At 37.8% G+C, this 144179-nt stretch overlaps 1 protein-coding gene and 2 long non-coding RNA genes across 7 annotated transcripts; 2 read left to right on the plus strand and 1 right to left on the minus strand.

Annotated features, from left to right (window-relative positions):
* Nucleotides 1-7597: 7597 nt before the first annotated feature.
* LOC128856071 (headcase protein) lies at nucleotides 7598-102616 on the minus strand. Of its 2 annotated transcripts, XM_054091447.1 has the most exons (3): nucleotides 102181-102616; nucleotides 99112-101047; nucleotides 7598-7754 (listed from the first exon to the last, which is right to left on the minus strand). In XM_054091447.1, exons 2-3 carry the CDS (start codon nucleotides 100947-100949, stop codon nucleotides 7613-7615), a joined length of 1980 nt encoding a protein of 659 aa, XP_053947422.1. In that variant the 5' UTR covers nucleotides 100950-101047; nucleotides 102181-102616; the 3' UTR covers nucleotides 7598-7612. The 2 variants fall into 2 exon arrangements, with proteins under 2 accessions (XP_053947422.1, XP_053947421.1); XM_054091446.1 differs by having other exon boundaries at nucleotides 99112-102616.
* LOC128856074 (uncharacterized) lies at nucleotides 54662-55687 on the plus strand. The gene is made up of 2 exons (XR_008453790.1): nucleotides 54662-54909; nucleotides 54971-55687. It is a non-coding gene; the product is annotated as an uncharacterized LOC128856074 (long non-coding RNA).
* A 291-nt stretch (nucleotides 102617-102907) lies between the features above and the next one.
* Nucleotides 102908-105109, plus strand: LOC128856073 (uncharacterized). Of its 4 annotated transcripts, none has more exons than XR_008453788.1 (4): nucleotides 102908-103151; nucleotides 103204-103467; nucleotides 103520-103738; nucleotides 104962-105109. It is a non-coding gene; the product is annotated as an uncharacterized LOC128856073 (long non-coding RNA). The 4 variants fall into 4 exon arrangements; XR_008453786.1 differs by having other exon boundaries at nucleotides 102910-103151; nucleotides 103515-103738; XR_008453787.1 differs by having other exon boundaries at nucleotides 102910-103151; nucleotides 103212-103467; nucleotides 103515-103738.
* The last annotated feature ends 39070 nt before the right edge of the window (nucleotides 105110-144179 follow it).

Consider the following 144179-nt stretch of genomic DNA (forward strand, 5'->3'; position numbering starts at 1 on the left):
AAGCAACAACAGTAGCGAAGAGTAGCTGGGACATCTGGAAAAAATCCAATAGGTAAAGAATCGCGAGCAATCCAACATAAAAGTGAAAATGCACTCAATTGAAATTTTGCCACATTTGATGTGCAACATGCAACGGTTTTGTTGGTGTTGTTGTGGCAATGCAAACGCCTGAGAAGGCTGCGAGTCAACAAAGTATTTGATAGCCAACAAAGCAGACCAAGGCTGTCACTCGCTCACCATCATCTGTAGCGACAGTATCTGCTTGCCACACGCGACGGCACCGAGCACACGTTCAGCAAATGCCGCCTGATAAGACGGAGATAAGAACTCAGGAGGATAGTAACAGCCAAATTTCTGAAATGAAAATGACACAACTCGTACAAAACAAACGAAACTAAGTTTAAAACTCAGTTGGCTGTGCTCCAGCGTTGATTTCAGCTTAGCAGTAGGCCAAAAACTACAGTGGATTTTTCAAGGGAGGGGCATGCATGCGTCTTAGCGATAAAAATATTAAAATGCAAAAATTTGACAAACCGATCTGTATTTATCTTAATTCGTACGTCAAAAAATAGTTTTTATTTAATTTTTCAAGATCGGTGGTTAATAACTAAGTTTTTATTCTCCCATAACAATTATTCGACCTGCAAAGCCAGTTTTCCGAGTGCGCAAGTTTTATTTTTCCAACTATTAAATTACACGGGTCGACGAAATTGGATTGATTTTAAGAACTAAGTACCGAACCACATGTTTTTGAGGCCACCATTACTAATTAATTGTTTCAATTGGGCAGAGGGACGACTTTTCTATCTGTATTAGTATTAACGAGTCGTTTCTATCTTTAGAAAGTAGCAATCATACAGTCGGGGATCTCAGGAGCAAACAAAAATGATTGAGAAGGCGTAGAGTTGCATTTTGAAACAATCATTTAAACATTAAATATTTCACGATATTGGATAAATTAATAGGACTATCAATAAGTTCGTGCGGTTTTTTTTCGAAATTTGAAACTTTATTGACGTAAAATGGTTACAAATTTAATATTCAAAATATTGTCCATCGCTTACTACTACTTTTTCCCATCTTTCTGGCAATTCACGGATTCCCTTTGTGAAAAATTCGGTCGGTTTTGCCGCAATCCACGAATCGATCCATTTTTTGACTTCATCGTAATTACGGAAGTGCTGGTCAGCCAGGCCATGTTGCATCGATCGGAAGAGATAGTAATCGGATGGCGCAAGGTCTGGACTATACGGCGGGTGGGGTAGGGCATCCCAATTGAGCGTTTCTAAGTATGTTTTGACCACTTGTGCAACATGTGGCCGAGCATTGTCATGTTGCAAAATAACTTTGTCGTGTCTATCGGCGTATTGCGGCCGTTTTTCTCGCAGTGCTCGGCTCAAACGCATCAATTGTCGTCGGTAGACATCCCCCGTAATCGTTTCATTCGGTTTCAGTAGCTCATAATACACAACACCCAGCTGGTCCCACCAGATACACAGCATAACCTTCAGGCCATGAATATTCTGCGCCGACGTCGATGTTGAAGCATGGCCAGGGTATCCATACGTTGCCCGACGTTTTGGATTGTCGTAATGGACCCACTTTTCATCGCCAGTCACAATTCGATGCAAAAAACCCTTTCTTTTGTGCCGTTGAAGCAGTTGTTCGCATGCCATAAAACGGCGTTCAACGTCTCTTGGCTTCAATTCATACGGCACCCAATGGCCTACCTTTCGGATCATTCCCATGGCTTTTAAACGTTTGGAAATGGTTGATTGATCAACTCCCAAAGTTTTTGCAACCTCTTCTTGCGTTTGAGCCGGATCTTGATCGAGCAATTCCTCCAATTCGGTATCCATGAACTTTGGCGGCGCACCCTCGCGTTCTTCGTCTTCCAAGCCAAAATCACCACTTTTAAAGCGTGCAAACCACTTCTGGCACGTTCGCTCAGATAGAGCATGCTCACCATAAACTTCCACCAAGATACGATGACTTTCGGCTGCTTTTTTCTTCATATTAAAATAATGAAGAAGAATTCCCCGCAAAAACACATTATTTGGCACGAAATTCGACATTTTCAAGTGTGGTAAAAATATTGTTGTTTACGCTTCAAATAAAAAACTTATACTGACGTTTGTGCCTTACGACAGTAGCTCTCCAATGAATGTTTGGAAATGTGGATCGATGGAATAATAATCAAGTTACGTTACGCCATCTGTTGTAAAACCGCACGAACTTATTGATAGTCCTATTAGAATATGACGTAAAAAACGTAATTTTTCTACGTAATTTTCTCAGCTAATCTCCGTTCCGATTGGGATTCAGTGCGTCAAAAACCTTTGAAATAGTTTTGTTTCGAGTTTGTCTTATTCAAGGCTTCTCAGCAGGCAGTTTGAGTACTTTTTTTGAAACAGAACTCTTGTTCTATGTCGATTGGCGAACGATATTGGGAAGAACTTTTGTATCAATTTGAACATTTCCTGCACGAGAAGTTTGAACTAAACCACAACCTCCACTTTAACACTTGATGCACACTCGGCTGGTCACACCTTCATTTACATGAATAATAAAATACAAAAAAACAATATATACAATATATAATATAAAAAAAAACATCAGCTTTGGACTACAACTAAAAATTGCTAAAATATCCATTTGAAATTTTAAGAATAAGTGTGAACTCAAATATGGTTGTTGCTTTGCGGTTTAAAAAGACAGAAACTCATCACAGAAACCAGATTTCTTTTCTTCCCTGCTATAAATGACCTTCCTACTTCCACCAGGCCACAGATGGTAAGAAAAAAAGAAGAAATTCATGACAGAACATTTCCAAATCCTTATCAGAAGCCAAAACTAAATAAGCAATCACAAAAAAAGAGAGGAGTTTAGACCATACTCAGATGCAACGCAGTAATACAATTTGAACATCATCAATCATCGAGAGTGTTGAACGGAAATATTTCTGGAAGAATGAGAAAAAATGTATGAATGTTTCAATGGGAATATGATTACATGAGGAAACATTATAAATTGATTGAAACATCAACAGTGACTACTGAAAGAAAAATGAAAAGAAATACACAAAAAGCTAGGAGAATATTATTGTATCCCCGTAGTAAACTCGCAAAAGCCCTCACACTAAAATAAAAAAACATAATTATCCCTTCCTTAAAACCCAGTATTTTTAATTATTAACGATGATTGGATTTACGACCAACTACCCTTCCGCGATAGTTAACTTAAGCAGAGAAAGAAATTAAATATAAATGTTGACAGATGATGTTGCCAAAGGATATGCGTGGAAACAATAAACAAAAAATAAACAGCTATGCGTTTCATTCAAAATCAACCCTTTCGCGACTTTCAAAATTTGATTACTCCGAATTAAAAGTAAAAAACAAATGTCTATGGTAAACGATTTTTAAAGGGATTAATGATGAACACATGAAATTGACTTGTCGCTGCTAATTGGGTTTCGTTTTCTGGCAGGAGGTGTTTACGCAAACGCTAATTACCAGTCCATAGGTAAATACGAGCTACAGTAAAATACCCGAGGCGCCGTGGTAGTGACATATGGTGCTTATTTGGATATCTTCAATATTTAAACAAAAAGTAAAGCTCAGCAATAAAATAGAAATCGAAAGAAGCCGAAAACGAGTAAAGGTTTAATTTTTGAATGCATAAAACTAATCAAAGTTCTCCCTCAAAGGAATTTCAATAATCAAATAACTTTTGCGCATATTTTTCGTAATTGCATAGGATTTCGTGTTCAAAGCGTGCAGGACGAAAGCGGATAGAAATAAGCGAAATATTCGTTGCAACAAAGCTGTAATAACTTAATGCGCTGCAAGCTACACAAAAAGCATCCTGCTGATCTGCTGCACAATCGAATATCCAAATACGCGAACGGATGAAAAAGTTTAATAAGCACAAAATGTATTTTTCTCCTCGGCGATGGGAAGCGGCAACTTTCAAGACGGAAAAATTCGATCCACAAGAACGAAGCAAGAAGAAGTGAAAGGCGTATACAAAATATGCTTTGGAATACTCAGAAGGCAAAAGGAAAGAAATCATGACATCAAAAGCGGTGCGCCAGCCAGACTATCCAGAGCGGCTGAAGGGATTGTTGCAATAGAAAGACGGGCGCGAGCCAAAATATGGCTGGGTAGCTCATAGTATCAGCTTCAACAAGCTGCAGCAGCCTGCCATTCCCATAGGCAACGACATGACACAAGTGCCGCTATGGCTTTACGCTCAGCTGCCACGCTGCTACACTGCCTTTGCTGAAATCATTCGTACAGCTGCAGCAGTTCAGTACTTTCAAATTATTTCTATATTTTCTTCCGCAGTGGTGGCAGCAGCAGCAGCAGCAGCGCACATTCTATTACATTGCATTTTATTATTTTGGCTGTGAATGGAAATTTTGTGTATTTGAAAACGAATTAAATATTTATAAATTCAATACAATTTGCAAATGTTGCCAGCCAGCCAACAAGGAAGATAGCTCACGCTGCTCCCAAAACTATTTTCAACTATTTCCCTGTTGCAACAATGACGGTCGGTATGCTTCTGCCAAACAGAAAAGAAAATACATATTTTCGCGTAAATCTGCTTAAGGATAAAGAAGGTAGAGAATAAGGTGGCGTATGCCGTGGCGCCAGGAGATGGTCTGATTTTATAGCGTGTATTTTGGCGTGCAAGCTATGCATGTACAGTTACATTCGAACGCATTTCGCTTAATAGAACTGTTTTGTTACGCTTCCTATGGTTGGCTTCGAAAGGAATAGGAGGATAACCCAGTAATGGCTAAGAGTAAGTAAGTGATAAAATCGCACACTTTTCCTGTTTAATTTTTTTAGCAACAGAACTTATTTTATATTAGATCACTCTGCTCTCAACTAAAGTAAAAAACCTCGGCTTACAATGTGTACGAGTATATGCAGGCTATTTGAAGACCGTGGATAGGAATCACTATTGAAGCTGCAGCTTCTACTTATAGACGTCATTTAATGTCCGATAACAATACGGCACTTCCGACATCTTCGTGAATACCCAAATATATTTAGTAATATCAAATCCAATTGATGTGGACGTATCAACGCAATTACTACGCAGCCCTCTAGTCGGTGTTTTATTCCCTACCCAATAGAATGGCAAACAATTTTATTATTCAAATTTTAGGTTAAAGCAATTCTAATGGATAAATCTGCATATGGCAAACGCTTTGGCTAACTGTCAGAATCCCGTTATTTTCAGTAAAATTGTGATGGTAAATGAGTCTGGTTTCCACCGGTTCCGCCGGCTATGGCTGGTTTACCGACTACGTCAATCTACTTTCGACACTAAACTCATCACATATTCGGTCTGCCAAGGAAACTCTACATTTGCGCTCTTGCTGCCGCAGATGCTTCCTAGAGGATATTACACATGCCATAACTTTTGTTTTATTTCAATGCGGGTGGCCACGCCGGTTCAACATCAATAACTAACGAGACAGACAAAAACAAAGCAAGATGGAAAAGCAAAAAGCGTCAGGTAACTAAGTTTTCGTTCAATGCCATTGTCATGGCTATGCCACGAAAAGTTTTGTTGCAATAACTGTTGACGATGGCACTCGAAATGTAATTTGATGTTGTATGCAATTCAAGCAGACACAAAAGAGATGCAAAACAAAAGACAAAAACACTCATAAAATATTCAAAAGTATTATAAACAATTTTCGTATGGCTTGAATGATGGAATCCAAAGAAGGATGAGAAGGAATTGAAAGATTTTGAACGCGTGAGGGATGGAGCGGAAAATTTTAATTTAATTTCACCTATCAATCGAAAAATCTGAATGCGTTGAAACCTGCCATCAAATGTTGCATCAAAAAGAGTTCAGCAGACCAATAAAGAGTAATAGAAAAAGAAATACATAGCACCGAAAAAAGTTATATGGCCGATGTCCAAGCTAACATTCTATGCATATTGCATGACATTCTCTAATCTGAACTTTTATGCAATTGGTCTAAAAGCAAATTTAGAATTGTTACTGCTCAGCACCAAATACTCAAAGGAGTAAATAAAAAGAACTTGAATAAGCTGATCTCTGAGCTTAAATACACATTCGAATGTTACTATGAAAATATTTGTACTACGATTTCAGTCAGCTGAAAGTCAGCTAATAGCCTCACATGACGAGAAAACAAAAACAAGGAAACTAAAGCGATTCTCGGAACTCTTACCAGTTGCAAAAAAGTATGAATGAAACAAACAACGACTTCAAGAGAATATCACTTCGAAGTGAAGTGATGCTGAATGCTCCAATTTTGCGGTGTAAAGTTTTAAAAACAATAGACGATATGTAACACATACACGAATATGTGCATATCATCTACATATGTACATACATAAACGAACTTCCAGGAACTTCTACCCAAGCAATGCCGTTTTGTACGAGAGCCTCGGTGTCATGTGGGGAAGATTTAGCATCTGCTGATCGCATTCAGTAGGGAGAAATGCTGAGTGCTGAGAAATTTCACGCCCTCGTCAGTGGAAAAATTAAAGCAAGAAAAAAATAGTAAAAAATATGTTTACAAATATTCCGAATGCCAAACGTGTTTTGTTTAAGATGGCATGTGGGCAAATCCACAGAACCGCATAATTTTGTGTGATTTGCGTTTAAATTTTATAAAAAAATCTAATAGAAAATTCGATCTGTTGTGGTATCTACAATAATCAAATTTACTTTATTTTAATAATTTCATATTAATTTGTATAGTAATTTTAAGTAATTTCAATAAAGTATATATTAAAATATTTTTATTTAATTTTATATTTTATAAAATATTACAATTACAATTTTAATTTTATTTTAATTATTTAATATAGATATTAAAATATTTACACCATTGGTCAAATGTTGGCTGAATACCGAAGTAAGCTTTAGATGGGATAGCCAGTATTTAAGGCAGCTTTCTGGTCTAGAATATCGAAAAAATCGATTTTTTTCTTGAGGTTATGATAGTTTATACTTCTAAAAATATACTTGCAAATTTTTATATTGAAATTTGTTTTATTATTGTAATTGAAAAAATATTTTTTTTTGTAAATAAAGTATGGATCTAATGAATAAGAACGATTTTCAGTTGATACCGATTTTTTCTTCAATTTTCAACGCCTTCAATTTTCACGTCTCTAGACCAGAAAGGTGCCTTAAATAGAAAACCACCGAACTTCGACTTCGGCGCTGGCTTGGACCATGTTCGGAGACACAATTTCAGCTCGGCTTCGGAGATTTACTAACCGATTCAATAACTATTCCTAATTTTAAAGGGCACTACTTAGACAAATACAGGGCCAAAATGATAGGAAAGGGGGGGAAAGAAAGTTGACCAGTGGCCCATCTTATTGCAAGCAAATCAATCATTGGTTTTCAGCAATTCGTAGCAATGATTGAGATTCCATTCGAAGAGCTTAGTTCTCATGACTGTTGGTTCTACGTTACCGGATGAATATATTTTTCGGCCTAAGATTTGAGAGAAAATACTCCCGTATTCGGAGATGTTCGTGCACAATCACGATCGCCTAAGAAGAATCTGCTATGCTGTGCAATATTAAAACAGCTGTTCCTAGGACTGCATAAGCAAAATCTGATCATTCTTATTTTCACTTACCTTGACTTGATAGGAATTCAAGCGGGTCTTCGGCAACAAATTGAATGATGAAAAATCCAAGCGACGCGAAAATATGCCATTACAGCCCGATGTTAAACTGCAAGGACAAAAAATAAACAAACAATAAATGAGTAAATTTTATGAATGTACGAAAAGCGCAAAGTTGACAATTGGAAGCAATAAATTAATAAAAAGCATCATGTTTTCTGAATTACTTAATGTCAACATCAATCAGAGCAAAAAAAAAAAAAACAAGAAACAAAAAAATACAAAAATAAATAAAAACGAAAAACAGCCGTAAAAGCTCAAATAGCTCATAAAAAATGTTTTAACAAAAATCTAAAATTAGTGGAATCTTCTTAAAATAAACCGGCAGCGCGCCGCTCACCAATTCAGACACAAAGCGCGCGAAAAGCCAACTGGCGGGTTACGGCTTCACGTTTTTAATTGCAGCCACAATATAAAAAAAAAAAATAAAAATAATACACAAAAGTTATTGTATTTAGCCACTTTGTAATTTTTTGTTTGTTTTCTTTGAACATTTTTGCCTTAATCATAAATTTTATAGTCATCTGTTAAGATTGAAATCGAGGAATTTTACTACACTTCCTCTTTGCTTTTAAATTGGCCTAACAATGTGAGCGCTGACTACATGAACCATTTATTTTAAAAGTGGCGTAAGTCCATACAGCAAACAAACAAAAAAATCAAATAATTCACTTATAATTAGCTGAGCGCATTTTTCTTTTACAAAAAATGCACATTCGAAATGGCCATTTATGATCAACTTCAAAGTTCACTTCAATGTGAAACTAAGAACGCTTTCATATCTCGCAATAATGTCACATTTATTCCGTCTGGGGCTAGAGCTGTCAAATTTTCGATTAGTATTAGTTACCCTAGAATTTAGTTATCTAGGATTTACGATTAGTGTTACCGTAGAAGTAGTCACCCCTACAAGACCCTGAGCCACCACCTAGGCAAATCATGAGGATCTCTTCGAATACAGAGACAAGATCTATGACCAAACACTATAACGAACTATAACTGAATTAATTGAATGATGTAATTTATAAAAAATAAAAACAAAAAACGCGACTGAGGTTAAAGGAACAATACTTCCTCTTCATTTCTTTGTCGTTTATGGAAAGTTTGGCTAGGTGCAAAATTACAGCTTTGAAAATATTTCAGCCAGACAACAACAAATGTAACAACTTATAGCAAATCTATCGCAATAGCACATCTATTAGGCGTGTGAAGGTCAAAAGTTAATCATTTTGTACGATATGCCCACAAATTGATAATCTGTCGTATGAAAATTCATAAGCGGGATATTTTTTTATTTTCTTATAAAAATATCGAATAAAATATTATTTGTATTTCAGAATATAGTAAATATATTAACCAAATATTTTATTTATATTTGAGAAAAATATATTTACTAACGATTCTTCACTTCCACCGTTCGTTTGCAGTTTCGTCGGTTGTAAAAGAATACAGCTAACACATACATACATACATGTATATACATACATACGTGGAAACAAAAAGAATGGACTTATACTAATTTCGCAATAAATGGTTCATACATACAAACATATATGTTGGTATGTGTGTATATATTAATATGAAATTCTTCCCTAAGAGGCGTACGGGTAAATCCAAATCATAAACAACAAAAACAAAATGCACTGCAAAGAAAGAGCAAAGAGTATGGAGTATGAGGAAGCCCATTTGTATGGAGTAATATTTGTATGTATGTATGCGCATACCCACGTATGTGAATGCGAGAATGTGAGCGTAATATAAACAAAATAAAAGCGTTCTCAAAAAATTTGGTAAACAAGAAAATAAACTAAAGGAAATTAAAACTTTAAAGTGTTCTAAACAACAGCAAAAAAAAAATTAAGTAAATAAATAATGTGTGCAAAAGAGCGTGACACAACAAAACGTCAAAGAAATATCAGCGAAAGAGATTGAGTGGGGAAATTAAAAACGTTAACAATACAAAAGCAAAATAAAAAAAAAATAACTTGCACAAGAAAAAAAAAAAACATGAATACAATGCAAACGTGTGAGAAGCGCGCTACCCGCTGAGGTGTTGAGTAATTTTCAAGCAAATTTACTTATCAGCTTACGGTGAGAATGAAGACTGAAAAGTAAAAACTCGGACAAACCAGGCAGTACAAATACAGCCGACGAAATTCGGTGCCAAAAAGAAGGAAACAACAAAAATTTAAATTAAATACCATTTAACCTTGGCATTGAATATACATACAGACTCATGTTTGCATGTGTGTATGCACGTTTATTTTTAGCCGACGCCATGCTACATACCATCAACATGTCACTCAAGTCGTGCATAGATAATTAAGTTCAAATTGGGTTGTAGCGAAAGAAACTGGCCTGTGCCGCTCTCACCAATATTAATAAACGTTAGAAAAGAACAGAGAGAAAGACAGAAAAAGTTTAAATTGTTCATATCTGAAATAAATACATTCGCCAAATTGACCACTTGTGATGCGATCTAGGCGATAACAACAACACTTAAGATATGCCTATCTACATATGTATGCAACAACGGGTGTTTTTGTTAGAGGCGTAGAATTTTCTGTTTTCAAAAACACAAAAATAATAATAATAAATTACTACTTTGGCTGTATTTTTTTTATTGCATGTAGTGTTCGTAATAACTTCCGGTATAAGGTTATCTCTACGCTTTATGAAAGCAATCCGGTTGGTTCAATTTTTGACCACTTTCCCAGCACGCAATCGACCTTTTCTCACTATTCACATTAGTTGCAATTTGCAAAAGACACGTTAGATGTTCGTTTCAAATAAAATATGTAAAAATTTTGATTCCTTCGGGTTTACTATTTTTATTCAAAATACGGCTGTTAACAATTATATGTGAAAAATTACTTCGAGATATGGATGTTGAAGGTTGTTCAGCAGGAATATTTTCAGCAGAACGTCCAGTTTTTGGTCGGTCAGCCATTTGTCTATACACGATATTACCAGCTTATTGAATTTTTTTTTACCAACCTATGAATTGTCGACTCATTCGGACGATTATTTTCACAAAAAAAAATTACGAATTTTGCGATATGTTTATCTCATATATTGACAATTTTCTTATATGTTTCAGCAATTTTAACGCGTTGCTCTTTGCTGTAAAATTTTACATCTGTTTACTTGACAAATGCCAAAGATGATAAATAACGGTACCGTCTGGGAATTATTCACTACTGCGGACTAGCCGTCTCTTTTGAAAGACCCTTTATCTAGGTTCACGATCACCAAAATTTCGCTCCGAAAAAGCCATGATTTCAAGCGATGCTGCAACTTCTTAGATGTCGAGAGTCTTTCACCACTATAGCTTCGCCAGCAAAAGATTAGTGAAGCTCCAAATGCGTTAATTTTGCTCATTTTGTAAGTGAGCGTCAAAACTGCACACAATGCCATCGATTGAATTTTTTTTTTGGTTTTGGGAAAACAGTTTTAAAATAAATTTACACAACTTGCAAACGCTGCTCGGATGTAAGCATTCGCAGGTTCAATTGCCAGTGTACAGAAATTTCAATACCAAGTGTTCTAAAAACAAAAACGCCGGATATATTCATTGCATTTTATGAGTAATCTATATTTACTTGTTTTGGTTCTAGAGCTTTTTAAGGTGGAATGTTATTTTTCATTTTATTTCATAATTTTTATTTTTTGCAAATTGACAGCCCAAAATAATTTATTGGGAAAATATGTACGTATTTTACTCACTGTTTTCATTTTTGTTGCTTCTATACTTAATTCGCTTAAAATTCGATGAGCTTTCCCTTGGCTTCACTATAGAATCACAAACAGCTGCCCATATGGTCATCATGCGTGTTATAGGCGAGGTGTCGTTTTCAATGCTTGCTCGAAATTAAGCCGCACTCATTACACTCGTATGTGTGTCAGTATGTATTTGATAATGTGCATTTGTGGGTTTCAATGCTGATTATTGACCATTTTCGAAATTGTGTATGTTCTGTTGCGTTGACCTTTTCGATTATAAAAAAAATCAGGTAAAATAAAACAAAACATACCTGAAATAGCTGACGCACAACTGCGTACGAATTACAAAAAAAACGAGAGAAACATGAAGTCAAAGAATAATAATAAAGAACAGAATACAACTAAAAGTAAAAACATTAAGGTAAAGCAATGGTATTCGTTATATAGGGTTATCTAATACGGACGTATTAATTGGAAATAAAATCAGAACTACGTGAGGTGTTGTGAATAAAATCAAATGTCCGGCACAGATCCGATTTATGCCTCTGCTGCATAGATCCGGCTGCATTTGAACAACGACCTGAATTATATTGACTCTGAGGGCATTGGTCGACTGCGGCCTATGGACATGGAAGTCTGCGACTTTAGAAAACCACACAATGCAAATCCCTTAAATCAATCGTACAGAATATTCACCGAGGCGTTCTCTGCAGATGCCGTATGTTAACCACATCCACAGCGCTCAATTTAGGCTAAAAGAATTTGTTTCTAGCGCTACATATCAGGGCTTGCCGCTGATGGTGAGGATCCTCCTAACTTTGTCTTCAAAGAAGTACGGATCAATGACGTCACCGGCTCAAAATCCACATCTAGCATTAACATGTTGGGGAAATTTTACCATTAAAATAGCCAGCTATTTAAAAATTCACCTCCTTGCTAAAACTGATACACCCGTCTAACGCGACTGAATAACAAACAACAAATTTGACCGCCCCGCACAAACTACATGGCAGCCACGGCCTGTCAACATCGACATATCCCTATTATACAGCCCTATCAGAAACCCTATACTTTTTTTAATGTCGAACGCCGCAGAAGGTATTGAAAGCAAAAATGAAAACAAAATTTTTGAGAAGCACCTATAAATAGGCAGCAATTACTTCCACAAAAATAATTACAACAACAGAAAAATTTAAAGGCTCCACCAATTAAAAAAAAATAACAAAAAAATGTATGTTTTAGTAAAATATATTGAGCCACCGAATTTTAATTGTTGGCGAGATGGGAAAAGCTCTGTTTCACAAAATTCTGCTTGGATTCTTAAACGCGGACATAAACACAAAAAGATCTAACGAAAGTCTAGGTGAGTATGTTTTAATAAATAGAAACAATATTTTTTTGGCAGTCAGTAGGCCATTTGCTCAACCAGTGTAGGCAGCAGGTTGTAAGCGCGAATTTATGGCCGGCGGTTCCACTGGTTGACTTTGACCTTCAGAAAATTAAGAGGGTAATAAAAAAATTTGCAGGCAAAATCGACAGTGGCAAAACAAAAGCTCATTCATACAATTGGGGGAACAAGTGGTAGAATTGGCCGGGCAAAAAAATACATATGTACTATACATACATACGTACATGTATCCACTGCGCAGTACATACAGGTATACATACATACATATGGGTTTGTTGGTGAAAACATGCCTCGAAGAGTAGAGAATTTGTAGGCGAGTGGAAACAGCAAACTTAACGATAATTGGCCAAGGTGTTTGAAAATTGTATTTAGGTAGATATTTCTCAATTGAAAAGTAAATATATTTAGGCAAATACGAACATCCGTGCAGGCGTGTGAAACTGCAAACAAATATCAGTCAAAACAAAAATAAGCAAACCAAATCGCGTTATTTATTTTTAGGGGATAATTACTGTCAATAAACAAAAAGCAAAAACAAAAATAAATGGTGCTAAATATTTGACATACAGAATTAAGCAGGCCTGAGGTTGGGAGCAATCGTGGTCCTTGGATTAAAATAACAGCTAATTTAAAACTTTCCTCGAACCCACGCTAATGCCGAGTTTAATTAAAATTGGCATTCTCATAGCTTAGAGTGTTTCAAGGAAGTTCTTTACAGAAAAAAAAATTCTTGATTCTTCGAAATATCACAAACTATAATGATGATCTTTTGGGAAAAAGCCTCGTTTTAATATTACGATACCAGCGCTGTACAATAGTTGGGGTACTACATTGTTTTCCAATTTCAATTCTCACTCCATATGTCAATTTGGAGACAGTTATCTTAGGATTTGCTCTTATTTTGCGTACGATTACGCTATTTACCAGCGCACTTTTTTGTTCGCACACATTTTTTTCTGAAAAATTCCCATTGATTTCTAATACTTTTTGTTTGCTGACGGTCGTGTACTTCTTGTACATATTTTGCCATGCAACTCTTGAGCGCTTGAGGGGAACGTCCACAAATGTTCAACGGTTTTTTCGGCAATTTCAAACTTCAAGCTTTTAAATTACATACTGGAAAAAAGTTTAAAATTCTGAGTAAGACATGCGAAATGATGATTGCGAGATGAAAATTTCATGTATTTCTTATATTCGGCACAAAGTTTCAAACTTCGGTGTATTTGGCTTTTATTATATTATACTAACAACTATATTTTGATACAAAATTAATGAAAAAAATGTACACTGCAAAAACATTGTGAATATTGTACAAAAAACAAAAATTACTGGTAAAATGTTCCCACTCACTGTAGGTCAATAAAAATCAACAGCAGCAAAATAATGCATAAGCAAATTACAACAAATTGCCAAACACCATATAAGAACAACTTCACTAATTTTATTGACTATAATTAATTTAAGAAAAAAACACACTTTTCAAATAAATCACTCGAAACATGCGATTTTTCCACAAATAAATAATAACATAAATGTGCCCAAATGGCGAAAAGTGTTCTAAGGACGACTTGTAAATTAAAGAGCTGCCCACAACCGCTAACAAAAAATGCAGTACAGTTCAGTAGCAGATAAGCGGCCACATACTGCAACTACAAGCGAATTTGCGAAAAACGCAATAAATTAATAAAGCTGTTTGCGAGGAATGCCCGCCGCGAGTATGGCGAATGAAATCACAATAAACGTGCAACATAAATCATAATTGTTTTAAAAAATACAGAAAAGAAACGCCAATCAGCCGAGAGAACACCACACCACACCACAGCAACAACCTCAAATGGCAACAAGTTAACAAAGCCGACATGCGAATAAAAGGTTAAATGCCACGCAGCAAAGAGGCAGAGAGCAGCAAGTGACAACAACGAATTATAAAGTCAAATGCGATGAAACAAGCGAACTAATTGAGCCACACTTGAAAATGTAAAAAGTTAAACGCACAAAACAGGAAAGTATGAAATAATGATTAATAACGAAAAAAAACTTAAAAAGAGAGAAGCTGTGAGAACAAAAAATAAGTTTAGCCTGAATTAACTTATTTAGCAACCATAAATGAAAAACATCGACATAATTGTGGCACACACCTTGTCTTACTGCAACCACCCCTCCCTCAGCAACTCTCTCCCTCTCTCTGGACCTGGCATCATGCGCTGATAGCTCATACTTAGTGGCACATTTGACAGCTGTGACATTTGGCGAGAACGTGCGCTCACTAACTGGCGCATTTGCTAATAAACGAATTCAAATTGAAATTCAAATCAAATCGAAGCACATCGAAGCTTCGAAAGAGACAAATACATGCACATAAAAACAAAAACATCGCTTTGCACAAAACGTGACTCAATCGCTAGTAAGTGGAGTGGCTCTGATTGCGTGAATGAGCGAATGAATGAATGGGAATTTTTGCATAAAACGTGATTGTCAACTGCGCACATGAACTGTGACCGAAGCAGCGGAGGAAGTGGCAACTTAATTGTAGCAAAAGCGTGATGCGGTGGCGCCTCAAATACTTGCCGGCGCAAGCGTGTCAGCAATACAGAGCACTCAATATCACAGGAGTCGAGATGATGGCAAATCCATTAACCATAGACACACACGCACACACACAGCGTGCAACTAGCAACTTCATGTATTGTTTGTGGCAAACTAATAAAACAATAAACACACAAAGCCAGCAACCTTTTAGAACCATCGCTGCGGTTGTTGCACAAGCACGAACTTCAACTTTGGCAATACGAGTACGGGGTGCGCAAATTTTCGAGAGCAAAAAAGTTGCAACGGCTGCAATAAAAACTGGAGTAAAATGCTGCTGCCGCTGAGCGCTAATTAACAAGCGTCTAATAAACGCCAGTATATTAGATAATTAAGGTGTATTTGAGCAAAAGGACAACATACTAAAGCTAACGGAGCATTGTGCTCTGAGCTGCTGCATGCAACACTGGTGCAATAACCTCATATGTGGCGTGCTGGTGCAAATAAATCAGCAGCGCGCTCCGGAAGCAGCCGAGGGTGGATACGGGAGGCGAACAGGTAGAGCATATTAGCACAAAATTTCATTCGCCCAACACACACACACTCGAATTTACATACATCCATACATATACACTCCTGTGGCCATAAGAGTATGGATGTGTGTGAGTGCGGCATTATTGCATGAAAAATTTGTTGAAATGCCACCAACAGCATGGCGCCGCTGCAGACACGAACTGAATACAAATGCAGCGAACTAATTAGTAATTATTTATTTAAGTGCACCATTGGCAGCGGCCGGCCAATCGATGGGGAAAAATAAATGCTAAAAACTTACACAAAAGATTCAATAAGTCGAACTAAAAAGTTTAATGAAATAAAAAATATTACAAAACAACGACACCATTAAAGGTTAAGCAGCGATGAGTAAACAATGGGAAATACAAATTAGTTGCGCAATGCAGAAAAGCAAACCGAAAACAAAAAGACAGATTAGATTGAACCATTTTTTTTCTAATTTATTTATGTCGCTATTAATAAACAAATTGGGAACAAATTGAGTGTGCGCCACACTTGGCAGCTACTAATGGCAATAGAAACAGCAACAACAACAACACAATAGAATGCAACGGCGATATATGAACTCAGATGTGAGCTGGTGCGCTGGTGAGCTAGGAGACAGACAACAAGGCAGACCAGGCCGCAAGACTTGGGAGCAGATCGCTTAAATAGATCGGTTAATTGCGATAAATATTGGAGGGAGCCATGTAAGGCAGCGTAAAGCTTACGAGTTGCAATATTAAATAGAGACTATTAATTAAAGCGCTTGGAGAGCGAGCGCATAGCCAATATCAGTAAATAAATGCGATGATGAAAAAATTGCAGCTACAACTACAAAACGCAGGCATCTGTGAAAAAGCAGTGGCTGCAGGGGAGCTTAGGTCGAAAATTGCTTGGCACACAGGCAGAATGGAGTGTCGGCTTACATTGTGAAATGATTTTCATTTTAGACGCTGGGTTTTTTGCTACGAAACGTACAATCGCAAACTCATTAATCAATTTGCGGGCAAAAGTAAGCGAACAGCCACATACTGATTTATGGCAAATAAGCAAAATTGCCTTAAGCACTCATCTACTAATACGAGATAATATTATAAAATAACAAATTTAATATACGTTTTGTATCTCGCAAAGCACTGCATCAACGCTTGAAAGGCCGATAAAGATCTTGTGCTACACATTTACGTGCAAATTAACTCGGGCAAGCAATCGAACGGCGCACCACCCACGTGCTACTGCAGCTAAACTATTATTTAGTACGAGCTAACTGCTGCGATAGTCAGGACGCACGCGACGTTGCAAACGAATATTTGAAAAGCTGAAAAATAAAATATACCTGCTGAAATGAAAACGAAATCATTCATGTCGCCTGTAAAGCGAGAAACTGCATAAATTCACATACATTCCAGGAGGTTGATACACATACATAACTACATAACTATGTATACACATAAATAGCACAAGCTGGTTGAAAATTATTCGCGAGGCGTACAACGCCGGTTGCCGCATAGTCATAATCAGGCTGCATGCGTTGCCAGACTAACAACTGAGTTATACGAGTATACACCAGGCTCTTGTTTCTATTCAAATGTCAGGGTTAGTCTCATATTTAACGATTTCCAAGCTATAAGCCAACTTTGAGCGAATAATTTTACGCAGCGTTTGAAAAACTTACAGTATAACAGCAACAGCACTAAAATTCACGGCTAGACTGTGGTGCGAGAGCAATAATTTCTGTGAATACAATTTTGGCTTTGCTATGCTGCGCACGTTTTAACAGCCGAAGCTGCAGCACAGCACAAATCGGTTTTTCATTTAGCTGCGCTGTGACTTATCTGTTTGAAATGGCGCACAGCTTGCATGAATATCCTGTGGGTTTAGCTGCAGAGGAACGGTATAGCGCAGCAGAAGTCGAAAAAACCAAAATGCATTCATTGTTTGGAACTTAGCAAACCTCGTCCATCAACTATCTGCTCGAACTCAAAACAATCTGTGTCCATCCTTATTTTCATTACATGCAACCATAGGTTCTTTCTACAATGATTGGTCTAAATAATAGCTAATATTATATAATTAAATCCTAGACGAAAGAACTAAGAAACAAATTAGTATTAATATTATAGTTAGTGGTAAAAAAAGTTGAAGTAGTAGAAAGTATTAAAGAAAAAAGATTAAAAAAATAGTAGTCGTGGTAGTAGCGATTAATTGGGATCAATTGAAAGAATGCGAAAATGTATGAGCACATTCAGCTATATTTGCCAAGGTAAGGAAGCAATTTATGTCTGAAGCGCAAGTTCGCTTTTATACATTTAATTTTTAGGGGTAAATTTCTCCACAGACGAGCTGAGAACACAAAGTAATACAAAATGAAAGCAATGGCAGTTACGGCAGCTTAAAGAAAGCAATTCAACACCAACAGCCGCAGCAAAACTTTGGCTTTTTATAAATCGCTGCTCTCGCTACGCGATTTTCGGTATTGTTTGCTTTCGCAGCTTCAATTATCGCCGCCAAAGTATAGCCGAAGCCAATGAAAGGAAGAACTGAAAGCAATTGCAAACGCTGGTTTCATAATAGTTATTAAAATGCGCAATACCTGCAAGACTTTTACCCAGCCGAAGACTTAGAGTTAAACTCCTACTCATCTACTATCATTTTTTATCTTTTGGTATCTCGCCGTTACCCAATCTTAAATGAATTGCTTATTACCATGAGCAAGAAAAGGATCAAGATAGTTGCGTATACGGACGATAGCCATCTTGATGGCAGAGAAGCTTCTCTCGACTATCAGCGGGTTCGTGCAATCAGCGTTAAGAAAGCTCTATAAGTGGGCAACCCCAAACGGTCTACGCCCGAAGTAGTTTTGCTCATTAGAAGATGTAAGATACCGAGTTTTCAGTTACCGTCTATAGTTGAAGTAACTCTAACCCTATCGAACGAAGTAAAGTATCTTGGCATACTTCTAGACTCAAAGCTTTCTTGGAAATTGCGCACCGAGGAAAGGATGAAGAAAGCTTGTAATGCAGGCTTACTAAAAGAATACCCCACCAGTGGCCACCATATCTATACTGACGGTTCAAAGATTGACAATGACACTGGATCGAGAGTGTGCTCAGAACAATTATCCTCAAATTGCCCCTTTAGACTCCCAGTCTGGTGTAGCGGCCTCCAAGCTGAGATCTACACCATGGGCAAAGCAGCAAAAACGATAAGACAATAACCTTACCACCAGCAAACCATACCATTTTTGTTGATAGTCAAGCAGCTATCCATGCACTGGCCTGAACGCGCATCAATTCAAGAAGTGTTAAAGAATGCAGGAGATCGCTCTCGCTTATCCAACAACACAACACCACACTTTGTTTGATCCCCGGTTACTCTGGAGTGGAGGGAAATGAAAGAGCGGATGAGTATGCAAGGAAAGGCTCTAAGCTTGACATTCAGCCAGTGGTAGAGGACATAAGCATTCCACTAAACGAACTATACACTGCGATTGACTTGAGCGTAACCGCGAAAACTAAGGATACCCAAAGCGCTCTGGCCAAAACTGAATTTGGGAGCAAAATGCCTGCTCGGATTCACCAAATCCACTAACAGCGTGCTCAAAGGGGTTATAAGGGATCACTACGCTATTGGCACCCTAACCAGTCCAATGCACCTCACAATGACTTATGCAAGAGCTATGGAGATGAGGAAAAAGTTGAGTCGGTACAACACCTCCTCTGTGAATGTCCTGCGCTTTAATATCTTGGCGATTATTTCTTTCAAGACTGGGAAATTTGAAAAAGCCTCACTGGAGGGACTAGTTGCCTTTTTAAAAAGACTTTAGTGGTTTAAGCAACTGAGTTAGAGGATGGGGCTTAGGGCCACCGAGTGTCTTAGGAAAGCAACCTGGCTAACCTAAATGGCAAATTCGAATGTCTGTCGCTATTAGAAAAGGTATATTCATTTTTTGAAATTTGTAATCTCCAACTCACGGGCTTCGGGTTATTTTTTGTTGCTTTATTTTTATTTCGTTGATTCTTCGTTGTTTGTTTAAGAGTTTTTACTTCTTCATGGTAATTTTTTATCAGCTTTATGGGTGTTAACTTAAAAATTTACTTTAGACTTGCACACTTTTCAATTATCTGGCATCGCCATTAAAATGTCTAATTACACAAATACCGTTACAAATTTAAAATAACCGTAACTTACCTCGACATCATGATAAAAATATCAAATAGCTGAATTTGATAGTGGAGCGCGGATTAAATGAGCGAACAGACAAATGTAATTACTGGAAATGGAAAATGTGCGATTATACATTGCGATATTCAAGTATTTCTCTGATAATAAAATTAATAAGCTAAAATTATGTGGGGGAGCGTCAAAGACTACGCCGGTTCAAATATTTGGGTGAAATATTTTGGTGAAGTTTGGCAGTACAAATATATGTAAATATGTATGTAAGTATGTATGTTGCGCATCATTTCAGACACTATTCACTATTAATGGTTAGTCGGCGGCTTAAACACAGTTCACCACATTTTTCATTCCATTCGCCTCCAGGGAAATTGCAATGAGTTAATAAACTGTGTGGGTGAGTGCCAGTGCAACAAATGCCAAACAGCAGCGGCAGCAACGACATACAGGTAGTTAGCACCAGCAACGCCCGCGGCCTTTTATTTTTATTTTTACTTTTTTGTTACAGAAATTTAGTAGCTGCAGTAGTTACACTTTTCACTACGATACAGCAAGTCCAAATAAAAAACGAAAAAAATCCTAGAAATACCACAAAGTGCCTGCCAGCAGCAAAAACATTTGCCGGCCACTCCTTTCGATTAAAGTCCGCAAGCTACAAAGGTGGCGATGGCGGCGGCAACAACATTTGCATTGTTGCAGTTGCAAACAAACTCACTGCAGCTCACTGCTGGCTGCCAGGCAATCGTCGTTCGCATTTACCAGCGCTCGCTCTCAGGTGGATGTTGCACGTAAAAGATGGTAGCATTTGATTTATGGTTTGGTTTAGCGGTTTGGTAATTGGTAGCGAAAATGAAAGTGAAAATTATCATGCGGCAGCGGTCGAGTATATTTGTAGGTATTCATGTATGTCGCAGGGGCGAATTACAACGGCGAATAAAGTGTGCACAACGCTGGACGAAATCAGAGATTAGCAGTTTGCAATAAAAAATAAAATATGGGCGATAAAGAGATAAACTCGTTAAATATGTATAAATTGCACGGAAAGCGGAGAAAGCAATAAAAAAACAACTTCAAAATATTAGTCATAAGAAATTAGTTAAATCGCGCCGAAATAAAACTTAAAATAAAGTTAGCATGGCGTGCCACCTAAACTAATAAAAATGTATGTTTAAGTACCCATACATGGGCATACCCAGACGTATGATGTTTGTAAACCAATTACAGGCATTAATGGAGAAATCACAATCAGCATGGCAGCTGGGTGCTGGATGCTGGCGGTCGAGCGCTTGCGGCGGCTTCAACTTTGGCTTTTCTCTATGCAATTCAATTTTGGGGCTTGGTTGTAGTGAGCAATTTAATTTGCGCAAATTAATGAGAAATTCAGACTGAATCAAATAATTTCGGTATTTTCAACGAAACTTTCAAAAATTATCAAGAGACATACTGGCAGTTATCTTTAAGTCCAAAAATTCCAAATTTATACTTTTATTTGTTCAAAAAAAAAAAAAAAAAAAATCAATAAAAAAATCATAAATTCAGTTTTTCAAGTCGGCTTCATTACAATTCGCAAATGTGGACTGAGGCACAGAAACTGAATTTGTAGGGAGAAAAGGCCTTTATTCCACGTAGGAGAAGTTATTTTGCGTAATTCGCTTTTATTTTTATTTAAAAAGTTGTATCGCCCAATTTAATAAAACTTTACATTCAATTCACAACTTTATCAAACTTTAATTAAAAAAATATGCCAGGCTGACACTCGGCGATTTATAACTCACTCTGCTGCAGCAAATTTATGACATTAACTCCGGAAAAAAATGCTAATAAGAATAATATAATCTGCGCGCCAAAAAAATTACTACAACCATAAAACCCGGCGTGGAAGTTGAAAAATGGATCCCTGAGGGGAAAATTTTGGTAAGTAAACATTTCTGCCTCACTACTGGAATAAATACGAATTAGTGCGCTAGTGACTAGATCAGCACTAGTTAGAAAATATACCGAACTGTGAGACATATTGCTTTCGATTTACTTACGATTTTTTATGGTCAGCTAATTAAAATTTTTTATCATGCTAAGGATCAGAATACAAGAATTATGTGTTGTAGGTTTCAACTGAAAGATCGCTTGCACGAATTCTCGATCGTTATACCTATTATCACCAGAGTAAATGTGCTGGTTATACTCAAGCCACCATATTCACTCATGAATGTTCCTGTAACAGTGAGCCAACGCACCTATCAAAATATCGCAGTCGCAAGTAGAACTTCGGTGAAAAATTAGCCAAAAAAGTTGAAATAATACCGTTCGCAGTCATGATGAAACGATTTTTAGAAGTGTGCTTTTTAACGGACCCTTATCCCGCTCTGATGAATTTGACAGAATCGGCTGATGAGCCGACGTCACTTGGGTTGTGTTTACAAAGCAACTGAGATTGTGTTGGTGATATACGAAAAAAAAAACCAACTAATGACACTTCCTTGCCGTCTGAACAGCGACTGATTGGGCGAAAGTGAAATGATCGTGCAGAGTTCAACTGAATCTCCCAAGTGACGTGGCAGCCGCAGTTCCCCTAACAATTTTCTGTTTTACCATAGTTAAAGAGCAAAACTGTCATCGTTGGTTCGCAGTTAAGTGCTACACCAACAACAACATGCCGTTCGCAGGGTGGGAATGTTACTCTTCACATTGTGCCGCATTTTGGCCTATACTTTTACGGCATCAACTAGAAAGTAAAGCATCTCGATCAATACCAAGGCTTCTCTGGCGTGGATTTGCAAAAGTTATGCGTGCCCCTATTGAAACCCCTTATTGTATGACACATTTAGCACTAATTCGAAAAACCATAGCAACGGGGGAGTGCTTAGCTATATTGTATTTTCTGCTACATCCAGCGTTCAAATTCAACAGCTACTTTTATGGGGAAAAGCGCGCATGGAAACTGGGTATAGTTTCAAATGAAGTAGAACAGCATTAGTGCAGAGGCAGGAATATTCCTGCAGGGATTGATGGCAAAATGTTCTGCGATATGTACCATAACCCATACATTTGAGCGTCTGTCAGTCAGCGAGATATGATGTGGGAGTGTACGCACTCAGAATTCACATTAGTTCACAAGCACGAATACATAGAATTATGGTTTTATATTTTAAATTTATTTATGAATAGATTGAGGAAATGTTTTCGGTATTTCTCAGAACGGCGATTCAAAGACATGTGCGCATGTGTACGTCTGTCTCATTGACGGAAGTGATTTATGCGCAGACCAGCTGGCTGACATGCTCGCGAGCTGATTGACTGAGTGGCTAACTGAATGGCTGGCTGGCATCCTAACAATGACCTAATATTAGCTCTACTATTAGCAAACACACACACACATACATACATACGTTTAAGGTACATACGGGCATATGTAGCGTTTTTCGCAAGCTAATTGAAATCCAGATCTTGTCGCATACGAAAGTGAGTGAGCCGCCGCCAGCGCCGGTTAAGGCTGCCGCTTATGTTGGCTAGTTAGTGCGCTAGTTTGCCTGAGTGGCGTTGGCTAAGCACGTTTTATTCAAATTTTCAGAGATACAGAATCTATTATGGTTATTATTTTTTCTATGCCAGTTAATGATGCTCTGCTATTTTCGTGTTTTGTTTGGAATTTTATTTTGTGAAAAGGTTTTGAAAGCGAATTCAAAGCAGTCGGGGAGACTAAAACTTGGTTAGTGTTTGGTTTATTGTTGTTGTTTGATGAATAATTGATGCACAAAGGAAGTCATACACAACGATAACACAAATGGAAAGAACAAACACAAAAAAGCAATACAACAATAAAAAAACAGTAAAAAAATACAACAATAACAAACAATTAGTAGTCAAACGTAACTAAATTAAATAAAAATCATTTTGAAACTAATATTTTGTATGCTAAAAACCAACATACTTTTATATAAAGGGTCTTTCGAACGACGCGCTTAGATTTTGTTTTAAATTAAAACATGTAAAAATTTAGACGCTTTCAGGTTTCGCGATTTTTATTCAAAATACGGTGCTTAACAATTATATGTGAAAGTGGCATCATTTAAATGTCCACCATGAGAACGTTTGCAGATAAAACCCGTCGAACAATCGACGCATGAATACCTAATTGTTGAGAACGTCGAGATATCAATGTTGAAGGTTGCTCAGCAACACTTTGAGCCACAGCAGCAATATTCAACAGATCGTCCAGTTTTTGGTCTGCCAGTCCTTTTTCTATCCTCGACAGAAACACTTCTTGAGATTTTTTCACTAACTTTCAAATTATCGACTCATTCGGACGATTGTTTGCACTAAACAAACCCAGAAAATTTGCGATAATTTGTTCTAAAAGATCGAGCATTTTCATAATAAGTTTCAATAACTTTAACGCATTGTTCTACCGAGTAAAATTGTACATCTGTCTACTTGACAAATGTAAACAATGCGGTAAAAAAGGTATCGTGTAGGAATTATTGACAACTGACATCTAGACGTCACTTTTGGAAGACCCTTAATAACAACTTTATAGTTAATGGCATTCCATGCATTTATTCTAAATCACTAAATGCAGGGTCTGTCACGCTCGAATATTCTTTGTTTACGTGGTAGGGGCCTTGCAATTAATGAGTAATAAATTATGTTTTCCAGATCCCGGAAAGGAGTCGACATTTGGACTTATTCAATGCTTTATTGAAACCATTTCGAAGCAAATGTTATATTTTTAAGTTTCATTTGCCTCTGTTACATAAATTTTTATCTTTGAGATGCTCCCATAGAAATCAGATCGAAGCTGTTAAATCGGGCGATAGTGGTGGCTGCCGCAGAATATTATCAAATCATTCTTCGATGTTTTTAAGTTTTGTACCGAACCAAGCGAGCTGAACTTTTTCATTAAATTTTATCTCGGCTTGCTAAAAATTTCGTAGTAGAATTTCTTCATTGAAATCTAACTCATTTCGGTAAATTTTAATGTTCTGCTTACCGCCTAACAAACTTTGACAGTCAGAACAAAAGGCTGCTAAAAAAAGGAACTAGAACTTGCAACACCCGTTTTGCTTTGCTGTCATTTCCCCTTGCAGCTTTACTCAGCATTTGATGATTCGTACCGAAAATAGATTTGACACTGGTGCATAGTTACTACCGGGCCAAAGTCACGTCCTCGCCGATGTCGATCCATCACCATTCATAATGTCACAAAATTTGCTGCTTAAAAATACACAAATATAGTCCAGCTCAGAGCAGCTGTAGTTACGTGATTGGAAGCAACAAAAGATAAGCGAAAATTGTGACTAGCAAACTAAAATTATGCAAATTCAAACACCAGCAACCATCCATACCCTTCACCGGTTCCCCCGATTAGCTAGCACGATCAGACAGACACATTAAATAACTAATTGTCCATAAATTTCCATGTCAGTGCTACGTTTATTTATTTTAAATTAATAAGAGAGAGAAGTAGTAGCAGAGCACGTGGGAATACGAAAACATATGTAGAATATGAGAATTGCCCAACTATACTCGTATTATTTGTTCCACATTTGAGCGAGAATCGCGATTAAGAGACTATAACTGGTGACTAAAATGTTACGCCAACAAGAGCAAGCATTGGAGGCGTTGACTACAGAGGTAATACAGTGAACTCCATCTGCATACGAAAAGCAGGAGTTTTCTCAAGGACTTTCTATGACCCACAAGTCACTCCATCTGTGCTGATACCCTTCAACGACTGTTGAACCTGAATTCCTGAAACATCGTCACATCCACTATCATAGCCCGGTATGAAGACGCCAACTAATTTAGGTAAGCATTATTTTTGAAACGCTGATTTATGCACAGATTTTTAATTTTATTTTAATTTTTTCGAGGAAACTGAAAAATATATTTATAAATTATTTCTATCTGCGACTCTTTCAATTTTTAAAGAAAATACTGCGTATTTAGGTTCCTATCTTCATGAGACCAGAATGAAAAGCGTTCACTTGCAACTTTTTAATTTCCCTTTCACTCTTTTTCCAACTCGTCTGGTCTTCACTCCAAGCATCATATGAATTTACGCGTAATGCAATTTGATCCCGTCGCAATTGCGTTCACACATTCGGCTCTCCACCGAACACCAGCCACGCGACAGACTTTGCAATGAAAGTGGAATTGGTCGCACAATGTCCGAAAGCACATTTGTGTGCGTACTCGTATATGATACCTATTGGTGTGTGTATGTGAAAGTGTATTGTTAGTTAGCATGGAGATGTATGTAAGCAACCAAAGGCAATTAACCATATTTACGTTTTTTTTAAATGCCAGCAAACTAAAGTCAATACCACATTTTTATATTTACGAGAAGACTGCTGACGACAGGACACTCGGGCAACGCCAGGTATGCAAGTTTTTGGCGGAAAAAAATACTCGTAGTTAAAAAAATAAGTAAACCATTTGTTGAATAATTTTTTTTATGTTTTTCGAGTGCCGACTGGGTATTTCTTGTGGAAATATTTATTTTGCCTTGACGTAGCAGTAAAACGAATGGACAAAAATCAAAAATTTCACTATTGGCAATGTATTTGATTTACTTAACGGAATTTCCTGTGCAGAATGCAAATATAGACCATTTTTTACTACTTATTTTTCCTTTACACTTTTGGTAAACCTGGATAAGCGATAACAGGATGAACGCGAGGATTCTTTGGAAACTACAAAAGCGGAAATCATTTCATTTCTAAATTTCTGTAACTCGGATTGTTAATTCCTCCTCTAAATTTCTATTTGACAAGTAATTGCACTTATTGAAAGGATTTCGACAATTCATAGGAGCACACACATATGAAATTGTTTTTGTATATTAGGTGTAGAGAAAGATTTGACGTCAGCGGTAAATGAATGTTAAAAAATACAGAGCAGAAAAGTATCAATTTTTCACTTCAACATTTGCGAACTTCAATCGGTGTTATATAGTACATTTTTTTACCCAGAATATATCGATATTGCGTAGGTAGAAATTTTGTATATTAAAACTGTATCGCCTTGGCAGGCGGTGCAAACCTTTGATTAATTGCCGCCATATAAAAGCTCTCAGACACAACAAGAACTTACAGATATATTGGGTGAAACGAGGCAATCCATTTGCCATTTAATACCAACCGTCAGTTACCATCGAACTGAAGTCACGAGACATTGGACGAGTTTTTTCACCTCCTAAATACAAACATTGGTTAGACGAGAAAATCAAATAGTAAAAAATTAATATCGCCCCTTGAATTCTCGTTCTCCTTGGTCCACCTGTATTACTTTTATTTTTCCATTGACATTTTGGCATTGAGAATTCGTAAAAATAAGCAAAATTCAAACAAAAATTCTGTTAAATTTTTAATCAACTTCATAAATATTGACTGTATGCGAATTAACAAGTGTATTTTTTCTTGTTTCCTCTTTTGTTTGTTCACTCATTCAGTCCTGAGTTAGTCAATCTGTCAGCCATGTACTTGGTATGGCTAGTGCAACGTAAATGACAGGAAAAATTCGATAAGATTTTGTCCACTTTCCGCAAAAACGTTATTCGTAGAATAAAATCGATATGTACATATGTAAATACTTATACATACACTTATGTGTTTGCATTTTCCGTGTTAATTTTTATTTTATATTTAAAAATATCCATTTTATAATATTTAGGCGTGAAAACAATAAAAGCTGCTAGTGCTAATGCGAAGTTGGATTTGTTCGCTGGAGAGTAGTAATGCCATGGCTTTATAAGTTTTAAGAATTTGGCGCTTACCTGATTTATTTACTTTCAAATTAACACAAGTCAAGAATGGTGACTTACCTGCAAAAAAAGAAACAGAAGAAGTAAAAATTAGTATGGCTTCAAGCTGTTAAAGAAAAATCTAAATAATATCCTCTGTTGAGCTTCCAATATTTTTTGGTAGCTGTATCGCGAAATAAAAAACTAGGTTTTTTTTAACACGTTATAATTTGTATTTTAATTTATTGCGTGGCCGTGTTTATAACAAGTTCAACTGCTAATGCTTATTTGCGAATATTTGCACGTATATATATATGTGCATATGTAACTGTATTAGGCAAGCGAAAGGAGAAGTAATGTTATGTATACATATCTTATGCTAAGTAAATGCCTGCGTATACTTTGTATTTTTGTATGCCGTTAAGCGAAAAGGAATATTGTAAGGAATGTATAAAAACTGATAAATAATATAACATGACATTTTAAGGTGACCAGCTAACATAATATTTTAAGGTGACCAGCTTATATAAATTATAAATATTGGCTATAGTTAAGAAGTTACTTTGTAGGTTGTGGAACGGGATTAGCTGCTGCTCCGAACATCCTCCCCCCCGTTGAAAGGTCAGGGCTTTCAACAGAAGCATTTACAGGAAGGACGCACAGCTTATTGATAGCTCTACGTGTAATGCCAGTAAGTGTACGCAAGACGGCTACTCGTGCAACATCGTCAGTTCCAGTGATGAGTTCAACTACCCGTGCCAAAGGCCATTTTAGTGGAGCCGTGTTTTCCTCTTTGATGCACACAATGTCGTTGACCTGGATGCTAGGCTGAGGCGTCCGCCATTTAACTCGCTGCTGTAGAATAGTCAGATATTCTTGACTCCAACGCTTCCAGAAAATTTGTTGAATGTAGGATACGCGTTGCCATTGGTTGAGCCGGTTATAATTCAGCGACGTAAGATTAGGTTCAGGAAAAGCGGTTGGTGGGCCACCAATCAAGAAGTGACCTGGCGTAAGCACATCAAGATCTTCTGGATTCTCTGAAAGTGGAACAAGAGGTCGCGAATTTATTATAGCTGTTATTTGACATACCAAAGTACGCAATTCGTCAAATCCAAGAATTGAGGACCCAACTGAACGATATAGATGCTGCTTGGCTGTTTTAACCGCTGCCTCCCATAGGCCCCCAAAATGCGGCGAACGAGGCGGTATGAAGCGCCAATCAAATCCATTGCTAATGCAGTAGTTATTAATTGCGCTACGATGATTTTCATTGAGGACTAAATTTCGTAAGCCGTTTAACTCGTTTCTAGCGCCCACAAAGTTTGTGGCGTTGTCTGACCAGATGCAGCTAGGTATGCCGCGCGTAGCGACGAAGCGTTTGAGAGCGCCTAAAAAGGCGTCAGTAGAAAGATCTTTTACTAGTTCTATCCAAATTGCCTTTGTTGAAAAGCAGATGAAGACACTCAGGTAACATTTTTGTGGAGATTTGTTGCGAATTTCAGACTTATAATAAAATGGGCCACAATAATCTACCCCAGTTATCATAAAAGCCCGTGTAGTCTGAATGCGCTCTTTAGGTAAGTCAGCCATGATATGCTCGAGAAGACGCGGTTTTGATCTACAACATATGATACACCTTCGTATGGCTCGCGCAGTAGTTTTCCTTCCTCCTATGGGCCAAAACTGCATGCGAAGAGAAGCAAGCAAAGACTGCGGACCTGCATGGTGGTACTTACGGTGATAATGTGTTATTATGGCGAATGTCAGTGGGTGATCCCTTGGAAGGATGCATGGATGACGTGCTTCAAAGCTGAGCGTTGAATGTCTTAGTCTGCCACCTACACGAATAAGGCCAAAATCATCTAAAAATGGCGACAGCGAAGCGATGGGGCTTGAGGCGTGAACAAACTTATTGTTTTTCAAAGCCACATACTCGGACCACAACTGCGCCCTTTGAACGATGCGAATCAACAATTGAGTACCGCGATGAATATCCTCAAACGTGAGTTGCGAAGTTCTTGGTGAGATTCTGCTTGTTATAAACTTGTTTACATATCCAAAAATACGTTGCATCTTGCCAAACGAATTTATGTACTTAAAGGATAGTGTTAAGTCGGTTCGATCATTTGACAAGAGCAACACCCTTTGTCGAAGTTCTATAATTTTAGTTTTAGGTGCGCAAAATTGGGGCCAATTGTTGTCAACTTCTCGCAAGAACGAAGGCCCGTGCATCCAAAGTGGAGATTGTGAAAGTGTCGTTGGTGAGGCTCCCTTCGACAAAATGTCAGCAGGGTTTAATTCTGTAGGAATGTAATGCCATTGCATACCCTCTGTAAGTTGCTGTATCGCGCTTACCCGGTTAGCAACAAACACATTAAATTTAGATGGCTCTTCACGCAGCCATGAAAGCACAATCGATGAATCCGACCAACAGTGAAAGCGGCCGGCGAAAAATTTCATTTTGAATATCCCACTTACTAATTCCGCAAGCAAGGCAGCAGCGCAGAGTTCCAGTTTGGGTATCGTAAGTATCTTCAATGGAGCGACGCGAGCTTTGGAACACAGTAGATGCACTTGCGCGCGGTCATCCATTATCGAACGAATGTAGATACAGGCACCGTACGCTTCGATACTTGCATCACAAAATGCATGAATTTCGACGGTGGCTCCAGGCTGCAGTACGTACCGAGGGAATGATAAATGCTGCACTTCGACGAACTCGTTGCGAAATGTAGACCAAGCAGTGTTCAGTGAGTGCGGTAAGCTTTCATCCCACTCCAGCTTATCCCTCCACATGCGCTGTAAAAGAATTTTTCCTCTGGTCAAAGTGGGGCCAATGAGTCCAAGCGGATCATAACAACGAGCTAACGTAGATAACGCCGATCGCTTGGAGTTCTTGCAAAATTCAGGTTGCGACGTAAACGAAAATAGCAGATTGTCATCAAACGGCTTCCAGATCAAACCCAATGCCTTGGTGATGTCGCTGCCGTCATTAAACTTAAGCAAGTCTTGTTTATCAGTATCAGGAATATTACGAAGAACATCTGGACTATTGGAACACCATTTTCTTAGCTGGAAGTTACCTCGAGCGAGAATATTCGTTGTTTGTCGTTTGATTTCTTCTACTTCTTCCAAAGTATCGCCACCACTTATTAAGTCGTCCACGTAAAAGTCTCGAATTATGGTTTGCGAACCAAGTGGATAAACTGAGGATTCATCCGACGCAAGTTGGTGCATTGAACGAATCGCTAGGAATGCTGCAGATTTAGTTCCATATGTTACAGTGTCTAATTTATATATATTTAAGTCATCTTCAGGAGAATCACGCCACAATATACACTGGAGCATGCTATCCGGTGGGTAGATCCGGACGCATCTATACATTTTGCAGATGTCTCCAGTGAGTGCAATCGGAAACGTACGAAAACGAATTAAAATATTGAAAAGTTTGGGCTGAATTGCTGGTCCAGTCATGAGTAAATCATTAAGTGATAAACCCGAGGTTGTAGCTGCAGAACCGTCAAAAACAACTCTTAATTTTGTTGTAGTACTTTCGTCTTTAATGACGCAATGATGCGGCAGAAAATATTTGCACTCATGGATAGCAGAGTTTGGAACTAACGACATGTGATTGAGGTCACGATACTCTTTCATGAATGCACAATATTTTGCCTTGAGCTCAGGATTACGTACGAGTTTTCTTTCTAGGTTTTGAAATCGGCGTCGAGCTTGTGAGTACGACTCACCTAACGAATCTAAATTTAGCTTTGTTGGCAGGCGAACCGAATATGCGCCTGAGGCTAAACGAATGAAATTTTGCTTGAAATGCAACTCACAGTCAAGCTCCTCCTTAGAATTTTTAGAAATCGGTTCAACGACATGATCGATCTCCCAAAACTGCCGGACTAAATCATCCAGCCGATCATCAATACTGATATCTGTAGTTGAGCTGTGACTTGCTACGAGTGTTGAAAGTTTGGGGGCCTGTTGCTTACCGCCAGACAGAACCCAGCCAAGGCGAGTTTTTTGAAGTAATGGTATTTCAGGTGCTAATTGAATCTGTCCTACGCAAAGTAGCTCATAGAAAAGTCCTGCTCCGATGAGCAGATCAATACGCTGGGGCACGTTAAAACCAGGATCAGCTAGTTGAATGTTTGAGGGTATGTTCCAATTAGCGATGTTTATTGAAGCGACTGGTTGACTATCGGTAATTGTTTTCACCACAACAGCAGTCATATTTGTACAAAAATCTGAAGTCCGCGACTTCAGAACTATATCAACGGAGCACCCATCAGTCGAAAAGCTTGCATCTCCAATGCCGGAGACTGCGACCAATGATTTCGTCCTAGTAAGTTGTAGCTGGTTAGCGAAACGAGTTGTAACGAAGTGAAGCTGCGAGCCCGAATCTAGGAGGGCGCGGCAAGGTACGAAGATTCCAGCACGATTTTTAATTAGAACAATTGCAGTGGCGAGAAGCACAACATCAGGAGAAGGAGTATGAGCATGGGACGTGACAGATAATGATGCAGTCCTAGCATTCGATTCAGAAGTAGTGCAAGGTGCTTGGCACTGCGTAGTTGGTGGAATGGATAACCGATCAAAATGTAACAGTGTATGATGCTTCGCTTGACAGCTGCGACAGGGTCCCGATTTGCAGTCACGAATCTGATGACCTTTCTTCAAACAATTAAGACATAGGTTGAGCCTTTTAGCTTCTTTCTGGCGTAGATTTGGCGACAAATTGACGTAGCGTTGACAACGGTAAATTAGATGTTCGGGGGATTCGCAAAATACGCAACTACCTACTGAGCTATTCGAAGCAACAAAAGATTTTCTTGGATTTGTACTCACGCTTTTGATGACTTTTACTGGAATGCTAGCTTGTGTCTGCAATGCATATTCGACGTTTTCGAGTGTACGACAGCGTTTTTCTAAAAATCCAGCTAGTTGGTTCCAAGAGGGTAGGTCGTTGCTTGTCGAATTCTCCTCCCATTTGGCTTGAGTCACCTTGTCTAACCTTTGCACTATCAACTGAATCAGGATGCTATCGGATATTTGTTCTTTTGAGCCGATTGATTGTAGAGCGCGCATGTGCGCGATTGCCTTGTCTGTCAATGCCCGCAACGTGTGTACGGACGAATCCACCTTGTCCAACTCAAATATTCCCCTGATGTGTGCCTGAAAGATAAGACGTTTATTATCAAATCGTTTTTGTAAAAGTTCTAATGCAATTTTGTAGTTAGTGTCGTTTATCTCGAGTGATCCCACGGTGTCCAAAGCAGCACCAGTAAGGCAAGACCGCAAATGTTGAAGCTTGTCCACTTGTGTCAGTTCACTGTCTTTGTCGATTACAGATGTGAACATTGCGTAAAAATTTGTCCACTCCGTGTAAGCCCCACTAAATTTGGGCAACGTTAGTAGTGGCACACGCGAACGATTTGCGTTTACAATTATAGACTGTGTGTCCGCGGTGTTCATCCGAAAAGTTGAGCAATGTTGTGAAGTACTGCGCTTCCCGATCTCCCGTTGCAGAGTGGCTCTGAGATTGACTAGCGTGGTATCGAATTTGGCGGGTAGGTCACTGGTAATCGACTCGAAGTCCAGTTCCTCCAAACTTGTGTGGGTGACCGAAAAACTGGATTTCAGCTCCACCAATAATTCCAGTATTGCGTTGAGAGCATATTCATCCTTACTGTGCAGATTATCAGGATCCAAGTCGGTGGCTATACTTTCAAGGCGATTAAGTATAGCTTTCGATTTCATCTTCAGAAATGTCACTCGGCCCATAGGCGGACCCATAGTCGGCCCATTGGTTGGACCAACATCACACATATCGTCTCTTGCTGGTGTACCAGTAGCCGGGCTGAATGGCATGGCGAACAAATAGGTTAACTATAACGCTGCGCGACACGTATAAAAAAAATAGGTGCGTTATACTCGACGACAATGTTATACGGTAAAAATAAATGCACCGTATCTAACTGGCCGGAACAACTGTTTTAATAAATTTCGCCACCGGTTAATAAGTTTATTGCACTATTTTACAGGTCCTATTTAATGTCTTATGTACTCCGCACTAAGTACACAACCAAAACAATGCTCGAAACCGCAACGGGAAAATATGCAACTTCAAAATTATTTAATTTAAATTATTAAATTAACGCGAAAAAACACGGCGATCACGTCGGGGTCACCAAATGTTGAGCTTCCAATATTTTTTGGTAGCTGTATCGCGAAATAAAAAACTAGGTTTTTTTTAACACGTTATAATTTGTATTTTAATTTATTGCGTGGCCGTGTTTATAACAAGTTCAACTGCTAATGCTTATTTGCGAATATTTGCACGTATATATATATGTGCATATGTAACTGTATTAGGCAAGCGAAAGGAGAAGTAATGTTATGTATACATATCTTATGCTAAGTAAATGCCTGCGTATACTTTGTATTTTTGTATGCCGTTAAGCGAAAAGGAATATTGTAAGGAATGTATAAAAACTGATAAATAATATAACATGACATTTTAAGGTGACCAGCTAACATAATATTTTAAGGTGACCAGCTTATATAAATTATAAATATTGGCTATAGTTAAGAAGTTACTTTGTAGGTTGTGGAACGGGATTAGCTGCTGCTCCGAACATCCTCAATATATTTTTAATATATCAAGGGGCAATTGACATTTTAAAACCGAAAAATTTCACATATTTTCGCATCGCTAGCGTAGTCGCGTGGGAAACGCAAACTGGCGCTTAGGAAGTGTTTTATGTGACCAGCCCATCGGACGAAATTATAACTTTAATAAGCTGACTAATTCGCACTTACTTTCATCAAAGTATTAGAAGAATTTTCTACTGCTGATGCGTGTTTTTCGTTTGCTCCATGCTCGCATATGTAAGTGTGTATGTGCATGTGATGCATGACTGCGCGCATGTGCAACTTAATTTATGCATACATACACACATGCATACTTGTGTGCTCATTTGAGTATTATAACTGTATTTCATTTAGAGCTGCCCCCGCAGAAGCGACGAAACCGCAGCTCACGTTGTTAATCAAATGCCGCAGAATTCCCATAATGCAATTTTATGATTCTTGGTTTGTACGTTTGTGTGTTTGCTTCAACAATAGCAACACGTGCAACGTTGAACTCGAATTAAACAAAAGCAAAACCAAGAACGAAGACAAAAAAAAAAGCAACAACAACTCATTTCCACATCGAACAAATATACAATTTAGATATTCATCTGCGTTAACTGCAAATGCACATAAAAGTAAGCAAAATGCCGCAACAAGTTGCACATAATGAAGAGTGCAAAACAGCAACAAACTAAAGGAAAACGCAAAAGTTGAAGTCAGTCCCTCAAATAGTTCTGGTATTCCTCATTCGTTGCTAAGCAGGATGGAAAGCAGTACTGCAAGTTAGAGTTGGAAAAGGCGAGAAATTCTCAAAGGGTATCATTCAATATTTGTCATTCTTAAGGGGGAAGTCTACTGTGAATTTTTCAAAAAATCGATTTTTTTTTTTATTAGCTTAAAAAATACTTTGAACCCTCTTAAATAAGGTACAATATGTGTTACAGCTGGCTAAATTTTTCTTCGTTGAAATTTCGACCTTTTCCCGAAGCGCTCCAAAGCGCGTACCTGCTATACTGAAACTTTAAACGCATTTTTCTCGAAACTAAGTTTTTGTATACGGTGTACACGATATCTCGAGTTCTGATAAATGAATCAGCTTAAAAATTTAATTATATATTCTCTGTAATAGTGTCTCTCGTCTGACATAGGATTTTTTTGATATCGTTATTTGTTAAATTGTTATAAACAATAGTAACATCAATTTTAGGCAAAAAAAAAGAAAAAAATTTCAAGAATTTTTTTTTCAACGCCAAAATTTTTTATCGACATAATCCTACGTCAGACGAGAGTCAATACTATGTATATGATAACAATATTTTGTTTTTTTGTTTTAGATCACCGAAACGTAAGATTTCATGTACACCGTTTAGGCACCTAAGAAAAGCGGACCTGCGCTTGCAGAAGTGCCACAGCGGCCATTTTGAATATTTTGACTTAAAATTTTTTTTTCAAAAACTTAAATATATAATAAAGATAAGAGTTTAAATAGATTTTATGTACGAGCAATATTTTGTTAGAAATAAAATCCGGAAAATAAGCCTTTTTTTTCCTTTGTCACAGTAGACTTCCCCCTTAAATAGCAGGTGGCGCAAAAATAATCACTCTTTTTTTTAATAAATAAAGAAACATGATTTTCAGAACTGGAAACCTTTACTTGAACTTTTAGAATTTTTTTTTGTTACATGGGACAGATGATATCCGCGAAGTGCCTGACGCCAGTATTGGTACACATTTTTTATCACACTTTCGATGACTCTCCGCAAGATTTTCGGTGATAACTGTTCGCATTCTCTTTCACGGCTGCAATTGTCTGAGGTTGGTTGGCATAAACCCGCGGCTTCAAGTAGCTACAAATAAATAAGTTTGCAATGGTCAATTGGGCGATCTTGCTGGCCATACCAAATCACCGAAATGGGAGATAACGCAACCGGGAAAAATCGACACAAATATTTCACGCTCTTGGGAAGTATAGCCGCACAGTATCTTTAAAGAATTTTGATAACTACAGAAAGTGAAACCAAAAAAAAATTGGTGCATTTGTATCATGAAAAAGCCACTAACAAAAATTGTTTGCCTAAAACTAGGCCTAATTGAGTGCATTTGTGGAGATTGAGTGCGGAGTGATACTATTTCGAAATGGACCATTATCGGGTTTCCTGCATGGATGTTACGACAGAACTTTTTGCTGCAATTGCTAGTTTTAATTTATGCAACAAACTATCATGCAACTCTTGCATGTATGGCTGCAGTTACTTCAACAAAACGATACGCGGTGACAAGCAACGGCCTGAGTGTTGGGGTGGCTCAGTTATCCCGGCATAGCACACAAACACTGGTGCCTGGCAACAAAGTGACGCCGTTAGTTTCATTACAAGTTTTTTACATTTTGTATTAGAATACTCAGGAGGTTTATAAAAATATTTTCCACTTATAATTTGTGCTTATATTATTTATATATATTTTGTCTCACTAATCGTAGAAATTTCTTAAGAAGTTTCATATAACAAAATTTTTTTTTTTTCGAAAATTCATGCAAACGTACACACATAGAAACACATACATATACAAATATTATACATATACACATGTAATTCAGTATACATTTGTTAAACAAATTTGCTTTATTTATTATTCATTAAAAATTACTTTTTATTCGACCGAAAGACATCTGCGGTTGGAGGCTTCTCTCGGCGCGTTGGGGGCGGAGAATCTGCGGCTGGCAAACTCATAAATACCAATTTTATTGCGCATCCAATCAACTTTGAACCTTCTCAATGCGTTACGAATCTTTTAAATTTTTAATTGGCGCAGCTGTGCCAGCGAATAAACGGTCAGTCAGATGACCGTACCGCTAAGACTGCTTAATAACTTAAAAATTAACATTCAAATACCTACATATGTATGCATGTGCGCGCGTAAATTTATAAAGGCGTTTACAAACATTTGTTTCTAATTAATTTTAGTTTAAAAAATTTATGTCAATTTTTCAAAAAGAAGTTTGCATACTCATTAATAATTGAGCTGCAAAAATAAATTGAGAATTGAAAGTTGGGAAATCTCGATGTGCAGATGGTCAGTTGTAATAAAATCAAGAGTTAATAAAATTGAAAAATACAAATGCCGTGAAGATTCAAAGAAAATCAAACAAATCGCCGCCATCGCCTGACTTAACAGACACCAAAACATTCAAAAATCAACCAAAAACGTATTAAGAAATCAAATTGTGCAAAAAGTAAACAAAAATCCGTGGCAAACAGTCAACAGCAACAATAAATAGATAAACCGAGCTTATATGTATATGTGTCAGTGTATATATATGTATGTATATATGCACATATGACAAAAACATTTTGCCATATTTAGTCATCATTGAATACATCAGTTGATAATACCGTCCGTCCTCTATCCGTGCGGCCGTCCGCCCCTACAAATCTCTTATTGTGCTTTTGTTTATGGAAATAAATTTGGTCATGCGCTTGAAACCGGTTTTTGACATTTTGGCAGCCAGTTGTCAGCCAGCGAATATTAGCCTCATTACTTCTTCTTTGCGATTTCGTTGTTGTTGTTGTTTTGCATTAAGTCATTTCTTTATTGTCAAAAGTTTTCACGCCAAAGAAGCAGGCGCTATTTACTATAAGCATTTTTTAGCTGGTATATTTTAATAGCATTAGCACCAGCGAGCCTTGATTTGTCAAAATTATCAATAACGGCTAATGAGAATCCAAAATTAAGGCATAGAAAATTATTGAAAAGCAGATTAAAAAAAACCACAGAAAATCATTTAAAAATATTAATGAATAAATTATTCTAAAACTTGATTTTTTTCTCTTTGAGGGCCAACTGTATAAACAACGAATATAAACGATTACTTCCCCCAAATTTGATTTGCCCTCTTATTCGCAGAGAGGTGAATATCGCATCAGTGAAGTGCAAATCACTATTCCCAGTACAGAATATCTTTAAAAAGTTGAAAACTGCATAATGCATAGAAAAAATGTAAAAGATAAGGCACCGCTAGAAAATTGGTAAGTCTTATGCAACGAAGGAAGATAGATTACCAGGTTTGGCTTCCTTCTGTGATGAAAAACGGAATTGAGCGAGTAACTTCGCCTGCCACGTTACCAGGTACTCGGTAGCAGAATTTTGCGAAGGATAGGACATTACCAGGATTGCTATTTAACTATGGTGAAAAAGAAAATTGTTAGGGGAACTTGGACTGCCATGTCACTTGGGTAGTCGGAGGCTGAAATATGCAATCCAATTTCACATACTCGTCCAATCAGTCGTTGTTCAGACGGCAACGAAGTGTCATTGGTTGATTTTTTTCGTATAGTATCACCAACACAATCTCAAACAAACCGCTGTCATGGGCTCGGTGACGTCAACCAATCAGTTGATTCTTTCGAATTTGCTGAGAACCGGTTAACGGTCTGATCTTGGCCACATCTTCTGAATTTTTGTTACCATATTCTGTAACTCTTCCGCTCCAAAAAATACCCAAATAAGTTTTCTAATCAAAACTAACCACACAACCAAGAAACAACAAACAAACAAAATTTAATGTATGCCTGCTTTAAGAAGACTTTTGAGAGAAATACGAAATCGATAGTAATTCATTTGCTTTCCCAGAGATGGTTTCTATCCTCAACTTTCACTTATCGAAAATGTTTTGACTCGAGCTGATTCAGCAATATGAACAACTAGTCACCAGACGTTCCCACGACAGTTCTTCGTAACCGGAATGACCCGAATTTATATCCGGCCAAGGACTATCACCCAGCAGGAGGTGAGGAATGTGTATGCTACTGCAACAACAGCTGGTCACCAGAATCACACATCATCATTTCTTTTGTTTGTTTGTACAAGAAGAAGAAACATAAAACGTTTTTTTTCGGTAAATAACCTTCAAACATACCATGGGCAGTTTGTAAGATTTTTCTTTCAAACAGCTTTTTAAGAATGAAATCACAAAAATCATAAAATTTAAATAGAATAGAAACTTTATATTAAAAAATACTGGAACGCTAGAATAATTACCTGATACATAAAAAATAACCCTAATCAAAGCACATCGCCCTGGTATTTCCACACAAACTGAATTAGAAATCTAAAAATTTTGTCTAAGTATTCCTAGGATTAGCAGTGGAGATGGCCTCTCCTTCGTGTGTAATTCTCCTAGGAAAATCAAAAAACAGAAAAGTGCCGGACATGAACTATCCATCGCAATGGGCTTGGTAATAATAACCGTTACAAAAGTTCAAATCAAAGGCTAAATATCTTTAATTTCAAAATGCAAGACGTTCACATTTTTCAGACACCACCACATTTTGCAGTTGTTGCTGAATTGTTCCCCAAAAAGTTCTCTGATAGTGATTGAGTGCATACCGCACAGGCAAAGGGTGTACTGTACAAATTGGCGCAATTCTCACATACCCACTACGGAAATTTCGTTGCCACCGTAGAATATACCTTTGTATAGTAGAGTAGAGTATATAAATACGTCACAGCCTACCTAAATTAGAAAATATGCCTAGACACAAATGTATGTGCGCGTATATGTAATACCAAACAAAAACCGCCGCTTGCGTTAATCCCAGCACACTCAGCTCACAGAAAATAGAGTTGCTTTACATTAAAAAATTAACGCCACAAATAGTAAACTGGATTGTTGTAGGAAGAGAAAAAAACGCAGAAAAAAATAGGTTGTGTTTTGAAAAATTAATTTTCAAAATTTATTTGACAGACGTGCGCCCAACGTAACTCATTTGGCTTACAAACATAAAAACAAAAAACAATATTAAGCAGGAAACTTTTTAGTTGTCGGAAACTTCACTTTCCAGCCGAATGCGGACAATGGCACCAACGGAATGAATAACAATAACGGCTGGAAACCAGCATGTTTTATCAGTAGCGGTTTTGAGTTTGGGGTTGTACGCTTGCCGGCACTCTTCCCCACCGCTCTTTTGCCTAATCTACTACTGCTTAATCCCATCTGGCTTTGAACCTCGGTAATCGGTTTTATCAGTACACATGTGTGCGCAATTAAAGCTCATTAAAAATGGTGAAACACGAAAAAAAAAAATAAAAGAAAAAAAAATGTATAGTAATAATGAAAAACAATAGAAGTTGACCATCAAATTTGCTGTAAATGTTGTAGGAGCAACATAATTAGTCCAACAACCAGCAGCCAGCATTTTTTTTTCATACAACAACGGCAAATAAACAAGGCACTATAATGTTCAAGTGTCTCGCATTTGTTGTTACCAAAACCCTAACGATGCGTCAAGAGGCACTCAACTAACCAGCCAACCGAGCGGCCAATTGACTGCACCCTCACTAAAACGTCACAACGACCCGCAAACATCATCACTCTGGCGGTTGTCTTTGTGAGAAGTTTGATGTTTATTTTTCTTTTTTATTGCTCTAAAACGTAGGTGAGTTTCTGCTCGCCACTCATACTTTTCTTCCACCCACGGTTCATGTCTCGTTCCCCTGCTCTGGATAGCAATATTTGTGATACATAAATTTGAGGAACAGATAACCTACTGAGACAGCTGGACTTGGCCCAATCCACGCCAACTGATCGCCCTGATCTTGCCGGTATTCGATTTCTGCTTCACTTCCCTCTGCGCGTACAACCATCGCGAAAAATCTACTATACCATTCATGTGCGTGGAAGGTATGTTAAGCTAAAAGAAAAACATCGCAATCATTAAAAAGCCACCAACCGCATCTAAGCACCTGATAACGATGTTAACAGTTGGTGGTGGCACGCCGGCGGCAAGTGCAACCAAGCAGCTTAACACCTTGTTGTGGCAAGTTAATGTGCCACAATAAGACAGCCGACAGCCTGATATAATCACAATTAAATGTTTTATGCTACACTGACTGGCCGGTTCAACTGTGGTGACCTATATTTTTACGCCGATTCACCGAAAACCAAGGCAGAAAACAATTAAGATCCTTCAGAGAAGTGAAAATGGGAACACCGCGTCGCGTACCTGCAGATGAAGAGTGACAGTGGTTGTTTTTGTTTGTTTGTTTTTGTTAAAAGCAAATTGAAAAAATATGCAAAACAGCGATGTCAAGATTCAGAAATGATAAAAGAAAATCAAAAAATGAAAAATTAGAAAAGTTACATTAAATGACAAATTAAAAAAAAATTGTTAATGGGAAACTAAGAAAGTGAGATAAAAAACATTTAACGTAGGTGTTGCGGTTCAAACGAATAGGGAAATTCAATCGACGCCCAATTGTAAACGGTCCGAAAAAATTGTGAGGCAATAAATGTAGTTACTTGGAAAACCATTAAGAAAATCGAGTAATTGTAACAGAAAGAGGAAACCAACAAAATAAAAAAGATTACTAAAAAACCGGGGGGGGTAGAAATGAGTAGTTTAGTTGAATAAAAGTGTGACTAAATCTTGAGCGTATTTGCGGCAAGTGCTCTGAGCTGACGAGGGGCATGACTAGTTGGGGTATAAGCAGACATGATTACACCTAGACGCATGAAGAATGCTCGGAAGAGTACGGTGGGGATTTAAATAAAGACTCTCCAAAAGGCAAACATATCTAAAGGGACGCACTGTAATATGAATTTCAGACACAGGATCATCAGAATCATCATCAGTAGCATTACAGTCTTGGGCCGAGCATTGCTCCTGCAACTACAGCTCCCCACTTTGATCGATCCTCCACTATGTCTTCCCAGCTCTTGATTCGCCATCTGTGACCTCAACAGTCCAGCGTTTACTTAGCCTCCCTCGCCCTATGCATAGCTACGCCAATAAGCCAAATTGCCGTATTTAAGCTGAAGAGCAACCCGAAGCGATTCAAGAACAACCATTACAACCATTGAAAACAACCGTTTGGTGCGGCTTATGGGCTGGAGAAATCATCAGTCCATATTTCTTCAAAGACGAGACTGACACCAAGGAAACAGTGAATGGTGAACGCTATCGCGCCATGATAAATATGTTTTCACGCCGCAAATTGAAGCCCGTGATCTCCACAACATTTAGTTCCAACAAGACGGAGGGAGGCGCTACTTGTCATACAGCCCGTAAAGCAATGCGTCGTCGTTTCGGTCAGCAATTTATCTCTCCTCTCGGACCAATGGATTGGCCACCAAGATTGTGTGATATCACACCTTTGAACTTTGTTTTGTGGGGTTATGTAAAGTTTAAATGCTGTTTGATAATCCAGCCTCGATTGAGGCATTGGATGCCAACATTGCTAAAGTTATTCACGAGATACCGATCCAAGCTTTCCAAAGAATGATTCAAAATGGGTGTTTCCGGATGGCCGAATTAAGATGCAGTTGGGGCTAACTTTTGACTTTTTTTTGAAGTAAATCATATAAGTAAATAAGGGTGGCCTACTTTGGCATTGAAAAAATTCAATTTATTTTTAGAATCCTAACTTAGCTTACAGTAGACCAATTCAAGGTACAAAATTTGAGGAACGATAAGAGCTTTCACTAATTTAACTTTTTTAGGTGGTAAAAAAGTAAGCAAAAGATTTCTTAAAATATAATATATTTTTGATACGCTATAATTTAAGATATACGAGTAAGTTAAAGTCAAATTTATTTAAAATCCTTAGTAAGTTGAAGTTTTATTTCCATGTATTCCATAATACTTGGTGAGAAATTATTAAGGCCGCAGGCATCATGGGATACCGGTAATACCTGCGTATTCGTATTAGTAATTGAAATACTTGAATTTGAAATTTGCCACAGCTCTATTAAAGCCAAATTGGTGTTTGGTATGAAAAGAGCGCTAGAAAGTGAATTAAAATTATTTTTTTTTGTAAAGAGTAAAGATCCTATTATTGCCACAACATATTTCCCCATTTCCAAGCGAAAAATTAAATTAAATGAGTGCACTCATTTTGCAAGAAAGTGCATGTAAATTACACTAAACTGTAAATAGAAAAGTTCTCGGTCTTTACACAAAAATGGGGAATCATTTGAAATCGAGAGGTGGCGTGCGTGGCCTGGCGGGCACAGCTGGGCTGATATCATCGCCCACTCACAAAGTCAATAAAAATAATCAGTTCAGCAAAATGTTCAGGCCTGATATTTCAAGGGGAAGTCGTATGCATATTTACATATGTATTTGCATACATAAATATTTTCGTAGGCTCTTGAGTGGGCATGAAAAATTAAAACTTTTTACAGCAGCGAATGGCCACTGTTTGGCTTTTAGATTTGTTTATTTATTGTACATGCAAATGGAATTGCTGAGTGAGTGATAAGTAATAAATAGTTTGGTAATAATAAGAACGCGTATAGCGCTATCTTCAGGCATTCAATTTTTTTCAATTTCTTTAAAGCTCCTTTGCTTTTCGCTACTTAAGGAGACACGTTTTTCGGAAGCAGCTGTTAATCGGCAGCCCCGCTGTGCAAATGACGGACGTTTGAAGCTTATTAGGTCACAAAAAACAATGGGCTTCATTTTTTAATAGAAACGAAAAAAGTAAATGTTTATTTTACGCTAATGTTATTTCGATACAGTCATATGACTTTCGTAACCCATGCTTTTATTTCATTAGATGGTTATGATTTTCATTTCTATTATTCGAAGCGGCTAATGAAGTGCGCTCGCTCAATTGTTTGCCTAGCTGATTTCCCTTTACTGTACTTCTCTTTTGGTTCTCATACAAGTATGCACATCTACGAGTAAATACTTGCGTGTGTGTGTGCATTTCTACTTAGCTTTCTGTGGCATATTCCACACAAATGAAATTTGAAAAACGATCGCGCTATGCTAATTTTAATAACATAGAATTTTAGTGCCGCCTTGAAAAGCCCCTCGCTCTGCCGTCATAAATATTCGAAAAATCTATAAACATGTAAAAAAACAAAAAACAAAAAGAAAATTGTATTCTACAGTTAACGCGCCTGAGAATTTTTGCCTAGTGTCCAAGTGTGTGTGTGTATGGGTGCATATGTTTGTATGTTACTTGGAATGTGCCTATTGTAATTAAGCGTAATTATTTGCGGAGGGTGGAGCTGGTCAGTTCACAAGGGAATCAGTCGCATCATGATTTTGGATTAATGACTAACCGCAAAATATGAAAAAGGTATTGGGAAATAGAAATTATAACTAAATCTATCTGAGACTATGGCATTTTCATTCACTTAAACTATGGATACTTAAACGGCTGCTTCCTCATTGCTTATTCTAAGAGTGGAGTGTTAGTCGAGCGGTTGCGGAGCGCAGGATTCTTTGCAAGCCAGTGCTTCACTATATTCTGCGTCCTTTCTCTCCTCTATGCATTTATTTTTAAACATCTCTTCAATGCCATTTCCGGCAATAAAAATAATGTTTGCCAAAATATTTTATTAGGGCAAAACCTGTCGTATTCGATATTATATTTCATTTATATTTTATAAATAATTATAATCAACAAATTATAATTAGCTTCTTAAATATATTTGGGTGACTCGTCTACTGAGCCATTTCGGCTCGTAAGCGAATACATTTAATGTGGCAAGTTGAGCAAACTATGACTTGTTTTAAAAAATGTTTAAGAAACCAAAACCTGTCAAGACTGCCATTTTTTACGTGTATACTGAAACCACTTCCGTTTTTTATCTCGTCGGGTATCACTTCCATTTCACCGATATACTCGACATCGGGGTTTCAAATGCAGAAATTGTGTTTCATCGAAAGGACTCTACAAATTCTACACGGCAAAATTTTTCACTTGCATTTTCATAAGATTTATTCAACTCCAAAAGCGTAAGGCAACTTCAAAATCCGACAACCTGGAAACACCCACATGGATGAAGACATGCCACACCATTAAATTTATGTGTCCAACTTTCAAACAAAGTAGAGTGAATTTTCTAATTTAACATTGCATTGTTCCAAAATCGGTGAAAATCTGCATACTGCGTGTAGATAAATTGCAGACCCTTTTCGTGTAAATGTAGCTGTACAAATTCGAATAAGAAGTTTTAGCGGCCTAAGCCAAAGTTTGGCATTTAATTTAAATCTTTTTTTGTACTCGAATAGGTGGCACCTTTTTTTCTCAGCTTTTTATTTTTTGATTTTATATAAAATCCCATCTGCACACCGACCAGTTGCCAGCCGGCCATCACGTTCACGTTTCCTAGATTCTCACGTTTTCGTTGTTGATTTACGAGTGCCATAAAAAATAATGCATTTGCATTGGAGTTCGTGTGCAGCTCGCACTTGCCACAAAATTTGGCAAGCAAGTATCTACTAAGTTAAAGCACCATTCTTTAGCAGATCTGTATCGGCCAACACCATTTGCGCCACACCAGCCCGAAACCACTCGCTGGCTAGCAGACAGTTAGTTAATTGTTTCGCAGGTCGCTGCTTACTGCTCTCTGCCCTTCATCCGCTCGCCCATTTTGTGCTCCGCCATGTAGTTCCTTTAATACAACAGTTCATTACACCATTGCACCAAAGAGACCGGTAGCCTATCAGTCAGTCGCAGCTGCAGGCGGGTGGTTGACTTGACGGCGTTGGTGAGTCGGCGCAACGGCCTATCTGATGCGCGACCGAGGTGTGGTTACCAATTTAATGGCTATGATTTTGAGAAGCGATTACCAGCTTTTGTTTTTCATTTCATTTTTTCTTTGTCATTTTTTGTTCCATTTATTTATTATTTATATTTATTGCTTTTTTAATTCAATTACTGTTGTGGTGCATTTTGTTTTTGCGGCCGTAAACCTACGAACTATAGCATAAATATTACTTTGAATATCTAAAATAAAATGCGAAAAATAAAATAAGAAAGTAAATTGAATGGCCGCACCTGCAGCTCCATGCGACTCGTGTGATTATTTGGTTAATACTCGCAATTGTGCGGTTTTTTGTTCATAAATTTTTTTATCATTTTTATTGCACATGGGTATGACGTTCTCTTGTTTTCTTTTCTTTATTGTGCGCACTTTATAGATTGCAAGTGCTTTGGTGTGGGCCTTCATCTCAGTTTTTTTTTTTGGCTTTTTGCTTTTTAGCTTCATTTACATATGATTTAATTTCATTTCACTTCAGCTTTCGTGTTTTCCATTTTGAAATTCGTTGCACGTAAATGCATAACTTTTTATTTTATTTTAAATGCATATGCATAGGTATGTATGTGTGTGTATGCAGACAGAAAAATAAATCCGAAAAATATAAGGATACGAGGAAAAAGTATTTTATAATGCATCTACACCTTCAATTTTGATTAATTGTTGAAAATTGCCTCCTGAATTTTATTTCTGAAAATGACTTTCATTTTATTTTTGTGGTTCTTCACTTTAATTAGTTTTTATGAGTGTTAAAAACTGTGTTTACTACACTCGCCATCGTCTTGCAACACAAAAACTGATTCGTAAGTAAATTTCAAAACCTGAATATTTGCGAGCTGGCACAGTGTCTGAAATGAAGCTGTGTGATTTAGCGCCAGTTGGAAAATATTCAATCTCGCGCAACAGCGATGTGAATTGGGCGACCGGACTGAGTTGTAGTTGCCAGCAAATTTCAATGGAATTCACTCGGAAGTAAATCACAGAACTTACACTTTTACCCAAATATCATCGTAAATTTCGTCAAAAAGACTCACAAAGGCGGTCATTTAACAAATTTTGCATTCCATACATAAACTACTCGTCCGTTGTTATTGTTGTACCAGTTCAACAAGGTCTGCCAGTGCGGTGTAGTCAGCCATCGACATCGCCTATCTCATCCAACGGTAGGCCTAGAAAAGATGTTTAGACGGGATGGGTCTAGAGAGAGTGAGGTATTACACGAGTGTGTTTAAAAGGCCATATGAATAAGTGGTTAGTATCGTGCGGGGTACCTTCACATGCCGGACATATATTGAGCATGTCGAGATCGATTCCGGATTCCCAATGCAGCTGGTTTCACGTACCGGAATGACTCGCGTTTTCTTCCGAGCAAGGCCTGCAGCCCCAGTGAGCAGCTCTGCCTAGTGTGTTGAGTGAGGAAGATTTGTTTGATCTCATGCGAAAAGCAAAGCTGGCCGAGTCCAAAATAGGGAATGACGTAAATAAAGCAGTATGAAAACAAGAAATAAATCGAATAACTCCATATCTAAAATCCTTCATTTTCATCCCCACTACTTTCGCACGCAAGTGTAGCTCAACGATTTGCTTTCGGAAGCGGCCGCCACCCACTTCATAAAATATAAATTTGTTGTTGTTTGTAGGAGTCAATTTTAAATTGTTTTCGTATAATTTTTAATTGTTATTCTTATGACAGTCGTGTCTGGCGGGCCAGCTGTCCAGTGCAGCTATTAAGAGCTGTTTTATTTTCATATTCATAATTGCGATTTGCTTTTTGCAAAAAAATATTTTTTCAACAAGTGTTTCATTTGGAATACATACGAGTACGTGTGCAGCTACATATTTACATATATTTCATTTCAAACTGCGTCTCAGTGCTGCCATTGAGAGTTGCCTGTTGATCTTTGACATATTTTTGGGAGTGCCGCTTGAGCTACGTGTTTTGCCTTACTTTACTATTTTTTGTTTCAGTATTTATGATTATTAATTTGGCGTTTTTGGTTTCTATTTTTTTTCTTGTCTGCTGATCGTCAGGTATTGTCGAATGGTTTCTGTGTTATCGCGCGTTTTTATCAATGCCCGAAAGACGGTCGAACGAGCGATGTATGTATGTGCGTATGTGTGTAATATAAATTCAGGATGTGTATCAGTAGGTGAACATTTTTGCCATTTGTAGTCTGTGAACGCACTTTTTGCGCTTATTTGTTGCGCCGATAATGATCTACCGACGTCGACACACCATCGGCTTTTAAATTTTAGATGTTATTTTTGTTTTCTGACGCTTGGCTTTTGTACACTTTCTCGATTTACTTCACCCATTGGGTGGCGCTGTCGTATACATTTTGAATAAAATCAAAAACGAAACGGCTATTCCACTTCGCAACCCAAATCATTTCTGCGCCTGCCACACAGAAATTTTCGGCACGTACCACCTTTGAATGGCAATTAATTGCACATTAATAAACCCACAAAATACTACAAAAACAAATATACCAAAAAGATATAAACATTCAGTCTACTTACTAGATGCATACGTACACACAAACACAGATATCGGCGCATAAGTCGCATACTAATAACAGAGCACTGGGTAGATCATCGACAAATAAATAAAATCTGAACGAATTGAAATATTTGAAGGAATGGCATTGTTTGTGTGCGCGTGTGCATTGATACAGAATTAGTTCAGCGCGCCTGCCTGCTCTGCTGGACTGACTGCACACCAAGCCGGCTGAAGCTAAGCGAATTCGTGGGAAAGCCGAGGATTTTCGCAAGACCTTCCCCGATTCGGGTGGTGGTCGCCTGGAGGTCAGCTGTGGCGCCAAATAAGATCTGAGCCGTAGTGAGTATGAGATTAGATGTGATTGACTAATTGTGAAATGTATGAATTTTACAAGTGTGCAGTTGATGGGAAATTACATGTACAGTACTGTCTCGATAACAGCGAGCACCGGATAGTTCGGAAATGTATTCCGGGCAATATTTTTCCCGTCATCACTCGGACACTAAACACAATTTGAATCTACATACACACTATTGGCGGTGTTTTTGAAAAGGTGTGCTCGAAATGTGTCAGGCTAGAGCTGTCACATCGTTAAAGCAAAGTCCGAAAAATTGCTTGTAAAAAAATTACCTTTTAAAGCCCAATTCGGTACAGCTTAAGTAAACGGTATAATTTACTCTAAAATGTGAAATCCCAGAAGAAAATTGGCACCTTTCGCACCTTGATTTACAATTGTTGGTGTACCTGTATGCGACTATGTACATAAGTGATCAGATGTACATTTGCAACATTTCTCTACACACACATACACACTAGCGTACATTCCACGACCCAAGTGTTGGCAAAGTGAGCAAACAGCAAACCTCACTGGGTAATCGCATGTAATTTCTTGCAAAACACTTGCATTTATTTATTTTTTTGCTTTGTAATTCGTGTTGTTGTAGCAATATGACGACTGCTTGTGCATATGCAGTCATACAACTGAACTGAACCTAACCCAACTTAGCAGACGGTAGCCAAGAAATAAACGAACCGGCTACCAATGATGAAATGGAAAGTGTTTTTAGTTTCATTACAAAATTTGTGCGGCGACGGTGGATGTTTGAAATACGAATGGGGCTTTTGTTGTTGTGTTTATGTGTATTGGCGACTACGCAACACACTGTGGCGAAGGTGTTGGAACCTGGAAAGAAGTGGCTGCAAAACTGTTTTTATTTGAGAAATTTACGGCGCATTTCCGAGCAAAAGCCGTTGAAACGGTAATGCGAAATTTAATAAAATACTTTGCAGTGCAAATTCAAAGTGCCCTGTAGGAAAGACTCAACTGGTGTCTGGTTTATGATTTTTGAAATTCCGAGAAATTAAAAATGGATTATCTCAATACGGCGCTACATCACAAACAAATCTTTCAAATATTTCATCTATATACCATTCTGCGATTCGTCTGGCGTTAGGCGCTTTTCGCACCACTCCTACCCTCAGCATTCTCGCCGAAGCGGGATTCCCGCTAATCAAAGATAGAATCAGTTATATATCCGGACGAACGGCAATCAAACTAACACAAAATGATGACACTGCCTTATAGTCGATAGTAAAAAACAGGCTGAAACGAAAACGAAAATCATGTAAAAAACCAGCAATAGAAAGGCTAATAGAGACCGCGAAACACCTTGGCATGCCGTTGGAAAACAGGATCTCCACCAATATAAAAAATTCTCCATGGACGTTACCGACGAACAGCATTCTACTGCAGTTAACACTATATAAAAAAGAAAAAACTCCGGTGTTCATATTTCGGCAAAACTTTTAACGCATAGGCAACAATTACCATAATTGGTCCACACTATATACTGACGGCTCCAAATATGAAGATGTACTCGCCTTCAGCGTTGTTAACGACTATCTTCCGCAACACTATCTTCCGCCTTATTACCATATTGTGCATCCGTTTTCACAGCCGAAGCAACTGCCATCTATAAGCCATTGTTTTGGATCCCTAGCCATATTGGAATACGCGGAAACACCCTAGCAGACGCAGCAGTAAAACTTGCCACCAAATCGCCGTTACACACAACATACAGCAAATCGACAACAAATGTCACAACGATGGCAAAACATAAACCATTATTATAAATGCATTAATCCAAGCTTCATCCCTCCAATCTTCCCAGCAACAACTACAAAGCGAAACACGATTGTATATACCCGGGAGATACACGCCCGACCCACGGCAACCTCTTTCACAACAACAATCCACAAAACCACGTTTGTCAATTCTGCAACGAAGAGATACTTTCTATCAAACTCATCGTTGAAAATTGTGAAGCATTGCATTCAATAAGGCAATCAGCATCAAGCCACACAATAGAAGAACTTCTGTCCGAAGTAAACGTTGAAAACATTAAAAAATCTGTTTGTGGTTTTTGAAAACCTCTGGTCCACATATTTTCATACAGCTTACATATAAATGGCAAAAAACTAAAGGGTACTTCACAAGGCGTGCCTAGATGTAGTAGAACAGGGTAGAAATGGAGAGAACATATAGGTAGAGAGAGGAATAGAGATAAAGATATGATAATAAGAATATCCCTGTTTACCTAAATATCTTCTATATTTCTTAGGTCACGATTATTGAAATAGAGCACTAATTTCTGGTTGACCACTGCTTTTGTGAAAAAGAAAACTATAGCGAAGCAGTAATGGTACCTCATAAGTTACCAATGTATTTCGGAACCAGTGCAGTTTTCTACTGGGTAATCACAGAAATCAACAGCATATTTTTCCTACTAGGCTTGCCCCTGCAATTTTCGCCCAAATGTTTATTTGCTATTTTTACCCTAACCTACCAACAACTATTACAGAAAAATGTACAAAGAGGGAATATAAAAAGGTTAGAAAAAATGCAAATAAAATGTAATCAAAAATCATGAGATCAGACAAGAAACAACAAAGCAACCAAAAGCTAAAAGCAAACACGCCAACACCGGACGACGGCTGACGTTTGCCACGATCACGTTGGCTTGTTTCCTAGAGGTATACGTACACTATTACATACATGTTTTTGTTTTTGCTGTACCCTCGTTGCATGCGGCACGCTTAGGCGAATTTCATGATTTGTTTTGTTGTTTGAGGAATGAAACGAAATAGATGCCGACCAGCACTGATCTACCTCAACGTGCTCGCCAGGCGATAATGATGTTACATACACAAATGCATAGGCATCGGGAGCCTGAAGTTAATGTTCATCTATGTAATGAATAATGTCGACCGAGAAGAGTGATTTTTTGCTGAGTTTTCTGCAGAATTAATCAGTGCGCATTGCGTTGAAAGATTATTTAATTGTTTTTGTTTTGGCGCTGAAATGTTGTTGAACTCTTAGCGTGTCCGAAATTCAATACAATCTAAGCGTGGGTGGCTTCTGAATGAAAACGGAAAACCGAATAACGAAAAATAATCAGCCTACTCTAGATGTTGAATCTGAAGAACTTTTCATCACACATGTACGTACGTATTTATGTATGTAAACAATCAATCACCAACAAAACTGAAAGTACAAGTAGATAAAAAATTGATATTCCCAATCCAATCAATAATTTACAACTAATCTGCTAGAAGTGTATTGGGTAGTGGCATTGTAATTGATTCGAGCGCGATCATTAATGGCGTAACGCCAATCAGAAAAGGTAATTTGCGAGCAACATTTCCTTTGTAATCAATAAAAGCGAATGGGGCAAGGAAAAATGGAGAACAGCTTGAACGCCTACACGACAGCGGGGATGAAAAACTCAAGTTGCAATCCAGAACAGTGAAGAGGGGGAAGCAGAGGGCAAGAACTGTTGATTCTCTGAACTGCGCGCTTACATCACGAATATTTCACAAAACGAGTATACTGAATTCACTCACTGTCAGCTGTTGAGCGGAGACGAAAGTTATTTACGAGTTATTTAGGCGTTCAGGCAGCTGTGCTTTGCACTCGTCGATCACTTTTCCATTCAGTCAATTAGTTACGCCTCAAATAAACTTAGAGGCAGCTCTTGAAAAAGTTGAATTGGGATTTTTTATTTATTTTTCTTTTCTCCCCCATTTTTTCTTAGGTTTTTGCTTTACTAAATGGTGAAACTGTCGTTTGCCCACGAGTTCTATAACTAAAGCTATCTTCTAAAGAAATTATTATCTGTTGCATTACGCTCGGTCTGTACTGCAATGCAAACACAGTAAGAACGCGGTAATCGAAACTCTTGATATTTTATGTGTTTTTCATTTTTTTTCTATTATTTACATTTGTTCCGACGGAGCAGCTATTTTTAAAGAAGGGATTTGCATCAAAAAAATTATGACAAAATATACAAGTATTTCATATATTTGTGGGTTACTGGGTGTTAACAATGGAAGTCAACTAAGATACAAATTCGGTACATTTTGCAGTTTTTCTTTAATAAAGGCGAAAATGCAAACCAGAGCGCTGAAATTGCGAATGGTGTTTATGGTGCCGATACTGCAACAGCTAATTTCGTGCAATTTTAGTTTCGTCGATTCCGTTCAGGCATTTTTGATGTTAAAGAAAATGTTAATAATTTCATAGAAATAAATCATAGAAGTAATCGAAGTTAATCGGCATGTTTGTAGTCGTAGCGTCGCCCAGTAGCTAAAGATCGACCCCAAAACAGTTTTAAATCATTTGCGCACAAACTTTACTGAAACATCCCATTCATTTTTCGCCCACATGTGCAACTTCTGTTCAATGAAACATAAACTTAACCTTGATTGTGGATAGAATTTGTAGTAGAGTTTAGGTTGCGGCTCGTTTGAGATGATTGCACATGTCTCGTAGCCGGCAAAGATGTTTTCAGATACAGTTTGCCAATAAAAAAATTGCTTTAGGGACAGCAATCCAAAGCTGTTTTTGCAAACACTAAATAGGTCAACCCAAAAACGGTGCTGGATACAAACAGCAGCAGTTCAACTCTTCACTTTTTACAATATCACAAGCGCAATTCCCGGTACTTTTTGAACAGTAATTATGCCGATGTTGAAATTTAAAATAAAGCGCGCCAAGAATCACCGTCATCGACCGATATTAGTTGCAATTTCTTATCGTTGGCGAATCAACGTAGAAAGTACCTTGGAAATTAGAAAGACGAACCTCGTAAATGTTTTCAGTTGCTCTGAACATCGCACTGCACTGAAAATTTCCAACTTTTTTCAACGCAAATAATCAAAAGAGAAATGATCTTATATAACAAAATTGCATACTTGGAAATATAAAAGCGATTATAGGTTTCTAAATCAGATACAAAAACGGAGGAGTTGTAAAATTTGAGAGGTTTACTCATAACGCAACTTCTAAGCGGTTTACCTTTCTAGGGTTAACGAACAGGCTGGCATGTTTGTCCCGGCGGCTATTTTTATTTCGGCTACTAATACCGAACACTAATTTTCTAGAAAACTAATTTTTTATATCTAAAAAATATATAAAAATATGTCTAAAAAATATATAAAAATTAGAGTGGATAATTCGAAAGCAATGCTAATGAAAATATTACCAGGTTAGTATAATTTAATACAAAAGAGAACTAAAACAGAAAAATTATAAAGTAAATAGGAAAAGGGTGAATACAAATTGAAAAATTAAAAAAACAATGCAATTCCAAAAACAAAAAAGAAAAAAATTCATTTGAACTGCACAGACATACAACTGTGTGCGTGGGATCTAAGCACGAGGAAATGAAATAAATAAATGAATAATTAAGTAAGCGACAATCAAATGTTGAAACAAGTTTGCGCCAGCAGCAGTCATAAAATGAAATAAATATACCCGTTATAAAGGCACTGCATTGTATAACTTTCTGTCAAGTACACACACATTCACCGATTCATGCACATGCATGCATACATCCACATGTGCGAACATACCAACACATTTAAGTAACGAAAAATACACACACAAAAGCGGAACAAATGCCCGCCATAAAAATGCAGCAAAAAAAACAACTGTATAAAAAATGAATTTTAATAAATAAATTTCCATATTTGCAAAATATGCAAAGCGATCGAACTATTGTTTTATATAAAGAAAATAAAACACATTTAAAATTAAATTAAGTACACAGCTCGCAGTGTCGCAGTCAGAAGTAGCGGCGAAATCGTGGGGTGGCAGTTGTGGTTGCGGTGTCAACGGCGATCGTCAGTGGGTGTCTGATAATTGCATGATGTAATTTCAGTTTTTATAACTGCTTTTGTACTTTCTGAGTTATGCGAGTAAGCGACGTTCTTTGGCTGGCGTACGTGAAAGTATACAGTTTGATAGCAGCTCACGAAAGTGAAGCACATTTTAGGTTTCGTGCGAGTAATAGGCACAGTCCAATAGCGATAAGTCAGTCAGTGCATACATATACATACATACATACATTCATATATCCATTTCTCGTTTCTAGATTTTTGCGAACCTCGTTGCGCTTGCGGTTTTTTAGGAAACCGCAAACCGACAAAACTGCCAATTTGCGCTTTATAGATTAACAGACGCAACGCTCAAGTGTAAGAGGTGGTTGAATTGGAGAGAAAAATGAGCAAACAAATCGTTCAGCGAGCCAATCGCCCTTGCCCAAAAAAATAATAAATAATACTAAGCCATACCGGATTTTCCTTATCGCCTTTATCCATCCATCTTAGGATGTTTGGGCAACAACTCAGGATTTTTGGGCATGGAACGCCCATGAGATGTCCTGACGAAAAAACATTGTTTCTCAGCGAACAACAGCAGTTTGGTTTCGAGAATGTTGGATGCAAAAGTCAAGATCGACTTCGAAAAAAAAAAAAACAACAGAAAAAAGCAGTAAAAAGCAGTAAAAGTCGAAGTTTAGCCGAACATTTGCTAACTTTGTATTCCTTCGGAAAATTTGCTACAAAAACATTGAACAAAAAATCAAATATTTCACTCTACATTTTTTCTTTTTTCATTACATTTAGTTTAAAATGGATGAACAATTTATTATATATTTACATTTATGATAGAAACACGAAAAAGATGATGGGACTTACAGGCAGCTCATAGCGAAAAATGGAGCGAAGTTTAAATAAAAATTTACTCAAAACTGCAATTACAGTAAAGCATCGCAAAACTGTTTTACAAATATAACTCAATACAAAATCCACTCCTTTTGTGTAAGAATATCCATATTTAGCATGTATGCACAAGGTGGCACAAAATTAATCATCTATCACTCCGGTATGATTTAATAATGAAAAATGTGCATAAAATAGCAATTTTATTAACATTAACGTTTTAAGACTGAAATCTTACAGACTAACAAGAATTCGCCCGAGACTTGTGCCAAGAAATTTTAACGGTAAACAATATGTGATAGGCATCTGTGATATTTCCACAAGTAAAAAAGTACACTAGAAATTTCAAACTAAATTAATTATCATATTCAGCAACATGCATGACGAGCTAGACTCGTCATTTTACCGGAAGGGGTTAAGGTTCGATTTTCAAATTAAAGTCATGTTTTCGATGGGAATGGACTATCTGTTTATCGACATATTTTGCTTAGCAAAGAGTCTAAAATTAAGAACTGTAGATTTTAGATTATTATTATTTCCTATAGCTCCAAGGAGGAACAGGAACAAAAGCGTTAAAATGGGCGATCTCGACGGCAAAGTTCTTTTGCACTAAACTGATTGTTTCGATGGCTGGGCATCAATTAAAAATTTCAAGAAATTAATTACTTTTCAATTCCTTAAAGTAATTTGAAAAAAAGAAAGTTCTTTTTTCAATTTCTTCAAATTTTTTTTTCTGATTTCATTAAAAGGAATTTGTAACCGAAATTATTTATGCGCCGGTAATGTAATTCTTTTCGAAGTACTTTGAAAGAAATTTGCAGTGTAATCAATGCTCTCCAACTGCATTGAATGGAATTGATACATATATTTTTTACGGTTCCTTAAAGTAATTTAAAAAATAACCGAAAAAAAAATTATCAAATAATTTGTTAGCTCTCTTCAATGCGGAAAATGAAGAAATTTAGTAACATTGTACACAATATAACTGTGATAGCTGGAAACGAAACATTGCTTAACAGTAAACTCGAACTTGAGAGACCCTGTGCGCACCCTTCAGTACTGCTCCACATCCATACATGCATACGTGTATATTTTTACAGTCATGTCGTCATTTAATACAATGCCATCGTCATATTCCGAGAATTGCCTTTAAAGATTGCAAGAACCACTCAAGCAAAGCGGAATAAATCTTTAAGTTACATAAATTAAAAAAAAACGATTTAAAAACGAAAAAACCGCAAAGTATCACTTATTTTACAAAAACAAAAAGTAAGTGTTTCATTGGCCGGCTATATTTATTTATTTGTTTCCAATTTTTTCATGTTTTTTTAAGCGTATTTACTTTTATTTTTGTAAACCACTTTGAGGGAAAGCGTAAAAGTATGAATTACCCGTGCAAACAAAGAGAAGCTTTGTGCCTTCGAAGCGAGTATGTATGTGTGTATGTACATATTTATACGGGTCGGTGGGGCCAATGGCTGAACTCACAGAACCCACTGAATTAAAGCAAATATGTAAGCTGAGTTAGTGCGTAAGTACGTAAGCACTTAAGCAGCACGCTTGACGATCAGTTCATGAAGCTGGTGGGGTGGGTGATAGGGAGGCGTTATGGGGGACAATCTGAGGAAAATTGGTATTGTAGTTTCAAAAACTAAATTATAAACAGCAGAAGTGTGGCTGATTGGAAGTACTCAAAGGTGATTGATCGTCGGCTGTAATTTTGAAAAAAGGGAATTAAACTTAAATTCAGTCTAGTAAAGCATTAAAAAGGCGTTTAAACTCTGAAGCTGACTAAAAATTTGAAAAACTTGTATTGCAAAAAGTATCTGCGCTCACAACTTTCGCAAAAGAATCAATACTGCAATTCTGTGCGCGGAGATTTCTTTATTTATCACTTTTATTGCACAGCTGATTGGCCGCGTTGACCTGCATGCAATGCCAGCTAATGAATCGCAATCGAGGCAAGCTCGCGCAATCGGCGAAGCAAGCGTTCACTTTCAAGCATCGAGTGTTTACATATGCATGAGCTCAAGTGCCCAAGTGCCTGAGTAATCGGAGTGTTGGCTGCGCCATACGTATGTTTGTATGTATGTATGTGTGGAAGCGTGTGCATGTCTGTTTTATCAGCTGTCCAACTAAAAAAAAAAAAAACAGAAAAAAAGTACAAATACAAATAAATAAATTGTAAATACACAACAATGTTTATTTTTGTCACTTCGCGCTTTCGCTCTTCCGCTTATCATTCCCTCTACATCCTCTCTACGCCCAATCATTTATTTTTTCGCTTAATTACAAGTCTGCAATCGCAATTATTTACTTGCGCGGAGCTGAAGGGCGGGTGCGTACTCCGTATTTGCAAAGATACTTGGGCTCTACTGATTTTGATAGGCGTGGAAGCAAATAATCACCCTCACACCCCACCAACACATACAAAGATTGTGGATTTAAATGATAAAAAGGGGTACACTACCAATTAATAGATCCTTTGTTTTAGGCGTGATTATGACGCTATAACTATGGAACTCGTGAGCCCTGACGCTCCTATCACTCCCCCTACTTATTTATGTTTTGTGGTTGTTCGAGCAGACCAATTAGCTGAGGCAATTAGCTTTAAACTGCGTCATGGAGTTTGGTGTTCTCACACATACATATGTACATTTTGGCTTACACAATTAGTATTTGACAGCTGAAAGTGTTTCAAATTTGTTTTTTTTTTTGATTTGTTCAGAAAAAAAAGAAGGACGACCTACCAATTCCTCGTGGTTTAAGAAGGCAGCAGTTCTTGCTGCTTCTGCTGCCCCGTTAGAACAAAATACAACTCAAAGGTCGCTGAGAAAGCAAAATTTGTATTATTAGGGAACTTGTTCAAATTTACTCCGCATAAATTTTGCTCGTCATCTTTATTTTTTTTTTGTGTATTTAATTTAAATGCCTTTCTATTTTTTGTAAATTTTTTTTTTTTTTTATTTGAGAGGTTTGCACAAAGAATCTGACACAAATTTATTTGCTTATTAAATATTAATTTTGATTTTTATTTGAGTTTTTACATGATATGATAAATTTGGTTCCAATTAAGGTTCTCTTGAAAGAACACACAGCAAGATTCAGCCGGATCGGGGTATTTCGGTCTATGTTTGGCATTCGTCTGAATTGAGTTGTGGTCGCAAATTGCTAGAAAATAGGGTGCAAACTCATTTCACATCTCCCTATTCTGCAGACTTGCTCCCTCATAACCTATTTGTTCCCCAATTTGATGAAATGGTTGGGGGAAAAACCTTTTATTGAAACGAGGAAGTGATTGCAGAAACGAATGGCTAGTTTTCATTTTTTTTTATTTGGGCAAATACTATTTTTCGGAAGAGATCAATAAAGTAGAACAGCGTTAGACGAAGTGTATAGCCTAAATGGAGACTAGCTGGAAAAATTAATATAAAAAGGTTTACCGCAAATAATTAGGTAGTTTTGCACGGACTTTTCAAACCACCCTCGTAGTCATAGATTGCTGGGATGTGAGTTAAAGATCGTTCAAGTGGTTAGGCCGTTCGTCTTTAAAATATTTAACATATTTTTTTATTTTTCAAAACTGGACAAGGTCGATTTGTCGCGACTTTGAGCACAAAATCGCATCTCCAGCATGACACAGTTCATGAGCTCAAAGCTATAAGCGCATTTCATTTATTTGCAGTTGAGTATTTTTTAAATCAAACTTGTTTTGTTATTGTTTGGAGTCGTTTAAGAAGAATTGCAAATTATTTGACGACTTTAACAGTCTTTTAATGATTAAACTACTTTAGTTTTGATTAATTTCGCTTAGGTATTCTCAGATAAATTTACTCAAAAACAGATAACTTACTTCAAACAATACTACCCAGAGCGTACCTCAATAAAACAATAGCAATTATAACAACTGTTGGCAACAAAAGATATCTGGTCGGTCACTCCATACTAAACGCTGCCACGATCGGCATCTGATCTTTACTGACCTTTCACACTGCCAACAGTAGTTGGGCACCAAGCAACCCAGAGGCAATCAACACGTCACTTCACTTCAATTACTTAAACAATAAAATAAAATGAAGTGAAGTGAACAGAAATGAAAACAAAAAACAGCAGCAATAAAATAGGCGCAACTAATTTTACTATCAGCAAACGAAACAACAATAAATAATAATAGCACATAAACAAACTTGCGCGCTTTATAACCGTAGCGAGCGATTAAAGTAGCTGCAAACAGAACTAACAAAAAATAAAATAAAAATAATAAAACGATCGTTTCAAGTTGCAATCCAGGCTGGCTACCGGCAGTGCCTCAGTTAGTCAGCCAGTCGGCTAGAACATTCAACTAAGCAAAGCGGCTGGTGAATTCACTAGGCAAACAAATAGACAGACATAGGCAGACAATGCGATTTATACTAGAGATCAGCAAATGACCAGGCAGTCAGGCAACCAGTCAGTCCGGCAGCCAGCTGTTCACTCGGCTGGTTATTGCTTCGTCGGCCGACCGGCCAGTCCACCAATGCATCGAGCAGTCAGTTGATCGGCCGGTTGGTTGGCTGTTTTACCTCGCACACCGGCAATGCACTCAGCCAAGGACAAATGCATTAAAATAGAGAAGCAAATGCAGCAAGAAGGCATTACAACAACACATAACGTTGCACAGTAGATTTCACTGTCGTTGCGAATGCCGGGGCGCTTTGTTATATGCAACACGCGAATGCAGCAAAAAAGAGGCGAGCAGCAGCAAAATGCAATTGCACACACACACACATACACATAAATGCATATATATACAAATTGAGGCAATGAATAAGGCACAATGTGAAAAGCTAATATCTACTCGTACTCACATACACACATACATACACAAGTGGGGAGCCATGTATAGTTCGTATGCTGCTGGGAGTGCAATAACACGAACTGAGTAAGGAATGTCAAGAACGCGCACAAGTCGAGAATCAGCGGAGTAATAAAAAAGCAAAACTAATGATTTACAACGGATTTTCTAGTTTGTTGCTAGTGAACTACTGACATATGTACATACATACATACATATATCCGATATATACATATGTATGCAAGTATGAAAGGCTTGCAGAAAAGAGAAGTAAGAAACTGGGCAAACATTCCATACAAAAGGGTCAGAGGGAAGTGAAATACATTAATCCATCTATCGGAAAATAGCTGTAAATGTATGTGTTTATGTAGTACGTATATGTATGCGCATATATATTCTGTGTATTATGAAAAAATTGAAACCGAAAAGTTGGAAAAATATGTTCCTTTTTATGTAATTTTATCCGGCGCTGACTTGGCTGATTTCCGCAATCAGCTGAACACAACTTTTCAAGTAGCTTTTAGCTATGAATACCACAAAATATTTATCAGTGCAGCATACAAATATTTTCAGTAAATGCTCTCAAATTCTAAGTGTATCATATTTTTTAAACGGCTTCTATTGGAAAAAGAAGAAAGAGATCGTGCCACCAAGGTCTACTTGAAGCAACCAAGAGGGAGGGCGGGCCTTCTATACTGTCTCCATAAAATGTTGATTAAAGAACACACATGCACATATACATGCATACATATGTACGTAATATATTCATAAACAAACTTTATTATTTCCACGATCATCGGCCAAGGTGTGGCCATCAGTAGCTCAACAACGGAGGAAATAAAAAATTAATGAAGTAATCAAAAGACAAGAAAAAGAAGAAGAGAATGCAGTAGCGTAGAATTCGCGAGCAAGAAATCTTCTTAGTCACTTTGTATAAATTCATTCAGAAGAAGATTTCTCCATACGAGCGCACATTGGTGGTGGTGATTCGTAAATCTGTTCACTATTCGTTATTTCGCACTAAATTTACTGTCGACCAGTCGTACTTGAGTATTGCTGTATTACAAAAACAAACAAAGAATCGCGAAGAAGCGCGTGTATATTTCGCAATTTATGACTTTTCAAGCAAGTGAGTATGGAGTATATAAGGAACTGAGGTGCCGATCATGGCCAAGCGCTGAAGGTGTTAATCGTTTGTCAACACACGAGTGACCTTAGCGGCAAAACGGCAAATCTGCGTTAAATCACAGAAATTTGCTCCGAGTCATTAAAACTCTTCATTAAAAGAAGAGTAAACGGGCATGAAGTAAGCGAATGGAAAACAATAAAAATGTAGCCGTGGGAATACTAAACAAAATTTAAGTAATTTGAAAACTTCTAGATTTGTTAATAAAGATTAATATTGGAGAAAAGTATTCAGCGCTGAAATGGTTTAATTTTACATATTAAGTTGTTGTTGTTGTTGTTGTAGTAGTTTAGTAACACATATGCATTTGTGATATCGCTGGCAAAGGTCGCGTTATGACATCTCCAATGATCAGTCTGCATCTGGACAAACGGTGGTGAAGAGACAAAGCCAGCGGCGTTTTTCAATTTTATTCTAATTGATTTGCTTTCTCTTTCTAAGCTTAGTATTTTACTTCATTTTCCAACTGCGCTATAATTTACTATTCCCTCAATGAAGACAATGTCTTTTATCCGTTTTGGAATGAATGAATGAATTAATTTGTTTTTAGTTGAAAATTTGGAAGTATATTAATACATTTTTTTTGTTTTATTAAATTTATTTTTTGTATATATTTATTTATTTTTAATTAATTTTTGAAAATTAAAATGTTTTTTTTTTTTTTTTGGTTTTTGTTTGTTTCTTACTTAAATTTATTTTCCTTGAGCTACACAACTATTTTTGATACATATTAACAGAGCCGAAAATCAAACGCAATGTGTTACTTTACAGCTTTATTATAAACGACTTTATTATTAAGAATATCTAACAAAAGAAAAATAGGCAAATTCAAAAACATATAATCGGATTGACTTACTGCCAGTGCTTACTGTGTTAGCTACTTTTGCGATATTATAATATATTTTGCTTTTATTTATATTATTTTTATTATTTTTTTGTTGTCCTGCTGACAATAAATTTCATTCAGTTGCAAAATTATTTGTATATATTATATTATATATATTATACATAATATATTATTTATTTTAAATTTGTTATTTTCTTTTTTTATTTATATTGTTTATTTATTTTTTTATGTTAATTAAATTTTAGGTTTTTTATTTACATTTATTTGCTTGTAGTAATACAAAATAAAGCATGCAATTATTACAGTTAAAGCCATACATACGTATGTGTGTTGGTAGGCTTTAGTTTTCATGACGCTTTGTGAATGAATCACAAGCCAATGGTGGAATGTTTTGCGTGCCACGACAGCTTTGAAGTAATAAAGGAAAATACTAAAACTGCTAACTACAACCAGCCAGAGAATTACTCATCGCAATACTTATGCAAGTGCTGCTGAACCTACGCCAACTCGAAGGGTATTGTAGACACTCCAGCGAGCTTTCCAATACGTTGCGGTGGAGCTACTAGGCATTTGTTGTTGGCGCTTAGTAGCGCTCAGCTAGTCAATGAGTTTAAGGTTGTGCATCGCTGTGAAATAAAACAAACTGGAAGCGAATATGAAAACCAGTTATTTTCGTATTTTGTAGTTTTAGTTATTGCATTTTAAAAATTATTCAGTACTGAAGAGGAAATGCGTGTCACCGATAGAAATCTATAAAATTGAAAAAATGTTTACCACCCAACAGCCGCACCGAGTGTGAGTTATGTGGTCGTAAATGTCACATAACGCAACGCTAAATAAACGCATACACTCACGCTGCCTAGGTTGGGTTTTGGGTGCCTTGGCGCTTAGTCCAGCTCTGTGCGACTGCCTGCTGCTACAAGGCACTTCAGTTGAAATGAAAATCAAGGCGGTTAATTGAAAACCAATGCGGCGCAGTGTAAACGATCAATAAACGTCAAATGCAGCAACGAAACCAAAAGCAATAACAACAATAATTGCAAGCACTGCAGCAGCGGCTGCAACAACGGCAGCAACAGCAACAGCCACAGCGCCGTAAAGTGCATTTACCTTTCGGGCTGTTTGCTAAGCAAAAGCAAGCAGCCGCTGTCGAAACTTAACAAAATCCATATGTGCTTAAGAGCGTGCACGCATGACGTACGCGCCTAAGCATGCATGTGCCAATAAATATATGCGTATGTGTGTGTGTATGTCTAGATTGGTGTTCGTTGCCGCAACTGTGCCCAATAAGCCAGCAACATTTTGACCAGTTCGGCTATTTTTCTTTTGCTTATTTATTGTTTATGATTTTTATTATAAAAGTGTAGCCCATTATATAAGAAATACCATGTAAATCCACATTACAGACTTTTTAAACATTATAAAAACTCAAAAAATTTTCACCAATTTTTAAGAATTTTTAGTTAAAATTTTTATGAGCTTTCTCATGGCAGAAGGTTTGCCGTTGCCCGCCGAGAGCCAATCACTATTAGGAACATGTTGTTCGATCACTTTGAGTTTCACGCCGGGGGTTTCGAACCCGTGCACTAGGGAATGCTACCAACCTGAGCTCCAGCCCATTCGGCTACGAGGGGCGCAAATATGTTTAACGGCCACAAATATAATTAACGTATGCGAAATATTTATTTGCGCTTGCTGGGTGTCCGCAGTTTGCAAGCGACAGAAACAACAGCAAACGATAGTTGCGGCAACAGCATTTGTCGCGCCTTTGCTTGTTTTAGCCAAATTTGCCCATGCCAAATACACAAATAGGTACTTACGAACTCGTTGCACAGAAGTGTTGTTGCTTGCTGCTATCAAAACATTTCTGCCGGCTGAGATTGTTGTTGCTTTATGCATTTATGCACGCACATGGCAACACAAAAACAAGGCGAAGATATTAAAGTAAGTTGAGAAGCTACAGCATCATGCGAAGAAGCATAGAAAATAGTTGACTTTTTTGGCAAGCGGCCATTTTTGGAGTTTGGGTGAGGGGATTGCTACACATGCTTTCTAATTTAGGATAAAACTAAAATTGTGTAGCGCAAAAAATTTGCCTGAAGTGCGCAGAGAATTTAAGTGAAAAATCCACTAAAAACTGCTTTCAGGTTTATGAAACTTATTTTCAGCGCTCGCTGCCACCGCATCACTGCAATAATTCACCATTGAATCAGCGCTTGAACATTAATTCTTCGACAAGGGAATGAGTGGCGAGCGAAATGATTAAAAGCAGCTGCTTAATTGCGACATTTGCAAGCACAGGAAAAAAAATTCCAAAATAAATGTCACAGAAATGACAGTTACACTGTCATTGGTAAACAAGCATGCTTGCACACATATGTACATACAGATGTGGGATACAATCATTCCAACGGGCAACATCAGCAAATTTTAGTAGTGAGAGAATCGGCGCCGTAATCGAGCAAAACTCTGCTGCATTCAACTACGCCCTGGCTGCACTCTCTCTACGGGCCACCATTCCACGTTTAGCGCAGAAAACCTGGCAACAGCGATTAAATGTCTACTTTGGCCAACAGTGCTGCTGACCCCACCCTCACCGCGCCGAGGAACCGGGTGACCTATGCAAATACAAACTCAGGGTAGTGTTGGCTGGTTGTCGCGTCGATACCACTACTCCAAAATGTCGGCGAAATTATAAGCAAATCTGATTCTATGCGCAAAGTAGCATCAGCCACAGACTAGAGCCAGACAACCAACAATGAAAAAAAATAAAAAATAAACAGCAAATTTTAATTCCTGTTTCCATTTGCCAGGCGCTATTGTTTCATTGGCGACAGGAAGAGCGCGCTCGACGTCGCAGCAGGAGCGAAAGCGAAATGACACAAACACAATATAAACGACTAAGATAAGCGGCTAAAATCGCTTCGCCAGAAAAGGTACAGCAGAGTAAAGCAGCAACACAACAACACTTTAGCTCTGAATGCGGTTGTGCGGGTCGCCACCAACTCGCGCCATACAGAAAATCCAAAATGTTGCCAGCAATTTATCGAAAAGTATAGATGTAAGTATATGACAAACAAACAAATCGCTGGTGAAGCTGAACTGAAGCTGACGCAGTCACGTACCATCAGAAAGACAAGTCAAAACAAAAACAAACCAAAGTCAACAGCACAAAAAATGAGCAGCCAAAGGAGAGGGGAAGCGAAATTGCGACAACAAACCATAAAATTGCAAAGGATAATGCCGACACAGCAATGAATTTGCAAAAATATACAGAATTAGGCAACAACTAGCAAATGCTTGCCAACTATTACGAAATGATGATGGATTGGTAGTGAAAGCTTGCAGTTAGAAATTGCTAGCAATTTTTTTTTATGGGAACTGAGCTTATGTTGCAATATTTGTGCTTAGAATAAATTTTCAAATGTTGCACAAGTCATTAACTCTTTCAGCCTTGGTGGCTAATGACGCTAATCACCTATTTTAGATTCAGATTCGAGCCATCTAGCGGCGATTGGTTGCACAAACAGGAACGTTCAAACGGTGCTGAGGAAGAAAGTTCTTTTAGATAAAATTAAATATTGGGTTAATTCGCATCTTCGTCTGCAAGGGTGGTGGTTGGGCCGATGTCCGTCACTTAATGTCTGTTGTTGTAGCAGCATAAACATTACCAATACGTGCACGGGAAATGATGCTGAGGAGACGAGTTCTTGGTCAGTCCATTCCGTAACGCAGAACCGACTGTCGTGGGAGTGCCGTGGTCCTGGATCTCGTCGGTGTAGTAGAAGATATGATCAGGCTTTAGCAACTGTCTACAGTGGAGATCCCTGCGGTAACACCCTAGCAGGAATTGTTTGCGGAGCATTCTACTGCGCTACTTGGCAGGGGAGACATCTAAAGGCATCCCGCGGCTGTTATGCAGGATTTCGACAGGTCTTAAGCTTTATCCACTAAGAATCACTAGTACTAGGTGACCAGACGGGCGTAGCGTACAACCGACCAGTCAATTGCTTCAAATGCCACCAGCAACAATTCCTTGTCTTTGCCCCAAGTGCTACCGGCTAGCTATTGTTTATCTCATCAGTCTTGGTGGTTAGGTGATTTTTCTCCTTTTTAAACCGAAAATAATGCCAAAACAAACATAACACTTTTAGATCATTTACGTCTATCAAACCTGACTGAAAGAGTTAAAAGGCATATTTTTAGTGAAAACAATTTGGCAACCCTAACTCCACCTCACTCGAATATTGCTTTGAGAAAAGGTTAAAGCTGAAAAATAAAAGTTACGAATGCATTTTAAGCGGACCGAAAGGGAGACGCAAAGCCAGACCGTCTGACACAAAGTGCCCATTTCCCCAGCGAACCTGAATGTCTATGAAGGAAAGGATGCGAGCGTGCACTTGAACTCGTAAATTTTATTGCTTTTTTTGTGCAGAATGGAAAAGGAAACCAAATAAGGAAAAGAAAAAGTATGAAATGAAATGGAGGAATAATAAAAACAACTAAAAAGAAATGCTCAAAATAAATTCGTCAGCCAGAGTCGAGACGGCAGCTGCCAAGTTAATTATGACATAAAGCAAAATGATGATGGAATGTTGTTGTCTGGTCCATTGTTGCAAATTAATTAAAAGTAAAGTTTATGAAAAGCAACGGCTAGGGTGAGGCGGTGCTTTGAAATGTTTGGTAAGCAAAGAGAAAATGAAAAAACCTTAAATGCCAACGGATTGTCACGGTGATTAAAGAAGGCATTAAATTAAAACGTAAAAATGAAAATTCTACAGTTCAGCTTCTAAGCTTTCGGCGGTACAACCGAACTGCCTTTTGTGCGGGGAAAACAACAATCAATTGCATCACTCAACTTGCGTCACCAAAAATAGACATGTTGCACTATCTGAGTATGCTGATGTATTGATATTGTCTAGTCCACATTCAAAATAACGGTACAATTACTTGCATCGTTTACTTTAAATAAAGCGAATAGATGAGCAGCGCGCAGGGCAACTGCAACTATTGGCATGCGACATTCGATACAGGAGAACAATCGAGAAATGAAAATTGATAGCTTCTAATAAGAAGAGAAAGGAAAGAGTTTATATTTATTGGTGTAATTTTTATTGACCTGAACATAAAACAAAAACAAGCAAATGATACAGGAAACAATCAAAAAGAATAAAAGATAAATTGGCAGAATGAAATATCCTGCGAGTTGTCGTCCATTGAACTAGGGACAGCAGTCAGGAGACAGGAGACAGTGCATGGCCATATCAAATAATCGCCAATGAGATAAAATTAAAGAATGACATGAAATAGATACGAGCGTGGACACACTATGCAATTGTGCAAGAGATTTATTGCATAACCTTTGAATAAAATACGTATTAGATAAGAAGCAGGGAATAAATGTCTGAGAAGGACACAGTGCATGGATTCTAGAGGGTTTGTCAAAAATTATAAAAACAAAAATATTTAGATATATATGCACGGCGTTAAAACATAATAAAATAAATAAAATATTTAAGGCGACAGTAGCTTGTGCCAAAAGAAGCAAAAAAGGCTTATGAATTACCCGCTTTGAAGATATGAAGCTTTATTCTTTTTTTAGCTCCTTTGTTGCTAACAATTTTTTTTTAATTTTTTTTTTTTTGTTTTTTCTTTTACTGGCTGATAATTTGCGAAATTATTTGAGTTGACTTCGAAGAAAGCGATTTTCACGAACTATCAAGAGTAGTAGACGGACCACCATCAATAGTAGCATTAAGTGTTCTTCAAGTATTCAATTCACCATTCCAAAAAATAGTTTCAAATAATTTCGATGGTTTACGTTTCAAAGGACGACATGCCTTTGAACTGGAGACAAAGTAAATTATTCCAGCATGGAATACTCAACTCATTTGTTCATTCCCATTAAAAAAAATTTCCACCGACTTTTTTGACATACACAAATGGGCTGAAGCGGGCGAAGCAGTAGTATGACCTGCGACATCGCCTAATTTAAACCCTCCAGATTTAGTTTTTTTTTTAATATTAGTCTATGGTAATCCTGTAAATAGACTTGAAGCGCTAAAGTTACAAATTAATAAAAAATGCCAGCAAATTCGAACCACTGCGGGGGCTCGAGAAAGAGTTCGAATATCTCAGGCAAAGATGTTGTGCCTGTTTGGAAATGAAAGCTGGGCATTTTGAACTTCTTCTGTAACTTCGTTTGTTTGTTTTGTGTTTGTATGTCACTAAAAACAGGTCATTGGGAATAAATGTTTCATACAAGAATAACTTGCCATATCTCCAAAACCATTAGAGAGATATGTAGATAGATTTGAAACTCGCATTTCGATGTTGCGGTCCTTTGTGCCCTCTACTCATCACAGCACCTCTTCGAAATCCAGTTCCCTTATTAAGCTTAAGATAGCCTCTCTGGCGGCCGCACTACATTTTTTTAACGACGGCAATTAGCGGGAGGGCAAAAAATTTATTATTAAAATTGCAGTTTACTAAATTTTTTATTTTAATGATACAAGGACTTGAGATAACTTGCACTGAGCAGTGCCCCTTAAAACCACTTTGATAATTCAACTAACTTTTTACCACTTTAAATACCACAGCGAATCGAAAATAATCTTTCACATCATTTTTGTGGAAATCATTTACTGCCAGCTGCAATAGAACATTCTCACTCTATTTCGTTGGGCAAGACGACAACCGTTAAAAATGGGTGTATGTTTTTGCTTTTGCTGCAGAGCTTTTGTTCAAAAGCCATAAACTGCATAAATAATCGACAATAATAACCGCAAGTGCCACAAGTGCAAGTTCGCTGCACTTTTCGGTGAACCAACTCCGCCGCAGTCAGCGTAACCAAGGCAAGGAAGTACTTATAGGTATTACACACACACATATATAAGCGCAGCAACATCAATACCAACAAAAAGTGATGCTTAACTGGCTCTGCATATTTCAGAAATTGATCCGTAGAGAATAGGAGCACAGCAGCGGTACTTGACTGCCTGCGCATACACCCAAGCAGTTATGGCTTGGCGGAGGGGTGCTGGGTGCTGCTGCATGAAAATCACGCCTTCAACATTATAAAGCACATTAATGCTCCGACAAGAGCGGCAACCGCAAAACAAGCACTTAAAACGAAACGTAGCAACGTAGAATTTGCAATTATGAGGGCATCCCGAGCTGCGTGCGAATGTGTGCAGCAGACAAAAGCCGCAACGAAGGATGTTTGTTATAATTCATAGCCAAACACAAAGAAAGAGTGTGGCGCAAAAGTTTGCCAAAAAATTAAGCAAAACTCCTAAGAAAGAGAACGTTTTAAAAAGAAAAAGGAAAACAAGGACTTTGGAAAGGGAGCTTAGTTTTCATTTTAAAGGCAATCAACTCATGCGGTTAAGACAGTTTTACTTGTGAGAATTGCGAGAAAATATAACAGCAAATGCGTGGAATGCGGAAAATGTAAGCTACTGCCAACAGCCAAATATTATAATCAGACAGCTAGTGGGGGTTAGGCGGTTGGAGGATTCAGGATTGAGGACGTGGAGCTGCATATGCAAAAGACAACATCAAGTAAGCCGCTTAAAGTGGTAGCATTTTGCGAAATCAGTCTCAGTTAATTGGCAATGTGGTACTACACCAAGCGTTTAAGGATACAAGCGAGAAACTATAGTAAGCCCTAGCAACGCTGGGGTTATGTAAAAAATGCCATAAATAAAAAAAGCAACGTGCGCGATAAAAGGATCTTCGAGTGTAAAGCCAAGCAAGTGCAGGCAAAGCCGTAGAGCATCACCAACAACAACTTGTAAAACTATTTACTTGTGCCGTCTGCAAGCACTTCAAATTTAACGAAACTTAAGCGTGAATGTCAAGTAAGAACTTAAGTTCAAAGCTGGGATGCAGCGAGGATGCAAGAAGGCAGCTTGACTGGGCCACTTAACCTCCGCTGCAATTATTCAAAAATGCCACGAAGTTACACGAAAATTACTTTTAGTTTCGCAGTTTCAAAGGAAAGTTGCGCTCAACTCGCCAACCAAGCGATAAAATACAGTTTGTCAAGAAAGTGTTTACACCAGAGGGAAAGCATAGATTTTTAAGTTTGCTTTTTTGGAATTATTATTGGTTTTTTGAAATTATTATTATTATTCGTTTATTGAAATTAGTATTATTATTTTTTACCTACAAAATTGGGAACTGCATAGCTATGAAAAATAATGTATCATGGGCAAAAGTATTTAAAAATAGACAAATAAATTTTTAGGTGTCATCCAAGTGTTATTACAACTCCTTTAGTTAGCTTTGCGAGTTCCTCCTCTTCCTTTGCTTTGCTCTCATTGATATTTCAGAATTTGAATTTGATGATTTTTTTTTAATATAATGTGTCAAAAGTAAAAATAGGCAAATATCAGAGCTTTTCACGGAGCTCAGTTGATTTTTGAGATATGGCAACACCATTGTGAGCTTGGTTAGTGCGCAAACGTGCAAAGTCGCGATATCCTTCTGGCCACGGGTAGATCGGGGGCGCTCAAGGGAACTTCTAAGGCCAGCAAAGCCGCAGCTCTCGAATTTGGTGGGTATCCTTACCGGGCTTTGTCCGTTAGGTAGCCACGCGAACTGCTTCAAGTCCTTTATGGAGGATGACGTGGAATCATGTTAACACCTGCTCCTCAGCTACCCTGCTCTCGTCGGGCTAAGATTCAGACATCTGGGCTCTCACTGTTTTGCTACACCTGCAGATACAGCCGGTTTAAATATCTAGCACCTGGTGAATTTCATCAGTAGCTCGAAGCGGTTAATACAAGTGTAAGTGGCCACCGCTGGTCGTGATCCTCCAATACAAAGCACCTTCTTCCTTTTTCCTTCTGTATGACATCACAATGGACGAATTTGATTATTTGTCCAAGTGGGCCCCACATGTGGGCAACCATTTATCCTAGTCTATCCTAACACCAATGTAATGTTTTTTCGTACGGGTCCTGTCAGGATGATTAAAATATTCATCTTAGTCATGGAATAAAATTAAAGCAAGAAGATGTGATGTGGTTATTTTCTATCTTAAACCTTCGACTTTTTGTGTTGATGATGTCGCACGGTGGATATATGTTTTAAATTCCCTTTTGACAAAAAGTGTAGTAATATTTTCAAGTTTTTAGAGCAGCAGGCCGGCCTTGAAACTCTCTAAGATTACTATGTCAAATAAAAAGTTCTTAACTACAATATAATTGTGAGAAAATTATCCCTACACCAGCCAAGAAACCGTACCTGAACTATATAAATATTTTGTGGCCTCATTTGCAGGAAAAGTGGTAGAATTAAGAAAATTAATTTAGGCCATATTGGAAGAATGATATGAAACAACAACAACAGCAGATGTGGGTGGAAGTGGGTGCATTTGGGAAATGGTGGACATCTGAAAGAAATTTTATTCACTTTCGGATAAATATTTATGGGGGCTGCCAAAAGCAATTATAGAAACTATTTGCTTAGCGTTAGAGAGTGGGGGACATGAGGATTCCGTGAATATTACTGGAGCTACGGGTTTATTCATCAGAGCTCTATAGCTCATAAGCGTACATCAGCGTGGTACGACTTATCCCTTTTGGAAGAATTGATTGAGCCTGTGCTCGGTGCCTGATGGGCTGCAGTGCGCAGTCGCCATCCGTGCATTATTTAAACTGCAGGATGAGATCTTGAAAGTGAATTCATACATGAATACATTCATTAGGCTGTCTAGTTCTTAATAAGATTTTTAATAAATTTTTTGTGCTATTACTTTGTAAAATGTTCTTGTAAAAATACTTTGTTGACTCTTTTTTCAAATGTAAGTTATTATGTGGACATTTTTAAATAATTTTATACACTATATGTAATCGTTTCGGAAAACAGAATTGAAAAACAATCGAAACTAAACAAAAAACAATTCAAATAAAAAAACAAAAAAAAAATTTAAAAAAAACTCAAAAAAAAATAAAAAAAAATATTAAAAAAATTATAAAAAAAAAATAATAAAAAAAAAATAATAAAAAAAAATTTTAATAAAAACAAATTAATAAACCGAGAACTTATTTACAAACGAAAACGCAAAAAACATACCTTTCCACCTTTTCCCCCTCGTTAAAACACTTTTATAGCAAACTGTGTGTCATTTAACCATTTTGAGTGCTGAGTTTCACTTAAAAATTTACAATAATAAAGTTTTGTTCTTAGAAAGAGAGGGAATAAAACTATTATAGAATAAGTCCTCGTTTGAGCATTAGAACTTTTCAGAACCAAAAATTTAATGAAAGTGCGAGTTAATCAACCCCACAATTTCAACGCTTGGCACCTTCTTTTACTTTTTTGGCTAAAAATATCTTTCCTAAAAATATTTTTCAATTCCCTAAAAAAATTTCAAGTGCCACTTGCAACATGTTTTAATTTTCCTTGCAAATACTTTCGCACACCGCAACTAAGACAAATGAGTTAAGGGAAAAATATTTTGTGTACTCGCCGAATAATTCGTTTTTTGTTTTTGTTTTTTAGAAGTGAAATGCTTGTTGTTAATAGGAATTTCTTCGGTTGCGCTTTCCTGAGTTGACACGTATACATGCACGTACATACATACATACATACATGCATAAGTCATAAGCCATAAGTGTAAATAATGGAATATGTAAAGAAGTGCACAGCGCTGCTAATTAGCGTTACGGTACTTAAAGAACAGCAGCTCGTTTCGTTTCTTTTCAGCAGCAGCTCCATTAGAATAAAAAATCCACAAAATGCTAATTCACTCCAGTCTGCCTGTTACTGCGCTCCTTGTAACTTTCGCTGTTGTGCTTCAATGCAGCGCAAATCTTTTTAGAACTTCAAAATTTCTTTTGAAGTGGTGCTGCCGTGCCATGTACCATCCCCCGTCTCCTCGCCGCAGTGACCGTGCTGTGGTTTATGAATATTCATTAGTTGCTTGAATTGCTAAGTTGCACATCCACGGCGAGCGAACGACTTGAGAATAGTTTATGCAGGAAGAAAGTGGAAGTGAGCGCTCAAGTGCTCATAATTTCATAGTTTATAGTCCTTTAGGGAGCGTTTATAAAAAACCACTCGAGTGTAAACTTCGTTGCCGATTTTTGGGTATCACAAGAAATCATAATAAATGCTGTCTGTAGCCTTATTCCAACTTACCGACAACTTAGAATGAATGGATAACTGCAGAAATTGGAAACTTACCTGAAAAAAAGAGAATAATTTATTAATATTTGAAATTACAGTTTTTTTTCACAGAAAATATATTGAAGATTCAGAAATTGGAGTGAATTGTGAGCGTTTGACAAACACAAATACCGGAACTTAGTAAAAAAACAGATTCACTTGGAATGAATTTACTTCATGTCCGTTGATTCCAAGGTATAATACAAGCTCGGAAGTTTAGGGTCGAATTTATGTACTAAGATCTGATAAAGAGATACAAATCTTCGTTCCAACAATATGAAATGTGCTATAGACAATATTTACTTTAGACTTCTTAGAAAACTATACCCTCCCATTAAAAGATCCCACTTATTGTCCCATTTACTAACTCGTACTTACTTACTCCCTTTTCGCGTTCCATTTCATCTAATATAATTTGAATTACCTACGAAAATTTACTATGAATTCGGCATCATTTGTTAAATTGTGAAGAGCAAGTCCGGCAATGCCACGTTTCTCAAGCAATTCTCATTGTGTCCAAAACGGTAACAGTTCGGCAAGCACTGCCGGTCGTCGTCGTCGAACTCATCAATGACGACATTCGGAGACGGGAGTTTTAAGATACTCCCGCTGAATGCCTTTTGTAGCCTATCTGTAAACTAGGTCAAGCCCTGGACCACGTCAGTTAAGTCAAGCAGAAGCCTTCTGATGTACTTTCAAGCAAGTGCCTGCAAGCATGATTCCTATCCTATCTAGTCAGCCATTCTAGATGATATTCGACTCTCGACTATTCGACTCTCCACGAAAGATATTTTCCTAAAGGCCAATAAATAACAAAAAGTGTAATATTTAGTTACTGTGTTTACTGAGTGATGAATAGTTTTAAAAATTTCCCACAAGCAAATAACTTAAACAACAATTTTTCCTGCGCTTCACTTATTTGTGTTTACAGGGCATCTATTTTACGAATGGGCAATCGTACGAGTCATAATATTTATTCAATTAGGCGCTTGCTCCACCCCAACTCACTAAGGAATGTCAATAAAATTAAACCGGACTTAAGCACTTACAAACAGCTTATAAGGTCCATAAAGTCCAGCCATAACAAACAAACGAAAAAATCCAAAAACAAGCAAACAGGAAAGTTCGAAAAACTCCGAAAGAAAGGTAAGAAAACATACGTTGCAAGAGTAACAGCCATGAAATTGTTATGACAAAAAGATAAGTTTGCTAATAGAAAAAAAAAAAAAAAATTAGAGAAAAAGTATAAAACAACAAAAGCAAACATATGGCGATACAACTGACAGCAATCCAACTAAGCAAACACCATCCCTGAGCGAGAGCCCAACAAAACAAACTGGCGCGTACATATTTATGAAAAAGAAAACATACAAATTTACAATAAATGGAAACATGCAAAAGAAAAAATGATAAAAAAAAAAAGCAAACATCAAAAACTATCACAGTTCGCAGAGTATGCTGAGACACAAAGCTACTCCACAAAAAAGTCTGACTGACTGCTGCAACACTTGAGGAGCTAAACAAGCTAATAATCATAAAACCTAATGACTTCGAACGATGGAACGATGCGTTTGAGGAGATCATTTCGAGTATGGAAGACTTGAGAAAGTATTTATTGTAACGCCCAAAGCAATGCGGTAGGTGGTGAAAACGTCGGTGGCGCGACAGATGATGGGCACTGATGGGTGTCGCGCAGAATGGAGATGGTGCTCTGATAGAGGCGCTGATGAAGCAATGTAAAAAATATTTACCAATGCAGCACCAATGAATGGGTGGGTGGATCGCTTAAAGTGAATGCGCAAAAGTTACGAAAAAATACAAAGTAAAAAATAGATAGAGAGCCATAAAAGGTGGCAACTCATAGACAACTGAATATGGCAGAGCAGGGTGTGAAAAATTTTTAGCGATTAAAATTCAAGCTTCATTGCGTATTACTTCAGAGACAAAAAAAACAGATGGGCGCTTTGCACGAAAGTTTAGGTTTTTTTATCTTTTTCGGGCAAAAGCTCACTACTTAGTTTGCCCGTATAATTTCGCCAACGAAAAGTGCTGATTTGTAAACCGCAACAAATTGCGGAGTGCGTAGGTAAAAATCAGATTTTGAGGGAGGAGAAAAAGTAACGGTAAAAGCATGTGTTGCTGCAATCGAGTGAAATGAAATGAAATTGGGCGTTTGTATTGTTGGGGTGTTGCGCGCGAGCTGCTGGTGTAATGCGTTTTTAACGATAATGATAACGGTAAGTGTAATGCGAATGTTAACATGGGGATATGAAGAGGTCATACGTGCATACGTGCATACATTTATTTGTACATACTTTGCGATACTATTGGACTCAAAAAAATAGTTTTGTGTTGGAGAGAAAAATGTGCGAGGGCATCAATTTCCGAAAGTGAGAGAGGTGAGTTCATTCCCAAAGTATTATATTACGTCACAAATTAAAGATAGTGCAGTAAATTGTTAAGGATTGAACCTTCAAATGCTACTAAATATACAACCCATGCCCCGATAAATATTTTTCACTAAACAATTCCGTTTTCAGGTTCCAGGCTCCAACAAATGTCTTCGGGGTGATTCCTGGGGTAGGAAGCATGGAAGCCTCGTTGTGAAGGTGTTCTAGAGGACAGAACAGGAGGCATCCCGTGGCTCTCCCGATAGCAATATTTTGACAGGTCTGGAACTTTGTCCACTGCGAATCACTAGTGCCAGGCGACCACATGGGCGTAGCGTAATTTAGTACCTGCCCGCCAATTGCTTTAAATGCCGCTAGCAACATTTCTTTTTCTTTGCATTACTGCCGGCTCGCGATTTGGCAATTACGGTTGTATGCACTGAAAAGGAGGGCAAACTGTCGAAGATGAGACCCAAAATTTTAGGGTTGTTAATGGTATTGGTGTGCCATCGATTTCCAGCTTAAGCCGCAGTTTGACCTCCTTGAGCCAGGTGGTAAAGAAGGTCGCCGTTGATTTAGTGGAGGAAAGCTGGAGGTTCCTCGCAGTAAAAAAGCGAAATAGACGTTCACTTCTGAACAAAAGTCATCGACGTCATTGTCGGACGCCATTATCGTACAATCGTCAGCATAGGAGACCAGTGAGAGTCCCTCTGGTGGTTGGTGGTGCCCCGACTTGTAGAAGTTGAAAAGCAAGGATGATAGGACACCACCCTGCGGTACACCTTGCTTTATCCTCCTCTGTTTTGAGCTTTGGTTCGAAAAATTACTGATGAGTGCCGACCACTCAGGTAGTTGGTTGGAGACTTTTGCGAGATATTCTACTCCCAATGGACTCAGGTGTTTCAACATCAACCACATATTACATCGCCATATAACAATAAATACTTATTTTGTTTTGAGCGGTTTTGTCTAATTGTTTTTATCACATCTCGCACTCTGTTTTCAATGTTTTATTACTCTCAGCGTGATGTCTTCATTTGTTTGGCATCGCAACGCATTCAACCACGCGAAAACATCAGTAAACTGACGAAAAGCTTTTAACAGCTCCTTATGGATTTGAGCAGCAGCAAATCGGGCTGTGTGAGTGCAATTTTATATGTTGCAAGCTAGTCCCAGGCGCTTAGCCGCCTCCCTCCTCCTTGTACTGTATTTTATTTTTGGATTTTTAGTGTTTTTTTTCTTTTTGCAACATTGACGGCGTGGCGCCGATAACATACGAAGGCCTCACCACTGGAACAGCAGAGCAGCAGTGCAATGTTGCAGTATTGCAACACGCTCTAAAAGGCGAAGAGATGCTGTCATCGACGAAGGCAGCAACTGCAATTACAGAATTACAGAGCCGCCTTATATGACAGCAACAACTGGCTGGTGATGACGAATATGTTGCTATAGCTGCAACTGTTGTTTTTGTGATATTGTTCGTTGGCTAAAGTTATTGAGTTACAACACATTTTTGTTTTATTTTATTTATTTCTTGCTTTTAAAGCTTAAACTCAATTTTGAAAATCCGCTGGCCTGGCTGCCGGTTTGCCTGGCGGTTATGTGTGAATGTGCCGATGTTTGCCTTTGCACATGTGCATGTGTGTATGTGTGTATGTATGTACGTATTTAAGTATGCCCACATTTAGTGTGGCGCTGAGGAACGGCAATGATGCGTTGCGCAGCGATTTTCGTACGAGTTCAAATACATACATCTGTACATATACATATGTATGCATGTGTGTGCGTATGTATGCTCTTTCATATTTTACTCGTTTTGATAAATTTATAAAAGTGAAAGTTACCGTTTACAGTTTTTGTGCGAATATTTATTATGCGCGAAAACTTATCGTTTTTTTTTTTTTGGTTTAATTTATTTCAACTAAAAAATCGGTTTTGTGTCGATGGGAAAACTGTCATGTACCGCTACTTTAGGGGGTATTTATATAATGTGCGTGGAGTGCTGATTCGCATCGGCCGTTAATGCATTTCGTCATATTTTCACCGATGGACCGAAATTATATAAATATATTTTTATTCATTTAATGCAACCAAAGATGTTTTTTACTTTATTTATTTTTTTTAAGCGGCGCGTTTCCCTCGCCTCCAAAGGTTTTACGTCAGTTGTGTACGAATACTTTGGCAGACGGCGCACGTAAATGTATTGCAATGCAACTCTGGCCTGAAGCACCCATCCGTACACATACATAGACACTGCATAAACGTCTGTTAAAAATTCGAAATTAAAGTACCTGAGTTTTGAAAAAATTTGAACTGCTCAGGCAAATTGAACGGAAGGCAACGTGCGCCGACAAATACAAAGCAGCAAAAACGAAGCAAAGGCCACAGCTGGCCGTAAACAGCAACCGCTGCTGTGCATCTCAACTAATCGCTGGCCATAAAAAAGGGGCTACCGACAGTTACATCAACAACTTGCAACTGCCGCTGCTGTTAACGCTGTTTTGTTGTCCCCAGCAAACTTAACGACTACTTGAAGCAAAATGTGTCAGTTGCATGAAATTTATTAATTTCAGTATTGCTGCCGAAAAAGAGAAAACGTGCAGGCCACAACAACAACAAACATACGCTTACACAAAAAGTGCAACTGCCAGCGCCATGTGGGATGCCGAGTGCAAACGAACGGGAGCAGAGCAAAGCAATAATTTGCATTTGTGTATTTCGACAAGCAGCTTTCGTTTTCCCCTTTTACTTTCTTTATTCGTTTTGAATGACATTTTCGTTTTTATTACCACGAAATGCTGCTGTCGCTTTTGTGGTTTTAGCGGCTGTGTTGCCCGAACGTGTTTGCCTGCTGCAAAGTTTAATTGGCTGATGTGTGGCCGGTAAGGAAGATCATCCTCCGTAGACTCAGTAACTCGGCAGCTCAACTCAGAAAACGTGTTGAATCCAATTTTTATCAAACAATAAGTGGCTCTTCGGAGGTATTTTTGAAAACCATACAAACATTGCAGCCACCGTAGCCGCGTTCGACGATGGTCGTTCCCACCACAGTCGGTTCTACGTAGCCGGAACGACCTGGATTTGCATCCGGTCGAGAACTGTCACTCCAGCTGTTTATGCTGCTCCAACAACTAGTGTGGTTTCTTTGTGACGCATCAGCATCACTTCCCGAAAACTTTGGGGAATCTTTTAATCTGCTATAGCAGTAATCGAAGTCAAATGCTCCTGCAGCCTTGTATCGTGCAGACCGAGAGCTCTGTGATATTTTATTCGCAGGCCGCATAACACTATAAGCCGCATCTACACTTTAAATCATAGGAGAAGTTTGGTTCGCCAAGGGTAAACGCGTGACACTTTTCCGCTATCATTCAAATTACTCGTCCCGCTGCAACTGCATTGAACTTCAACCGAACTGAGGACAAGTAGCGCAACTCAATACCGCTTGCTGGTGACCGACAAGCGACAAAAAGCGACGCAGCACCCAGGCAATCAACATCAATTTGCGGCATAAAAACTGCAGCTCACCAAATTGCAAAAACAATAATTCAGTTAAATTAACAAAAAGCGAATGAACGCGAAATACAAGCCAACAGAAGTCTTACAGGCAGCGAAGCAGCCAAGCAACCAAATGAATTCGGAAGATTCCAGAGCAGCGTCTGCGGTTACCAAGCCATGCTGGCAATATCTCGGCAGTAAATCGGGGCTGGTCCAGACTAGCGTCTTACTGATTAATTTGGAATGGTACTCGTGCTAGTACGCTGTGCCAACCATTTGGAACTAGTTTTGGGTCGGCCTCTACTCCATATCCGCGACATTAAATTAAATTCTATACAAATCGTAAAACAAATGCTGGTGCTGTCATCGCAACGCGTACCTAATTGAGAGCACAGATGGTGTGAAACGATTTTTTGTTTCAATTCCTGTCATTTTCTAACTTTATTAGCTATTTACTATAATTCACATATTTTTCGAGGCAATTTATTTTCCATAGTTAAAAGCAGCTTTGAGAACTACAACTTCATGCCTCCTCTATCATTATACGCAGTGGTCGACTCAGTTAATGTCGTTATGTGCGCGCAGATTCTTATATTCCGAATCCGTATCCGCTTTGCACTGGTTTGAATACAGTCTCAAAATAACTACTATAGAACTAGTTCCCTTTTGACTTGGAATTGTGTATAAGTGCGAAGTCTTCACTGCAAAAGCTGCCCAGACTAAATCTAGGCTAGGCTGAGTCGACTGCGACTGGCACTGACGAGCAGATGAAGCAAGTTGGCATAATTATACGCGCGCAGTGATACTGAAGTTGTTGCCCTCTGTTGCAGTAATATATTTTACTCGACTTGCGTATCATTCGTGTTTGCTTCTTTTGGAGATTTATGTAGGCTGTTGTTGTCGTCAGTCAACGCGCCAACCAGCCCCGCTTAGTCAGTCACTCATTCATTTGTCTGCCTTCTGGCGATCAGATGTTGCTCTGTTACTTGTCTTGCCACTATTGGCTTACTGGAGTCGTTGGTGCTGACATTGATGATGATGAAGTGCGTCAGTGATGACTTCGAATTTGACGGAAAATTAAGACAATTTAAGTCTTAATTTTACATACAAAAAACAGAAGCATCATTCAAAAACAAAAATGTATTTATAATATGAAGAAAATTATTATTGAAATGTGGTGGTCCTATGCAGCATCTGTTTCCACTTGCGCGCGAATGAATTACTTTTAGAAAAGAGCTTTAAGGGGTTAGGCCACTCTAGGATTTTCAAAATATCGAAATTTTTTTTTTTTGCTTAAAAGATGCTTTAAACTCTTTAGAATATAAAACAAAAAGTCCTATGCGTGAAAAAAATGTTTATCTCTAATATTTCGCACTTTTGCGCGAGCGCCTCTGACGTCTCTGACACGACTATTCAAATTTAAACCGTGTTTATCTCAAAACGTGATTTTTCAAAACTGCACGCAGCATAACACAAACAATTTTTAATATTTTCACTTGTAATTGTACAAGGATCTTTAGAACATTATTCCGCACTGAAATACGTACGGATTTTTTATTAATTAATTAGAAAAATTTTTATAAACAATTAACGGTTCCATTTTAGATGAAAAATTCTACTTTTGACTTCAAACATCTGCAAAATACACAAATTTCAATATTTCTAAAATCCCGTACGTATTTCTACAGCGATACTCACGTCGATTGAGAAGAATTTTTTTAATTTGGTTTAGGTGGACATTTACGTCAGTTGTACTGCGTGCCGTGAAGTGCCTTTTCCGCAGGGCGCGTTCAGAGATTCACTCCAAAGACGCCATTTTGTAATATTTTTCAATAAAAATATTTGTAATTACACTTAAATACATGCTTAATAATATACTTAAAAAGTTTTTTCCTAGCACCTTTCTTTCAATGTAAAAAAAATCCTTAAAAAACTGCTTTTTTTACAGTAGCTAGAGTGGCGTAACCCCTTAAAGCATCATAAAACAGACGTGAATAAGAAATACGAGGATTACTTTTTACATTTCTGGCCTTGAGCACTTCTAATGGCAGGCGCCATCCGACGTTTCCATTAGAAAGTCTGCTATATTTTACCATAAACTTGCACAGAGTCATTAAAAAGCACTTGCTTCATACCGAGTAAATATCCCGTAAATGTCGAACTAAATAATTTTCAGTTGCTTCAGTTGAGCTTAGTTGACAGAAGCTCTGCAATGAATGCAAAGGAGTGTGGAGAGTTTGAAATGTTTTCGAAGCTGATAGAATGCCCATAACCCTGTCATATCCTATGTATTCCATATTCTTATGCCACCTTTCTTAGGCACTTCTTCACATTCTACCACTTAAGCCCTCTTAACCTATTCCATGGTCGTGTTTCATTGAAATGATTGCACATAATCAAAAAAACTATTTACATACGCGTACAGGGGGGGTGTTCCCAAGCGATCTTAATCCAACAAAAGTTGTTCGCGGAAAAAACACCTCAAAGCAAATGGTAGCCCATTTCTTCGGAAAATCTGGTCATGTCACCACTGTACCGCTAGAGAAACTTAAAACAGTCAATGCTGAGTGGTGCACAAGCTCTTTTTTGCCAGAAGTTTTCGCAGAATTAAGGATAACCGCCGACGACAAATCATCCTTCACACAGACAATGCGAGGTCTCACGTACCGCCTCACAGAAGAGTTTTTGAAACTGGTCATCCGCCTTACAGCACTGATTTGGCGTTTAATGACTTTTTGTTTTTTCGCGAACAACAAAAATTAAATGCGAAGCTAACTTTTTTCAAAGCCTGGAGAAGCTGTTGAATGAAAGGCTTCGTTTTGGAGGTATCCACTTCTGAGTGGCAAAGGTGCTTTGGAAGCTGGTTCAAGCGAATGCGGCAGTGTATTGAATTCCAAGGAGAATATTTTGAAAAACAACATAGCCATTCTCATTAATATTTTACTGTGTTTTGATAATTGGGCGCAAAGCAAAAACGGCAATACTCGTATTACCTTTAGAACATTTAAGCCCAGTTTCGAGCAGCTTTGATGTGTTGAAAAAAACAAACCAAAAATAATTGCACTCGAATGCGTTTTTACGATTGTGTAAAATTTTATTGTTTTGGGGTTTCGGTAATGTAGAAAATTTAAAAGCAGGCTGCCAAGCGCACTGACGAACTGGCATTTAGGAACATTTGGAAGATGCCAATACAAATCGCAAACTCAAGTCACTTAATTAAAAAAAAAAAAAGGATATGAAAAAACATTAATTTTTTAATAATTCGTAACCAATTTCGCATACCCAAACCTTACACACAAAACAGAAAATATTAAACACTTTTCACCTTAATACAACCGATATTTGGTCTTTGAAAAGGCCCCACAAACCATTTCCAATATTAACGAGACGAAACTGAAATAGCCCTGGGGAAGGCGGGGATACTTCCTTTATAAAATATTTGAATATTTCAACCGAATAGTAAATATAATTAAAAAGCATTTTACAATAATGTTTAACTTTGTGTAGCTTTATTTTTTTTCTTTGTGCAAAAATACTACGCCCAACGCAGCGCTGGATTTGTATGAATAAATGAATATGCTAATAAATATGCATGCCGTGCCACAATGGTGAGCGAATTCAATGGAGACCGATATGGGGCATTGTACTAACTACAAGGAGGACGAAAGGGTAATCGGCACCCACACTAGCGAACACGGACACAAAAGAAATAGCACAATGTACAGTTCATGTAGTTGCGGTGGAGCCGATGGATGGCAGCACAAATTAAAATGTGCTACAAACATTGCATGCAACAAAATAACAGAAAACATACGATGTTGCCAGTGCAAATTGGAGCTGTGCTAGCGTCACACAACTGCCTTCAAACCGGTTCAGAACGGATGCAGTGTGGAAAAATGGCCAATTGCAAAAAATCCCAATTGCCAGGCCCAATGTCACTCGTCCACTGCGCGACAATAGTTGCCTTTTGAGTTCTCCCTATTGAAGAAATTTTCTGGTAGTTACTTTCAATTCAATAAGTATACACTAATGTGGCACTATTTAATCTCCAAAAAGGTAAGTGGAAGAATAGTAATAAAAAATAAAAAAATATATTTTATAAAAAAAATTATTTTATAAAAACCAAATTTATTAAAAAACATAGTTTTTAAAAACAGACATTATTTTATAAAAAAAAAATATTTTATAAAAAAATAATTTCACAATAAAAAATTATTTTATAATAAAAACAGAATTCATTTTTAAAAAAAAGTTATTTAAAAAAAAATTATTTTATAAAAAAAAGTTATTTCATAAAAAAAATCAATCATCGGACCTAACCTAAGTCTGCAATTTGTGTCACACAAAAGTGTTCATTGAAGGCTATTGCGACAACTGGCACCCTACCAAAATGGGCCAGTCAAACCACTAGTCTGTGGGCTTTACATGGATGTGTGGGTGGGTGTTCGGTGATGAAAATGAAAAGTATCGGCCAGCTCAGCATATCTTCTATGCGTGGAGTGAAGTGGAGGAAAATTTGTTGAAGTTCAAGCCGCAAGGATTACTATAATAGCAACAACGACGATATTGCAGCATTACAGGCACACTTTCGGCCGGATTTAACGATGGCTGCCTAGGAACGATGGGCACCTATTGTGGCAACAATGGCAGCTAGTCACAATCGCAAAGTCACAGTGGCAGTGGTAGTAGTCAGTGGTTGGCTGGTTAGGTGGTGGCAGCGGCAGCAGTAGCAGATATTTATAGGCTCTCGTGTTGCTTGCCGCATGCAACCTATGCGGCGGCCTTTGCACTGCCAATGCACATTTACACGTATGTTTGCACATATTGCATGCATATGTGTGCGTTGGTGTATGCATGCACGAGCCATTTTCATTGCCAACAGACAATGCCACATTTACAACTCCCCCGAACACCCAAACTTCCATGCACTAACATTTGCGCTGGCACTTGAAAGACTTTACTCTGCGCCAAAGCTGCACTCTTTCGCTTTTATTAACGACATTTTTATTCAGCGTTTTGGTGCAGTTGTGTGCATAAGCGGCTTTGTGCGACCTGCCCGGATCCGCCAACTGACTACCGTTTATGTCCGCCACACACCCGCGCACTCGCATCCACAGAGAAGTTCGGGGTGCACGTCGGAGGCTTCCTGCGAAATGTTTCTATGTAGGCGTGTATGTATGTACATATGTGCGTTAACCCTCCTGTGAATGGGTGCGTGCGTGTGTGAGTGCCTTTAAGCTTCCATAGCGTGTTGCTGCCAGAAAATTGCAATCAATATTGTGTCTCGACGAACAACAACTACTGCAGTGACAATAATAATACCTATGCAAGTACATACATGCATGCGCACACACACACACTCCATTCAAGTCGACAATGGCAGGAGAGGCAGGCAACTTTTGCTGGCAACTCCATACACTAGCGGTTGCATGTGTGCGTTGCGCTGGTAAGTGTAGGCCCGTAATACATGCAATGCTGGGACAAGGCAACAAAATATAAATATACCTATAAAACTATATACTGCATAAAAAAAACGGCAATAAAAAAACGACAGTTTTGTATGTTGCATTTATCCAATTTCCTCATTTATGTTGCAATAACACATATATATACATACATACACATACACACGAAGAGCGCTTGAAGCAGCTGCAATAAAAGTCGCTGGTACCCAGTAAACCAATAGGTGGCATCTGGTAAAAGTCTCGGCGATTAAGCAGGAACTAGCCGATCAGCGCATGCAACTAAGAGCTTTTTAAAAGATTCATGAAACTGTTTTCATTACATAAACAGCTAAAAACACCGACAGATTGATCGCAAAATCCGCAGAAATCGTTCCAATATTCCTCAACGAAATGGTCCTTTATCGAACCTCCGAGAAGTGCAACGCCAGAATTAAAAAATTAATATCATAAACATATCTTCATTGAGGATTCCAAAACTGAGTGGGTAGTGAGAGAATTATTTGGCAAAACGAGTTTCAGTTTTAAAAGCTCACTGGGCAAAAGAATGCAACTCCAGCTGCAGAAAAATGCCAGGGGTATACTCGCACATAGTCAGACAGATAAACCGCCAAACAAACATTTAAAACTGGTGAGAGAGGCCGCTGGAACAAACAGCAAGAATGACAGACAACTTGAGGCATAAAAACGAGAACGAGAATTTGCCATTGCTGCAACACACCCCATTTGAAATCTATTAAAATGAGCCCTTTTAGTGCGAAACGAAATGAAACGAACGAACAAATGAATGACTGTGGGCAGATGGATGTGTGGGAGTCGGCGCCATAAGTGCAGGCGTGCGTCGTGTGTGCTCGTATGCGTGTGAATATTGGAGTGGTTATGCGATGTGTTTATGTTTGCGAGTTTCATAAAGTTGCATTTTGGCAAGCGCCTGTTTCTACTCCGCAGCCGACGCCGACGCCGACGTCCTAATGATCCACTCCAGCACTGTGGTTCAGAGAATTTGGTTTGCTGTACGGCTTTTATTAGCAAACTTGCTGCTTGGCGCTCGTTGTTATGGCAGCTATTTGGACGTTTAATATCTCCATTGCATGCCACCAACAACAACACCCCCAGTTGTGTTTCCAAAACACACATGCACACACACACACACACTTAGTACTCAATGCCACTTTGATTGGACACTGAACTTGAATATGGAAATTGTCTGGATTACTGTTGTTTGCACATAGTTACTGTTTTGTGGCAGCAACATGCAGTGCCAGCAAGTTCATGTATCGCACTTGCAACATGCATGCATGCATTGACGTGGCGACCCGCTGTGCCCTGCATCGACAGCTGGAGTGCATGTGTTTATGCATTTATACGAACTGGCGGGCCGGCATGTCGAATGTCAATGGTTGCTGTTCCTCTCGGGTGATTTACGACCATTGCCATTGGACCCTTTGCATTTGCATGTTACCCCTTGCCGGTCAGATTTTGTGTCTCGAACGCAGCTCTTCCTCCGCCATTGGCGATGGCTGTCGGCATAATCGCCGCCAAAAGCAAAAGCAAGCGAAAAAACAAATGTTCTTAGGAATTGTTCGACATAAAAATGTTGCAGAAAATGGCAACAACAAAAAAAAAAACCTAATGTTTAACCCAATTTTTGCTTGCTCCTTTGGCACAAAAACTCGCAACCCGGAAAGCTGCCACTTTCCACCATTGAGATTTAATTTAATTTCTCCATTTTGAAGTCCTGTTCTCTCTCCTCCTCACCATGCTGGATACTTCTATGTATTTGTCGATGCATTTGTGGGCGCAAACCAAGAATGATAGAAAGAAGATTGCGCCCATCAGAGCGTACGTGACGTCACGTTTGCTGAATTGTGCAGTATTGCCAACCATTTGCTCTTCGCAATAAATTTAGTGCTTTTTTATACCGAAAATGCGACAATTTTTAAGTTTGGTGTTTCTTTCTTTTTGGTTTTAATTTAAGGCTACCGAAACTTTAGGTTAAAAAACAAACTATATTATTAAACAAAAAAATGTTAAAAAAGGTCACTCTGAGAAGATTTTAGTGCTAATGAAAATTTTTTTACTCTTATAAAATTTGATAATTTGAAAGTGCAAATTTAATTTTTGGCTCCATTTAAGGTTATGCAAAAATATTAAATGCCTCTCAACTCTTCTTAAGATTGAAAACCTTTTTGCACATTTTAAAAAGCCTTTGAATTTATTGAATGCGAATTAAAACCATAGAGGTGTAATCGTTTCTTCCGGTCATCAATCCTTAGTGAGACATAGGGCATTAAAAGTTATATTCATTGTAAAAATAAACAACAAAATACCAGAAAATACTAAAGAAACCATACTGACATTTTTACAAAAAGAGTACCTTATCTAGTTACATAACTTCCAATATAGCAAAAAAGTCGTTCCCCTAACAAAAGAATCTCGCTTAACAAAAAACACTCATAAATTAAATTGTACATAAGCATAACACATTTATTTAAAAATACGCACATTTTAAAGACAATCACGCATACAAAATTCTTTAAGTGATTCAATAAAAATTTGTTGGGTTATTTTCTTTAAATGGGCATTTAAGTGCGTTTTTATATCCAAAGCTAGGCAACTCTGCAGTAGCGAGAGAGAGATTTGACTGCCGAAAGCAGAAGAACACCAACAACACCGGCAATCGCGGGCAATGCCACCAGATGCTAAAAAAAAGTAAAGCTAAAAAAAACTGAGTGAATTATTTAACTAATTCTTAAAAAATGTATATTTTACAAAATTATAAACATGACATTTTAATTAGAACAGCTAGAAAAATGTCCTGAAGAAAGAACTAAAACCCCGAGACAAAAAATAATAAAAATAACAAATAAAAAATGCTAAATCGAGTTACGAAAATGGTAATCTGGCCATACTGGAGCTAAAATCACGTAACTAGTTGTCAAATTCGCTGAGCGCAAAGTAACGGGACCACGATAGGCGCCATCTCATTATTCTTTCCATCATGGGCGCAAACCCAGTCGGCTTTTTAGTCAGCGTCGCCCTCACAAGCATTCTGGCGATTCTCACACACATATTTCCTCTTTCAATGACTTTTTAACATTTAGTGGCTCACAGCACATTTAACAGGGAAAAAGAAAGATATTTTAAAAGCACTAGCACTAGTTAATTTACAGCGTTTGGTTTTCTGATTTGAAAACAACAATAGATAATACACATATACGCCCACACCTACACGCATTTCTCTTTCAAATATGCAAACAAATTTTGAATTCATTTGAGTAAAGTTAACTTTATCTATTGTGTTGCTCTTCAGTTCGCTGCTCTCCAATACCTTTCCCCAAGTTATGCAGTCAATTTCTGTGCATGTAATATTTCGCTGTTGTCTGGGTCTCGTTCAGTGTCACTCACTCGCTCACTGGCAATAAGAGCGATTATCTCAGTGCATATATGCAGAAGCAATATTTGGATAGAAGCGCACAAAGAGAGGATTTGATATTGAAATGATATTAAAACATTGTGAAAAGCATTGTGTATGTATCAGACCACAATTCAGACTAGGTGGAGCTTTCACTAGATGGGAAAATTTGCAGTATTTTTAAAGCATTTTGCGACGATAAGCTTTATTGGACAATGTCAAGGTACAATTACGTATGAATGTGAGATTCAGATTTTGTGAATGAAACTATCAGTCGAACTGACTGTAAGCCAAGCAAAGCAGAAATGCAAAGCAGCGCGCCATAAATGGGTATAAATAAATACACACATGGGTGCATACAGTGGCTCACAACTTACTTTGTTTCTTCATTTATTTCAAAGAAAATATGATATTCTTTTTATATAAGTTACGTTTTCGAAACCTTAAATGTATACTCTAATATCCAGTCAGGGTGAAAAGTTGTGCACTTTATCATATATTGACAAGTTTTGACTTTTTATTTAATTATTTTTTAGTTTTAATTAATTTAGTTTCAAAATTTATAAAAATTCGCCAAATTTTCATCAAAATTTCAAACTTTTAAATTAGAATTTTTGAAAAAATTATAGTTATACAATTTTATAGCTCACTAAATTTTGGTATAATGAAGCGCAAGTTTCAAAAAGCTCAAAAATCGTACTGACTTTTTATAACTTTTCGGTCGCGTTTTGCTTTTGCTCGCGCACTGTTTTATATGGAGCAAAACACTTAGAAAAAAAACTAGTCAAAACTCACCGCGATTTTTGAACCACTTGAAACTTTTACTTTACCAAAAAAATCTGCTATGGCAAAAAACAGAATTGTGCGAGCAACTTCCGGTACTCGGCAGCCGAATTCTATCCGCTCATTGCACACGCATCCACCCACTCGTCCAACCAGTCGAAGTTCAGAAGGCAACGAAGCAACATGGGTATTGGATTCGTTGATTTTTTTCGTCCATCCAACAGAACCTAAGTTTTTTCGTAAACAAACCGCTGTCATGAACCCGGTGACGACAGCTGATTGCTGATGCTTTTAAATTCGCTGAGAGCCGGTTAACAGCCTGATCTTGACCACAACTTCTGAATTGTTTCACTGTGGTTTTACGCAGTGTTTTGTTTTTGTTGTAAATATTCTTCTAACATCACAGTTACTTCGAATCCTGAGACCACATTTATAGTTCAAAATTACGTACCTTTTTTTTTTGTTTTTAAATATATTATATCTTAAATAACAAATGGTATGCATATCCTTTGAAATAAAGGATCACTCGAAATAAGCAGTCAGCCACTGTATGTATGTGTGTGCAAGCAAATAGAGAAAAGTGCGCAGATTTCAAACTTATCCACTTCTAAGTGGCTGAATTTGTTTGTCTGTTGCACTGTGGCTTGCATTACTATGTGCAAGTGCATGTGCACTGGGCGGCTCCCAGTCTGTGCGACTGACTGAGCGAGTTTCGTGGGAGTATTTTTTAATTAAAAGTTGCATCTCAACAGCAGCAGCAGCGACGAACTGATGATGATGCTGTAACGATAACGGCGCCGACACCAACGACACTGGCAATTATGGCTGGCTGCCAGGCATATGCGTATAGCAACAACAACAACAACAACAACACAATCCGCCAGTTTGAGGTAAAATGTTATAAAAATCATTTTCTTGTCAGTTTTCCATCACAAACGATGCCTTTTTGGCTCAACACAAAGCACACAATAGCAATAGCAATAGCAAAAACAAAAACAACAACGACCAAATGAAACGCAACACAGGCTCGCTGAATGGTTGATTGGATCATTTGATGTTGGCGGGTTCGCTCAAGTTCTAATAATTTGGTTGCCGATTGGATTATGATTTGGTTGCCAGCCACGCAGAGTAGTATTACAAAAAGCGTTTATAAAACTATTTTGTAACAAAAACAACACACATTTTTTACAAATAGTAAATTTGAATTAATATGCACGCAGCCAATAAACCTCGAAACCGCTGATCTGGTCTGTGATGTATTTAAGGCCCTTAATGTTTGTTTGTGTCCGCCTGGTGGCACTGTCGGCGCGACATTTCTAAAACTCGTGTTTGTGGTCCCATTTGACTACTATTAAGAATATCAAGTCGGTTCTAAGAGAACTTTTTCCACAAAAGACAAAAATTTTAAAACACAAACTTTGAAAAATTAAAAAATGTATGAGTGTTGCTTCAGCATGCGCATGGATCTGCCCCGTGATGAACTTTTTGATACAGAACAAATAGACCCCCTCCTCGTCGGTCTTAAATGTTTTGTATTTATTCTTGTAAGAGTTACGCGAACATTTTTTTGCTATATAAATAATCATAAATAAAACAATTATACGTAATTGGCGCACTTTGTTTTATATACAGTTAGCGCCAAAAGAAAGTGCACACCACATATTGATAAGTTTTTTCTATTTATTTTTTTACTTTGTAACTTCAACTATTTTTTGTTAAAAATTTTCGAACTTTGTATACAATTTTTAAAAATTCGGCAAATTTTCATCGAAATTTCAAGCTATTTACTCAGAATTTTTAGAAAAAATTCGGGCATGCAATTTTATAGATCATCGAATTTTGGTATAATAAGGTGTATACAATTTTAAGAGCCTCAAGGGGTTCAAAAATCGCATTGATTTTTTAAATTTCTAACGAAATCTGTTTGCTTAACGAAATCTGTTTGCTTTTTTAATTTCAGAGGATCCAGTTTAGATATATACATATATATACAGCTGTAGCTCCTTTCCAAATAAATATTTTTACTAATACTAAGTCTTAGGTCGCCGTAGCTGAGTGGGTTGGTGCGTGACTACGATTCGGAATTCAGAGAGAACGTAGGTTCGAATCTCGGTGAAAGACCAAAATAAAGAAAATGTTTTTTCTAATAGATATCGCCTCTCGGTCTTGTCAATCTAAATATATAGGAACACATTTATAAATGCATATACATATATACAATATGTTTTCCGAAGTACATACATAAATTTGAATTCTGAAAAAATGGCAAAAATTATAACGATTTTGATTATTATTTTAATGCAGTTTTTTTTTAAGTCACTAAGCAAATCCACATTTCCGGAGGTAGAATTATGGTCCCCCGCCTTAAATTAAGTCGAACCTCTTCAAAAAATGTTCAGAACTTCTAATAATGAAACTGGAAAATTTCACTTGGCATACATTTGCGTTAAATTTTTAGTAGAAATAAATGGAAAAAAGGTCAGTTTCTTGCAGTGCTGAACGGCTGTAATGATTTACTCCTAGAGCATCGCCAAATAGATATGGATCCTACCATAGGAGAGATAGCATAATTTGTTTCAACCTAAGTCCATATTAGTAAAAACGTATGCACATCTGCATTAAACAGAAACAATCAACAGATTTCAGAAACACTCAAGTGCTTAGCGTCACTCGGCAATTATCTGGCAGAATTGGAACATTATGGTAGCACTTTTCAGTGGTTGCAGCCTTAATCTCCATTTTTCACTTCTTAAATTGCAAAAGGCCATGTGAAACTTAGAAAATGAGGCAGCCATGTGAGCAACAACGAAAGCAAAAACAAAATAAGCAATCATAATTGATCATAGTTTTTCGCTGTTGCTATCGCCAACAATGACCTTGGCAGTGAATTGTAGAAAATAATAAAAATAAAATAAACGAATATCATCAGCAACACACACACCAGCAAATACATAAGACAACTGAGGTGGTACTTTTTAAATAAAAACACAAAACAGAAAACTTAAAAGACCCAAACACTGCAGCCTGCGACCCAACAGCTAATCAGTAGAAAAAAACAACAACAATTGCATACCACATGAGAAGCGAAATTAAAAAAAGTATGACAACAATAGTACCTATGCGCCGCTCTCACACCTTGAACATTTTGACTTTATGTGACACGTTTTGTTTATCAACAAAAGCATTTTTTATCAGCTGCTCAGGCAATGTACAACAGCAGTAAGAAATTAAAAGAGCGAGGAAGAGAAATTGAAGCTTAAAAGTATCAGTGTATTAAATAAAGGAAATTCACGAACTTATTTGATAAAATTAAGTAATAACGGGATGGTTTATAGAACGATACGAAGGAGAACGATTTGCATACAGACATACATAAAAATATGCGAGAGAAATAAATAACAAAAATTAAGATAAATATATTAATTTGGAATTAGTTGCGCTTTAGTTCTGGCGCCTAAGCTTAGGAGCAGGTCGACAGGACTAAGGAGATCAAGAGTGACGGTGAAGGTAAAAGCACAGAAATGTGGAGAAAGATATGGTTTAACAAAGTAAGTGTAAAATATTTGCGAATTGAGTTACATTTATTGATACGCTGATTAAAAATAAAAAATAAAAATATAAAAATGAGAAAAACAGAAATAAGAAAAAAACAATCTGATAAAAACCCAAAATTTAACCTCTTGCGCTATTTGGGCGTGCTAAACACGTTCAACGAAATTTGGTCTCAAAATTTAAAAGACGTGTCACGCGAGTCTTCAGAGCTTTCTGTGCTCCTTACTTAATAAAGAACTGTAAAAAAATAGCCCAATCTTTTATTAAACATAATATATCGTCCCCTTAGTATAACAATAGTCTATGTGCTCATAGGCTATTATTTTTTTATTGAATTTTTGGATTCTCCATCGTCGATTTTATATGTGGTCAAAATTTGGTCAAATTCTAGTTCCACAAAGTGGGTCAAAACGTCAGTCAAAAAATAATAAATACTTACCGACATAACGAGATTTGAGTGAGAGCTACTTTCGACAAAAAGTTTGAAATTCATTTTCTCAAAACATCAAAAAATTTATAGGCTATTTTAATACTAAGGGGACGATATAAATACATATAAAATATGTATTACTATATATACTAAATAATAAATAGTAGAATTATGTGCATTTCGCACACGCGATCTGCCCAAAGCTTTCACAGAAATTATTCGAAGTAAAAGCTCATTTGGAATTTTTCTGCACGAGATAGTCACTCGCTTTTGGAAATTAATTTATAGCGCAAGAGGTTAAAGCAAAACAGGAAAAATTTTATAAAAATATAATTTATAATACAACAGTAACCATATACTCGTAGTAAGTAACTAGAAGATTCAAACGTCGCACATATTTTCAAAAATTTAACAACTTAAAAGAAATGTAACAAATTTTCGTCAAAAATCCAAACTTTTGCATATGCAGTTTTATAGTCAATTGAATTTTAGTATAACAAAGTGTAAGTTTTATTTTGCTGGCGATCGTTTAGTGCATCTTCTCGAGCATTCGTTATAAGAAAGAAAATGATAAGCACCGTCAAAAGAATATAAAAAAAAATTATCCAAAATCGACGCAAATTTTGAGCCACTTTAAACTTAAGGAAACGTTTTCAAAACAAAATCCAGCAATCAACATAAACAATTTATTTAAAATTATTCTTTTCTACGAATTCGAGTGTGGACACAATAACACAACAATAAACACTCTTTGTTGCTGTGATCGTGTAAACGTGAATGGGGAGAACGTGATAGAGTTCACATAACGCGAAGAAATTCACGCTAGGCGCTCGGGCGTATGAATAATCTTCTCTGTATTGTTCCAATTTCAATGCAGATACATACACACCCATGCAGTGCATACATACATTTCGTACATTTTGTCGAAGTAAGAACAAATGAGTTTTCGCTGATCGGCGGCTTATGGGGCGACATAGACAATGACGGTGGGGTATTGTGGGAATTTAATTGGCTTTCTAGTTAGATCTATTTTTAATTGATAGTCGCAAATATAGTCCGTGAGTAAATAGAGATGTATGGTGTATATATATATATACATGTGTGTGTGTGTGTGTGGGCATGTCGCTCGTATGTTCCAGTTCGATGTTGACACATAGTATTTATTTCAGTTCTCCGCTAATTAAACTCATTTTATCTCAGAGTTTACTAAACTCAATATACATAAGTAAAAGAAGCGGTTAGAACATCCGAAATTTATCACACAAGTTTCTTTCTTCTTGTATTACGATTTCCGATAATATTTGAATCTATTGCCACACATCATTTGAGTTTGTAGAGAAATATGTACATGCATATGTATGCGTGCTGTTTTGGACGGATGCACATATGTTTTGAAATATTTTTAGAATACTCAAGAATCTTAAAAGCTCCCAGAGTTTTAGAAAATATTTCCTAATTTTAAGATTTTCGAGTTCATCACCTTCTCAGTTTAAATTGAACATCGGCAACTTTTCTCTTACCTTTTCATACTTTCAGCGTTCGCATAGAAAATCCCTAAAATCGATCCCGCTTACCACCAAAGCTTTCTTTAACATTTGCAGCTCTCCATTATGAAGTACCTCCATAAAGAGACACAAAGTGTCTCTAAAAATGAACTAACGAAATTAGTGAAACCGAAAACATTTGTAAATACTTAAAATAGTAAAAAGAAAAACAAATGGCCTTGAATTCATTGGCGAAATAAGTCGAAATAACGCACGCATACACACTTAGAAATTGGAGAGCGCAGAATGGGACAACAAAGCACAACAAAACTTTTATCAGTGTGGTTTTGCAATTCTAGGCCCGTTTCTTCTTTTCTGTTGTTTTTTTTTTTTTTGTTTTTTTTTTTTTTGCTAGTATGAACGTACAAAAGAAACACCAAAACATTGAAAACAATAATCAAACCAAGCGGACGCACCGAAGCACGAAGCAAAAAATATAATAAAATAAAATCAGAATGGAATTAATTTCTGTCCGTAGTTTTTTTTTTTGCACTCGACTTCTTGAATAGTAAGGCAACCAAAAATACTCAAAAGCATAATAAATAAACAAGAAAGCGAGTATATAAAGGCAGCAAAGAAAAATACTACACATCCGTACAATTCAAGGGAATGTTGTTCAATAGGCGAAATAACGAAATTTGCTTGTGTGTGTATGGTTGTATGTGGGGTGGCTCTAGCGAAGATCGTTTGCAGCTGGAACAGAAAACGACAGCATAAACGATCTTTTACAGCTGGAGAGCGCTTAGCTTCAAAGGCTGTTGTGGGTGGGAAACCGATAACAACACTAACAGCAACAAACTGTAACCATGGCAATCAGCAAGCTACTGCTAAAGACACCGTTGCTTGAGGGGACTGTTGTTGCCAATGTGAAGTATTATGGCATCATCAAAAATTTAAAGAGAAGACAGAAAAATATTATTCTGCCATTCCTATTATTTGTTATTTCTTTAGTTAAATACATGTCTAATAGAGAGGAAGCAAGCAATAACAACAATGAATAGAATAGAATAGAAGATTACAAGTATTGAGGCATTATTTATTTATTTATTTGTTTGTTTGTTTGTTTGCTTGTATTTTGTGGAAACAAAAACCAAATTTTTTAGAATGTATGCTAGCATTAACGGGCGCACATGATTTATGTGTATTGTAAGTATTTATTTATGCATTTAACATAATCCACATACATACATAAATATTTTATATGCCAAAAGAGAATTTAAGCCCATTGAGTAACATACAAGTGTCACTTTAACAATTTGGCACAAAGGCTTTAATCATAAATTTAATTTAATTACATGTGAGTACATCCATTCAAACAAATGCGCATGGCAAAGGTGAAAAGAGATTGAAGCATTGCTCATTTCATTTTTCGTTTTCCGGTTTTTGATTATTTTTTATTTTGTAATTTTATAAATTATTCCTTTAATAAATTGATTCATTAAAAATTATACAAGCAAAGGGAAACAAAAAGCGATAAAATAATTCAAATAAAAACTGCTTCAAAACCCCACCCTACCTTTTGTCAACAAAAACAAATTCCGATTGACTGGCCACACTGCCACGCTTCTTACTTCTTATCTTTTAAAAAATTATCACAAAAAAAAAATAAACAACTACGGCAGCAATAAAAAATATGGAAATATGAAACCAAGTCAAACTTGAAAATTTGGCGTATATGCGCCAAAAAAAAGAAAGATCAAAATAAAAAATATATACATACATACATAAATGAAGTGAAAGTAAGTTCAAAAAAGGATAAAGTGTCCAAGTAGGAGCGAACCGAAAGTTTATACTCGTAGTAATTTGTAAGTGATGTGTATGTTAAAAATTGGAGCACAAAGAATCCCTATTAACTTTAACAAGCAATCCCATTAAACGTAATGCACTTTTCCCCCCTCTTGGAAAATCATATATGTACGTATGTATATAGATATCCCTCGTCATACCACTTTGGGTATTTAGAATACTTTAGGCTACTGTCAACAGTTGTTATATAAAATTATATTATAAAGTTGGACGGCGCCAAATGTATATAGATCGCCTACAGTAAACAAGGCAGAAAAAATTGTGGTGGGTCTGTTTAGTGAGCTCCACTAATTGGAACGCAAAAATGTATAGGGCTTCGTAGACAAGTTGGTGCTCGATATCACTTCGCTATCGACCCAAGTCTGAAATATGGCGGGACTATCAAGCAACACACAATTTTTTCCGAAATATTGAAAAATTATTTACAAACAACGAAAGTCACAAAAAATTTTTTTTCTAAACAAATTTAGATGTGGTGGCGTAATCTCTCCATAAAGGTGTTGAATTTATATTGTATATTAATTACATAAAAGAGGGATCTAAAATAACTGTTAACCGTAAAACGATTTCTGTTAATCTCAGATCTTTTTTGTGTTACGCAGCGACATACAAGCTTCTCTCAGAGAAATCTGCTGTACAGTTGAATGTAATGTTGCGGTTGGTAAATGGGATTTACATTTATTTGCACGTTCTCCAAATCGTAGGATTGGAATCTTGAAATACTTCAAGAGTATCATTTTACTAAAAGTATTTTTTTTTTTTTTAATTATCTTTCGCTGAATATATTTTGAGTACAGAACAAAAGTAAATTTAAACGGGGATCCATGTAAATTCCACTTATTGAAGACACGCTTTAGAGCTTTTCTCTAATTTGACTGGAGCCTGCCACATATTTTAGTGGTACCAACATTTCACAAAGGATTTTTAGAAACATTCTCGCAGGAAGTTTTATAATTTATATAAATTTTAATATAACAAAGTTGAAACTTTAAGTTGCTGAAAAATCCCCTCAATTTTCTTCAATTTTTTTTTTGGTTGACGGTGTTGCGCATTTTCTCCATATACATATGTAGAAAAAAAATGTCGTACATTCGTTACATAGAGAAAATGAGAAAAATAGTCAATACTGGTCAACATATTGATGGAATTGATGAAACACTCGACGAGTACATTCATTCAAAGCATCAAATTGGTCAATTAATAAGGAAATATTTGAATGAGAAATTACTCTAGTACTCATTTAAAGAACTAAAAAACAAAAATACAACCACATGCCAATCACCTGATTTTCATCTTGCAATTTTTTGCGAGTTTTGCACACCGCAAACGCGATTTGACAAACGCAACAATTATTTGCATTGTGAGCACACCATCTAATTAAAAACAAATATTCAAGCAAAAGCACTGTGTAAACCACATTTGATTACTGGGGAATATTTATGTTGTGACAACAGCATCAGGGGTATTCTCTATAACACCATTAACAGTAGCCTACAACTCATCGATAAAGAGCAGCAAAGGAAGTTCAATGTAGAGAGATTCAGAACGAATTAAGAAGCTTAATTTACAAACACGTGCGAACAAAATGAGGATTGTGTTGCAAAAAAGCGAAATACAAATACGGAATTGTTCTCGTTTTTATTATCGGAATCAAGGCAAGAAATTTGCAACAAAAATACTTTTTTATCGCGGGTGATATTTTTTCAGCTGTTTGTTTTATTTAAAAATACATACAAAAAAGGAAAAAGCTACATAAGTGAAAAAAATGTGATATTTCTTGAGGTTATATAAGTGGCTTGAGATTATGCACATGTACATTTGTGTATACATACATATATGTGAATAAGCGGCTAACCTTGGATTGATTTCTTGAATGAGAAAGCTTTATTTAAAATAACATCGGCGTTTTGGAGATGAAGCCTGACCCTAACCTATCAATGTCTTATGCGCCAGACTATTATTTTATTATTATTGATTGTATTGTTTTATATTTGTAATTGTACAACTATTTAATTTAATAATTTAATGGAGTATTTATAAATATAAAAAAACTTCTATCCAGTTAGCCTACACCTTATGAAACAAGTGCTAATTGCAGATTTTCAGCGGTAAATTTGTGGTCTAAAAGAAATTTGTACTAATGGTTAGTAGTGCAAAGTGGACATATTAAATGATTTTTGTCCACATTTTAAAGTTTGAGTTTTCTCCGCAACTAATTTATTACTAAAAATCTAAAGTTAATGAGAAAGGAACATTTCAATTTTTTTTTATTTATTTGGGAAGACGATTACTTTAAGTTATCACAATCCAACTCCTTTTTCAAAATATGAAGCGCAAAGAATTTTCCAGAAAATATCTTAAATCAATGTAAACACATCAGCTTGTCTCAAAAAGGTTCACATATTTTATTTTATTAGGGTAATGGTAATGAAGAGAATTCTTTTTATTTATTTATCTCGGCGTTATTACACTAAAAATGATTTTATTAATTTACTCGTTTTAAAGTAACTTTCAGTTCGATCTTCACTTTAAGTAAATATATTTAAACGTAGGTACTTGGAAAATAAGGAAAGCCTGTTGTATGAACTCACCGTACACGCTCCGAATAGAGCTCCACCTCCTTGTTCTTTTGCTGCTGCACCAAATGCTGATCATAAATACTCAATTGTTTTATCCCATTTAATCCGTTAGCGGCGCCAATGCCACCCACAATCGGAGTGCCCGTGGGCTGCTGCTGTGCTGCCAATAGCGCAGCATTGCGCTGAATGGTATCGACGCAGCCGTTTAGTGCTCCGTTTAAGATACTCTTCGATAAGCCATTCTGTTGCAACAAACTCTGCTGGTATTGTTGCAATTGCATTTGATGTTGTTGTTGTTGGTGTTGCTGTTGTGGATTGTGATGTATGGGCGATATGGAAATGTCGCCGCTCGAGTGGGAGGCTGATGGCGATGTGGAGCCGCTGCCACCGCCGCTCGACGACAAACTGCCAGCTCGATCACGCAAATCTACGCCCAAAATATTATTCAAAGAGGTAACACCCTGTTGTTGTTGCTGCTGTTGACCCTGTACCTGCTGTGGCTGTTGTTGGTTGCTGGTGTTGCTGCTATTGTGCAGACCAGAGCCTATAACTCCAACACTCGAATTGGTTATTGCGCTGAGTTGGTTGTTGTTATTGCTGCTGCAAATTAGCGTATTGTTGGGATTATTCGCGATAATTGCGTTGCCAGCGGTTTTGTTGGTGTTGTTGGGTGTGCATATGGCGCTGATCCCATTGCTAATATTGCTTCCACTACTCTGCTGTCCGTTTAGCAAGACATTTGCCGACTGCTGTTGAGCAACTTCCGATGGTTGTTGTTGCAAAGTCTGTTGGGCCTGTACAGGCGATTGTGGCATTTGTCCTTGCTGTTGTCCATTTGCAGCATGGCTATTAGAATTTACAGATACCAGAGTTGGTTTCGTCCCATTATTATTACGATTTCTTTTCTTCTTTTTCTTTTTGTCATCTTCCTCGGCGGTGCTGCCGCCTATGCCATTGCCGTTGGCGCCATTGACCACCAGCAGGCGCTGCTGGTTCACACCGCCAGCTACTAGCCCACCATTTACATTTCCATATTGCCCGCCATTTATCGTTGAACTAGACTTAGCGCCTGCTATCTGCACTGGTGGCGTCCAATCCAGATCCTTACGGATGTGACCGTGCCCACATTTGCACACACATGCCTTATAAACCAAATCATATCCTTTCTTTGTCCACAAATTTTGACTGCGCTGGCGATCGGACCACGTACGTGCGCGCCCCATTGACTTCAGTGTGGCCAACACGGATTGCTCCCACGCATCGAAGCATTCACGGTGCATGTATTGGCCCATGTTGCAATTCTCATTATTGCAAAGGACACGCACAACATCGCTGAGGTCGTCCAGCACAATAAGGGAGGCATCCAGTTTCAAGCATTCCCCATTGGGATAGCAACACCGGGTGAATTGATCCTGAATATTAATATTACTATTGCCATTTATATTATTATTAATGTTGTTATTGTTGCTGATGTTGCCGACATGATGTTGATGATGCCCATTCTGGGTGACCGAGGTCGAACCGCCAGAAGCAGCCCCATTCAGCGTTGCATGTGCCAGATTACCCGTTTGCATGGGCGGCATGATAATGGTGTTGTTGTTACTGTTATTTAAGTTGCTGCTGTTGGTGATAAGACTATCGTTGCTACTGTTAGTGATCGCGGTGGTGCCGTTAGTGGGCTCAAGCAAAGTGGCCCTGCTGAATAACGATGAGGAGTATAGAAATGCGTGTGGCTGCTGCTGGACTTGCTGAGTTTGTTGCTGTTGTTGGTGTTGAATTTGATGCTGAATTAAAATGCTGGAGTTGCTGTTGGCGCTATTGCTGTCACGTCGTGGCGCCATAAGTAGCATTTGGATTGGCGGCGACGCTTTTAGACTTTGATTTTGATTGGTTTTTGAGCGTCAAATTGTTAGAATTTTTTCATTAGTTTCTTTCTTTTGTTTTGATACTGAATTTTATTATTTGGTGTTAAAAACTTTCATTTTTAGAAGGATTCAAAATTTTCACAGCTCTTTAAAGTTGTGAAAATTGTTTCGTTCACTCTAATTACATTTTAAGTTTTTAGGCGACATGCTCGAGTGTAATATTACACGTACAATTAAAATGTAGGTAAAGCGATTTGTTCGTTTTGATTGTAAAGACGTTTTTCTATTTTGGGTATATATCGAAAGGAGTCTGCAAATGCTTGCAAGTATTGCTCAATGTTCCAAAAATCTGTAGAAATACTAAGCCTAGTTGCATATATTTTTCTGATATTTAGTTTCTTACGTGTTTCTTATCAAAAATTGTATGTTTATATAATTACTCGCGCACCAAAAATGTCTATTATTCATTACACACTTAAATGTATGCGTTTTTATGTATAAATATTGGCTTTGTTATACCTATAGTTTTAGCTGTTTTTGATGAGAAAATCACGTTTTGTGGAGGTTTTTAATATAATGTGTATATATTTAAATTAGTCTTTAATGAGTTTCATAAAGTGCTTTAATTATATTCAAATAGATTCCTGAGTTTTATTCAATTATTTAGATTAGTTTTTTATTTGAATTTGAGTTTAAACTGCAGCAATTGCCAAACGTGATGAAATAATTCTTTATCCCGAAGTTCTACAGACGCAAGAAAGCATTCCCATCAGAATTATTTAGACGATCGAAAAATCCAACCGTCAAAGCAAATTTCGATGTTCTGACACTTTTTCAAATTCACTTTCGCTTGTTCGCGCTTGCAATCATAATGCTTGTTGCCGTTGTAGTTCTGCGCAATTCAGACGGGAAATATTCCGAAATAAGCGAAGATATTCAAAGTCGTATCTCCAAAATTATAAAATTCAAATGCCAACACCGAAGCACATCACAACAAACGTATATCGTTCTGTACTTTGTGCATTACTTGCGTTTTCATGCAGCATAAAACTCGCACAAATTTTTGGTTTGCCGGCTCTTCATCACACGAAGCCACTATGTTTTGCCTATCGCCAAAAGTCGTTTTAATTCGTTGATTATTTTTTCGCTCCTTTTAAATGTTAATTTTCTCGCCACACAAAAAAATATTTCGCGAATTTATATTCACTTTACTCACTGTTTATTTCATTTACACTTGGCAGTTTTAATTTTTTGTTTTTCCAGCTACTACTCTGCTGACACACAGAATGAACAACACAAGTCACTCAAATTCACTCGAATTCATAACACAACTTGTCAAATAAGTCAACTTGTTCAGCGGAAAGCGAAATTTAAACTATTTCCATTTGTTGGCAACTTTGTCGGCGTGAGCTTCTTTCGTCCACGACAAGGCGGTCTGTTCAAATCACGCCAGCAACAAGTTCGTACGCAACAGCCAACAGCGAACTACGAACCAACGCTATTGCTTTACGCGACGCTGCTTCAAGTGCAGTAGCAGAGAACATATTAAACATTCATTATCGTATTAGCAGAGAAAAGATCTCTGGTATTGGTGTACGCGCGAAAATATAGCAGGACTATTGGAGCTTGGAGCAACAGCAAACAAGCTTGCAAATACCAATCGGAAGGCAACAACAGCAAACGGCTAGGCGCATGACAGCACAAGCGCAAGCAGCACTGAGTCGTCGAACGATTATAATCACAATAACGACGATTGCTTTCGTTGGTCGTTGCGTTGCATCGAACTTCGACAACCAACACGTACGTATCAACCATGTGTGTCACACCAATTTGAGTGCGGTGCAAGCGAGACAACCAATACTCTGTTCGTTTATCGTTTACAAACTAATGCACAAAGCGTAACCGGCAAAAATGTAACAGCAAAAAAAATTTTGCTTGCCGGCACAACGAGTATATGTGTTTATATGTCTACCGAAGCTGTGATGAAGTCGACGAAATTGTTTTAATACATAAATAGTATACTACGTCACAACCATAGGCTAACGCAGCGAACATAGAATATATAAAAGTATTCATATGTATGAATATATACTCCGCGGTAAATGATTCCAATCAGACTCACTCCGATTCGGTACGGTGCTGACGAACCATCCAACAACAACAACTGCCGAATTGTGCAGAAAACATGTATGTATGTATTTACAAATGTCTATGTGATTATTTTGTTTTGCTTGCTAAGTTTTGCAGGCTGCATTTTTTGTTTATACTCTTCCTTCGTATTCACTTGCCTTGATTGCCATGACGGCACGGACTCGTTTGCAGCGAAAGAACAGCTACAGCGCAGCAGTTGACATTAATACTGACGTCGGCTGCATTTTTCGCTTTTATTTGCAGCAGCAAAGTTGGAGTGATGCAAAATTCTGTGCAGTAAATTTAAAAAATATGTATGTATGTACATATTACACGTTTTGAGCAAAAATTGGAATAAAATACCTGGATTTGGGTAATTAATTTCGTATTTATTAAAATAAATTTCAATGATGCATTTAGTTTAGGTGCCACAGTTCGTTTTACCAAGTGTTTCATGATTGCGCAGGAAGCCTTTTTTCCATCCGGCTGAATTTCTACAAAGTGCTGTTGGTCCTGCGGCCTAGGGACCATTTCTATGTGTCTCCATTAAAATGTTTTGCATTCGAGCGAAGTGCAACCGACAACTATAATTTTCCCTTTCAATGCAGTTGCGGGTGCCACCATCTCACGTAAATAAATAGCACGTATGTATGTATATAAGTATGTATGTATGTATAAACGGTTTATTTCAGCGCAAGAACCGGATGAGATGTTTTCATAGAAAGTAGTTAGAATTCGCTGATAAAGTCAAATTGACTAAGCAACTGCGGGTAAAGGGTCAGCAAATTCGCGATCTTTCCAATATAATCGAAATGTACTGCATATATGCACATATGTATGTATGTATGTACAAATGCTTACATCAACACTTTTTTTGGTTGTAGGAAGAAAATGAATTGTACATTTACTATTACTTAAATTAGTTCCTTATTTGCACCTTTCAATGCCACATCATCCACTATAAATTTGTAAACCTTAATTTTTGCCGGAGTTGTACCCGGTAGTATGAATTAAGGAGTACAGCTGAAGTAGAAATAAGAGAACTTAGCTTCAAGGGCATCAATGCATATACATACATACATACATGCATACATAAAGATGCATGCATATAAGCATATAAAAAATGGGACGATAATGTAAAAATATCTAGAACAGTCAAGCAAAGAGAATTAAGAATGCTCTGAGCAAAATAAAAAGTCTGATCGATGAACAAGCAGAATGGACGAAAGCAGCATATTTCTTTGCACAATGCATTTGTGTATATATGTATGTACATACATACGTACATGAAAATTATACAAATGTATATATGTATGTATATTATATGTACGTGTATACATATATGTATGTAAGCAGGGAATACCTGTAGTAATGAGACAAATTTCGAATGGCCAATGCTGTTTCATATAAAACGCACCAGCACCAAACAAATTTGCATATGCAAATTGGTAAAAACGAATATAATTTTTTCCAATTAAAGTAAATAAACTTATTTGCGATTTAGTTGTGTATATAAGTACAGGTCTGCTCATGTAAAAATTATCCAGTAGCTTAATTTCCGAGAATTCTCCCTCAAAGAGAAAATTTTATTTATTTATATAGTTTAATATTATTTATTTAATTTATAACATCAAAACAAGTGCATGAACGCAAAACCAGTAACAATATGCAAGTTTTACGAACAGCTGATTAAATTAAACGGCCATATTTTCCCCGATTTTCATTACAATTATTTAAAATGAGAAGTCAATATATGTATATATTTTTTTTTCAAAATTGGCATACAGTTTATTTATACATTAAAATACTATAAATTTTTATTTATTTTAATCATTTAAAATGGCGGAAATACACTCAATTCTTCCAGGAATGTCGCAGCGGGGCTTCTCCATCGGCGGGCATTGTAGCATCGGCGTCAGTGACCTGAATACAAAAAACCAAAAAGTTTGTTGTATATTACTGTCATAATTTCTATATGAATTAAAAACAAATGTAAAAAAAATCGCGGAATAAAATGCTTAAAAAAATGAATTTTGGGGAATTTAGGGGAAAATTTTTGCTTGGAAACAATTATTTTTTCGAAAAATTTTCGAAAACTTAAATTCACATAGGAAGTAATACCATAAAAAAGATGTGTGCAAAATTTCAGGGTTCGGTCAATAACTTTTCGAGTTATCGTTTACGCCAATTCGAAAAATATAGTTTTGAGAAAAACGCGTCTAAAGTTTGAATACATGAAAATTCAACCTCTCCCAGCGCTCGAACGCAAAGAATAGAGTCGTCACGGTTGACGATCTATAATATAAGAAATACTTAAATTTACGATCTAGAAATTTGTTCGACATATTCTTAAAGGATTATATTAACACTTTATGAAAAAACAATAGAAATCGAAATTTTACAGGTATCTGTCCCTTTAAACAACTTTTCACTTGAACTACCTCGTATTAACTAAAGAAAATAAAGCAAATAAAATGCCAAATAACGAGCTTCGGAATCACATGATTTATTTTGGCCACAATAATTTGTTCCATTTCATCATCGCTGAAGAAGAACCCTTGATTAGCAAATGCAAATTTAATTCGTGTTTATTTTTAATTTGCGATCAGCTGGTTTTCTCACTTGCAAGTTCTTACGAGTAAACATTTTTTGTGGGTTGCAAACGTTTTCAGAGCAAACCGCCGTTTTGGAAAATATCCAATGAGAAAAAGACATCTGTGAGCCTCTCAACTTTTCCGCAATTAGTACCTTGGAGGAAACTTGAACATTTGGACAGTGCAATTAATAAAGCAAACAGGGACACATTTGTAAGTGTTTTTTATTCTTATTTTCACCTGAGAATCCTTCAAATAGATCTATCTTATAAAGCTTACATTTTCTATTTATAGATAAGCGGGGGAAAGTTGGAGATTCCTCGCAGTGAAAAAGCGAGAAAGACTGCCCAACGCCAATATCGAACAATCTTCAGCATAAGAGGCTAGTGAGACTTCCTCTGGTTGTTGGGGAAGCTTCGAGATGTAGAAGTTGAAAATCGAAGGAGAACGGACACCATCTTACGGCACACCTTGCTTTATACTCCTCTGTGCTGATCTCGGAATATGACTGACAAATGCCAACCACTCATATAGGTCGCGGATCACCTCTTCAGAAACTTAAAACTTTCTCCCACTAAATCCACTGCGACTCTTTTTACCACCTGGACAAAGGAGGTCTAGCTGCAACTTCAGGTGCACGTCGATGATACCCCAATACCGACGATAAATAACCCCAGAATATTGGGAGTCACCTTTGACAGCTTGCTCTCCTTCTCCGCGCACACAACCGCTATTGCAACGAGAGTACAGAATCGCAACAAGGTCCTCAAATCGCTCGACGGCAGCACTTGGGGCAAAGACAAAGAAATGTTTCTGTCGACCTTCAAAGCAATAGGCCGACCGGTTCTTAACTATGCTGCGCCTGTCTGGTCGCCTGGAACCAGTGATACGCAGTGGACGAAGCTCCAGACCTGCCAAAATACTGCTATTAGGACCGCGACAGGATGTCTCCTGATGTCCCTAATTCAACACCTGCATGACGAGGCTCACATGCTTCCCGTAAAGGAGCATAACAAAATGCTCGGTAAGCAGTTTCTGCTAGGGTGTCACCGTAGGCCTCACCCATGCAGACACCTGCTTGAGCCTGAGCCATCTCCCAGGCACATCAGGAGACACTTCCTCAACTACGGGGACGAGATCCAGGACAAAACAGACAGACCACTCCAGGATCAGGCAGTATACAGACAGGTCATAAACGACATTCATCGGGATACCCTTACCACCTTCTTAAGCTCCCGACCCCCGAATGCCGTTATCGGAGTCCAACCACCACCTATTGCAGACGAAGAGCTCCAGCTTCCCCGACTCTCCAGCTCTCCCCGCGTAACCTTGGCACAATTACGTTCTGGATACTGTAGCAGGTTAAACTCCTACTTATCCAGAATCGACCCCGACATACTCAACATATGTCCGGCATGTGAAGGCACCCCGCACGACACTAACCACGTTTTCACATGCCCCATCAAACCCACTCATCTAACACCTCTCTCCCTCTGGACCCAACCCTTCGAAACAGCTAGTTTCCTGGGCCTACCGTTAGATGAGCTAGGCGAAGACGACCGGTAATTATACTACACTGACAGGGCGAAGAGACTGCTACAACAACAACAACAACTGTAGAATGTCATCTAGTAGCGTGGAGTTGCTGACCACGTCAAAAGCCTTCTTCAGATCCGCTACTACTAGAACAGTCCTCTCGTAGAGGCGATTTTGGTTGAGCCCACGGTTTGCCTGAGTGTTTGTGTGGTACTGTGACCTCTGGGGAAATCATGTTGATGTGCGTTAATGTTTCGTGTAGAGTGGGAGACGAAGGAGCCTCAAGAGCCTTCACTTCTGGATAAAGGAGAGTTATCGGGCGATAAGCTATAGACAATCTGTACTTCTGCCCAGAGAGCTTCTTCCAGAAGCGGGATCCATTTTATATGGTTTCGAACATGAATTAAACAAATGTCGTTTGAGAACATTCATACATATATGTATGTATATGAAAATCTGTTGTAAATGTGTAGGTGCATTCTTCTATGCGCGCATATACATTTGTACATAGTAAAGGCGACTAGACACAGTAAAAGGCATTAAGGTATTAAAAATCATTCCAATTCAGGCGTACACAAGAGTCAAATATATGCGTACACATACATATGCACCTACATACATACATACACACAATGTTTATAAGAACTAATAGGTGTGGGAATCAGTAGATGAACACATACATACATATGTACATATATTTCTTGTCGTCCATGCATCCAAGCATAAACAGCAAAACCTAACAATTTTCAGTCTCTGCTGCTTTTGGATTTCAACAAACTCAGGCACGAGACCCACTTTGCCATCATCCATGCCACAGTGGGGGTAGCAGAGCATCGGATTGGCAACGACAGTAGCACTGAATAGTCTTGAGAACAAGGGAAGTTGGCGCACTGAATGTTTCTACTTTTTAAAATCCGCCAAAGCCATGGAGCCCATTCTGCCCTCCTAAAGAACCAACCAACAAGAACAATAAGAGAAATAACAACGACGTAGTCGTGCCTTGATAATGGCATTGGCATTGGGATAACTAAATACTTATGTATATATGAATGTGTGCACATATATTTGTACTATTTTTTTTTTCATTATCCAACTCTTGAGCGTTTGTGTGTTTGTATGTGTATATGAACTCACTTCTCAGCCCACTGCAGCTACTTCAGTGCCACGGACGAACTCTCCATTTCGACTCGGCATAGTTCAGAACTGTGTCTTTTCGTTGTCAATTATATACATATGTATGTATATATGTACAATACCATTATATCATACATACACACATACTACAAACTTGCATACTTGTGCATACATATGTATGTACATAAGTACGAAAAACCATCATTGTGGCTGGCAATTCGACTCCAACGCTTGAGGATCATAGCAAAGTGAGTGTGTGTATGTGGAGAGCTGAACTAAGCGGAGGGAGATGGGAGTGGATGGCATATTCTACCACTGCCTCTACCATTCAGTCGCTCGTTATGGCTTTAGTGTTCTTTTTTAACCCACCTCGACCCTCCAGGCCGATCCTTTTGTTGGATTCTATTTACACTATGCCAGAGAGGCCTCTGGAATGGCGACGCCAGTGTGCTTTAGAACCAGCCAAGCAAACAAAACAAAGCAGCCAGCAATCATCATCAACGGCGGCAGACCAAGCAGCTCCAGCAATAGGGACGGCAGTGATTGGGGAGCTGTTGTTGATGGTTGAGTGGAAGTTGGCGATGATGTTCGTGTGAGCCGGGCAACTTCAGAGTTGTGAAAATAAACAAGGAAATAAAATGCGAGCAAAAATAATACGTTGCAAAATAATAAAAGAAGTAAGAATGCCGCTGTATTGACAGCGGTGAAGACTAGGAACATTTCTTTAAATCAAACATTTCTAACTCAAAATCCAATTCCTTCACAAACTCGACAAATCAAACTTTCGGTCCATATATAGTACATCACCCTAAACTGTGGTATTGTCCAAAATGGATACTGTAAAAAAATACAATTTCAAATATTAGATATGTAGTTAGATATAGCCTTTTCTCAGTAGGGAGCATCTGCAAAATGTCACCCGATAAATCGATCAAAATAACCCGGGAAGCAAAGACAAATGAGCGGTGTGCTAGCGTCAAATATTCCCTATAGGTAAACCTGTTTCTTAGCTTGGGTTCTCCTTACGAAATTTGTTGCGTCTTCTTTGAAATGCCGCATTCTGGATGCTCGATCTTACAATGGTACAAACAGGGGTAGAACTCAGCTCGGGGCTTCCGAATCAAAATTAAGAGCTGTAGTGTTGCAGTTGACATTATTTTGCGACTCAACAGGGCTTTATTGAGGTAAAGGACACTTCTGTTCCACAAACACCTCAGACTTTCCCGTGCAGGTTATGTGGTAACTATTAATAGAACTTAGTAACCTACTAGAAATATTATAGAAAATATCTGCGAGAGTTGCTTAACTTATAAAAGGCTTTCTCATTTCGTAGGCTGGCCCAGGGAATGACCCCACATATTCGACCACGTTATAAGTCGAAATTAGAGGTGCATAAAACACGGCATGTTCTGTGTGGCACGCTTTTTCTTGCTGCTTTGAGTCACAGATCGTTCGTAATGGAAATCTTGGTAAACGTGCATGAGTTAGATTTTTCTCTAAATCTCGTCTTACTGCTAATGAATGTACATTTGTGGTAAATACGTTTTGTGGTACAAAAAACAACAAAAGTGCTGAGGCGAATAGATCTGATTAGAAATTTATTGACGACACTTAGTTGAAAAAAAGCGATAAGTTCAAAAATGCAGCTGATGAAATGAAATTTATTAGCTCTTGAGATTCAACACGGTTCAACAACGCGTTGAATTTGTTAAAACGTTCCTGACCTCTGAAAGGTAATTATCCTCAGTGATGCGGCTGCCTTCTGATTAAGCTAGAAAAAATTTCCCTATTAGGAGTAATGAAAGTCTTCAGGAGAATCAGCAGATGCTTCTACATTCCGAAAAAGTCACTGTTTGGTAGGGATTTTGGTCTGTGGGTATAGCCGGTCCTATTTCTTTCGAGGACGTACAAGGAGCCGCGCCTACTATCAATCGCTGTCTTCCAAAAGTGGTTATCTGGGATGTGCCCTCTACATCGAAACTGCGGCGCCCATTTTCTCGAAATTATGTTCCAAACAAATTGTCATCAAATATATTTTTGTATATGGAAATAAAACACATCACTTAAACTGTTTGTTTTATTTAATTTCCTATCTCGAGCAGGTAGCACAAGTAGCACTAAAGCGCCATTTTGGTACCGTTATGAGACCTTCAAGAGGCAGATATCTGCAGCCAGCCAGAACTGTTGATGTAATGGAGAAGATTAATGGGATTTATGTTGGAGCACTGCACCAGGCTACCGATGAAAGGAGCAACCAGTGACCTTAATCGCCTGGCTGCCAAACCCGGACATTCACAGAGAAAGTCTCTTCCTTCTCTGAAAGGTCCCCCCCAAACACCGGTAATCATAGCGACGACTTAAGAAATTTAATGGCGCGTGCTTTTTGTGAAAAACATAATTTATAATTTTAGGAATTTTTAACAATATTGCGTGCTAAAATTTCAATTATAACTCAATAAAATTACAATAAAATAAATAAAATTTCGATGGCTAAAAAGAGTGTCCTGGAAAGAGCGCGTGAAACAGGTAGGTGAACATTAAAGAAGAGTATATGTTTAACTTTTGAAGTCGTTATCTTGAGTGTTCGTGGGCGTGAGCAAAATGGCACATGCGCCTATCTCTACTCAAAATTCACCTCGTTCCAAGAATAGTATTGTAGTAACCTAATTGGTCCCACTGTGCAGAGCGGAGTGCCAAGGAAGGGAGTGAACGTACAATGGAAATTGCGTCCATTTATATGCACAACTAAATACATATACATATACATATATATATATATGCATGCATAAGTATGTAAGTATGTACAAACACTGTATGCGACTCGGCCGCTCGGCCTGTTAGGACACATCGGGTCAGACATGACTTTGTGCGGCTCAATGTTAAGTGTAAAATTTGCTGAAAGCCAGTCGACTTATGCATTCATTTGTACTTGCAACTAAATACATACACATATGTATGTATGTGTGTAGGTACAGATGTATGCACGCAACAGCAAGTACAAGTCTTTATGTAGTAATATTGAAGCCATTACGAACGCTTGGGGCACAACGAGGTTAAGGAAGGACTAAATGCGGTTTGGAAGAAATGCATTTAAGCTGCAGCAACAACATTACGGCTACTGCCAGCGCCACTGCCACTGTTGTGAGCACGCGATCTCATCGAGGACAGCAGCGGCGGCAAAAGTGGTTCAAAACTAGTATTGCATATTACCGTATTCGAGCACATTGAAAATGTGGCATGTCACAAGCGTTGAGACAGCCTTGATAGCGTCGGACAGGGAGGGTGGGACTCGAATTGAATCACAGCTGGAGGACAGCTGTAATCGCATATGGGCTAGCGTCGTTGTATGCCATGTACCTAACTACGAGTACGAGTGCTCGTAAATATTATTGTTATGAAAAGACTATTGTCTGCACTGACCCACTAATAATAAAGTGGAATAATCTGTAGGTATGAAGGGCGCATGCTTGGCTGCGATGGTGAATTGAAAGCAATCGGCACGGTAAGCGCGCATTAGCTGCATTTATTTGTATGCAGTACTGGCATTTATAATTTAACAAATTCCACATTGGGAGCTTTGCCACTAATCAGTAATTATAAGCTCCAGTTTTGGCACAATACGCTCTGTCTAAAAACAGAAATTAGGACTCAAGATTTTTGGAAAATTATGAACTGCTATAGTACCAGTATAAGGATGCGCATACCTTCACTCGAAAGCACAACTGATCGTTGCTAATTTGTTAAACCAGAAGAAAGTTGTGGGCGGAGCGTTAATCCAATAGCTGTGAACTCTTGCTGTAGCCTCGTTAGTCTCACCTCCTCTTCTTGTCACCATAACACTTTTTGAAGTGATACTTCTTAGGCGTCGATGGACGAGCGAGAATGGAGAGTAAAATTTCAAGGCCATGCAACGTTTTGGGCATTTTCGTTCCGCGAGAGAGAAAAAAGATATAACGTAGAGGAAAAATAGAGAGAGAGAGCAATACCTTATATATATCTTAGATACACTTTAGGCTAATTTTCCTGAGTCTGTCTTTGTGGTTGCTAATTTCTAGTGAGAAATAACACTGCCTACTTTTTGGCGCTTGTTTGTTGGTGAAAACTTGTAGGAAATATATTTTTGGTGCCTACTTTTTGGCGTTATATTTCCTTGGTGCCTACTGTTTGGGGAGTTTTTTGTCCCAATTTTTTGGCGTCTTTTTTTGGTGCCTACTTTTTGGCGCTTATTTCCGTTTCCTGGCTAGTGCTTGTGCGTACTATAAAGTGCTATCCATTCCGGCGTCGGATTTATTGGATTGCCTTGGGGTAATATGTGCCGTGGCTGTGGTCCTGGAATCGCCGCGTTCGTGCGGAGGATAAACGCTCGGAGTAGTGCACGTTGTTGCCACGGTTTGTGCCCGGCGTTTACCTACACCGGTCGACCCTTCTCCGATTTTTGTAAATTTTGTCTATTTGTATTCTCTGCAAATGTTGTGAATTTATTTAGGTATATATTCTTTCTCGCTTTCTCGCTTTCTCTCGGGGTTCTCCCTCTTTCTTTGTCTGCTTTGAAAGGTTCACTTCTGTTATGTGTACTACGCTATAAGCACTTTTTTTGTGGTGTTGTAACAGGTGGCGCTAAAGTAATCCTCCTATCAGAAAATGCTATAAATTTTGCGATTGGCCCCTAATGCCAGTTCTATTTTGACATTTGTGTAGTAGACACATGCGAAATACACGTTAATAAACAATGTTACGCTACACTGCTCCAGAACGCGGGATATTGCTGACTATTTATTTGACCAATAATTGGTCGGGGACTTTGGCACAAAGTGAATTTCGTCGCAGATTTCCTCGCCATCCAACGCCTACTGGTGAAAAACTGCGACGTTTAGCCGCTCGCCTCGAAGAGACTGGCACAACACGAGAGTCTGCCAGGCGTGGCAGACCCCGGAGTAGCCGTTCTGCAGAGAATATTGCTGCTGCAGCCGAGGATGTCATGGAAGCACCGTCGACATCGACCAGACGACGTGCCACGCAAATGGGTATCAGTCGACGGTCTTTACAGTGAATTTTGGTACATGATTTGAAGATGTTTCCGTCAGCTGTTAGCTGCTGACCGCCAATCGCGTCTAACATACGCTCAAGCCATCCTTAATCACCACCAAGAGGAAGATGATTTTTGATTTGACGAGGCCCATTTCCATCTTAGCGTACGTAAATAAGCAAAATTTACGCTTCTGGGGCACTGAAAATCCGCGTGTAACCCACGAAGAGCCATTGCACCCGCTCAAAGTCACTGTATGATGTGCTGTTTTCGCTGGAGGAGTCATCGGACCTTTTTTCTTCGAAGACGTCGCGGGCCAAACGGTTACTGTGAATGGTGAGCGCTACAGAGCAATGGTCAACGAGTTCTTTTTGCCGCAACTTGATGAATTGGGATTGGAAAACATGTGGTCCCAACAGGACGGTGCAACGGCACACACTGCACGTGCCACAACCGATATGCTGAAGGATGCATTTCCCGGGCGCCTAATCTCCCGTTTGGCGATTTGCACTGGCCAGCAAGATTGCCTGATTTGACCGCTCCAGACTTCTTTTTGTGGGGCTTTTTGAAGTCGTGGGCTTATGTCAACAAGTCTCGGACTCTTGCGGCTCTTAAAGACAATATCCGTCAAGAATGTGAGGACCTATCGCCGGAAGTTTTGGCCAAAGTGATGGAAAATGCCATAAAAAGGGCTCAAATGGCAATCAACTGTGGCGGCGGCCATTTACATGGCATCATATTCTCGCCTTGATGTAAAAAAAAAATTAAAATACCAAATAAAAATAATCCTCAAGAAGAGTTAAAGTTTTTCATTTTTTTTTTAAATTACAGCCAAAAAACATCGCAAGGCTACTTTTGCGCCACCTTGTATATTTGCACTCAGTATATAACAAATAGGCGGTCTAATACTTCGTCTCATTATGTTCAATGTTTATTCTTGTACAGAGTGTCCGGGGGCAGAATGAGAAATTAAACGCTAAATTAAAAAGGGATTACTAATGAAAATAGTTTATTTCACTTAATATTATAAGGAAGACAAGTGCGAATTTTTTCTCTTAATTTATTTTCTCTAAATCTTGTCCGTTACGTCGGATACATTCTTGGGATCTAGTCTTCGAATTCCGTGTCATTTGCTGGAGAAGAGATGTCGGATGTCATTAACCCCGTGCTGAGATGGTTACTCGGTCTTTTTCCCATACTTTTCTTTTGAGATATCACCACAGAAAAATCCATAGGGGCAAGTTCGGGCGACTTGGGTGGCCAGGATTTGTTTATCAGTAGTCACACCATCACCTCTCTGGGCGTATGCGGCTTGGTTCCATCGTAATTAACCATTTATGTACACCGAAGGAAGGATGCTTTCTAATTATTGGCCGAAAATAATTGGTAGAATACGCTGATAAGAGACAGAATCCACAGAAATTGGTTTTCCTCTACGATTTTCAAAAAAATTTGTTTCAATTATTCCACTGCTTGACAATGCACACCAAACCATTACTTTGGGGCTGTGAAGTGAATGCCATCAATTTTGCTTATTCACACTTCCAATTAAATGAAAATGGACTTCATCCGTCCAAAAGCTACATCGAAGTATTTACCTTAATTGTAATCAGTAGGCTTAAGCGCTAGCACGACTTGATTTTTGAAGAAGTGAAGACGAAGATGGTTGGAGGATGGTTCCATATGTATAAATCCACGCAAGTGGGGAAAGTCACTGATTGCCATTCAGTTGGGTATGGCCAGGATGATTCTTATACATATGGTCCAAGCAGCTTACAAGTTCCGGGCTTAATTCAAGTTTCCTCTGGGTAGCTTTTAAGCACCCGTTCGGATCTAGCTAATGTGAGAAGGCGAACCAGCCCAGGATAGCTGGTTGTGCGCTGGGTTCTAGATCCGCCAAGCCATCGAACAAAGCCTCGGATGAGAATTGCCTACACTGATGACAACTACTGCGAACAAATTAGATACTACGAGTTGAGGGCATGCACCTGGAACATCCGGTTCCTTAATGGGGAAGGTGCCTCTCCCGGTTGGTTGACGTCCTTGTAAGAACAAAGACTGATATCACTGCCGTTCAAGAGATGCGATGATGCAATGGACGGGGCAAGGCAAGAAAAACATAGGGCCTTGCGATGTCTACTACAGCTGACATGTAAAGGAGCGTAAAATTTGTAATAATCCGCATCAAAGCCCGTTTTTTAACATCTCGCTAATTTACGCACACACCCCTGATTCCCTGCCAATCCTACCAAACACACAGGAGAACCTTCCTGGCTGTGAATCCAGGCTTGGCCACCGTCTGGGCAGCTTCACCGCTTTTCGACCATCCGCTTCAAAAACGGGTCGATTTTGTTGCGATTCAGAAGCGATTCGCATGCATCCATACGGGCAAAAATGTTTTTTTGCGTCAAGTCGTGTGGCACCCATACATCGAGCTTCTTTTTGAATCCAAGCTTCTTCAAATGGTTTATAACGGTCTGATGACTCATGCCCAGCTCTTGGCCGATGCTACGGCTGCTACTATGCCGGTATCTTTCGATCAATTCGATTTGATCGCAATTTTCGACGACAGGCCTTCCGGACCGTGGCGCATCTTCGATCACCTCTGCACCAGAACGGAAACGTTGAAACCATCGTCGTGCGGTGGAAATGGAAACTGTATCGGGTCCGTAAACTGCACAAATTTTATTGGCAGCATGAGATGCATTTTTGCCTTTATCGTAGTAGTACTGTAAAATATGCCGTATTTTCTCTTTATTGTGCTCCATGTTTGCGACGCTATAACTCACGAACGACTAAAAGCAAACAACAATTAATCAAACACGTGTTAGCACGTGAAAAGAGTTTTCCAAAGAGCTCTAGCGTGAACCGATGCGACGAATACAACTAGAACTACGCGCTTGCAAAGACAAGCTTGCGGAAATACCGCAAGACTTTTTTGACAACCTATATATTTCTTAAGTAGAGAGTGGCTTTGTCAGGTAACTCCTTTAGAACCCTTCCTGTGATTTCGTCATACTCTGGGTATTCAGATTTGATGTCTTTGGCGATATCAACTCGGTCCCTGTTTTGTATGAAATTTAAATTCTTTGGTCCTTTGGGACCCACTTCGACACAAACCTATCTCATTAACTACCAGGTCATGAACGGATCCATAGTCAAAGTTCAAGTCCTCAGCCAGTTTTCTCATGGTTAATTTGCCTTTATTGATCAACTTTATTGATGTTTTCATCAGTTTCCGATGTCGACGGCCTGCCACTACCTTCTCTCTACACCATCCGGGATGGATTGACGATCTCTTCAGAAGCATTTGTGCCACTCGTAAACGGTTGTTTCCTTTAGAGTATTATTACCGAAATAGTTTCCCAACCGCCAATTTCTAAGCTTTTCGCGCCATTAAATCCATTTTTAACTCAAAATTTAATACAAACTCGTTGTTGCAAAATCTAATTCCAATTTTAAAACCGTAAAAATGTAAAACAAGTGCAGAAGTAGATTTACTTAAGACGGCGTAGCTTTTACAATTGTCAAGCAATAGCGATATAATTTAGTAGGAATTATGTGGCAAACTATAGGAAAAAACAGAACTCAAATCAATTGACGCTCTAGTCACTTGGCGGTTGTTCAGAGACCTTTTGGATCCAGGTGGTCTGTGCATTCCAGATAGATACTTGCAAGTAGCTCTAAACTCAATAGAAACTCGGAGCCAGTAGATTCCCTGCAGGGATTCTACTATAGAAATCGTATACTTACTTACACAGGCCTACGTACACACACACCTACACATACCTATATTTACTTGTGCAAACTCGTAGTCATATTTGCAATGTTTTATTTCAATTATACACTTCCAGACTTAAGACAAAAAGTAAAAGAGTTGAACAGAATAATGAAAATTTGAAAACCCAAAAGGAGAGAAATATTTATCATTTTATGTTTGGTTGGGCAATAGTACAGGGTGTTCTAAGGGAAATTACAGTTGCCAGTGCTGCTTAGTGACTTATTTGTAGAATATCAATTTCATGAAATAAAATAAAATAAAAAAGTGATGCTTTAATAATGCATTTTTGTATTACTCTTCAATAAAGACTTTCAGGTCACTGACGATGCCTTTCATCAAATTTTCCATGAGAAAAATGTAGCGGTGATTATGAGTTGAATCTGGTAAAAAAATTGTACTTTTTGCGATAAATATAATTAACCTTTGCAGTTATTTTTTGATGTTTTTTTGCTCAAGGAGTTCAACTTCAAAATCACAGGCAAACCAATGGAAATACTTCAATTGGGCAAGGATATTTGGACTAAAATGAGATTTGCTTATAGTTGAATAGAGGATAACTGTTGTAAGATAAGCAATCGATTCAAGGCTGTAGTTATCTTGCAGTACACAATCTCTCCTCCATTAAAAACTTAATATTTTTTAGTGATTTATTTAAAATAAAGACTTTCATACATATTCCAGGCTGTCACTTACCCACCATTTATGTAAGTATGTATGTATATGCCATTTAAATGTAGCATAAAACTGAATAGTTTAGAGCTTTACTGCTGCTGTCCCGACTAAATTCACAGATATTTTATAAATCGTTACTTTGATCAATGCCCTGTACTGGCTGCTTGGCTGCCTGGCTGCCTGCTGCCTATGGATTCGCGGCGAGCAACAACTCTGAAACAGCCTGCGCAGTAAACATACATTGTCATGGTTTGCAATTTTTATTTTATTATATTTTTTCCTTCCATTGCCTGAACCAGTCGACGACACGTGTACTAACACATCCACGAAACCAAGCGCACAAATACAAATGCACTAATGAATTGAATGCATGAAAAAAGTTGCAGAGGACGGGTTGAATCTATGTACATACATACACACATACATGCATACATGTGTGCATTTGCACGTATACCTACACGTATATATAGAGGTGTGCATGGTGGTGTGTGTGTGCAAGTGCGTACTTGTCCGAGTATATAATACAAAAAAGGAATATAATGGATATATGTGCACATACACACATACATACATACATACATATGTACATACACACATTCAGGGACGGCAACGGAAACTGGTATATAATCCCAAAACGTATTCGAGGAGCATGGACGAGTGAGTTTCAATGGCGCACAACAACAAATACCACATGCGAATACGTTCGCAAATATGCAGCATAATGCACAAACACACATACATATGCATGTAAATTCAAAGCGAGACAGGAATGAGACCAACAAAAAACAACAATAAAAATAACAAGCAATATATAAGTTGTAAAAACAGTGAAACATAAAAAGGGAACTAAAACAAGAGCCGAACGAGTGATGAGGTCTTGTATCGACGGATAGGATTCTCTATATGGACTTTTGTGTGTATGTATGTATGTAAAGCCTTCTTCTGCTGCTATATATGTATGTAAGTGTGTGTGCTTGTTATGTATTTATGATAATACGAACCCAGCAGGGAAATCCGAAGTCTCTGAATAATGGATTTTCTCAAGAATGATGGAAACAAGATTGCGGCCATCAGAGAGTGCGTGACGTCACATCTGTGCAGTTGCATGACAGAGATGTGAAAATGCGAACCAGAATGTAAGAAGAAGAAGAAGAAGAGGAAAGTACACAAACAACATACGAATAAAATGCACACAGGCGACGTCAACTCACAGCTATTCCGTTAAATTCAGAGTATTCGGCACCAGCCCCATCGCGGAGTTTTTAGCGAATTTTCACAATGGATCAAAACGAATTTCGTGTTTTAATTTTACACTGCTTCTTCATGGGGAAAAATACCGTTCGAGCAAGGCAATGGCTTTAAAAGAGTTATGGGGACCCCGCTCCATCAGAAACAACAATAGAACGATGGTTTGCTGACTTCAGATGGGGTCGAAGAGACACCGATTATGCACCAGAAAACATCAAAAGATCCAAAAAATCGTTTTGACTCGTCGCAAAAGTGAAGTTGCGTGAATTGGATGACATCGTACAGATGTCAGAAGAATGTGTTGGGTTTATATTGCATGAGCATTGACTGTGAGAGACTGTGGGTGCCACGCTTGCTCACTGTGAGCAAACACTAGAACGTGTTGATGATTCTAAGCAATGGCAAAACTACATATGTAGTTTCAACTTCGAATTGCTCCCATATCCACAATATTCACCAGAAGCTTCCCGGCAAGATATTTCGCTCGAATCGCTGAAACTGAAGCCTATTTTGGGGCAGAAAAAAAAAAGTCGGTCCGCAAAAGTGGCATTGAAATAAATATTAGAATGGCGCTGGAATGATTGCGCTATTCTGCGTTATTCTCGACGCAAAGCGAAGCCAACATGAAATTTGCAATCGAAAAGGGGATTCTTTCGGTGGGAACCCTCTTTCGGTGATAACTTCGATAAATTGGATCAAAATCGATCACTTGTTTTTATCTTATTCAATAATTTTGCGAAAAGTAAATCTTGAGTAAAATATGTGTCTGAGCTAAAATCAAACAGCGTATTTTGCGGACTTAAGGCTTAATTGGCTAGTTATTTTTCAAACGAAAAATCCAAAAATAAGTTATTGCCGCTCTATACTGTTGAAAGATGTTTTCTTCCTAGAAATATTCTATGATCACGCCTAATCAAGACTGTGCCACATGCCCCAAATTGCCAAAACAGTGGTTCCGTAGTAGACAAAACCAAAAATTTCTCTCCCTTAGCTTATCAGATAAGCGTTAGTTCTGATTGGAATCAATCTACCTTCATCCGGTGCAGGATATATTTTAAGAAGTTAGAAAATTCCATTCACACAGTTGATAAATTAATAAAATCACGTTGCAATATGACGTTGCTCAACACCAACAGCGCCATCCGTTTGATACCATACGAGATTTCAGACAGGGTGACTCGCTGTCGTATGACTTCTTTAACCTGATGTTGGAGAGCATCATACGAGCCGCAGAACTGAATCGCTCAGGCACAATTTTTTATAAGAGCGTACAATTGCTGGCGTATGCCGATGATATTGACATCATCGGCCTTAACAACCGCGCTGTTAGTTCCGCTTTCTCCAAACTGGATAAAGAGGAAAAGCAAATGGGTCTGGTGGTGAACGAGGACAAAACGAAGTATCTCCTGTCTTCAAACAAACAGTCGGCTCTTGCCAACAAGTGCTACTTTGGACTAAGTAGGCAACTGAGCAGAAAAGTCCTCTCTCGACGAACAAAACTAACACTCTACAAGACTCTCATCATGCCCGTCCTAACGTATGGCGCAGAAGCTTGGACGATGACAACATCCGATTAAGCGACGCTTGGAGTGTTCGAGAGAAAGATTTTGCTTAAGATTTTTGGACCTATGCACGTTGGCAACGGCGAATATCGCAAGCGATGGAACGATGAGCTGTATGACCTTTACGACGACATAGACATAGCGCAGCGAATAAAGATCCAGCGGCTACGTTGGCTGGGTCATGTCGTCCGAATGGATACAAACGCTCCGGCTTTGAAAGTATTCGATGCAGTCCCAGCTGGTGGTAGCAGAAGAAGAAGAAGGCCTCCTCGGCGTTGGAAGGATCAGGTGGAGAAGGACTTGGCTTCACTTGGTGTATCCAACTGGCGCCGGTTAGCACGAGAAAGAACCGACTGACTCGTTTTGTTAAAGATATGAAGATAGATATGGATCCGAAAATCGGAAGCAAAACGCCGAATGAAGGCAAGTGTAGGATACGATTTAGCAACGACGAAATTCAAATGACTAAGAAAGTGAAAAGTGAAATCAAAGATTACTCCCAAATCACAAATTTCATTAAAAGGTAGATATTAAGTGCTTAGACTTACACTACTTGAGAGCATTTCTTAATATTTAGTTGAAATAGATTCCTATCACACCAAGCCACGGCGTTGTTGAGATTTGATTGAAGATTGTGTGAATCAGGCAGGTTTAATACGGTTTGACAAATTTTGAGAGATGTCATCAATAAAAATTACAAAGAATAAAGGATCTAGACTGCTGCCCTGAAGGACAGCGGAAGATCCAATAAAAGAATAAGACTGAAAAATTGGCTGAAACCTAAAACTAATTATTTTGGAGATTAAGGTTGAGTGACAGACTTTAACGAAAGCCTTGGAAAATCGAGGGCTCAGAGCTGCCATTTGGCCTTAGAAGTTTTCGAAGTAAAGCAAAGAAAAAATGAAAGAATGGCAAGCAAAGCAGCTCCGACATTGAAGTTGTTTCAGTAGATGCTGTTTTCCACACAGGGTATGCACAAACATACATACATACATGCCCAGAGAATATACGTAATCAAAATGCCACAATGACGGCAAAATAAAAATTAAATACAAAAACAATATGACTGACATTAAAATGGATTTAACCATTCTGGAGAAGTGGGAACAAAAAATGATTTGTGTATTAACAGTAAAATGGAACTCCTTTTCGAAATCGTCTGCTAAAAGTGTCTTCGATATATGTAGGTATGTGTGTGTATGTATATAAAATACGTATATTTGTGCATCTACTCGGAGTATGGAAGTGCTGCAAATAAGGGCACGTGTATGACTTTAGTACAAATAAATGTACGTAAGTGCCAAAATGTAAAAACGCAAACAGTTTTAGCGAATGCATATGTATACACACACACACACGTGCATACATACATAGAAGCAAACATCGATTCCATGCATGCATACGTAAGTTCAATTATACATAAGTATTTATAGCGCGTTTATTTTTTGAAACACATACATTCACGCATACATATGTAAGTCCGAAGGCACATCTACTCATGCATACATATGAATGCTTCAACGTCATGGAGCCATCCGAGTGACCCAGCATGTTTTTTCGACAATTGCTGTCATTAATTCGCTTAAGTGATGGAGTACTTGGACGGTCTGGTTGAAAGGAACTTCATGCGTTTAATGGAGGAGAACACCATTCTGAAGGCACAGATAGGGGTGACGAAATGACAAAAGTTGCAGAAATGCCTACACACTGCCACACTGCACCAGTCACTTAATGTTAATACGTGAAACTTCCAAAACCTATTTGCAGTTTTTTAATTTTCATTATGTTTCGTTGTTTTTGGCAATTTACTTTTTGCGCCGCATAAATAACTATTTGTGTATGTATGTATGTGTATATACTTCCAACTCTAATGCACGTACGGACGTCTCCACTTAATCGCAATTCAAAAATTTAGGCTATGTAGCTAAGCTTCATTTATTTATGTATTTCCCTGCGCATATAAGGCTGTACATCTGTAAGTAGCATTTAACTCAGATCTCAAGGCCAATTATTTCCTGAACGATTGTACAGACACTAAAATATATATACATACATATGAACAACCAATGGAGTAAGCAGAGAAACTAAGAAAAATGCAGTGCGCGCGGTTCTGAATAGCGATCACGGCCTATCTGTATATATATGCACATATACATATACTCATACATATATCATATACATCTATTATTATCATTGCTCTGATTTCTTGCAATATTTTTGAACGGGATTTATTGTCGAAGCGAAACTTTTGTAGTTTACAATTTAAGCTTTCGTACACCCACAGCAGTGGGAAATTTTTCTTAAATTACAACAAAAAAAATATTTCTGTTTTATAAAAAGGTGAAAGCGTTCCGGTATTATCGAAAAAGAATTGAAGTACACTGAAGTGCCGGTAACACAAACCTTAAACCTTATTTCTCAAAATTAGTAGTGGAGTGGCGACGATCTATCAAAGGACAAGCGGAAAACTATTTGACAGAAAGGAAAGATGAAATCATAGTTGTCTCCAAATTTAGAAATTTCATCTGACTTAACCCTTAACTACAGACGTCAAATTATATGAACGTTAGTAATTTTTACCGGTTATATTAAATTTATAAAATTTTTGCAAAGCAACTGAAAAATTTATTTAATATATATCAGATATATATTTCTAGCATATAAATATCTAGAAAAAGTTGTAAAACTGTTTACTTTAATAAAACCGCACAAATTTCTTAAGAAACACAAACATTGAATTCGAATTTGAATTTGAAGAGGTCGAGCCAAGGAGCACCAGGAGATTTGGTGGCTCCTAAAACACTCAGGCTAAAAAGCCTATTGTATTTAAAGCTCTGGAAAGGGGGTAGATAGTCAAGGAGGGAGGGAGAAAAGTATCAGAGAAAGAGATAGGAAAGAGTAGAGACAGAGATAGAGATAGTTAGTCCTGTGAGAATTTTCCAGATTCTTTGTCAAATCTGTAAATATCCTCCAGTTTTAGAGAACGAATATTACTCATTCCCATGACATCGGAACCCATTACTCGTAGTCGCGCTCTAGCAAAGGCAGGACACTCACAGAGAAAGTGCTCAGTGCTATCCGCCTCCTCCAAGCATGACAGGCATACCGGGTCCTCGATGATTCCAATGGTGGTCATATGCTGACCCCATGGGTTGTGTCCTGTAATGATGCCGACCATCAACCGAATGTCTTTCATTCTAAGTTTTAGTAGAAAGTTTGACAGTTTTCTGTTCGGACTTGTCACAAAACACTTTGCAGTTCTGCAGCGTTCTAGACCGGACCATCGCTCTTTATGTAGATTGCCTACATAATCGTTGATCCAATTCTTGATTCCTGCGGGACTGATTCCGATTATTGGCTCTGGCCCTTGTGGGAGCACCGCTGATCCACGGTTGGCCAATTCGTCGGCAATTTCGTTTCCTTGAACACCGGAGTGTCCCGGAACCCATATAAGTACAAGCCTGTTTTGTGTTGCGACAGAATTAAGCTTCTTCTTACATTCTTGAGCAATCTTTGAGGTTTGCTTCGCGTTTTCCAGGGCCTTCAATGCAGCCTGACTGTCACTGAAGACTCCAATCTGACTCCAAAAAAAAAAAATTAAATATAATATACTTTTATGGAGACCTAGCACAACTTATGGCTATAGAAAAACTAAACAAAATGGTATAGCAGAAATTTCCAATACACGACCAAAATCTCATTTTATGGCCATAAAACCGTTTTTCAGTAGGTTGATGTGAAGAATCACTCCTAACTTCGCAAATTTCCATCCGATTTCGAATTTGTTTTTTTTAGTTCGAAAGAACAAGAACAAGCCTTTTTTACAGTGTGTTGACAATTTTTCTGAAATGACAACTGACGAGACTGTAGACGGAAGTATTTGGAATTTTTTTATTTTTTCTCTATTTTTTCAACTTTGACATAATTTTTACGATATTATCCGATATTGAGGATTTTTTTTAGTACACTACTGTTATAGTAAATTTAATTTTGCGCCGAATGAGCTATATTTGACTGTAATTGAATTAAAATTAATAGAGTTGTGTGAGTTTTAAGATTTTTTTTTTTTTTTATTAATTTGGTATGTAGGCATCGAAGCATGAAAATTATAACAAGTGTCATTATAAACACATAATATTTATTGTAGTATTGTGCAGTGCAGCATTGTACGGTATGGTACGGTGCGGTACATAACGGAACTGGTTCCCAACTTAAAAATGCATTGGAAATGGCCCTTTGGAGTTTAGTATGGTACGGTACATTTGTCATTCTCTTCATCAGTTTTGAATACTTCTCTGTAAGAAATTCGATCATCATCATTCATCTGAAGTCGTCATCAACTAAATTCCATTGTATGAATCGAGAAGCGAGCGTTTCAGATTGTCTTCCCGATAGAAGTAAATCACGAGAAAGATCCTGAAAATCTGAATTTGATACAATGTGTCGTTCTGAAGACTTAGAACCAGACGGAAAGTACTCTTCATCATCAGGTTTATTGTTATCAGTTTGATCATCATCAGCAATGAGTTGAACTTCCTTCAGTTCCTGCAGTTGAGTCAATCATATCGTCCAAGACTACGGGGTTCTTAACAGTTGCAACATCAGCATACTTTATGTGCTTTCGAGCTTTATAATGATGATCGTTTACGTCCGTTTTATAAAAATAACAATCATCTGGTTTATGACTTTTCTGGCAACGTTTTGATTTATATCTCTTGAATTTCAGTGAAACAAACAATAAAACTTTGACGTTTTAATAAGGTTAAATTATAATAACAAACTTCTTTTTTTAATCAATGTACAGTGTGAACTTTGGTACACTTGGGAGCTTTTCCATATTTCTATTGAAAAAAAAGTGCTATAATATGTCAGATATTTTCGTAAGTTCTAACCAGTTCTGTTGTATGCAGTACAATGTACTCTTATGTATACATGTATACTCCAATAAATATTACGTGTCTATAATAACGCATCAAAACACGTCCTTATTCCCATTTAGCGTAAGTTATACCTACATACCAAATTAGTAAAAAAAACAAATAAAATCTTAAAACTCACACAACTCTTTTAATTTTAATTCAATTACAGTCAAATATAGCTCATTCGACGCAAAATTAAATTTACTATAACAGTAGTGTACTAAAAAAATCCTCAATATCGGATAATATCGTTAAAATTATGTCAAAGTTGAAAAAATAGAGAAAAAATAAAAAAATTCCAAATACTTCCGTCTACAGTCTCGTCAGTTGTCATTTCAGAAAAATTGTCAACACATTGTCAAAAAGGCTTGTTCTTGTTCTTTCGAACTAAAAAAAACAAATTCGAAATCGGATGGAAATTGGCGAAGTTAGGAGTGATTCTTCACATCAACCTACTGAAAAACGGATTTATGGCCATAAAATGAGATTTTGGGGGTGTATTGGAAATTTCTGCTATACCATTTTGTTTAGTTTTTCTATACCCATAAGTTGTGCTAGGTCTCCATAAAAGTATAAAATCACTGTCGCACAGTGTTATCCATTCGGCTACTTTTAGGATGGCAAAAACTTCTGTTTGGAAAACAGTTGCCATTCCCCCCATAGCATAGTGATACTTATTACTATCGTTTAAGTACCATCCGGCTCCAGACCCTATTTCAGTCTTGGACCCATCGGTAAAGAAAATATCCGTCAAACCTCCCTGCATGCATTCTGGATTGCTCCATTGCTCACGCAAATTTCCTTCCGAATGAAACTGTGGGTATCAGGTCATCTTTAGGTGCCAAAAACAGTGGATACTGCTCCGACAGCAACTTAAAGATTTCTCTGTGTCCCGAAGTTCCATCTTCGTGCCAGAAACCATATTTATGGAGTCTACACATTGCTTTTATTGCTTCCTGTTGTATCTTAAGATCCAGGGGGAGCAAATCAAGCATAGCATTTAGGGCATCACCAGAGGTTATACTCATGGCACCCGTGAGGCAGATATATTCAGTTACTGTTTTTAAAATTGTTTTTAAGGTTGTAAAAAAAAAAACGACAATAAAAAACATTTAAACAAAACACGAATTCATATTATTACAGAAACTTAAAAGATAACGTATTCAGATAAAAAATATAACAATAAAACAGAAAAATATGCATTTGAAAAAATATCTGCAAGAGGTAAATTTGGTCAAAAATTCAAGTCCCACATTCCTTACAAATTCTATCGGTGCATTGCAAACATATTGGTATCTGAAAATATCTCGGCCACTTTCATCCGTAGCAAAAATTGATCGAATATTTTCGTGGTTGGATTTAAATATCGAAGTTAAAATTAGTAATCCCAGGAATGATTTTAATTCTAAGAGATCTAAATCTCGAAGATCCGACATGCTTTCGCCGTTTTTAATATATATCTCTGCCTTATTTTCGCAATTTTTGCATTGGTTGAACGAAGAATGATATTAAGAATATTTTTGTCAAAAAATTGGATCCAAACTTCCTCATGATCTGCAGCATGTGCCGTGTGACTTCTAACGCCTTCGCACTTGACAACAATGTTATGTTGCAATGTTCTGGTATGCTTAGGTACTGCAGGATCTTTTGACCATTTAAACCGATTTTTACCATAGAAACAGCTAATATTTTCACATACATCAGTAGGTGGATTATCAGTGTTCTCATCTTCTGCTTCTATTTCTGATTCAGTGTCATGGCCGCTTTCCACATAATTAGAATCTGAATCTAAATTACTTACATCAGAATTAATTTCTTCCAGCCATCTTTCCACAGCTTCTTCAAAATTTTCTTTTCCTATTTTAAACTTTGAAGGGCCTGGACTACTTCTTCCATCCATGACTTTATTCTAAAATAAAATGACAGAGTTATAATATACATAAAATTAACTGTTATCCAGTTTAATTATAACATGAAATAAAAGTATACAAACGTCAAGACAGACCACCGGTAATTTTTACCGGTTACAAAATTTAGATATTGATAAATTAAACAAATGACACTGCACACAACTGATACTTCAGCAAGCAAAGTTATACTAAGTCCCGAAAAGGTACATAAACGTATAAATGCGTAACTAAAAGAGATCCCACTAAATTGAAGAATTTAAACTGCTTACCGGTAAAAAATACCGGACGTCTGTAGTTAAGGGCTAAAAAAAATATTACAAGCGATTTCCGCTTAAACTCCTTCCCGCCTGTAAGTATGCAGCAGGTAGCGTTTTTTTACCTTTTAATTTTTGAGTTGATCGCTGGATCTCTCCAAGGGCTTATGAAATGTTAAATCAAATCATATCATATCAATCAAATAAAAATCATCCAATTCCGGCCGTAAAAAATCGTCAATCATCTCTCGATAGCGCAATCCATTCACCGTAACTGGTGCTCCAGCCTCATTTTCGAAAAAGTAAGGTCCAATGACTCCGCCGGACTATAAACCTGTTTGGTGCGGTCACACGTTGGGGATAGAGAGGCTTTTCAACAATAATTCGTGGATTTTCTGAGCTCCAGATCCGACAAGTTTACTTGTTGACGAAGCCACCGAGGTGGAAATTGGCCTCATCACTCAATATGATTTTTCGAAGGAATTCGGGATCATTTTCATGCATTTCAACGACCCAATCAGCAAAGACACGACGTTATTGATGATCGGCCGGTTTGAGTTCTTGTGTTAACTGGACTTTATAAGCCTTAAGACCCAAATCTTTATGCAAAATACGGTGTAACGACGTTTGTGGAATGCCTAATTCGAAAGAACGACGAGGAATGGGCAAACCTGGGTTTTCTTCAACACTTTCGGCTACAACAGCAATATTTTCGGCTGTTCTTAAGCGACGTGCACGGATTTTTTCACCAATTTCTGTATTGCGGTCCTGCAAGGTGCTTCACGATGACCCAAAAATGTTCGAGTTTTACGAATCTTCTCTGCCAAATTTTCACCATTTTTATAGTGAATTTTAATAATTTCAATCCCTTGTTTAAGCGTGTATCGTTCCATTATTATTAATGGCGTAATTTCTATTTGTCAAATATCAAAAAATGACAGCTTCAAAAGTGACATCTACCGAAATAGCGGGCTATTCAAAATAACACCTGTTATTGGTAAAACCCTTTATATGCGTGCCTCATACGCCAGTGAATGACCTTCCTTGTTTTCAAGCGAAATCTTTTAAAAGCTTGCCCTTTCTTTCAGTAAATGCATTGAGTTCCACAAAATACGAAATTTAGTCAATTTCCACCCTATGCCAGCCATCCTGAGCTACTTAATGGGTCCGTGATGACCTCTTGGGTAAAGTCGAGCGGCACTTCATAGAAACCACACGAAAAGTTTATGTGTATCCGTTTTCGGCAACGGATTGCGAGATCGGAAGAGGGCGAAGTTGCCCACCGATGCTTTTCCGATGCCTAACGAAATTTTGCATTGCTGGAATGAGCAATGCGAGACGACCTATCCCTTGGTTAAGGCATTATACACAAACAAACTTTTTTATTTAAAGTGTAGTTTTATTTAAACGTATTTGCATTGCAAAAGTATTGACCCATCTTAAGGAATGACTGGTGAAACTGGCCACAGATCGTCATTCTCATCTGGCCAGCTGCTGAAGAAGTCACGACCATTCTCACGTGTCTGCCTATTAGCAGCGCCCCGTTGTTAATATCCGAAATTTGTTTGAGAGAGCTTTTTTCAAATTCCAAAAATGTTTCACAAAATTTCGAAAAGGAAGCTTGCATGGCCTCATTCTAAATATCAGACATCAAATACATTTTGGAATTTACTTTCAACTTGTTTTAATTTATTTATTAGGAATATAATTATGAATAATTCTATTACATAACGAAAGGCACTAGTAGCTAAGGCTATAGGTCTTACTAAATAAAAATTATCTCAACTTGCGAACGTTGCACCAACGAATTCTTCCACTGGAAAGCGCTGCCATACATTCGAATAAAGTCGACTCCATACGATGCCTTTTTTGTGCAGGGTCAGTTGGGGCTTGACGTCATCACGTACGATGGCGAAGAAAAGGGGCGACAGAGGACATCCTTGCCTTACGCCTGCGTTGGTAGTGAGGGCATCACTGATATTGCCTTTGTGAAGCACTGCCAGTTCGGAGTTCTCGTAGAGGGCTTTGATGAGACGGATTATCTTGGAACTCCCTTTCTACTCAGTCCCAGCAATATTGGGTCTCGTTTGATAGTGTCGAACACCATCTTGAAATCTACGAACAGCATGTAGAGCAGGAAGCGCCACTTAACTGATTGTTTTACTATAATCCGAAGTGTGATGGCTTGGTCGACACAGCTTCGGTGATGGCGAAAACCAGCTTGCTCGTCTCTTAAGGAGCGTTCGATATCTTTGAGTCTGCTTTGTATGTCACGGCAACAATTTTGTAGATGGTGTTAAGTAGAGTTATTCCTCGCCAATTGCCACAGTCTCGCAGGTCGCCTTTCTTGTAATGCGGTGATGTGGGGATGAAGAATTTCCGCTGATATTTGCGGAATTTAATTAATTTACCAAAAAAAAAAAAAATATGGTAATATATGTTTTCGCAAAATTCAATATTTTCATCCTCGTTCATTAATTCTCTTTGAGTTTGGTGATACTCCACCAAAGCGGAAAGCTAAGGCACCACAACAGAAGTACGCTTGAGCGATTATATCATTCCATCCTGACTTGAAGTCATAGCAAATTCAGGTTTTGCATTTCTCGTTATTCTGTATTTATTAGCTAACATAAAATAATAACAACCAGTCGAATGGCTTCTACGGGTATGCACGGCTGCTGACTTTTCTATCTGTGTGTGTGTGCACCTTATTGAGGTTTTCAAACTGCGCAGATCCTCTTACTCGGGACAGACTTTTCAACTCGTCTTCGCAGCGATCTGTCTGACTATGAATTAGCAGTGCTTCGAATTGCCTCTAATGTGTTTCTGTGTACGTTGGTGTGTATGTGTGAGCTATGTTTCTTTTTTATTTTCTTCCACACTTCTTTGGGATTCTCTGCACATTTATAAACAAACGTGGCAGGTAGCGAATTGCGTAACTTTGTTCCACTGAACGTCAAACGCAGAGGCCAAAGCGCGCGAGCTTTAAGCAGCAGCTGGAATGAAGGATCTAGGAAAAGACAGCCTAAGTAGGGAAGCGATCCACACGGCAGCGATGGCTGGAAGGTGGCAAGTGCGCTATTTAGTTATATATACTTGAATGTAAACATAGTTTCTTGAAGGGTTACCTGTAAAAAATACTTCTGCATTGATGTGTGTGCGTTAATAAATACAAACATATGCGTTTATCAGCATTTACTTGCCACGGTTGACCTAATTTTTACCTACCTTACACTCCATTCATTGGGGTTCAGAGTCGTGCATATGTATGCTTGGATATGTGTACATACATACATACAACAGCAAAGAATGCACTAGGGGACTCACGAGTTTTACTCATTAAGGGAACTTCTTCTTTTGTTGTTTGATAGTTTCCATTGAGCGGAAGAATAGAAGTAAACAATTAAAAATGCCGATGCACAAAAGCCATGAAAGAGATGACTCTAAAATATAGAAATGGATAAAAAAGTGGCACTCTATGTGGCTTCAACATTAAATTGAGTCAAGCATGAAGGAATACAAATTACCTTACACCTGAATTAAATTGAAACATACAGTAAATATATTTTGGGTTAACTTGCAAAATAAATAAATTCTCTGAAGCATATGAAGGAAATTAGGTTAAAAAAAAAATTTGGAAATTAGGTTAGCTTGTATTTAAATATATTTTCGAATTTAATGATGAAAAGTCCAAATATATGCTTTGATTTAAAGCTTTGGACCAGTGCAATGTCGAAAAATTAAGATATTATGAAAATTGGTTCACCGAGACAAGGAAATAATAAAAATCGGAAAGGTATCTTTTATTATTTAAGCTGTGTAAGTAATTTCTTTTTAAGGTAATAAATAAAAAAACTTGTATGCTCAGCTTTTCACTTCCTAATTTACGGTAAATTTACGGCAAAAAAGTGATTTATTTGAATTGCAGAAATAAATACTTATAAATGTACTGATTTTGGCAACAGCATAGAATTTTCAGAAAAAATTAAGAAAAAAATCGTCAAAATGTCTCTTTTCTTGGAGCAATTCCTTAGTGTACACACAAATGTAGATCGAACACATCTGCACTTTTATCTTATGCAAAAATGAATTTGCAGTGAAAACTTCAAGGCTATCGGTCAAGGCTTGTTATGAATCCAGCGGAAGTGAAAAAAGAATTTAGTTTCGAGAAAAAAGCTTTTAAAGTTTCTTTCCGTTCGCGAAAATTCAAAACAGAAGTGAATATAAAGACGTTTTTCGTACCCAATCCTTTTAGTAAGTAATTCTTCAATGTACTATACTAGCGTACATTTTATTTCCGCCCTATTTTCTATTTGTTATTATTAGGCTACTGTGCTGTGAGACCAAAGAGATATTTTGTGTAAAGCCTACTAAGTTACCCTAAGTTATATGAATCGCCACCAAGGTGGCGTAGCTGTTTTTTGCCTAGTGCAGACATTTACCAAAAATGTGTTCTGAATTCTTAGTGCTTATTTCATAGAATCGGCAGTTGATGACCGAAGATAGACCAATTTTGTTTAAGTGATATTTCAGGCTGCAGTGGCCTGTAAAGTAAGCAGTTAAAAGTCTTAAGCCTTCCCTGCTGAGCGAAAGTAGCTTATCAGAAATTCCTCTCTTCGGCATTAGAAATTGTTTTGCTTATCGCTGACCGATAGAATTCCGACAGTGTCCAACGAATTTCTTCCCCTACAACTTCCTGAGAAATTCGTTAATGTGGCCTTTTGTACGTCCACAGAAAGGCTTAGTTCCAATTAGCGAATGTAAGCCCCTTTTTTATGATAGTTAGATGACCAGCCATTTCAATTCCTTCATATCTCTCATGTCCAAGAATCCAACCTACAACTAATGTGTTGAAGTTCCCTAACATCTTAAGAAGGTTTAGGCAGTCATATACAATTTTTTAGGTGATTACAGTTGATAGAAAGTCGACTCTCATTTTCCCATAGAGACATTCTCTTTCACTTATATCGAAGACATGTATTTCTGCCATGGAGATTGTTTCGTAAAATCTCATTGGAATCAATCTTTTGAATTTAGGCCCACTGATTCCCGCCCCTGTTCTTTAGTATTCTAATTTCGACCCATCAGTAAACCATATCTGGGAGCCAGGCTCTAAGATGATAGAATAATTTTTTCCTGCCACACGTTCATTAGTAAGAGCTTGAAAGTTCCTGAAGGGAATGGGTTTCATATCCCCACGTTGTAGATCAGACAAGCTTCTTTTTCAATTGAAGTGGGAAGCGGTGGTCGGCTTAAGAGTACACCTAATGCGTCAGTTGGGCATGTTTTCATTGCTTCTGTTATACCGACACAGATTCGGCGGTAAAGTTTATCGAGTTCGTTTACCGCATTTTGTTGCTTAACTTTAGGCCACCATGCTGGGGAGCGTAAATGACTATAGAGATGATAAGTGACGCGGTTAGAGATGATTTCTTCAAAGCGGCCTACTCCGTATGCTGCCGGTTAATCAGCATAACCTCGAGTGTGGAAGCCTAGATTGTTGCAGTTTGTTTAGCCCTATGCTCTAACTAAATGTTTCAAGAAGTAAATAAAATACTAAATATCGAGCAAAAAAAAAAAAATGTTGTGACATTTTAACGTGCCCACACCAAAAAATATTTAGAAGCCGAAAAACTAAATTAAGGGCTCCCGGTGGTCCAGAATTTTCAAAAATCGATTTTTTGTTTGATATTTCGCGAGTATAGGCTGTCAAATTTTTGGAAGAATATTCCCAGTATTTTCAATTCTACAGCCCTTTTAGCAGGTGGAGTCAGGTTCGTCACGTGGCGGCATCAAAACAAAACTATTCAACCGAATCGTCTGTAATTTTAATGCGTTCTTCGCAACATCAATGGATTTCGCCCGTACTAGCATCATATTATTATTTTAATTATTTCGTATTTTTCTGATTAGAAAATTGAAAAAAACCCCGATTTTTAGAGTCTCAAATTCAAAACCGCTCAATTTTGGCAAATTTTTTCTATTTTTTTTATTCTATGGAACATAGCTACAGCCATACTGATTAATAGTTTTTTTGCTTTTTTGTTTCAGATAAATAGAAGAGCCAAAATGGACAACACCGTCCAGGTCCCATTTTTCGGGAGGGTCAACTCCAACGCCATTTTTAAAATTATTAAAATTAAAAAATCATTTTTGAATATAAAAGAAGTTAAATAAAAAGCCTAAAAATTCAAATATCGTGTTTCATGTTTTTAGTGTAGAAAAAAATTCCTGAAAATACTCAGCAGTTCTCCAGACCACCGGGATCCCTTAAGGGGGTAGTATGGTATTTTTTTTTTTCCATTTTTTTTTTTTTTTTTTTTTAAATTATTCTATAACATCTTAAGATTATTGTGTGAAAGTTTGAAGTGCATTAGAGTAAAATTGACAAAGACACAAAGGATTAAGTATCTATCTCTCCAACCGGATTTCACGCTGCCGAAAATCTTTAAACGCGTTTTTCTCACACTTGCCTTTTTTACGGTCGGTGTCCACTGCAGATTCATATCTACTGCACCGATTCTTTTCAAATTTGGTTTTTTTGTTTCTTTACTTTATTCACGAGGTAATGACGTCGAGTTTTTTTTTTTTTTAAATTTTGTCATATTTTAAAACAACAAAGTTTTCAAGTTTTTTTTATGAAAAATCGGTGTTTTGACTTCAAAGCGCTTTAAAAAATTAAAAAAAAAAAAAAAATTCGACGTTGTTACCTGCGAAACTTTATTAGCTGATGAAATCAATTTGGTTTTTTGATTTTAGTTGATCCAGTAATGAGTTCTGAGGGACAAACTTTTTTATGAGACGTCCGCGAAGATTCGCTGCCACCAACTCATTTCTTCATAAAAATCAATGAAAATTTCACACAATATTCTTTAAATATGACTTTATAATGAAGTAATTTTAAAATTTTGAATAAATCAACTGTGTCGTCACAAAAAATTTCGAAAAATATGCTTGTTTTACACCGAATTAACCATACTACCCCCTTAACAATAACTCAGAAATTCATTTACTTCACTTCACTTGCCGATATTATTTTTACCACGTACATATATTTAAAGAATCCAACCGAGAATCAAAAAAATACCAAAAGATTCACTGATCGTCCTTATTCCAATGACTGAAAGAGATCCCACAAAGGAATCTATCATACAAATATCGGAAATCTCTTTGTTGTTCTAGTGCAAGCAGCAATCCAAGATTGTAAAATTATTCCCAAAAGTAAAACGGGTTTCTTCTCATTGGTTTAGTGCCCCACTTGCCCGCAAAAACTGGAATGTTCTGAATTCCAAATAAAGCTGTGATTCACATTTTATTACAATTCTTGATTACAAATAAAGTTGCAGCAGGCGCAGATGCTATCTGGGACGCAGAGTTCCATATACACGCATAACTTTAGAAGTATGAGCTTTCACGTTTAATTACAGTATTTCGTAGATGCTGCAGAGTTTAACTCATTATGAATACAACCCCTTTTTGCAGCTGATAGGGAGTGGTGATTCACGCGCTTGACCTTCAAATCTGAATTGCACACACTTTTGCCATTCACACATATGTACGCATGTGTGTGCAGGCCTATGAAAATGCATATGCGTGTCATTTATCGTGAAACTGTATTAAAGTGTGGAAGGGTGCGTGGATTGATATTTTTTATGCAAAAGCTGCAAAAATTTATGCACCCTTGGCAAAAAGTTTAATAAAAAAGTTGTTATTCTGCTCTGTAAAACGCTAGGTATATACTTTGTGTTGATGTTGTGCATATCTGCCTACGTACATAGACTTTTGCCTACTCGTAGATACTCGAACAAGTCATTAACGGTTTTATTAAAATAACACCTTCAGCTGAAGACTCGACTCTCAGAGGACATGTGAAGATCCCAGTTTTATGTTATATAAATGTAAATGTAAAATATGTATATACGTATGTAAATGCTTGTGCACATACACACACATGCGCGTTTTCAATTCATTTTTAAGTTTTAACCCTCAGTCAGAGTTGCGTACAACGGCTGCGCATCCGTCAACTCCCTCGAGCGCCCACTAAATATTAACACATACATACATATACATACACGTACATGCATATGTGCAAAAGAACGCGCACTATATTATCATTCGTTAATTATTTTTTGACACGCTCTAAAAACTCATTTGATTACTGGGTACAACCAAATTGAATTATGAAAATTTTACATTTCGTTAAAAGTTTACCAGAGTTGTGCGTCCGGCAGCAAGAAGAAAGGTGGCACGAGGATCGGTGGCATGCATATTTACTATTCAGCTGTTCCCATTTTTCGACTCCCAAAATCGTGCAGAATCGTACTTTTAAAGGAAAGCTTGGAGAAGTGAGATTAGGGATTAAATTAACGCCAAGAGCGAGCCAAACAAATCAGATTCTGCCCAAAGCAACGTTCATCAATATGAAATATTTTAAGGAAGAATGCGATTGCCCATACATATGAAATAAATGTACAATTTTCTTTCCTTCTTATAGATTTTGCTCGTGAACTGCGCACAAATTTTTCAGCCTCTGTGGGCTATGCGGCAACGTAACCACAATTTTGACACGCAGCTATTGACTCACCACTTTGTTAGTCACATCCCACATCCCACATCTCACTTCTCCTGCCACTACGTGCCCAAACATATGTATGTGGTAGATAGAAATGTTCGTATGCATGTATGTGTGTCGCATTGGTTTTTGCGATTCGTAATGTCTTCCTATGCGTGCCTGGCTATCCAGTCCTGCGTGAGTGTGATGTGGCTTGGCTTCAAAGCCTTTCCCTCTTCTTCGCGTTTGCGTGATAAATTGCGTCTTAGCTTTCGGCTGCCGTGAGCATTTCCGTATTCTTTGGGGCTGTACCGTCTAAGACGCAAGTTTCCAAACAACTTCGCAAACTGTCCCTTATGGCCGTCAGTCCCTTTCCAACAAAGCTGCGCAACCTTGAGATAAATGCGCTTACAAGCTTTTGCGTTTTATTTGACGCTGAAAAATACATACATACTATATGTTTGTATGTATGTATATGTAGGTATAATTTTAGCTCATGCTTTCATCCATCTATAGATCCTCATTCCAGTGCGAATAAAATATGATTAGGTTTTCGTTAAGGGTTGTTTGGAGAGTTTGCGTAATTTGGGCGTACATATATCTGTTTGAAGTACATATGTACATATATATTCGTGTATATATGTATGTTTATGCTCAGAAATTTACGCATACGAATTGAAATAAAGCCGATGTATACTCTTTATATTCGATACCAATTTCATTGACTGTTTGCTTGGGAGTATCTCAGAATATTTATGTACATATGCAAGTACGACGGTCGTTTGGAAAGTCCGTACAAAGTCAGCGAGATGGCACTACTAGCGCGTATGGAGGGTATGTTTAGCTATTAGCATCTCTTGGAAGGACACACACTAAGTTTCAGCCAGATCTGTTTATTTCTTTGTTTTTGGCATTCGTTTGAAACAAAGAAGTCGAGTGATTGTCTCCTTCATTGCATCAGCTCACGGCTCAGCAGTTGAAGTCGCAAAATTAATGGAAATAGGGTTCCAACTCGTTTCCCATCTCCCATATTCTCTTGCAGGAGAAAGATTTCATTCAAACGAGGAGGTGATTACAGAAACGAATGGCTATTTTTCAGACTTGGACAAATACTTTTATTCGGAAGGGATAAACAAACTAGAATAGCGTTGGGCGAAGTGCATACGCCTAAAAGGAGACTATGTCAAAAAATAAAAAAAGTATATCCCAAACAATAAAGAAGTTTTTATTTTTACGCGGACTTTTCAAACGATAGGTTAGGTTAGCCATAGGTTAGGTTAGGTTGAAGCGGTTGTCATGTGGGACACACTCAGGCTCATAGCCGCGATACCGCGTGGGGAGATTGTCCCTATCTCTCCTAAAACCAGTGTGACTTTTCAAAAATTTTAGAATATCTCTGATTTCTGCAGAACTGAGATCTTCCAACTCATTAAACAATTTTTTAACCAGAATAGTGAGCCTGGGTCTGGATTGAGCAGGACAGTGCGAGATTGTCTCTTCCTCGTCCTCATCTAGACAATCTCTACCATAGCCATACAAGAACTTAAATTTAAATATACCAATGCATGTGTACTTGTGTATAAGAAAATATTTGGATAATACTAAAATATATTTTATGAACATAATCTATATTTCTTAATAGTTAAAATCGAGACCGACAAATCTTACTGGGATGCAAGTTACAATCTAAGAATAAGAAACGAAATGGTTCATTAAGGTTGTAATTTCTTTTACATTCTTTTGAAAAGCAGTTTCAAGAGGCTTTCGAAATTCATGAAGGAACATTAAAGTTAACTTCCGTCAGAAGAAACGGACTAGAGATCGGCCTTGTAGGCAGTTTAATCTTTTTAGCATTTTTCTACGACTAGCAAGAATAGAAAGATTGATGAACAACCATTGTACGGGGGAAGTTCATATAGCGAGTTCTTTGGAAAATTTCACAAGGCAAATTTAAAATTGGTTTCAATATGTTCCATATTAGAGTATTGGTACATTGTTGTAAATGATTTTTTAATATAATAACTAAATTATGGTATTCATGAGAATATTGTAAACGTCAAGAACAGGCTAGAAAATACAGCACTTAGACACAATTAAGTCCATTGTACTGCAACCGGGTTCCCTTTTTAATTTTCTTTAAATCTATTCGACCTCCGAAGAAATCTGAGTAGATCTTGTGGTACCAAGGAGCCACGATGGTCGCTTCTTAAAATATCAGTGCCAAAGGCCTCAGGCCTTATTCAAGCGAAGGCTGGGCAGACGCACAGAAAGTGGCCCCCCATCTCATCCTCCTCTTCACAAGCTGGGCGGAGTACACTGTCTGAAATGCCCACCTTTTCCATATGCTTTTCCCATAGAAAGTAGCCCGTCATCAGTTCAGGCAGCCGCTTACAGTCCTCTCTGCTTAGTGACAGGAGGAAGTGCGACAGTCAGTCGGATATGACAGGTAATATCAGTTTTGCCCATCTACAGCCTATCTCAGCCTGCCAAGCTCGCTTGTCGGTTGCAACAACTCATTTGCTAACCGTGGCTTTGATGGCTGCAGAAGGGAGTGACAGAACAGGCTCCGGGCCAAGCAAGTTGGCCTCAGAGCCCATCCTAGCTAAAGAGTCAGAGGTCTTGTTGTCCGCGATACTCACTTGTTCCGGGACCCATGTTATCATCAGGCTATTATGTCAACCGACATAGTTCAGCCTGGATTTACAGGACTCGACTACCCTTGAAGTGGTTGGGGTCTAAAGTCATGAGCGCAGCTTGGCTCTCGCTGCAGACACATATAGATCTGCCTCTCCATCTGTTTTGCAGAACAAAGTTCATCGCTTCTTGAACAGCATACCTGTAAACCTCCGCTACAGCTATACTACACTTACAACAATATTTGAATAGTCTAAAGAATAAATCAAAATATTCTAAATCAAAATAAAGCTTGGATTGAGGTCAAAACCAAGAAAATGGGTAAAAATTAAAGCTTTTAGGCAATGAGTCCTCCGATTTTACTGAAATAAAAACCACATACCATTGCGAGCATCTATGAACTTATCAGTTTTTTAGTGGCATATGACGGGTGTTTTTTAAGAGCTCGAGCTCAGAGTCATCGATATCTATACTTCTCATGGAGTTAAAAAACATCCGATAAGTATTTTTAGACCCTCGAAAATCGTTTTTTTGTTAAGATGTATTTCGGATTTCTGGTGACTGGTGACACGACCCCTACGAATCCACAACTTGCGCTTTGTGGCCTCCGAAGTTAATTTTCACTATTACATATACGTATACACTCTGCCCAAAAAGTGTCAAGAAAAGTTATCATTCTGAACGAATTTCTATCCAGTAACACAAGAATTATCATCGAACACACGCATTCACTTGATATGTCTCCGGTCGCCTTTTTTCACTTTCTATAACTATCAGTTTAATTATAACTTTCATATTTCATTTAAGTGTTCGTTTATAATGTCAGAAGGGTCTACTTGAATAAATTTAAATGAGAGAAAAATTAATATTTCTTGTTTTATTGACCAATTTCAGGTATTTCTTTATGCAGAAAGTGCAAATGGGACGTATATTCTTTGTTGCGTGACTAGCAGAGCTTCTTCCGCAAATTTTATGTGGCACTTAACGATATATAAAAATGGCTATATAAATATATCTTATTCTCTTATTATATTTCTAAGGAATATTGAATTATATATCATTCGAAAGGTAGTTTGATGCTGAATTCAATGAAGTTAACCAAATTAAATTAAAGGGTTTTCGAATAAAAGTTGTTATTTTGATATTCAAAGAAAAATGCTATTTTTTAATAATATAAATGATCGGATGTTTATTTCATTATAAAGAGGAAGGTATGCCGTTAATAGTGGAAAATAACATCAGGCAAATGACCACCACGACCACGCTTACAGGACAATATTCTTTTCATGAAAATTTCCATAACCGAATTTCAAAGTGGCTGCCCTATGTCCTCGATAGCCTCACGAATTTCATCTTTGAAGTCTTGAATCGACCCTGGGCTGTTGGCGAGACCTTCTCTTTCACGTGGACCTAAAGAAAAAAGTCAGAAGGTGTGGCCAATTGTGATCACCTCTTCGAGAGGTAACACGGTCCGTAAATTTTTCCCGTAAAAGATCAATGGTTTCGTTGCTTGAGTGGGATTAAGCGCCGTCTTGTTGAAAATAAACGTTGTCCAGATCAATACCATCCAATTTCGGCCGTAAAAAATCGTGAATCATCTCTCGATAGCCTTTTATATATATAAATAACACCTGTTATTGGAAAACCCTTTAGTTCAATATGAGGTGAAACATTCAATTCAAAAATGACATTAATTCAAATGGGGAAACATGTGTATATATGTATATGCCTCCTAAATGTATGCTTTATTATTGATACTGAATTAAAAAAACGTGGGTCTAAAATAGGATTTTATGAAGATTAATAAAACGGTAAGAAGTAAAAGTGAATAATATAGATACATAAAGAAACGGATAAAGGTAAAGGTAAAAATAAAAACCAAATATACCTAAGGATAAAGACAAAGATGAGGGAAAATTTAAATACCGAATATAAGGAATATATTGAAAATAAAGACAAAGATTAAGACAAGACGAAAAAGGTAAAGATAAAGAACGGGATATAAACATAGACAAAGATAGTGATAATGGGAGGGATTCAGATAAAGATGAGGAGGTAAAGGTAAAGATAAAGCAACTAGAAATTACCATAGGAATTGCTATTCGCCGAATTTTCAACCATGTGCGGTACTAGCAAAACTTCTTTTGTGCATTATTGGCATTTCTGTCGTTTCCAGTTTTTAAGCCATCTAAGGTAAGATACTGAGAAAATATATTTATCACTTAAGTAATATTTCATTTATCTTTTTACTTGACTAATTGACCAAATTTGCATCAATCGGACGCGTTTTGTTAAGTCAAGTTCCTCTTTTGAAGTTACGCCGTCTTGAGTAAATCTACTTCTGCACGTGTTTTTGATTTTTACAGTTTTAAAAATGGAGTTGAATTTGTAACAACGAATTTGTATTAAATTTTGAGTAAAACCTGCATTCAATGGCGCGAAGATCTTAGAAAAAGTGCCGTTAATGAGTGGCATGAACGCATCAGAAGATATCGTGAGTGCATCGAGAATGACAAACGTAGTGGCAGGTCGATATCGAAAACTGATGAAAACATCAATAAAGCGAAAGAAAAGTTTATCAATAACTGCGAGTTCAGAGAGCTGGCGGACTTCAAATGTGCTTTTGGATCCGTTCAAGACATGACAGTTAATGATCTGGGTTTGCGCCGTGTAGCTGCACAGTTGGTCCCAAATTACCCGAATTTTATGCAAAAAAAAGAACCGCATTGATATCTCCAAAGACATAATTTCCACGGCTGAACATTCATAAGATGTTGCAACATTCATCAAACGCGAGACGTGGGTTTTTGAGCGAGACACGCAGTCCAGACTTTCAGTCAAATAAGAAAGAGATACTCATGATTTTTAGGGATTACAGCGGTATTGTACACCACGAATTTTTGTCAGAAGATAAGTTAATAAGAACTACCATTTGGGCATTATGAGATGTTTACGTATAGCAGTTCGCTAAAAAAGAAAAGATTTGTGGGAAACAGCTCACGGACCGTCGCAGAGCGCCATCATTATCCGTTAATTTTTGGCCAAGAACCAAACGAATGCTACAGGGTCCGGCACTCGAAGTGTAACTAATTAAAAAGGCCATAAATTTAGTTTGGAAGAATACTTTTATTCAATGCAAAGTAAAATATGTGTGAAAATAATACAACATTAAGAATCAATTTACGTTTGCTCAATATGACCACCTTTTGCCTTGACTATGGCCTTGACTACCTCAAAGCAACCTCCAGAATACTTTCCCGATAATATTTCGCATTTACCTTGACGCCAGGCTCGATAAAAATTATTGGAGAACGCCCATCTGCTATTACAACTGCCCAAATCTTTACCTGTGGCGGTTGCTGTCTCCTGGTGGCCAATCGATGACTCGAAATCCTCGTATGAATGGTCGGTCAAATAAACCACAATGATCGGAAATTGACCGCTTTCGGCCAAGCGGAGCTGCTCCTTCGCTCTCTCAAGTCTGTCTTCTTACTGCTTTGGTGGGCGATCATGCACTGATGGATGTACCGCAAATATAGTTTCAGACTTGTTTCGAGAGCTGGATCAAACGCTGGCATCAATGCGTTGAAGTTGTTGAAGAGTACTTTGTAGGCGATAATACCACTTTGGCGAAATACACTTGAACTTTGAGTTTTCTGAATATGTTTCGGGAAGTTTTTGATCAAGGTCGTATACCACCGCACAAAAGCATATTTTTTGTGTACCATTCGAAAACTCTCCTGTTGACTACACTTCTCTACCATCCGTACAATAGGACGTGATGGGAGCTCGTCGTCGCTGCTCGAAATTTAGTGTTAAATTGTTTATCGAAATAGCTCTTGTTTCCATCCTCATTTTTCGTCGGAATTTTCATTTGAGCCGATTCTTTCATAAACTCCACTTTTAGCAAAATCCTGAAGATATAATTACGTCTTGGTAACTTTTCCAATAAGCAACTTACGCCAATTCAATAGCAAACTCTCTCCATTCCCATTCTACGTTTAGACCAATCAAACAAAAGAATTGGGAAATTCAATGTTCACGCACGAGAAATCAAGTCAGCCCTGTTCATTCCGTAAACATATGTAGTACGACCAGGCACCTATGTACATTTGTATGTATGTATGTATTGTGTATTTGTATATATCAGAGTAAAAACTAATAAAATGGTTTCTATGCCAGTCTCTATATGTAAATATGTCCATTCGCATAAATGTGCGTCGCAAATACTCTGCCGAAATAATTTTTATTGAAGTGAATATGTGTGTGTGTATGTCTGTAGGTCTGGAATCTTCTACGCAAAAAATATGTATCTAAGCGAGTCTTTGTACGCAACTCCATACAAATATACAAGATGTACATATTTACGCACGTGTATGCGCATATATACATATAGCATGTATGTATGTATGTGTATCCAATGCTCATAGGCACATAAGTACGAATTGGGATGCGTAGCCCACAAATTTTTTAATTTCCCATACCACAAAGACGGCCCAATCAGAAAGCCGCTTTGAAACCCAAAAACCAACGCAATATTAGACTTTGCCGACATACTCGCACTAATATGACGACAGACGATGCGACGAAACGGCGATCGCCATAGTAAATTACGGCCGCCGAATGATGGGTCGGTGCGGAGAGCCTTGCCGTTGCGGGTCGTTTTTATAACATTGCTAGAGGGTGTTGTAATTTTATTTGGCCACAGCTGAAATGATGTCAAAACTCAAACTCCATATTTTTGCTGCCATGGTGACGGAGCGGCGGCGTAAGCTGCTAAGCAGGCCACTTTTATTGCAACTTTTTTCTTTTGCTGCGAATGCCATTTTCTCGGCATGTGTGATTTGAGGCGAGTACTTGGTTGGGAGTGTGGAAAATTTTGGTAAGCAAAAGGGGTTTGCAGAATACATAAATATCCGCCCTTATATGTGCATATACATATATACTAACTCATATACATACGTGCATAGACGTACATACTCGCTGGGTAAATATGTAAGTATATTTTTAGGTTAGCTTTTTAATGTGGAACGCGAAACAAAGCATGAGATGGCCTACATACCCATTTGCCGTATTTACATACATAAACGAATTTGCGAATATCGAAGCGGAAAAAGCCATTTACGATATTTGAAAATGAGTGGAACATAATGCGCACCTATACAATCACATTTGAAGTCTGCAATACTTTTCCCTGTAAACTTACATGTATATATACATACGTACATACACACATTGCATACAGTTAACTTTCTTCTTGCGAG

This window comes from Anastrepha ludens, chromosome 2, assembly GCF_028408465.1.
Source record: "Anastrepha ludens isolate Willacy chromosome 2, idAnaLude1.1, whole genome shotgun sequence".
In the NCBI taxonomy this organism is placed as follows: domain Eukaryota; kingdom Metazoa; phylum Arthropoda; class Insecta; order Diptera; family Tephritidae; genus Anastrepha; species Anastrepha ludens.

Excerpts from the sequence above, each read along its gene's own strand:
- LOC128856071 (XM_054091447.1), bottom strand. The coding sequence starts at position 100,949 with ATGCTACTTATGGCGCCACGACGTGACAGCAATAGCGCCAACAGCAAC. Across the intron at positions 7,755-99,111 it reads CTCTATTCGGAGCGTGTACG|TTTAACATCGGGCTGTAATG; the intron begins GTGAGTTCATAC and ends TTGTCCTTGCAG.